The sequence below is a fragment of the Mobula hypostoma genome, chromosome 10, assembly GCF_963921235.1.
Source record: "Mobula hypostoma chromosome 10, sMobHyp1.1, whole genome shotgun sequence".
NCBI lineage: Eukaryota > Metazoa > Chordata > Chondrichthyes > Myliobatiformes > Myliobatidae > Mobula > Mobula hypostoma.
Genome location: NC_086106.1, coordinates 95,963,785 through 96,107,963, shown reverse-complemented (window position 1 = coordinate 96,107,963; position 144,179 = coordinate 95,963,785). Strand labels below are relative to the sequence as shown.

Here is a 144,179-nt window from a genome sequence, read left to right as displayed (position 1 = left end):
GGAACATAATGAATTTCTTCTACCATTAATGGTATCTAAGTTGTTTAGTCAGAACTCACCATAGCAAAAGCCATTCATTCAGTGCAGCCTGAGTTAGAACTACTAAAGCAATTGAATCAATCTCTAGACCCCTGATTTTGGACATTTCTTAGGTTTATAGGTTACATTAGTTCTGTCTACAAACAATACTATGAGTTTTTTAAAGTCTACATATACTACAAAATGGTATCTATTTTGACTTCTCAGTCAAAGCATAGCATCATCCATGCAGGTAGCTCAAGAAATAGTCTAAATCGTTCTCTCAAGTTCTACTTACCAGCATGGATTGTATGGGTTCATACATGAACAACTTGGGTACTGAGGTATCTCATACATCCAATGACATTATTTCAACATGGAGAAAACAGAATCATTAAAAGAAAACAACATTACTACACAACTTATTTACAAAGTATTAATGATCTTTATTATTTAAACTTATTTACTGAACCTTGCATTTTTCTCCAAACTATTTTTCTCAAAGTGTGGTTGGTTTATGTTTGCAAGACATAATGACCTCACATCTTTCATTGACTGTCTTTCTTTCATAAACATTTGGCAAAATAATTGCAGGTAACCTTGCTGATAAAGAACATTTTGCGTTGAAGGTTATGAGTCATGGTTTTGCTATCAAGCTCATCAGAGTACAAACTATACATAGCCAAAAGTTGTCCTTATTCTGATGGCTGAATTGAATGTGGTTGAGTGGGAACACAACAGTGACCTTTTGCTCAATGTCAACAAGATTTAAGAGCCGAATATTGACTGCAGGAAGGTGAACATGTGCAAGTATGCCTTGGGGGATCTAAGGTGGAGGGAATCATTAAATTCCTGGGTGCTAACATATCAGACGATCTGTCAGAACCCAGTATATTGGTGCGTTCATAAGGAAAGTGTGACAGCGTCTTTACTCTCTGAAGAAATTAAGGAAGTTCGGCTTGTAATCAAACACTCTAACAAACTTCTATAGATATCCTGATGAAAGTATCCTGATTGACTGCATCAATGGTCTGATATTGGCAATTCAAGTGAAGAGGAATGTAAGAACTTGCAGGGAGTTTTGCACTCAGCGCAATACATCGTTGGCACATTCCCTCCCACTATTGCTAGTATCTACAGGAGGTGCTGTCCCAAAATGGGCAACATCTATCATCAAAGATCTCCTCCATCTAGGCCTTTGCCATTTTTTCACAGCTGCCCTCAGGCAGAAGGTTCAGAAGCCGGAAGTCCCACTTCACTTGGTTCAAGACAGCTACTTCCCTTCAACCATTCAGCTTTTGAGCCAACCGGCAAAACTCTAATCACTGCAATTTAGTGACACTATGACCATTTTGATCACCTTGCACTACAATAGACTTTGTTTATTTTCTGTTCGATTTGTGTCCTTTCTTGTAAAAGTTGTGTATGATTTATACTTAATCTATGTGTTCCTTGTGAATGCTGTTATATGATGCTATGTGCCTGTGATGCTGTTGCAGTTAAGCTTTTCATGCCACTTGTGTAGACATGTTCTTGCAGATATGACAACAAACTTGACTTTGACTTTGATAATATTTACCTTTATTGTAAGTCTTCCTCTTGCAAATCTATCTGCCCTTGTTTCCTAGTGATGTATAGTGGCTGATGCAGACATATCCATGTACTCTACATTACTTCCACTTCTAATATTCTGTGCTAGATGGCTGGTCTAAATTCAAGAAAATCTATAGCTCTTAGGCAACAAAAATAACAACGTACTCAACCAGTTTCACTACCACCACCACGTATCTTTCCTGGAATATCTTGTTCCACATGGCTTCTCCAATTGGATTCCTTGCTCTCCAGCCTTTCACCTTTCCGATCCACCTAGTTTCACCTATCACCTTCTAGCTATTCTCCTTCCCCTCCCGCCACCATTTTGTTCTGGTGTCTTCCCCCTTCCTTTCCAGTCCCGAAAAAGAGTCTCGGCTCAAAATGTTGACTGTTTGTTCATTTCCATAGACGCTGCCTGACCTGCTGAGTTCCTCCAGCAATTTGTTAGTTGCTCTGGATTTCCAACACCTGCCAAATCTATTGTGTTTATGATTTGCTGATCCACTATGAAGTCTCTTCAGAGGATGCCTACCATGAGGAAATTTAAATCTTCTATTTGCTGGGAGTTCAGTGAGACCTTCTCTCACTGCTCCTTCTCTGTGATATCCAGTGCCCTCTGACTCTTTGACTATTTACTCAGCCAGACTCGCCTCACACAACCGCACATCCTTCCTGGGAATTTGTCTTTGCCACCATTTTGATCTACATGGCTTCTCCTGTCCGATTCCTTTCTCTCCAGCCCTTTAACTTTACAACCAAACTGACTTCACCTATCACCTTTTAGCTATCCTCCATCCCCTCTCCTTACCTTTTTTTCTGATATCTTCCTCCTTTCTTTCCAGTCCTGAAGAAGGATCTTGCCCTGAAATGTTGCCTGTCTGTTCATTTCCATTGATGCTGTCTGACCTGAGTCCCTCCAGTATTTTGTGTGTGTGGAAATTCATTTGCATTACCCTATGTACGACACAAATAAGTTGTAAAATGAACTTTTATTCCAGAAAATGCAGAGTCATTTTGAAATGGAGCAGTTTAGGATAGAAAATTAGCATTGGCAAATCTGAGAAAATATATTTGATGCTTAAGATAGAAGTAGGAATGGGTGGTCATTGACCCACAGTAAAAGATTTCATTTCAATTTAGAGCAGCCAAAGTGGATCTATTCTTTATGCTATATTCCAAATTTGGATAGTTATCCTGAGACTACAGTTAATCTTCAGTAGGACATGACTTCTAGTCACTTGTGAATTTGTTAGCAGTAAATCTGATTGGCAAAGAAGCCAAAGCCATAATTTTGTGTTTTTGTGAGCCATAATTGCGCCGCCCAGTTACTCACATGTCACCAATTAACCTACTAACCTATGTGTCTTTGGAAAGTGGGAGGCAATAGAGCACTCGGAGGAAACCCACACAATCATGGGGAGAATGTATAAACTCCTTATTGGTTTTCTGCCGCAGCAGAAGTGAACCCGTGTCACTGGCGCTCTAATAGTATTATGCTACTGTGAAGCCAAAGGAGATTATGGGAGAGAGCTTGATGTAATGAAGGACATTAAGGTTTTCTATTTAATCTCTGAACTCAAATAAACAAATACATGCATACATGTAATATCTTTCACAACTTAAGGTCATTCCAAAGCGGACGGATTCTAAAATGCATCAGCTCATTGAACTGCTACAGCAGTGATCGGTCTGGTTTGGTGAAAGGAGCTGAGGGCTCATTAGTAGACAGAATATTAGAAACAAAACATTGGAGCTGACCCTCTTCTACAAAGTAGTTAGAAGAACCCATGTATGGACGTGAAATGAGACATGGTGAGATCTAGATGCAGTCAACCTTTTATTCCTTGCCCCTGTTCCCAGCCCATGCACAAATAATTGCTGATGAGACATTTAAGAAGTAACCTGAATAAGTAACCTATCTGAGTGTAGTGTTGGCAATCTTCCCCTTAGGCTGTAAATCTGTGGCCCATTTTTGATCACCAATGAACACAGCCTTATTCTCTGCAGCCATAAATATCTTTCACCCTAAAAGTGTAAGTGTCTTGACATCCCCACATTTTAACTTCTTCTCTCATTGAGTGCAAATGTTCTGACTGCATCCTCTATGATTTAAGAGGCATTGCAGCATTCTCATAACCATGACTGCTTAGTGTTAATAAGATTTGAAACCCACGTGTAAACCACCTCAGACCACACTGACATTAAAGGAAATGAATATCTAGAGATGTTCATCAGCATGTTATACTCTCACGTGCTTCATACTGTTACGCACCCCGTAACTGGGTTGCCAAACCAGCAGAAATGGACCACTTAGTTGGAGTCTGGATTACTGGAATTAAGAAAGTTTTATTAAAGAAATAAGTAACACAGTACTCTAAATATAAGGATATAAATGCAAGAGGTTAACAATGATAAAACACACATGTACACAGAACTAGGATAATAGGATCAATCAAGCTCTATCGCAGTCTAGGGGTAAAATGATCAGTCTCAAGTGACACAGAGTTCAGTTCAGTTTAGTTCAGTTCGCAGTAATTGCTGTTGTGCCATTGCGGGGGAGAGAGAGAGAGAGCGAATGATGATATTCAAATCGGATTCAAACAGACCTTTGATATTCCTCGCAGTTAGCTTTCGGGCGAGCCCTTTGTAATGTCTTCTGAGGTCACCGACTGTGACCCCTCCGTTCTGGATACGATCGTTCTTCTGCGGTGAACCCGGCACCCAGGCAAGGGCGGACACACACACCAGGTTCCTGCCAATCGTACCTTTTCACCCTGTGCGTCTATGGTCGGTCCCGCGACCAGACCTCCAAAAACTCCCACCAACTTGTAGGGGGGCACAACGCACTTCCAGGGTCTCATTATCTCGTGGTGTCGTGGTGTGTCTTGCCTTAGCGAACCTGTTCCTTTTATCCCCCTGCTGGGGTATCACCTGTCCATCAAACTTCAAACAGTTCAGGTTCAAAGCAACTGGTCTGAGAATACTCGGAACTGTGTCTCTTTTCGATAATCTCTCTCCTCTCTCATTTATTAGCATTTTGAATGTTTCCCCATTGTCTCTCTCTTATCTCTCTTATCGGCATCAATCTTCTGATAACTTGGTCTGTTGTCACAATACAAACAACAAATTTCTCCACCGTGTGGGAAGACTAGGACTAGAGGAGAGAACAGCTTCTTTTATATTCCACATGTTATCTCATTCCCTACCCTTAGTGCATTTAAATTATTGATGAGTACAACATTTAGTTTTGACTCAACCAGAGATTGATTGCCTTTCCTGTTCTAATGTTCCAACAGGTCAGATGATGAAATAGTAGTCCACTTTATTGATCAAAATAACCAGAAATTAACTGCAGTGGGAAAGGAGGATGAACGTCTGCTTGAGATGGTAAAACGTAACTTAAATATTGATGGATTTGGTGAGTGCCCAAAATGCAGAATGGTGAACATGTAAAGTACTTGTTTTCATATCTCATGCAATCATTGTATTAAGAATAATGGTTATTTAGTTTTCAAAACAGTAGTTCATGCCATTTTCTCTTCTTGTGTTTTGGTATTGGTATGCTAAATGCAGCCTTTCAGAGCTGGGAAGAATACTGGGGTATATGCTGCAACGAAAGAGTGTAAGCCTAGGAATCAGACAGCAATGTTTACAGTAAAAATACTGCTTTAAATTGCATCTATTTCAATGCACACAGTTTAACAGCTAATATGGATGAACTAAGGGTGTAGATTGCCTCTAGGAATTGGGCAATTGTGCTAGGGACTGGAATAGCAGCCAGGATGAGGGGTACAAATTACAACAGCAGATAGAACAGGCACTTAAGAAAGGCAATGTTAAGGTTATGGAGGGAATTTAATACACCAGTGGACTGGGAAAATCAGGTTAGCACTGGATCCAAGGGGAAGGAATTTGTAGAATGCCTAATAGAAGACTTTTAGAGCAGTTTGCAGATAAGCCCTCCAGGGAAAAAGCAATTCTCTATTTGGTATTGTGCAATGAACCAAATTTGATTAGGGATCTTAAGGTAAAATAAAAGTCTCTGGGAGGAAGTGATGACAATATGATAGAATTCACCCTGCAGTTTGAGAAGGATAAGCTAAATTTGGGTGTATTGCTATTACTGCTGAATAAAAGGATCTACAGAGGAGCTGGCCAAAGTTTATTGGAAAGGAACCATAAGACAATAAGACATAGGAGCAGAGTGAGGTTGTTTGTCCTATCGAGTCTATTCCATCATGGCTAATTTATTATCCCTCTCAACCTCATTCTCCTACCTTGCCCTCAAAACCTTTGACACCCTGACTAATAAAAACCTATCAATCTCCACTTTAAATATACCCAATGACCTGGGCTCCACAGCTGTCTGTGGCAATGAATTCACAGATTCACCATCCTCTGACTAAAGAAATTTCTTTTCATCTCTGCTCTAAAAGAGTGTTCTCTTATTCTGTGGTTATGTCCTCTGATCATAGACTCTCCCACAATAGGAAAGAAACATCCTCTCAATGCCCATTCTATCTCGTGAACCTCCTCTGGATCCTCTCCAATGCCAGCGCATCCTTTCTTAGATAAGGGGGTCAAAACTGCTCACAATACTCCAAGTGTGGTCTGACCAATGTCTTATAAGGCCTCAGCATTGCTTCCTTGCTTTTATATTCTAGTCCTCTCAGAATGAATGCTAACATTGCATTAACCTTCCTTATCACCAACTTAACCTGCAAGTTAACCTTTAGGGAATCCTGCAAGAAGGACTCCCAAGTCCATTTCTGGTTTCTGAAACCCACTCCCACTCCCATACCGCCCCCCGGCATTCTGGAAATAGTCTACACCTTTATTGTTTCTACCAAAGTGCATGACCATACATTTCCCTATGCTATATTCCATCTGACACTTTTTTGCCCATTTTTCTAATCTGTCTATGTCATTCTACAGACATTCTGCTTCCTCAACACTCCCTGTCCCTCCACCTATCTTCATATCTGTAATCTTGGTAACTAAGCAATCAATTGCATCATCCAAATCATTGGCAAATAATGTGAAAAGAGGTGGTCCCAACAACACCCCCACAGTACACCACTAGTCTCTGGCAGCTGAACAGAAAAGGCCCCCTTTATTCCCACTCTTTGCCTCCTGCCAGTCAGCCAGTCTTCTATCCATGCTGGTACCTATTCTGTAGTACTTTTCCCTGTAATGGGGATCAAAAAATGGTAGACAAGCTGAATAAGTATTTTGCATCAGCCTTCACTGTGGAAGACACCAGCAACATGCCGGAAACTTGAGAGCTTCAGTTAGCAGAAGTAAGTGTAGTGGCTATTACTAGGAGAAGGTGCTTGGGAAACTGAAGGATCTGAATGTGAATAAGACACCTGGACCAGATAGACTACACACAGGGTTCTGAAAGTGGTAGCTGAAAGAGATTGTGGAGGCACTAGCAATGATCATTCAAGAATTACTAGAGTCAGAAATGGTTCCAGAGGACTGGAAAATTGCAAATGTCACTCCACTCTTGAATTGGTATTGACATTGGTTTATTATCATCATATGTAACAAGATGCAGTGAAAAGCTCACCTTGCATACTGCTTATAGAGATCACAGTGCACCAAGCTCGAATAAGGTAAAACAATAGCAATGCAGAATAAAGTGTAACAGCTATCAAAAGAGCGCAGTGAAGGTAAACAATAAAGTGCAAGGCCATAACAAGGCAGATTGTGAGGGAAAAAGTCCATCTTGTCATACAAGAGGTCCACTCAAGGGTCTAATAACCGTGGGATAGAGGCAAGTCCTTGAGCCTGTGGTACGTGCTTTCAGGCGATTGTATCTTCTGCTCAATGGGAGATGGGAGAAGAGAGGATGTCCGGGGTGGGTGGGGTCTTTGATTATGTTGGCTGCTTTGCTGAGGCAGTGAGCAATATAGACAGAGTCCGTGGATGAAAGGTAGGTTCATGTGAAGTGCTGAGCTGTGTCCAGCTTTTTTCTGGTCACGTGTAGAGCAGTTACTGTGCAAAGCCATAATGAAAGCTGACAGAATACTTGCTATGGTACATTGATAAATATTGATAAGAGTTGACGGGAACATGCTGAATTTCTTCAGTCTCCGGAGGAAGTAGAGTTATTGGTGAGAAAGGAGGGGGGCAGAAGACTGGAAATTACATTCCAGTTAATCTGACTTCAGTGGTTGGTAAGATTTTAGAGTCCATTATTAAGGATACATTTTTGGGGCCCTTGGAAGCACCTGATAAAATAGGCCGAACTTAGCATGCTTTCCTTAAAGGGGAAATATTGCCTGACAAAGCTTTCGGAATTCTTTGAGGAGGTAGCAGTCAGGAGAGATAAAGGAGAATAATAGATGTTTCTTACTTGGGTTTTTAGAAGGCCTTGGCAAGGTGCTGCATGTAAGGCTGCTGATCAAGATATGTGCCCATGGGATTACCGGAGACGTACTAGCAAGGATAGAAGATTGGTTAACTGGCAGAAGGCAAAGAGTGGGAATAAAGGGAGCTTTTACTAGTCATGCTCTGCAAGGATTGGTTTAGGTCTGCTATATGTTTAATATTATATGTTAATATTAATTTTATCTGGATAACAGGGTTGACGGCTTTGGGGCCAAGTTTGTGGAGAATATAAAGGCAGGTGGAAGGACAGAAAGTGTTGAGGAAGCAGGGTGACTGCAGAAGGACTCAGTCAGTTTGGGAGAAAGGGCAAACCAGTGCTAGATGGAATGCAGTGTACAGAAGTTTATGGTAATGTACTTCGGTAGGAATAAAGGGGTAGACTAATTTATAAATAGAGAGGGAATTTAGAAATTGGAGATGCAAAGCAAATTGGGAGTCCGAGTGTAGAATCTCTGAAGGTTAACTTGCAGACTAAGTCAGCAGTAATGAAAGCAAATACAATGTTAGCATTCATTTTGCAAGGGTTAGTACCTAAAAGTCCATAAAAGCAAGGATTTGTCTCCAGTAGTGTGAGACTCTAGGACCAGAGGGCCTCAGAATAAAAGATGTCCCTTTCAAAAAGAGATGTTGAGAAATTGCTTTAACCACAGGATGGTGAATCTGTGTGGACCAAGTCATTGGGTATATTTAAAGTGGAGGTTAACAAGTTCTCAAAGAAAGGAGAATGGGATTGAGAGGAAAAATGGCCAAATCCTGCTCCAATTTCTTATGGTCTTATCACAGAAACATAGCTGAGAGAAGGGAAAGATTGGTAGCTTAATATTCTGGGATACCGATGCTTAAGGCTTGGCAGAGGAACCGATAAAAGTGGAAGAGGTGTTGCTGTTTTGATACGGGAGCACATTACAGCAGTGAATAGAGGGGATATTTGTGAGGGATCATCTAACGTGGCCATTTGGATTGAACTTAGAAATAAGAAGGGTATTTCAATCACAAACAAGAGAAAATCTGCAAATGCTGGAAATCCAAGCAACACACACAAAATGCTGGAGGAGCTCCGCAGGCCAGGCAGTATCTATGGAAAAGTGTACAGTCGAAGATTTGGGCTGAGACCCTTCATCAGGACTGAAGAAAAAAAAGGTGAGAAGTCAAGATTAGAAGGTGGAGGGCAGGGAAGGAGAAATACAAGGTAGTAGGTGATAGGTGAAGCCAGGAAGAGGGAGGGGTGAAGTAAGAAAGAGATAAAGGGGTGGAGAGAGGGGAATCTGATAGGAGAGGATAGAAGGCCATGGAAGAAAGAAAAGGGGGAGGAGCACCAGAGGGAGGCAGGTAAGGAGATAAGGTGAGAGAGGGAAATGGGAATGGGGAATGGGGAATGGTGAAGGGGGTGGGTCATTACTAGAAATTTGAGAAATCAAAGCTTTTACCTTCAGGTTGGAGGCTACCCAGACAGAAGTACTGCTCTTCCAGCTGAGTGTGGCCTCATCATAGCAGTAGGGGAGGTCATGGACTGACATGTCAAAATAGGAATGGGAATGGGAAGTGGAATTAAAATAGGTGACCACCGGGAGATCCTGCTTTTTCCGGCGGACTGAGTGTTGGCACCCAGTGAAATAGTCTCCCAATCTATGTCAGGTCTCACTGATATACAGGAGGCCATGCTGGGAGCAACAGATACAGTAGATGACCCTAACAGACTCACAGGTGAAGTGTCGCCTTACATGGAAAGGCTGTTTGGGGCCCTGAATGGTAGCGTGGGAGGAGGTGTAGGGACAGGTATAGCGATTGTTCTGCTTGCAAGGATAAGTGCCAGGAGGAAGATCAGTGGGGAGGGTCAAATGGACAAGGAAGTCACATAGGAAGTGATCCTTGTGGAATGCGGAAAGTGAGGAGGGGGAATGGGGGAAGGAAAGATGTGCTTGGTGGTGGGATCCCATTGGAGATGACAAGAGGAAAGCAACTTCATAATAAAAAGGGTATGATCACCTTGGTATGGCTATATTATAGCCCCCCCCCCCGCCCCCCCAGTAGTCATCAGGACTTTGAGGAGCAGATATGTTAAGAAATTGTGCATAGTTGTGGCACTGGTAAGATAGTGCTAGTGAAGTTTTCATTTTAACCACCTCTGTTGACTGGGTCACACACAGTGTAAAGGGCCTGGATGGAGTGAAATATGTGCAGTGCATCCTAGACAGTTAAATCATGTAATATTTAGAGGAACCTACTTGGAAAGGACTGATACTGAACCTCTTAGGGAATGAGGGCTAAGTAACTGAAATGGCCACTGGGGAGCTCTTTGGGTCCAGTGACCACCATTCTATTAGTTTTAAAATAGTTATGGAAAAAGCTAGAAAAGGCCACGGATTAAAGTCTTGAACTGGACCAGGGCCAACTTTGAAGGCATTTGGCAGAATCTGGATTGGGTTGAAAGGGTGACTGTATTTAAAGGCAAAGTAACACTTGGCAAGTGGGATGCTTTATAAGGGTCATTTTCACAAGTTCAGCGCAGAATGTTCCTGTTTAGTGGAAGGTAGATGTTTTAAACTCCAGGAACTCTGACTAATGAGCGATATTAAGATTCTGATAAGGAAAAAGAATGAAGTGTACAAGGCATTTAGGCAACTGGGTAGAAATGAATCCCTTGATGAACATAAAAAGTTTAAGACCAGGCTAAAAAGGGCAATCAGAGGAACAAAAAGAAGGTATGAAATGGATTTGTTAGGCAAGGCTAAAGATAATCCGAAGAGTTGTTTAACTATGTTATCAATAAAAGGTCAACTAGGAAGAGACTAAATTCTTTTAAAGACCTTCAGGGCTGCCAATGTGTGGAGTTCCAAGAGACGGCTAAGATTTTTATTGTCTATTGCTCTTCATTGTTTAGCAAGGAGAACATCATGGATGCCTAAGAAATGGGTAATAGGTAGTGACATCTTAGATCATATGCATATTACAAGGAAAGAGGTACTCGCAACCTTTAAGTAGATTGTGGGAAGATTCCTAGGGTCTGTCAAAATGCATCTTAAAATCTTATGGGAGGCCAAGGAAGAATCACAGAAGCTCTTTTAGGGATATTTCCTTCATTTTTAGCCGCTAGTGAAGTTCTAGTAGATTGGAGGGTGATTAATGTTGTTACATTGTTCAAGATGGTGGCAAGGATGGACCATTGAACTACTGGCAGATGAACGTGATTTCAGTTAGAGCAAATTTACTGGAGAGAATTCTGAGGGAAAGGACCTACCATCACTTGGATAGTCAAGGCCTGATCACGAATAGTCAGCACGGTTTTGTGTGTGGGAAGTCATACCTGATGAATCTTTTGAAGCTTTTTGAAGAGGTAACTAAGGTGATAGATGAAGGTAGAGCAGAGGATGGTACTTATATGGACATTAGTCAGGCCCTTAACAAGGTTCCGCATGGCAGGCTGACCTGGAAGGTTAAGTTGCATGGGAATCAAGTGAGCCAGCAAAACGGATTCAAAATTGACTCAATGATAGGCAGCAGAGGGTGATGGTTGAAGGTCGATCCTCTGACTGTAGGCCTGTGACCAGTGGAGTGTCGCAGTCAGAGCTGGGACCTATGTTATTTATGATAAGTGATTTGGATATGAATGACACAATTAGCAAGTTTGCTGGTGATACGAAATTAGGGGTCTTGTTGATAGCAGATTACAGTAAATTGCAAAGAAATTTTGATCAGTTACGGAGATGGGCTGAGGAAAGGCAGGTGGATTTGAACTTAGGTAAGTGTGAGGCAGTATATTTTGGACCCTCAGACCAGCATAGGACTTATACAATGAATATCAAATCACTCATGAGTGTTGTGGAAAATAGGGACTGGGAGTACAAGTGCACAGTTGCTGAAAGCAGCTATGCCAGTAGATGGGGTGGTGGAGAAAGTGTTTAACATGCTGACCTTCACCCGATAGGGAATCAAATTTAGAAAAAGGGACACTTTTTGTCGTTAAACAAGCTGCTGGAGAGGCTGTACTTTGAGTATTGTGTACAGCTTTGGTAATACAGCTGAAGGAATGACATTGTCTAGCTGGAGGAATTGCAGAAGAGAGTTATGAGGATGCTCCCCGGACTAGAAGGCCTGAATTGTGGGGAGAGGTTGGCCACGGCGGGGTGCCACAGTAACATTGTGGTTAGCATGATGCCATTACAGGTCAGGGCATCAGAGTTTGGAATTCAATCCTGTTATCCCCTCTAAGTGCAGTTTTGGTCCCCTAATCTGAGGAAAGACATCTTTGCCATAGAGGGAGTACAAAGAAGGTTCACCAGATTGATTCCTGGGATGGCAGGACTTTCATATGAAGAAAGACTGGATGAACTGGGCTTGTACTCGTTGGAATTTAGAAGATTGAGGGGGGATCTGATTGAAACGTATAAGATCCTAAAGGGATTGGACAGGCTAGATGCAGGAAGATTGTTCCCGATGTTGGGGAAGTCCAGAATGAGGGGTCAGAGTTTGAGGATAGAGGGGAAGCCTTTTAGGACCAAGATTAGGAAAAACTTCTTCACACAGAGAGTGGTGAATCTGTGGAATTCTCTGCCACAGGAAACTGTTGAGGCCAGTTCATTGGCTATGTTTAAGAGGGAGTTAGATATGGCCCTTGTGGCTACAGGGGTCAGGGGGTATGGAGGGAAGGCTGGGGCGGGGTTCTGAGTTGGATGATCAGCCATGATCATAATAAATGGCGGTGCAGGCTCGAAGGGCCGAATGGCCTACTCCTGCACCTATTTTCTATGTTTCTATGTTTCTATGTTTCTAAGAGGTCCCTGCGCCTTCCCCATGGGTTTTCCCTGGGTGCTCTGGTTTTCTCCCACACTCCGAAGACATTAATCAGTAATTGCAAATTGTCCCACAATTAGGTGAAGGTTAACTTGGGGTTCTCACAGGTTGCTAGGCATTGGTGCGGCTCAAAGGACTGGAAGGGCCTATTCTTCACTGTACCTCTAAATAAAGGAAGAAATAAGCTGGATCTTTATTCCCTGCAGTGAGAGGTGACCTCAGAGTAGTTTATTAAACCATAAAGGGAATCCAAAAGTTGGAGAGTCATAGTCTTTCGGGGAGTCCAAAACTAGAGGGCACAAATGAAAGGAGAGAGGTTTAAAAGAGATCTGAGAGGTAACTTCTTTACACGGAGAGTAGTGAGGGCCTGGAAGGAGCTGCCAAAGGAAATGGTCGAGGCATGTACAATTGCAGCATTTTAAGAGACATTTTGGTAGATAATACATGAAGGGGTAGGGGCTTGGAGGTTATGGGCCGAACATGGGACAACTGGTACCAGCAGGGAGGATGCGGTGCTTGGTTTGGACCAGTTGGGGCAAAGAGCCGACGTCTATGTTGTACTGATCTGTAACTCTGTCACCTTGCTTAGTGAAAAATCATCTTGCTGAGGAATGGATGTGACTGCCAGCAAGCATTCCAGCATAATGCAAGCCATTCCTACCTCCGAATGATTTTGCCAATCACCCTGATCATTCTTTGTGCGAACTGCTCCACTTTCCACAAAGCAGAGCTGTACAATCCAATTTTAGTGAACCTACAGCAATAACAAACTGCTGGACGAACTCAGCAGATCGTGCCGTAACGGACGGTCAACATTTCGGGTCGAGCCCCTTCATCTGAACTAAAAGAGTAGCGGGGAGACAGCCAGTAAAGCGGGGTGAGAGGAAGGGATGGGGCGAGAGCTGGCAAGTGGTTGGTGGACCCAGCTGAGGAGGGGTGAATGGCATATGGATGAGGGAAGGGTAGAAGTAGTAACAGAAACTGAGAGGAGGTAGGTGGAGGCAATGAAAGGCAGCAGGTCGTCTGAGTTCCACTAGCAGCTTGTGTTTTGCTCCAGCTTCCAGCATGTGCAGATTTTTGTGTCTACATTTGTGAAATCTATAGTTAGGCTTAATGGTCTGGCAATCCTCCTGGTACCTGTGGCAACTAGCAAAGTAATAAATCGAATAAGGTTGAAAGGACAGGTCCACATAAGACTCAAAGTAATAAAACTGACTTCACAGCAGCATATAGACAGCATTCAGTGGTATTACACTTTATGAATGAATGAAATCCACTCCTGTTTGAGGACTACCTGGAATACAGAAAGCAAGTTACCATGTGTTCTTATCACAGGTGCATGTGAAGGAACGCTGTCATGTGCAACGTGCCACTTAATCTTGGACAGGGATACCTATGAGTCTTTGGATGAGATTACTGATGAAGAACTGGACATGTTGGATTTAGCCTTTGAACTGACAAGCACGTAAGAGATACTTTTGCAGCCAAAGCATAATCTGTATTATTGACTATATTATTGACCATGACTCTGTTATTTTAAATAGTAGTTCTTTTTCATGCGTGATCACAGAGAACACGTAATAACAGATTACTCAGGCATGGGGAAACTTTAGCCAAATCTGATGCTGTCCTCAATGCAATATCTGGAAAACAATTTCATAGCAAGATAATGTTTGATGAGAAAGGTTATTTAGTCCCTTAATTCAGAAAAAGGTGCCCAATTGCATTATTTGATTTGCTTCTGAAATGATTCAATAAGAATTTTTATTCAATCAAGAAAATTGACAAGGACAAATTGACAATAGAAACATAGAAAACCTACAGCACAATACAGGCCCTTCGGCCCACGAAGCTCTGCTGAACATGTCCTTACCTTAGAACTACCTAGGCTTACCCATAGCCCTCTATTTTTCTAAGATCCATGTATCCATCCAGGAGTCTTTTAAAAGACCCTATCGTTTCCGCCTCCACCACTGCCGCCGGCAGTCCATTCCATGCACTCACCACTCTCTGCGTAAAAAATCTTACCTCTGACGTTTCCTCTGTACCTACTTCCAAGCTCCTTAAAACTGTGCCCTCTCGTGTTAGCCATTTCAGCCCTGGGAAAAAGCCTCTGACTATCCACACGATCAATGCCTCTCATCATCTTGTACACCTCTATCAGGTCATCTCTCATCCTCTGTCGCTCCAAGGTGAAAAGGCCGAGCTCACTCAACCTATTCTCAAAAGGCATGCTCCCCAATCCAGGCAACATCCTAGTAAATCTCCTCAGCACCCTTTCTATGGTGTCCACCCACATCCTTCCTGTAGTGAGGCAGCCAGAATTGAGCACAGTTCTCCAAGCGGGGTCTGCCCAGAGTCCTATATAGCTGCAACACTACCTTGTTGTTAGGACATGAGGACCTGAGTTATTGGGAAAGGTTGAGTGGGTTTGCACTTTATTCCCCAAGATGTAGAATGAGGGGAGATTTGTGAGGGGTAAATATGAAAGGGCTTTTTCCTCTGACATTGGGTGAGATCAGAACTAGCGTTGATAGATTAATGATGAAAGGTTGAAATATTTAAGGGAACCAGAGGGGGAACTGCTTCATTCAGAAGTTGGTGCAAGTGTGGAATGAGCTGCTAGCGTAAGTAGTAGATGTAGATTCGATTGAAATATTTAAGAGGAGTTTGGATAAGTCCATAGAGGTGAGGGGCACGGACTGCTATGATCTATGTGCGGGTCAATGGGAGTAGGCAGTATAACAGTTCAGCACAGGCTCGATGGGCTGAAGGGTTCTCTATGAATCTATGAATCTATTTTTGTGCTGTAGTGCTCTATGAATCGATTATTCTTTTCAAACAATATAAACATTTGGAATTGACAGGGGAAAAATTTATTCTCACAGTGAGTAGATGATCTTTGGAATTCTCTACCAGCAGAGGGCCATAGAGTCTCAGCTATGCGGGAGGTTCAAGACAGTAATAACAGCTTTTGGATACTAAAGGAATCAAGAGAAAAGGGAATAATGTGCGAAGATTCAAGATTGTTTAATATCATTTCCAGAACACAAGTGTAAAGGAGAATTAATTAATTGTTACTCCAGTTCTGGTGCAGCACAAAAAAACACAATAATGATAAATGAAAAACAATAAATATAAATACATAAGACATCTTATATACATAGATTGATCGTATGTCTGTAAAGTGACACTAGGCACAAGAGTGTCTGTACATTGGTAAAAAGGGAAATAGGATAACACATAAGTTAAAATCTTAAAGGGGCTGAATTGTCAATTTATGCCCTCAGTTTTAAATTTCTTAACAGATGATGAAAAAATAACTGAATACAGTGAATTCATAGCCTCAAAGGGATGTAACAATTAAAATAATGTTCTCATAGCAGAATAATTTTCATTTCCAGGTCCCGACTGGGTTGTCAGATTTGTCTGAAGAAATCTTTGGATGGCATTACTGTGAAAATACCAAGCCGTTTTTCTGCTGTAAGAATGGCAGTCAATGCGAAAGAGCAGTCATAAAAAGGAGCTGCCACAGTCTTGTTACATCTCTTGGCAGCAAGTTTCAGTTCCAACCTTCACAAAGTTTATGTGCCAAACATCCACCCATCAAGCCACTTAGTTCAAGCTGGATCCAGATAAAGCTGCAGTATCTCAGCTATCATCCAAGGGGAAATTCTTTACAGCAGTATTATCATTAGTTCAGAGTTTTATTTTGGAAAGGAACCACTGCTAATATTCAACTTTGGACTCTTGCTTTTCACTGGTAATTAATACAGGAAGGTACCTACTCAACCTGATGTTAAATACACACAAGAACAATTACGTAAAGACATATCTGTATTGGGTTTGGGTTTTGCGTAAATTAACTTGGCAGAATGGTCAGAGGGCACATATTGACTTGCACATGATTGGTTTCTGTTTCAGTTGCATGGACCGTGTGTGTCCATCTCCAACAATTGCCTCCTGTGGAACGTCCCTCAGTAATTATGCTGTATCCTTGGCAAACAGATTCCTAACTAGGTAATGACTTAAGTGCAGTTAGCAAAGGCTGAGATGATCAAAATTAATCTCACAGCTAGTTTCAAAAGAAGCACTTGTTAGACCGAAATAGCCTCAGGCCTGAGGCAGAAGGTGAAAGTTTAGTGTCAAAACTACTGTACCATAATGTGACTTAGAGATACTGTTACTTATTAACTCACAGCATCACAGGTCCAAATGATTCAACAGTTGCAGTGACTGTAAGTTCTAAACATCATGTTTGTAAACATCATCTAAGCATCATGTTTGTAACTTATCAATGGCCTGCTGGGTCAAGAGCCAAATCCCAGTTCCAATCCACACTTTTCAGAATCAGAATCAGATTTAACATTACTGGCATATGTCGTGAAATTTGATGTCTTTGCATTGCAATACATAATAATAGTCAAAAACTGTGAATTACAGTAAATATGTGTGTATATATATATATATATATATATATACATACATACACATAATAGTTAAATTAAATAAACAGTGCAGACATAAAAATTTAAAAAGTAGTGAGGTAATGCTCATGGATTCAATATCCATTCAGAAATTGGATGGCAGAGGGGACTCCTGAATATTTGAGTGTGTGCCTTCAGGCTCCTGTACCTGCTTCCTGATGGTAACAATAAGAACAAGGCACGTCCTGGGTTATGGGGATTCTTAATGATGGAATCCAACTTTCCAGGGCATCGCTCCTTGAAGGTATCCTGGATACTACGGAGGCCAGAGCCCATGTCAGAGCTGACTAAGTTTACAACTCTCTACAGCTCACTTTGATCCTCTACAACTCCCTGCAGCTTATTTTGATCCTGAAACATTTAATATAGTTTGGTAATATTTTTAATATGTGACTTCAACAGCTTCCATTCTGAATTGTATTCCAGGTTCCAAATTTAAATATAAACAATAGACAATGGGTGCAGGAGTAGGCCATTCAGCCCTTCTAGCCAACACCACCATTCACTGTGATCATGGCTGATCATCCACAATCAGTACCCAGTTCCTGCCTTATCCCCATAACCTTTGATTCCACTAACTTTAAGAGCTCTATCCATTTCTTTCTTGAAAGCATCCAGAGACTTGGCCTCCACAGCCTTCTGGGGCAGAGCATTCCATATATGCACCACTCTCTGGGTGAAAAAGTTTTTCCTCAACTCCTTTCTAAATGGCCTACCCTTATTCTTAAACTGTGGCCTCTTGTTCTGGACTCACCTATCAGCGGGAACGTGCTTCCTGCCTCCAGCGTGTCCAATCCCTTAATAATCTTAAACAACAGGAATTCTGCAGATGCTGGAAATTCAAGCAACACACATCAAAGTTGCTGGTGAACGCAGCAGGCCAGGCACCTCTTCCTAGAGATGCTGCCTGGCCTGCTGCGTTCACCAGCAACTTTGATGTGTGTTGCCTTAATAATCTTGTATGTTTCAATAAGATCCCCTCTCAGCCTTCTAAATTCCAGAGTATACAAGCCCAGTCGCTCCAATCTTTCGACATATGACAGTCCCACCATCCCGGGAATTAACCTTGTGAACCTACGCTGCACTCCCTCAATAACAAGAATGTCCTTCTTCAAATTTGGAGACCAAAACTGCACACAGTACTCCAGGTGTGGTCTCACCTGGGCCCTGTACAGCTGCTGAAGGACCTCTTTGCTCTTATACTCAATTCCCCTTGTTATGAAGGCCAGCATGCCATTAGCTTTCTTCACTGCCTGCTGTACTTGGATGCTTGCTTTCAGTGACTGATGTACAAGAACACCTAGATCTCATTGTACTTCCCCTTTTCCTAACTTGACTCCATTTAGATAATAATTTGCCTTCCTGTTCTTACCACCAAAGTGGATAACCTCACACTTATCCACATTAAATTGCATCTGCCATGCATCTGTCCACTCACCCAGCCTGTCCAAGTCACCCTGCATTCTCATAACATCCTCCTCACATTTCACACTGCCACCCAGCTTTGTATCATCGGCAAATTTGCTAATGTTACTTTTAATTCCCTCATCTAAATCATTAATATATATTGTAAACAGCTACAGTCCCAGCACTGAACCCTGCGGTACCCCACTGGTTACCGCCTGCCATTCCGAAAGGGACCTGTTAATTGCTACTCTTTGTTTTCTGTCAGCCAGCCAATTTTCAATCCATGTCAGTACTCTGCCCCCAATACCATGTGCCCTAATTTTGCCCACTAATCTCCTACGTGGGACTTTATCAAAGGCTTTCTGAAAGTCCAGGTACACTAACGTAAGAGTTAATGTAAGAGTTCTGCTCAAGCAAAGGCACAAATATTTCGGGTCATGCAGACATACAACATGGAAAAAGGCCCCTCAGCTCAACTGGTCCATGCTGACTAAGATGACCCATTCAAGCTAGTGCTACCTGCCAGCATTCATCCCATAACCTTCTAAACCTTTCTAATCTGTGTATATGTCTAACTGTCTTTTAAATGTTATTTTTGTATCTGCCTCAACCACTTTCTTGGCATCTGTTTCCATCTGATTCCAACCTCTGTGTAAATAAAGTTGCCCCTCGAGTTCCTCCTAAATTTTCCCCCACAGTGCCCACAGGTTCTCTGTACCCCAACTGGGAGAAAAGACTAAACGTGCAATCAATGATGTTATACTCCTCTGTAAAATTTCCTCTCAGTTCCCTACATTTGAAGAAATAGAGTCCTAGCCTCTCCAGCATCCCCCTAAAATTCAGTCCCTCAAGTCCTGACAGCATCCTTGTAAATCTTTCCTGTGCTCTTTCCAGTTTAATAACATCTTCACTGTAGCAGGATAACCAAATAAAACACTACTCAAGGTGCGGCCTCACCACCATCCTGTACAATACCACCATGGCTTCCCAACATTTATAGTCAATGGCCTACCCGTATGAAGGCCAGCATGTCTATAGCCTTCTTTATTACTATGTCTATCTGTGACTCCACTTTCAGGGAATCATGTACTTCAACTCCAAAGTCCTCTGTTCTACAACCCTCCGCAGGGCCCTGCAGCTAATTGTGCAAGTCCGACCTGGAATTGACTTTCCAAAATGCAACATTATCTGAATTAAACTCCATTAGCCATTCCTTAACCCACTTACTCAGCTGATGAAGGTCTCTCTGTAATTTTTGATAACCATCTTCATCATCGACTATATCACCCATTTTAGTGTTATCTGCAAGCTTACTAACCATGCCTTGTGCATTCTTAAACAAATCATTCATATAGATGACAAATAACAAAGGGCCCAGCACAAGTCACAGACCTCCAGTCTGAGAAATAACCTTCCAACATTCTTCCCCTTTCCTTATCAGTCTAGGTAAAGGATCTAAGCCCAAAATATCAACTGTTTATTCCCCTCCATAGATGCTGCCTGGGCTGCAGAGTTCCTCCAGCATTTTGTATGTATTGCTCAAGATCTCCAGCATCTGCAGAACCTCTTGTGTGTATCCAACTAGCCAGAATTCTCTGGATCTCCTGTGATCTAATCTTCCAGAGACTATCATGTGGAACCTTATCAAAGGCCATTCTGAAGTCCATAAGAATCCCACATCTACTACCCTGCCCTCATCAACCTTTTTGGTCATATCATCAAAAAACTCAGTAAGTTTGTAAGACATGATCTCCTATGCACAAAGCCATGCCAATAAATCCTAATCAACCACTGCTTTTCCAGATATGCATATTGTATCCTTTAGAATTCTCTCCAGTAAATTACCCACCACAAATATTAGACTTACTGCTCTATAGTTCCAAGGTTTTTCTTTGCTGCCTTTCTTTAATAAATACTGAACCTTCACTACCGTCCAATCTACTGGCACCTCACCCTTAGCTAAAATTGATGCAAATATCTCGCTAAACTATCCCATCCCTTATCAACAAGTCCTTTCTGCCTCCACTCACTTCCACTGAGCCTCAAAGCCAGTCCCGTTGAAACAGACCTGGTTACTACTGAACAGTCTGAACACCAACACACTTGTTTACAAGGGGAATCTTGCACTATCTTCCGACTCCCTATTCCTCTCCAAATGGTCACCCTACCACTTTCTGCTGATACCTTAGGTGTGTGACTACTTGGCTAAAACTACAATCTACAAGTCTCTCGGCATCTTGTACGTCCCTGAGGGTGTCCAGCTCCAACTCCAGATCCTTCATGTGGCCAGACAGGAGATGCAGCTGCATACACTTCCCATAGGTGAAGATTTCACAGTATGTTCCCACACTGGACGTCTCCCTGACTTCACACATCCTGAAGGAGGAACATGCCACTGCCTTACCTGCCATCAGAGTGCTCTAAGCAAAGTTTAAGGAACTTTACCTGCACCTCTCACTGATCTTGACAAGTTGCTAGGACAGCTGATTAAGTGAAAACACACACACAATGCTGGAGGAACTCAGCAGGTCAGGCAGTATCTACGGAGGGGAATAAACAGTCATTGTTTCAGGCTGAGACCCTTCCTCAGCACAGGTCTTGGTCCAAAACAGCGTCTCTTTATGCCTCTGTATCAATGCTGTTTGACTTGCTGAGTTCATCCAGCATTTTGTGGGTGTTGCTTAAGATTTCTATCATCTTCAGGATCTTTTGTGTTTATGGAAAAGTAAGCATCTGTGAAAGGCAGTAACTCTGTTTGCTGAGCCAAGTTTAAAGTCAAGGTTTATACTTTAATAAAAAATATAACAGCATGATAAGCATCTGGAACATTCAGACACCTTAAAAGGATTATTGCAAAGAATAACTTGTTCAAGCCCCTCTTTCCATCTGTGTTGCTGCTTCCATTGCATGAATTTATCATTACTTGTTCCACTTATGTCAGGAGCAGAGGAAATTGCCTTGAAGTAACGGTGCATTCTTCTCTCCCTCTTGTTTCATTATCACCAAGAGTGATGGTGCTTTTGCGCTAGTTGTTCACATCCCTGGATTTCTGCGTTTGTAGAGTGCAGCATTAATTGGCAGTTGGAGCTTTATTGTCATTGCTGAGGACAACAAGACTGCATTGCTGCTTCATTCAGTGCAAAGCCTCACACTGGCAGTTCAATGACTAAATTTAACATTACTTGTATTGAGAGATGCCTGTGGAAACTCATCACTACCTCTCACAGAACCAGACAAATAGTGAGCTGTGTAGATCAGGCATTTGGGGTGCTTATGGTTTAGATAGTATGGTATTGAAAACCAGTTCAAGAGAGGTATACTAAGACCTTTTATCAGAATATATGTAAACCCAGCTTTATCTAGTCAATGCCATTTATTCTTGTAACCAGATTTTGCTAAGTTTTGTTTGTTTATTAGCTTCTTGTCAGACTTGGCAGATTTAGATGCCCTCTGTTCAACTCCTAAGAATGAGTTCCTCGCTCTTCATTGGTGTCGCTGATCTTCACTCTGTGCACATTGGGCTGAGTAATAGCAGAAATTCAAGTTGATTCACTGCTAGCTATCTTCACAATAATGAAAATTAGAAATGACAAAGACCAGATTAAATTTAAAAGTTAAAGCCTTACTGGTCTGTCTGTTTAAAAAACAGAAACAGCAAATTGTCAGTTTGCTCGCATTGTTTCTTTCGTGGACATTTCTGTGCTCTGACATTAATAAAGCTGAAGTATTACTTTCTACTATTTCAGCTAACAGTCAAAGAATATAAATATGCATATCATCAATAAATAAAACATGATTTGGAAATCACTTACTTCTGAGAAATATGCCATTTAGTTAAAAACAAACATAAAAACTTTGAAGAATATAGATAAGCCGTTTAGTAAAAACACATACTGCTTATTCCCTAACATAGCCAGAAATGTACACAATTATTCTTTAACTTTTCTCAAGACTTTAGGTTCAAAGTAAATTTATTATCAAAGTACATATATGTCACCATATACTACACTGATATTAATTTTCTTTCAGGCATTCACAGTAGGACAAAGAAATACAATAGAATCAATGAAAGGCTACATACAAAGACTAACATACAACCAATGTGCAAAAGAAAACAAACTACACAAATACAAAAAAAAAATAATAAGAAGAAATCAATTCTTGACGTAGCATGACGTAGCGTGCCAAGGTTTAAAAAGAGAAATTTTCAACGGTTCTTGTTTCAGTCGAAGCAAGCAGCTGAGAAGAAGGGAGTGAAGAAATCGGGTAGAAAAAGTCATTTTTTTTTAAACACTGCTCGGGGAGAAGATTCTGCACTGTGCAGGCGCGTGACGTAGCGCGCCAAGGTTTAAAAAGCAGACCACCATATACAGCGGCCATCGTTGTAGCAGCCATCGTCGGAGTGGACTGAGTCAGAGTGGGACGGCTTTGGCTCCACAGGCTTCGGCGAGAACAGGCAGAGGCCAGGGTAGGTTCCAGTAAGTTTTTTTTTGTTCTGATTATTTTGAGTAGAGAGAATGCCAGGCAGGATGTTGGAATGCTCCTCTTGCAGGACGTGGGAAGTCAGGGAGCCCTCCGGTGTCCCTGACAATGACACCTGCAAGAAGTGCATCCAGCTGCAGCTCCTGACAAACCGCGTTAGGGAACTGGAGCAGGAGCTGGATGACTTGCGGATCATTCGGGAGAGTGAGGAGATTATAGATAGTAGCTACAGGGAGGTAGTTACGCCAAAGAAGCAGAGGTCAGGAAATTGGGTTACTGTCAGGCGAGGGCAGGCAGAGCAGGGTTCCTCTGTGGCCATTCCCCTCAACAACAAGTATACCGCATTGGATACTGTTGGGGGGGATGACTTACCTGGGACAAACTGCAGTAGCCAGATCTCTGGCACTGAGTCTGGCTCTGCAGTGCAGAAGGGAGGGTGGAAAAAGAGGAGAGCAGTATTGATAGGGGACTCGATAGTTAGAGGTACAGATAGGAGGTTCTGTGGTCGTGACAGAGAATCCAGGATGGTTTGTTGCCTCCCGGGTGCCAGGGTCAAGGATGTCTCTGATCGCTTGCATGACATTCTGAAGTGGGAGGGTGATCAGCCAGATGTTGTGGTGCACATCGGTACCAATGACTTAGCAAGGAAGAGTGAGGAGGTCCTGGAGAGTGAGTATAGAAAGCTTGGTAGGAAGTTGAAAAGCAGGACCTCAAGGGTGGTAATCTCAGGATTGCTACCTGTGCTAGGTGCCAGTGAGGGTAGGAATAGGATGCTCTGGAAGATGAACAAGTGGCTGAGGAACTGGTGTAGGGGGCAGGGTTTCAGATTTCAGGATCATTGGGACCTCTTCTGGGGCAGGTGGGACCTGTACAAGAGAGACGGGTTACACTTGAACTACAGGGGGACCAATATCCTTTCAGGGAGGTTTGTTAGTGCTATTGGGGAGGCTTTAAACTAGATTTGCAGGGGGATGGGAACCAGAGTGCCAGAGCTGATAGTGTGGCTGGGGTGAAAATAAATGATGTTAAAAGTTCAAGCAAATCAGCTGATAGAAAGGTTGTGAGTGGTGGTAAAAATCTTCTGAGGTGTATATATTTCAATGCTAGGAGTATTGCGGGGAAGGCAGATGAGTTGAGGGCATGGATTGACACGTGGAATTATGACGTTATAGCAATTAGTGAAACTTGGCTACAGGAGGGGCAGGACTGGCAGCTTAATATTCCAGGGTTCCGATGCTTCGGATGTGATCGAGGCAGAGGAATGAAAGGTGGGGGAGTAGCATTGCTTGTTAGAGAAAATATTACAGCAGTGCTCAGGCAGGACAAATTAGAGGCCTTGTCTACTGAGTCCTTATGGGTGGAGCTGAGAAACAGGAAAGGTATGGCCCCATTAGTGGGATTGTATTACAGACCACCCAATAGTCAACGAGACTTGGAAGAGCAAATCTGCAGAGAGATAGCAGGCAACTGCAGGAAACATAAAGTTGTGGTGGTAGGGGATTTTAATTTTCCACATATTGATTGGGACTCCCATACTGTTAGGGGTCTAGGTGGTTTAGAGTTTGTAAAATGTGTTCAGGAAAGTTTTCTAAATCAATATATAGAGGGACCAACTAGAAGGGATGCAATATTGGATCTCCTGTTAGGAAACAAGTTAGGGCAAGTGACGGAAGTCTGTGTAGGGGAGCACTTTGGTTCCAGTGATCATAACACCATTAGTTTCAATTTGATCGTGCACAAGGATAGATGTGGTCCTAGGGTTGAGGTTCTGAACTGGAAGAAGGCCAAATTTGAAGAAATGAGAAAGGATCTAAAAAGTGTGGATTGGGACAGGTTGTTCTCTGGCAAAGATGTGATTGGTAGGTAGGAAGCCTTCAAAGGGGAAATTTTGAGAGTGCAGAGTTTGTATGTTCCTGTCAGGATTAAAGGCAAATTGAATAGGAATAAGGAACCTTGGTTCTCAAGGGAGATCGCAACTCTGATAAAGAAGAAGAGGGAGTTGTATGAAATGTATAGGAAACAGGGAGTAAATCAGGTGCTTGAGGAGTATAAGAAGTGCAAGAAAATACTTAAGAAAGTAATCAGGAGGGCTAAAAGAAGACATGAGGTTGCCTTGGCAGTCAAAGTGAAGGATAATCCAAAGAGCTTTTACAGGTATATTAAGAGTAAAAGAATTGTAAGGGATAAAATTGGTCCTCTTGAAGATCAGAGTGGTCAGCTATGTGCGGAACCAAAGGAAATGGGGGAGATCTTAAATAGGTTTTTTGCGTCTGTATTTACTAAGGAAACTGGCATGAAGTCTATGGAATTGAGGGAATCAAGTAGTGAGATCATGGAAACTGTACAGATTGAAAAGGAGGAGGTGCTTGCTGTCTTGAGGAAAATTAAAATGGATAAATCCCCGGGACCTGACAGAGTGTTCCCTCGGACCTTGAAGGAGACTAGTGTTGAAATTGCGGTGGCCCTGGCAGAAATATTTAAAATATCGCTGTCTACAGGTGAGGTGCCGGAGGATTGGAGAGTGGCTCATGTTGTTCCGTTGTTTAAAAAAGGATCGAAAAGTAATCCGGGAAATTATAGGCCGGTAAGTTTAACGTCGGTAGTAGGTAAGTTACTGGAGGGAGTACTAAGAGACAGAATCTACAAGCATTTGGATAGACAGGGACTTATTAGGGAGAGTCAACATGGCTTTGTACGTGGTAGGTCATGTTTGACCAATCTATTGGAGTTTTTCGAGGAGGTTACCAGGAAAATGGATGAAGGGAAGGCGGTGGATATTGTCTACATGGATTTCAGTAAGGCCTTTGACAAGGTCCAGCATGGGTCGTTAGGTATACATGGAGAGGTGGTAAATTGGATTAGACATTGGCTCAATGGAAGAAGCCAAAGAGCGGTAGTAGAGAATTGCTTCTCTGAGTGGAGGCCTGTGACTAGCGGTGTGCCACAGGGATCAGTGCTGGGTCCATTGTTATTTGTCATCTATATCAATGATCTGGATGATAATGTGGTAAATTGGATCAGCAAATTTGCTGATGATACAAAGATTGGAGGTGTAGTAGACAGTGAGGAAGGTTTTCAGAGCCTGCAGAGGGACTTGGACCAGCTGGAAAAATGGGCTGAAAAATGGCAGATGGAGTTTAATACAGACAAGTGTGAGGTATTGCACGTTGGAAGGACAAACCAAGGTAGAACATACAGGGTTAATGGTAAGGCACTGAGGAGTGCAGTAGAACAGAGCGATCTGGGAATACAGATACAAAATTCCCTAAAAGTGGCGTCACAGGTAGATAGGGTCGTAAAGAGAGCTTTTGGTACATTGGCCTTTACTAATCAAAGTATTGAGTATAAGAGCTGGAATGTTATGATGAGGTTGTATAAGGCATTGGTGAGGCCGAATCTGGAGTATTGTGTTCAGTTTTGGTCACCAAATTACAGGAAGGATATAAATAAGTTTGAAAGAGTGCAGAGAAGGTTTACAAGGATGTTGCCGGGACTTGAGAAACTCAGTTACAGAGAAAGGTTGAATAGGTTAGGACTTTATTCCCTGGAGCGTAGAAGAATGAGGGGAGATTTGATAGAGGTATATAAAATTATGATGGGTATAGATAGAGTGAATGCAAGCAGGCTTTTTCCACTGAGGCAAGGGGAGAAAAAAACCAGAGGACATGGGTTAAGGGTGAAGGGGGAAATGTTTAAAGGGAACATTAGTGGGGGCTCCTTCACACAGAGAGTGGTTAGAGTGTGGAATGAGCTGCCAGACGAGGTGGTAAATGCGGGTTCTTTTTTAACATTTAAGAATAAATTGGACAGATACATGGATGGGAGGTGTATGGAGTGAAATGGTCCGTGTGCAGGTCAGTGGGAATAGGCAGAAAATGGTTCAGCACAGCCAAGAAGGGCCAAAAGCCTGTTCCTGTGCTGTAGTTTCTATGGTTTCTATGGTTAATTCAAGTAGTAGAACTATTTTCAAAAGATATGAACATGAACTTTGGACTGGATAAATGTAGAACATTAAGCATAAGGGAAGGTGCAATAGAGCTAATAGAATACAAAACAGAGCAGATACAATACAACCGATGAATGAATATGAAACATAAAAGTATCTGCAATATCAACAAGGAAAGAAAATAGATCACAGTGTGATAAAGGAAAAACTTTTGACAGAATTTACTTCAAGGCTTAAGAAAATCTGCCAAACAGAGCTCAACAGTGAAAATATAAGAAAGGAGCTGAACACTTTCGCTATACCTATACTAATGTATTCTTGGTCTGAAACGAATCTGGAAAATTTATAAAGAAAAATAAGAACTGAAATGACAAATTTCGGAAGACATTATGTACATTCCAATGCACTTAGATTAAGACTACCTAGAACAGAAGGGGAAAGAGGAATAACAGACATTAAAAATCTATACAACAGTCAGATAAGACTTCTAAGGATATACTTCCATCAACAAATCAGGAATCAACACTCCACACGAGCATACGCAATTCTGATAAGAAGTATACGCCATTAAACTTAAATGAGAGTACAACCCAGAAAAACAAAGATATTATCACTATTGAAGAAAAAGTTAACCATAAGGAAGAGCATGACCCTCCATGGAAGACATCCCCACAACCTGAGCAGACTCGATGTCAACAAGGAAGCGTCGAACGCCTGGCTCAGAGTGGGAAACCTCTTCCCAGAAACAGAGGGGCTCCTTGTGGTAAGACAGGACCAAATGGTTAACACAAAATATCATCAAAAATACACAACAGAAACTCAAGATGATAAATGCAGAAAATCAATCTAACATATTACATGATCCTGTAGCAGTTCAACACAATCTGATTACTTACACGATCGTGGCAAACATCATACATCAAAATATTGCTTTAAAATACAAACTCATAAGTGAAATCACACCTTACTATAAATACAAACCTCATCTCGTTTTACAGTCAAAATACCACAAATTATATTATGACCAATCGGTTATTACAGATAGGACAATCTATAATAACCATCTAGACATAATAATACAAGATAAACCTGCAAGAACAACTTAATTAATAGGTATAGCCATTCCATACACACATAATTTACAGAAACCATTAAGTGGAAAACACCAGAAATATGCTGAATTAAAAGAGGAAATTGAAAGACTTTGGAACATGAACAGGGCAGAATAATCTCTTTGAGGGCTTCCAGTCAGGTACAGGTATCGATTATAATCAATGTTTCAATGACAAACCTTGCCATCTTCTTCAGGGATGATGTCTGAAGAAGATGGCAGAGGTTGTCATCCAAACGTTAGTTATAATCGATACTTTTGTGCCCGGCTGGAAGTCTGAGAAGTTTATTGGTCATATGCGCTGGGAAAGCACAAGATCTTTTTTCACCACGAGAATAGTCCGAAAGTTCCTAGCAATTGACAAATAAGCATATTTGGCTATGCTCATACTCCAGGTTTTTACCAGCTGAAGCTGAGAGAAAATAAAAATTAATAAATAAACAAGTAAATAAATAACACTAAGAACCTGAGTTGCAGAGTCCTTGAAAGTGACACCAAAGTTATGGAATCAGTTCCGTTCTGAGGCAAGTGAAATTTTCCACACTGGTTCAGGAGCCTGATGGTTGAAGAGTAGTAACTGTTCCTGAACCTGGTAGTGAGATCCAAGGCTCCTGTACCTCCATTCCGATGGCAGCAGTGAGAAGAGAGCATGGCCTAGATGATGGGGTCCTTAATAATGGATGCTGCTTTCTCCTGTGGTAGTACTCCTTGCAGGTGTGCTCAATGGTGAGGAGGGATTTTCCTGTTGTCGACTGTGTTGTATCCACTATCTTTTGTAGGCTTTTCCATTCTTGGTCATTGGTGTTTCCATACCAGGCTGTGATGCAACCACTGAGCACCTATAGAAGTTTATCAAAGTTTTAGATGATGCGCTGAATCTGTGCAGGCTTCTAAGAAAATAGAGGCACTGCTGTGCCTTCCTTGAAATGTCACTCATGTTCTGGTCTCAGGATAAATCCTCTGAAATGATACCTCCAAGGAATTATAAGTTAGTGACCCACACCACCTCCAATACCCTAATGAAGATGGGCTCATGGACCTCCAACTCCATGTGACTTGCTTTATCAAGGTTCTTCTCTGTTACCTTATTTCACAAGTAGTACTAATCAGTTTCCAAACTCCTGGCTCCCTTCTCTTTCTTTTCAGCTCTTGCTTCTTGATGGCAGGTTCAAATGACTGGAAATGCAAGGTTAAAAATCAAGAAGGACAACTTGAAAAGTTGAATGTTTTCAATCACCTCAAAATCTTGAAAATTCCTATGAAGTTACTCTGATACCTTGGGATGGTCTGCACAGTGAAGACCAAAAGCCTCAATTTATCTATAGGCCATTTAATGAAAGGCAATCCAGGGAATGTTACATATTTCTTCTTGGATAAATGAGCTAAATTGCACCAGAAGATAATTTCTTCTAAAATGTACCTAATCTAAAGAGAATACAATTTCAAACACACAAAATAGAAACATAGAAAACCTACAGCACAATACAAGCCCTTCGACCCACAAAGCTGTGCTGAACATGTCCTTACCTTAGAAATTACCTGGGGTTACCCATAGCCCACTATTTTTCTGAGCTCCATGTACCTGTCCAGGAGTCTCTTAAAAGACTCTATCGATTCCACCTCCACCACCATCGCCGGCAGCCCATTCCACGTACTCACCACTCTCTGTGTAAAAAAACTTACCCCTGACATCTCCTCTGTACCTACTTCCAAGCACCTTAAAACTGTGCCCTCTCATGCAAGCTATTTCAGCCCTGGGAAAAAGCCTCTGACTATCCACACGATCATCATCTTATACACCTCTATCTGGCCACCTCTCATCCTCTGTCGCTCCAAGGAAAAAAGACCGAGTACACTCAACCTATTCTCATAAGGCATGCTCCCCAATCCAGGCAACATCCTTGTAAATCTCCTCTGTACCTTTCGATAGTTTCCACATCCTTCTTATAGTGAGGAGACCAGAACTGAGCAGAGTACTCCAAGTGGGGTCTGACCAGGGTCCTATATAGCTGCAACATTACCTCTTGGCTCCTGAACTCAATCCCACGATTGATGAAGGCCAATGCACCATATGCCTTCTTAACCACAGAGTCAACCTGTGCAGCAGCTTTGAGCGTCCTATGGACTCGATCCCCAAGATCTCCCTGATCCTCCACACTGCCAAGAATCTTACCATTAATACTATATTCTGCCATCAAATTCGACCTACCAAAATGAACCACCTCACACTTATCTGGGTTGAACTCCGTCTGCCACTTCCCAGCCCAGTTTTGCATCCTATCAATGTCCTGCTGTAAACTCTGACAGCCCTCCACATTATCCACAACACCCCTAACTTTTGTGTCATCAGCAAATTTACTAACCCATCCCTCCACTCCCTCATCCAGGTCATTTATAAAAATCACAAAGAGTAGGGGGTCCAAGAACAGATCCCTGAGGCACACCACTGGTAACTGACCTCCATGCAGAATATGACCCATCTACAATAGACCATAGGCTTCTTAGACTTTGGATTAAAAGAAATTGACAGTGAAATTAGATTAGATTAGATTATGAGGACACACAGTCCTCTTTTGTTGTCATTTAGTAATGCATGCATTAAGAAATGATACAATATTTCCTCCGGTGTGATATCACAGAAACACAGGACAGACCAAGACTGAAAAAACTAACAAAACCACATTATTATAACATATAGTTACAACAGTGCAACAATGCCATAACTTGATGAAGAACAGTCCATAGCACAGTAAAAGAGTTCAAAGTTTCTCGAAAGTCCCACATCTCACACAGACAGGAGAAAGAAGAAAAACTCTCCCTGCCATTCCCGACCACAGTCCAACTCTGAGTCGTCCGAAAACTTCAATCAGCCCTCCAACACCGAGTACCGAGCACCATCTCTATCTGAACGATTCGACTTCAGTCTCGGTCGCCAGCAGCAGGCAAAGCCGGGGATTTTGAGGCCTTTCCTCCGGAAGATTCTCGCTCACGCAGTAACAACGGCGGCGAACTGGCGTTTCAAAAATTTCTCCAGATGTTTCTCTGTGCTTTCATGTCTGTTTCCATCAAACCAGAATTGTCCATGGCCCCTACTTAACGGATAGATATCATTTTCACCGGAGAGCTGCGCGCGCCTGCGCGCTGCTATCGCCTCCTCCCGCCATTACATAAATTTATATGTAATTGTTTAAAGACTAGAAAGCAAAGAGGTTCTGAATTACCCTTTCCCATACCTGGATTAGTATTGAACTATTACACATTCACACAATTTGCATTAGGAAGTAAGTTTGGAGATTATGGGGCACTTAAAAATATGATAACTGGTGGGATGGAGAATTGCAAACAGTTTGATAAAATAGATAGACACGTATCAGGAAAATTAGAGAGGTACAATGTAATGTGCTTTTCTAAACATCTGGAAGCAGATGAGGAGAGGCGACATAAAATATAATGTGAAAGGCAGAGAGAGCTGTGAGAGGGAGGTGTATGTGCACACAGCAATTTGAAGTCAGTTAAGGAAGGCTCCATGTAAACTTTGTTTTCATAAATCTTTATAATCGCTGGATGAATCTCAGCTGCACAAGAGCATTTAATGTTATGCTTGGAAAAGAATGTCAAGGCCTTAGAGAGAGCACAAAGGGAGTTTACTCAATGGTCATCAGAGATAAGGAACTAAAATAATTTTGGGCAATTACAGAGGCTGGGATTAGTCATTTCATAAAAGGAAGAAAGGGGAAGGAAAGGAAGGGCAGATGTAAAAGTGGTAGTGGAGAACTACCAGGGCACATTGGAAGAAACTGCATCCTTTGACAGGTGGCAACTAGAGAAAGAGCCAGTGTAGGAATGAGGAGGAATTTCTAAATGCATTTCTGATAGTGTGGAGGAAGTAGTCAATGATATTTTTCAAAAGGGAATCTGATAGTTACTTGCAAGATAAAAACTTAGTTATTGAAGAGTGAGGAAGAGACACCATTTAGCCAAATAGCAAGCCTGTGTATAATGAAGCCAATTCATCTCCTTCCAAGCTGTATCACTCAATGGCTTTCTGTAACCAGACGGTCTCAGAATAAGAGGAATATTATTGTAAAACTGAATTAAAATACGTTTCTGTTTAGAAATACAACTAGGATTTTCCCAAGAACTTGTATATAAAAGAATTGGCATGGATTTCAAACAGAATTAATATCATTCATTTGTTATTGTTATTTGGATCTTGTACAGAAAAAAAACCTAGTAATTTGGCTTGGAAGAACGTCTTTGCTTTTGAAAAAGTTACTCATTCTATGAGTCCTGATGTGTCTGAATGTTAAAGATGCTTATCATTCTAGCATACCTGAACTTTGACTTTAAACTTGGACTAGCAGGCAAAGCAGCTACATCACACCTCCAGTGTCCCAGGTTCAATTTGCTTTCCATGTGGAGTTTGCACACTCTACCTTTGGCAAAGAAGTCTTCTCCCAGGTGAGAGAGAATAGGTGTCAGGAAGTCAGTGGAGGAATGGAATCGATGGAGTTGCTCTCAAATCTGGTAGAGACTTGAGAGGCTAAGTGGCCTCCAATATCATAAGGAAATAAGAACATTCTAATATATGACCATCAGCTTTAAACTATATTAACTGTTTCAAATGAAGAGGTGCAGTAAGTAGTATAGTAAAAAAAAGTGAGAATTCAATTCAACCGATGTCAGAAAACAAAATGCTCAATTCACCTGAATGGCTGAACCTGCAGCAATAATCTATTTTCCTTTCTCAGATGCTAATAGACCCACTCTGCATCTCAAGTATGCTCCGTTAATATTACGCTTTGTACTTGAGGAATGTTTAAGGCAAGATTTGCACAAACAAGTAACAGTTTGCTCCCAGCTTCAGAGCGCAATCCTCTCTGAAGTTATACCATCTATGGAAGAAGTTAGGGCGCAAAGTATGGCTTGTTAAATATCATGACTGTTCACAGCTGCAGATGTTTAAAATAGTAGCACCAGAGCTGACTTTCAGTTCACAGCTCTTTGATAGGAACCAGAGTGGTTATCTCTAACGCAAAGAGAAGGTGTTGCAACAAATAAAGTATAACTAAAGGTGACGGAGAGTTTCAGGGAAGATGAATGGCGAGGGCTGGTGTGAGGTGGAGTGGATGTATACTTGGTAACTTTAATCTAAATTGTCTATGGGAAAGGAGAGTGTTTGTATTTTACCTGAAATTACTTCAGACTCCTCCGACCCATCTCAGTTCCATCAAGTGATAGGTTAAAGTTCTCATATGACAGTGACCTCTAAATGAGCAGAATACAACTGTCCATCAGAAAGGCCATAGCCAAAATACTTGCTTAACTAGAGAGCTCATCACTTCAGCTAATGGCCAAATTTTGCTTGTACTATTATGTCACTATTCTGCCACTGCCATCCACTAACAATTCCAACTCTATATGTTTTATCATAAATCATTATCCTCTCAGTTAAGGTTTGTGTGTATTTAATACCTCAGTAATATTTGAGTAATCTGGTAAATCTATTGTTTGATTAAACATTTTTTCATGTTCATATAATTTATTATGGCTACAGCATATGTAAAAATACATGAATTGCATACGTCATGACATTACCACATTGTTTGTGTGTGTCTCGCTGTAAGTAAAAATAAACATACACCAGTTATCTCCTGGCTCCCTAGTTTTCCTTTCAATTAGTTTTAATGTTACAAAACAAAACAGTGGCAAGGAGAAAGTTTTAATGAGAATCCGCCTGTTGAAGCACAGCAAGATGTTCGAGTTTATTTTTAGAAGTGCAGCGAGAAATGGTTGAGTAAAAAAAAACAGGGTAACATACATTTTAGAAAAGGAGTCACACATAGTCAAGTTCTTAAAAAAGGCGGAAAACAGACAAATTTACAGGACTATAAACAATGGTGACACTAATCATAAATTTCAAAAAGCAGAAATGGCTGGGTATATCGGGAATTTTGATGTGTTCGATTACACAACAGATAACTGGATTTTGTATACTGAATAGATTGAGCAGAATTTTAAAGCCAATGGAATAGCTAATGAGAAACAAGTGCTAGTTTTGCTGAATGCATTGGATTTAAAGGTATTCGAAATGTAACTGCTCCAACCAAACCAGCTAAAATTAACTTTGCTGATACCATGAAAGTAATGCAGTAACATTTAGAACAAAACCATTGTTGACTGCAGAATGCTTTAGATTTCATAAGCAGAATCACAAGGAAGGAAAGTCCGTTTCAGCAGCGTAAGTGGACAAATTGAAGAGATTGTCTGAGCATTGTTACTTCAATGATGGGCTTAATGATGCACTACGAGATCATTTAATTTGTGGAATCTTACAAGAAATCATTCAAAAAATAGCTCTTAACTGAAGCACAGCTTACATTTAAAAGAGCAGTTGAAATTGCTGTATCCATGGAAACCGCAGACAGAGATGCAATTGAGTTGCAGTCAGGAATGAAATGTGCGTGAACAAAATTGCAATGTCTAAGCAAAAACTGGCCTGGCTGAACAAATTGTGTTACCGTTGTGGCAGGGATTCACATACACCAGACCAATGCAGGTTTAAAAGTGAAACTTCCAAAAAATGCCACAATGTAGGGCACATTAAAAGAGCATGTCGGGCGGGTCCAAAATAAATGGACTGCACATGGAAGAGATAAAGGTGAAAGTCAAGTTGCTGTTTCAAAAAGAGCACTAATCTGCATGTTGTTGATGAAAAATCTGATATCGGTGAGAGTGAGACAGGATTGAAATTTACGATGTGAAAACTAATAATCGATAAGCAATGTGGACAGTAGTGAACAGCAAATTAATTAAAGTGGAATTTGCCACCAGCTCACCTGTTTCAGTTATTCCACAAGATTATTTTGAATGGCATTTCAAAGATAATGAACCAAAGGCTGTAGATGTCCAACTGGGAACTTATACTGGAGAAAAGGTCATTCCTGTGGGAATGACATTTGGAACAGTGAAATAGATGAATCGGTAAGCCACACTGGACTTGTACGTGGTAAAAACAGGAGGGCCAGCATTGTGGGGGCAGGAGTAGCTGAGACAACTGCAATTTGATTGCAGACTCGTCCACTATTTACATGCCACATCCCCTGTAATAGACTCAATGGAAAATTAATTAAGCAAGGTACTGGATGATGCAAAACTGTCTCTATGCTGTACACCGTGAACCGTGGCCTAACAGCGGGCAAACAATTGTTGCTTTCAACTTCTGTGCCTCTGGTTGGGAAGCACAGCAGACTAAGGAAGGACCATGCTGCTCAGAGGAAGTGCTAAAGTGATGAAAGCCGTGGTCTGACTATAACAGTTTTTATAGGGAACATATCTAAGAAAGCTTCTAAAATGTTAATCAGGCAGTTACTTGCAAAACGTGATTTGGTTTTAAGTTGGAAGAGAGTTCAAAGAGCTTCAGGAAAGTTGCAAGCATTTGGCATTTGTGAGTATAAAGAGTCAGAATCTACACTGTGTGCATTAAGGTTATTGCATGAACTTCAACTGGGAGACAAAAAGCTGCTTATAAAAGTAGATGCAAAGACCAAAGCCCAGCTGGATCAAAAAGAAAGGAGTCAATGGAGACACAAAAACAGAGGATTCATTAGATGAGGCTGTGGATGCAGAAATCAAGAGAAAATATCCTAAAGTGGGAAGGTGAACAGCCAGAGGTCATGGTACATATTGGTACCAATGACAAAGGTAGGAAAAGGGAGGAGGTCCTGAAAACAGGCTACAGGGAGTTAGGAAGGAAGTTGAGAAGCAGGAATCTCGGGATTATTGCCTGTGCCACGTGACAGTCAGTATAGGAATAGAGTGAGGTGGAGGATAAATGAGTGGCTGAGGGATTGGAGCAGGGGGCAGGGATTCAGATTTCTGGATCATTGGGATCTCATTTGGGACAGGCTTGACCTGTACAAAAAGGATAGGTTGCACTTGAATCCACTGGGAACCAATATCCTGGCGGGAAGGTTGGTTAAGGCTATTGGGGAGAGCTTAATCTAGAATTGCTGGGGAGGTTGAGAACCGAACTGAAGAGATGGAGGAAGGGGCAGTTGGCTCACAAATAGAGAAAGCTTGTAGATGGAGGATAGGCAGGTGATAGAGTAGGGATGTGCTCAGACCGATGGTTTGAGATGTGTCTATTTTAGTGCAAGGAGTATCATGAACAAAGCAGATAAACTTAAAGTGTGGATCAGTACTTGGAGCTATGATGTTGTGGCTATTACAGAGGCTTGGATGGCTAGGGGGCAGGAATGGTTACTTCCAGTCCCAGGCTTCAGAAAGGACAGAGAGGGAGGCAAAAGAGGTGGGGGTGTGGCACTGCTGATCAGAGATAGTGTCACGGCTGCAGAAAAGGAGGATGTAATGGAGGGATTGCCTACTGAGTCTCTGTGGGTGGAAGATAGGAACAGGAAGGGGTTAATAACTCTACGTGGTGTTTTTTATAGACCACCCAATAGTAACAGGGACATCAAGGAGCAGATAGGGAGACAGATTCTGGAAAGTTGAAAGGGTTGTTGTGGTGAGAGATTTTAATTTCCCAAATATTGATCGGCATCTCCCTAGAGCAAAGGGTTTAGATGGGGTGGAGTTTGTTAGGTGTGTTCAGGAAGGTTTCTTGACATAATATGTAGATAAGCCTACAAGAGGAGAGGCTGTTCTTGATCTGGTATTGGGAAATGAACCTGGTCAGGTGTCAAATCTCTCAATGGGAGAGCATTTTGGAGACAGTGAACACAATTCTATCTCATTTATCATAGCATTGGAGAGGGACAGGAACATACAAGTTAGGAAAGCTTTTAATTAGAGTAAGGGGAAATATGAAGCTATCAGTCAGGAACTTGGAAGCATAAATTGGGAACAGATGTTCTCAGGGAAATGTATGGCAGAAATGTGGCAAATGTTCAGGGGATATTTGCGTGGCGTTCTGCATAGATACATTCCAATGAGACAGGGAAAGGGTGGTAGGGTACAGGAATCATGGTGTACAAAAGCTGTTGAAAAATCTAGTGAAGAAGTAAAGAAAAGCTTACGAAAGGTTCAAAAAACTAGGTAATGGTAGGAATCTAGAAGATTATAAAGCTAGCTGGAAGGAGCTTAAGAATGAAATTAGGAGAGCCAGAAGGGGCCATGAGACAGCCTTGGTGAGCAGGATTAAAGAAAACTCCAAGGCATTTTACAAGTATGTGAAGAGCCAGAGGATAGGACGTGAGAGAATAGGACCAATCAAGGGTGACAGTGGAAAAGTGTGTATGGAACCGGAGGAGATAACAGATGTACTTAATGAGTACTTCTCTGCAGTATTCACTACGGAAAAGGATCTTGGTGCTTGTAGGGATGAATAGCAGATTGAAAAGCTTGAGCAAATAGACATTAAAAAAGAGGATGTGTTGGAGCTTTTGGAAAGCATCAAGTTGGATAAATCTCTGGGACCGGACGCGATGTACCCCAGGGTACTGTGGGAGGCGAGGGAGGAGATTGCTCAGCCTCTAGCAATGATCTTTGCATCATTAATGGGGACAAGAGAAGTTCCAGAGGATTGGAGGGTTGCAGATAGAAACATAGAAACATAGAAAACCTACAGCACAATACAGGCCCTTCAGCCCACAAGGCTGTGCAGAACATGTTCTCACCTGAGAAATTACCCAGGGTTATCCATAGCCCTCTATTTTTCTGAGCTCCATATACCTGTCCAGGAGTCTCTTAAAACTGCCCTGTCGTATGTGCCTCCACCACTGTCGCTGGCAGCCCATTCCAAGCACTCACCACTCTCTGCATAAAAAACTTAGTCCTGATATCTCTTCTGTACCTTTTTCCAAGCACCTTAAAACTCTTGTGCTAGCCATTTCAGCCCTGGAAAAATCCTCTGACTATCCACACGATCAATGCCTCTCATCATCTTATACACCTCTATCAGGTCACCTCTCATCCTCCGTCGCTCCAAGGAGAAAATGTCGAGTTCACTCAACCTATTCTCATAAGGCATGCTTCCCAATCCAAGCAACATCCTTGTATATCTTCTCTTCACCCTTTCTATGGTTTCCACATCCTTCCTATAGTGAGGTGACCAGAACTGAGCACAGTACTCCAAGTGGGGTCTGACCAGGGTCCTGGTTCTTCCCTTATTCAAGAAAGGGAGTAGAGATAGCCCAAGAAATTATAGAACAATGAGTCTAACTTCAGTGGTTGGTAAGTTGATAGATAAGATCCTGAGAGGCAGGATTTATGAACATTTGGAGAGGCATAATATGATCAGGAATAGTCAGTATGGCTTTGTCAAAGGCAGGTCATGCCTTATGAGCCTGATTTAATTTTTTGAGGATGTGACTAAACGCATTGATGAAGGTAGAGCCGTAGATGTCGTGTATATGGATTTCAGCAAGGCATTTGATAAGGTACCCCATGCAAGGCTTATTGAGAAAGTAAGGTGGCATGGGATCCAAGGGGACGTTGTTTTGTGGATCCAGAACTGGCTTTCACACAGAAGGCAGAGTGGTTGTAGACGGGTCATATTCTGCATGGAGGCTGGTGACCAGTGGTGCGCCTCAGGAATCTGTTCTGGGACTCCGTCTCGTCATGTTTTTTATAGAAGACCTGGATGAAGAAGTGGAGGGATGAGTTACTAAATTCACTGATAACACAAAGGTTGGGGGTGTTGTAGATAGTGTGGAGGGCTGTCAAAGGTTACAGTGGGACATCCATAAGATGCAAAACTGGGCTGAGAAGTGGCAGATGGAGTTCAACCCAGATAAATGTGAAGTGGTTCATTTTGGCAAACCATATATGATGGCAGAATACAGTATTAATGGTAAGACTCTTGGCAGTGTGGAGGATCAGAGGGAACTTGGGGTCTGAGTCCATAGGACACTCAAAGTTGCTGCACAATTTGACTCTGTGGTTAAGAAGGCATACGGTGCATTGGCCTCCATCAACCGTGAGATTGAGTTCAAGAGCCGAGAGGTAATGTTACAGCTATATAGGACCCTGGTCAGACCTCATTTGGAGTACTGTGCTCAATTCTGGCCAGCTCACTACAGGACGGATGTGAAAACTATAGAAAGGGTGCAGAGGAGATTTACAAGGACGTTGCCTGGATTAGGGAGCATGCCTTTTGAAAACAGGTTGAGTGAACTTGGTCTTTTTTCCTTGCAGTGACGGAGGATGAAAGGTGACCTGATAGAGGTGTATAAGATGATGAGAGGCATTGATCATGTGGATAGTCAGAGGCTTTTTCCCAGGGCTGAAGTGGCTAACACGAGAGGGGACAGTTTTAAGGCTGCTTGGAATTAGGTACCGAGGAGATGTCAGGGGTAAGTTTTTTCACGCAGAGAGTGGTGAGTGCGTAGAATGGGCTGCTGGCAACTGTGGTGGAGGTGGATACGATAGGGTCTTTTAAGAGACTCCTGGGCAGGTACATGGAGCTCAGAAAAATAGAGGGCTATGGGTAACCCTAGGTAATTTCTAAAGTATGTACATGTTCAGCACAGCATTGTGGGCCAAAGGGCCTGTATTATGCTGTAGGTTTTCTATGTTTCTATGTTTCTTAAGAGAACAGATCATAAAGGGAGCAAGAAAAAGATTAATAAGAGAATACTCCAGTGAACTAAGTGAACCTTCCCAAGTTCATGATACACATCTATAAAGAAAAAAAAGATAGAGAGAGAGGAGGATAACATAAGTTCTGTGGAAATGGAAGAGAATAAATGAGATCTAATTTCTCAAGAAATTAGCAAATTGAGAGATACTCACAGGAAACTAGAAGAAGCAAAAAAGGAAGGTGAGAAAAAGTAAGATCGGAGTAGAAAAGGAGAAAAAAGATGGCCAGAACCTCTTTCTGCAGTCTCAGAGTCAACTCCTACAACCACTATTGAGGGGGCTCCAGGACCTGAGGTTGTCCTCTCAGCCACAAGTTTCACCTGCCAAGCAGAGTGATTCCCCTTGTCAAGAAAGACATTATCGCATAAGAGTAAGAAATCCCCCACAGTGATTAAATCTTCAGGCCTGAATGGACAATTTAAAATTTACTATGCTGTGGATGTCTATATAGTAGTTATATTATATCATATTCAATGTATACATATGAGATGCACTCTATATTGAGTTGGAGTTTATAGCTAAGCAGGGAGGAGTTCTGTGAATTTAATATTTCAGTACTATTTGAGTAATCTTGTAAATGTATTGTTTGATTCAGCATTCTTCATTGCTTATTTAATTCATTATGGTTATATGCAAAAATACATGAATTGCATACGTCTTGACACTATCACGTTATATGTGTGCCCCTCGCTTAAAGTATAAACAAACATACACAAGTTATGTCCTGCTCCCTTGTTTTCCTTTCAATTAGATTTTATGTTTTGGTGTTACAAAGCATAATAAAAGATTTCATTATACCATATGTCTAAATTTAAGGACAGCTTCAACAAAACACTATGGTGTCTGACTTGGTCAGACAAATTAAGACAAGTCAAAACCTATGATCCAATTTTATTATTGATAATTTTTCCCTTCATGCTAAGAATGTTGTCAATAGATTACAGTTCTATCTAACCAAGGATGTGTAACAGAAATTAAGTGGGAAGCCATTCAATATCATTTAGAAACTTATCTGAAACATCCTTCTCCATTTCCATTGTTTGGAATTTTAGGCTGTTTATTGCAGCAGACAGCAAGAGCACTCACCTGAAGCAGCTGTCTCCTTCTAGTTGGAGTCCAATCACACATTGATCCAGGATTGCAATTTTAACTGCTAGGTTGGTACAATAGCAGTAACTTCCTCATCAGCATAAGGAGAATGCAACACAAGAATAATTATCGTGATGTGAAGCCATTACATAAACATGTCTGACATTCCTTTTCTGTTCCAGTACAATTTACAATGAAGGTCAATACCGGATGCTTTGAGTCTTCTGATTAGAATGAAAACTGCAGACAATTAGTGTTTAGAAGACATTTGGACTGGCTCATGTATAGAGGTTCAGAGACACATGGGTCAAATGCAGGCAAATAGGACTAGCAACACACATAAAAGTTGCTGGTGAACGCAGCAGGCCAGGCAGCATCTATAGGTAGAGGTACGGTCAACGTTTCGGGCCGAGACCCTTTGTCAGGACTAACTGAAAGAAGAGACAGTAAGAGATTTAAAAGTGTGAGGGGGAGGGGGAGATCCAAAATGATAGGAGAAGACAGGAGGAGGAGGGATGGAGCCAAGAGCTGGACAGTTGATTGGCAAAAGGGATATGAGAGGATCATGGGATGGGAGGCCTAGGGGGAATGAAAGGGAGAGGGGGGAAGCCCAGAGGATGGGAAATAATTCATGGGGTACGATGGGGAGGTGGGGCATTAATGGAAGTTAGAGAAGTCAATGTTCATGCCATCAGGTTGGAGGCTACCCAGACGGAATATAAGGTGTTGTTCCTCCAACCTGAGTGTGGCTTCATCTTTACAGTAGAGGAGGCCATGGATAGACATATCAGAATGGGAATGGGATGTGGAATTAAAATGTGTGGCCAAAAGGACTAGCCCAGTAGGCACCTTGATGGGCATAGAAGAGCTGGCCAAGAGGCCTGCTTCCATGCCATTTAACTCTATGACTTTATTGGCAAGTTGGATAGCATAGCTGAAATATACTTCTTTTACTTAATTCCAGAATGAAAAGAAAATTATCATTTTTCTCTTCAAGCATTGTTCCAATTATTCTGACATTGACTGCACCTGGGTGACCATACAAACTCTCGCCAGAAACTCAGATCTCTTAATATACTTAGCTATCACCTTTTTCTGCCAATAATTTCTGAAGTGTTTAATCCACATGAATGTCAAATCCATTCACTATTTTCCAAGTTACTGCACCTCTCAAAGTCTTGAGCTGCACTGAACATTGTTGTATTATACTTTTCAATCCCATCCCTCTCCGCCCCACTTGCCCCAACTCCCTGCATACTGGCCCCTCAGTTTTCTGTCATCTTATTGTGAAGGTCCAAATTATTACTGGGATTAGATTCCATTGAGCAATGATACATCATAGGTTGCCATTCTTTATCTGCAGGTTGAGACAATGAATTCTTGCTCACTATTAGCTATTGGGCTATCAAATTAAAACCCAGTGTTATCTTCAATTAACATCCAAACAAACATGTGCTCCAACAATTAGCACCCAGTAATGTGAGTCTGTTTATTTTTCCTCTCCCTTGCCCACTCTGATTGAGATCAGCTTGTATTATTCTACTGAGAGTTTGACCTTGTCTCCTTTAACTACTATAGTCAGGTTCCAATGACACATAGAATTAACTAATTTTTAATAAAGCTTTATATAATTATAAAAAAAACTTTAGTGTTCATTAGTTATAATAAATATGGTGATCTAAAATATTCCTCAAAATGTGTAACATTCAAGGTAGTTAATAGCTCAGATTAAAATAAATGCAATAGTTTAACATTTGCTTCAGCTCTATACACTATACAATTAATATTGTTCATGCAGGAACAAAGGGACAGCAATTTTTTTTCAAAATAAAAATTATCCACACCTTCTATGCCATTGAGAAATGGGTACCATTGTTAAAATGAAATCCAAGTGGAAAACGTGAAAAGGAATGTACCAAAGTTTCGGGTTTGAGAGCCATACCTTCTCAGTCTCACTGCATAATCCGTATAAAGTCAGGCAAGAAACCAGAGAGGTAAGCAAATAAATATCCAATCTAATGGCATTTTCTGTTGTGTTTACAAGGACAACCAACTAGAATCATTAAACAGGCTTGTTTTTGCTCTTGCCTGATAGTCACGTGCACATACTAGATAAACAAGCCTTTAACACTGGCACATCTTAATCTCCTGAGAAGCCAATTATGATAGCCTCCCCCTCCCTCCTCTCGATTGAGGTCATCTGTAACAGACAGTAAATGGCACATCCTGATGATTAGAGATTATGACTGTATTTATCAAACCCAGCAATCCGGTGAAGGCAATTGGTGGAATGGTCAATCAAACATTCCAGTAATCAAGAAAATCTATACATGTAGAATTTGTTTCCCCTTTAAGTAGTGCAGATTTCTTCCCTGCAGGTAGATATCTGTTGAGTGACATGCTGGTAAGCACATCTGCTGCCTCCCAGACCCGGCTAGTAGCATTCAATTCTGACATCTGGTGCTATAGAACTTGCACCTTTTCTCTGTGACTGTGTGGCTTACTCCAGGTGCTCCTGTTTCCTCTGCATTCCCTAAGATCTGGAGGTTAGTGAGTTAGTGGGCCACTGTAAATTGTTTTCAATGTGTGGGTGAGCGGAGAAATTAAGGGGAAGTTAATGGAATGTGGGGAAACGAAACACGGTTGTGGAAAATGGATGCTTGACTTGATGGATATGGATTTGATGGGCAGATGTGTCTGTTTCTGGGCTGTGTGACTCTACGACCTCAATCACCAATATGCGCAGCACCTGATTTATAGGTGCCAATGTGCTTAGGGCTCTAACTGGACTTCAATTACATGCCTGAAACTTCATGGTAATCTTCCCAATGCCTGTTCAGTTAGTGCAATACTCTTTGTAACACAAAGGCAAATCGATTGCTCAATCACAAAGTTTGGATCAGACATCGTAGAGGAAAGCCATCAACATCAGCCTGACATCAAAGAAAAAACTCCCAAAGAAAAACTGGGTGTGCTTAAGCCAGAGGGAAACAAAATGAGAAAGAGGTTGTGAGAAACATTGTCATGATATAAATACAGAAAATGATGCTTTCAATATTAGAAATATAAAAGTAAAAATTGTCCCTCTGTCCAGTACTTCAATAGGCTTTAAGCAGTTAGCTTTTCCATTAAAATAATGGATGGAGAACATCCTACAAACATGTAGAAGATTGCTAATGACTGAAACAAAATCCTCTAGGCCATGTTAATGCTGCCAGTGTTCAATATACATAAGTACCACCCATGTCGTCTTTTATGTAGGAACTGGTATATCAGTAACAAAATATGAAGAGCTGACCAGGTGTAATGAAAACATCTGATAGAATTTTTAGACATAAGATTCATCTGTGTAAACAATATTTTCAAAGTCTTCTAAATATGTCTTGGTGCACTGTCTCCTTTGCCATTCTTGCCTGCCGCTAACTAGCTCGCTCGCAACTGTTGTCGTGTCTCTGAAGCGGAGTTTAGCCTCATTATGGAGGAAGTAGTCCTTGACAGTACTTTTTACAGAGGGAGGCATGACAATGCGAAGGGAATGCCTTTTGTTACTTGCGCTATTGCTGCATTGCTGAGGACGGTGGGAAGGACTTGAGCAGTCCTTGTCGCTCTGTGAAAGAGAGTCTCTGGAAGGACTTCTGGGTAAAAAGTCCTTGGGTGTAATATCCTGCTCAGATGGTTTCGACCTTTCAACGATTTGCCTTCGGCCCACTGACTGAAGAACTAAAGGTGAATTCTGTCCATAAAACACAGATTGTGGGATGTGGAGCTTTATAGTCTGTGCCGACCGTCTTTGAGTTTCTTTTCTGGGTGATGAAACGGCATAGTGGCTGTTGTCATCTTGTTCAGCATCAGTAACTTCAGGGTTCTGCACATCTTGATCACCACGGTGCTGTATAGATAAGATCTTTCCTGGAGTCATGTAGAAGGTTATTTTTGTGCGTTTAATAGTACTACTAGTTGGGTCCTCTGGTGATTGTGTTGCATTAAGAACAGTCAAACTGTTTATTTCCTGGTGACTTTCTCCATTTAACATCTCTGTGTTATTTGGGACAATATTTTTCTCTGTGTGATCTTGTCCAACGCATGTTGCATTTGTAAAACATCCAACATCTTTCTCAGAATTTCCAATGTCCAAAGATGCTTGATTTTTGTGCCTCATTGATATTTGGGCAGAATCCTCTCCCTCATTTTCGTAATCCATGTTCCTTTCTTTCTCCATGCCATTGTACCAATGCACATCGTCAAGGCAAGAAGCCATTGAAGATGGCGATGCCCCAACTAATTTACCAGAAAGCCTATTGGAGGTATAAGATGAGGATACCTGGTTTCTTCCAGAATTCCCCAACATTGAGAGGAAAGAGTCATTATGACCAAACATTGAAGATTCAGAATAAGAGAAGGCACTATCTATTGAACTAAGTGATGATTCTGATGGGGAGGTTGTAGGAGAAGACAGACTAGATAAACTTGACCTTGTTGAGAAATTCAGTCTATGGGGGTTAGGCTGCTTCATTTTGGCATTTATCTGAGGAGATCTCCAAAATGCATATTTCATTTTATTAGAAACAAGTCCTCTCCCATCATCTAATAGCTTCTGGCTTTCAATCTGAAGCATTTTCAACTGCTGTAAGTAATCAATGTGGCCATGAGTCATGGTTGCATCACAGCTGGATTGGCGGGCCACTGGCTCATGCGACAAAGCAAGATGGTGCGACAGGCAAACGCTGGGCTCTGACGAACAGCGGTCTCGAGCAGACTCAATGCTTTGAATAGCTGCAAGTGAAGAGACGGAGGAACAAGAATACAAGGACTCATTTTCAGATTGCTCACAGAGGTCTCCGCTGTCACTTTTCTCTAGTAATGTCCTGGATGACACTCCTTCACTGAAGAATCTTTGCTGACTCCATGTGTCCTTGGTTTGTTCAGTAGCATACGGCTTGGAATCATTCGAGGTGATGAAGACGGAGTTCCTTTGCTGCTCCTTTTGAAGATTTTGTTTACTTTGATCAGACGACACTGATTCTGTATCATCAGAAGAATAGTGTGGCTGTATCGAGTCCACATCTGTAAAAATGACATTGAAAGAAATATATTGTTCAAAGTTCAAATTTCAAAGTTCAATGTACATATATTATCAAACTACTATATGTATACTATATATAACCTTAAAATTCAACTTCTTGCAGACAGCCACAAAACACACAATAGAACCCATTAAAAAAACTCACACAACAAAGTCCATCAAACATCCAATGTGTAAATAAAAGACCAAATTGTGCAAATGATAAGAAAGTAAACAAATAACACTCAGAACGTTAACCATAGAGTCCCAGAAAGTGAGTCCACAGCCACAGAGCCAGTTCAACGTTGCAGCTGGTCCAGGAGTTTCATGGAGTGAAGCTGAGGTGAGTGAACCTCACAGAGTAGTGAGTTGAACAGTGAGTCTGCCAGGATTCTGACCAGGATTTCAGCCCAGAATGCCGTCTGTACATTTTACCATAGATGCTGCCTGGCCTGCTGAGTTCCTCCGGCATTTTGTGTGTTGCTCGGATTTCCAGCATCTGCAGATTTCCTCTTGTTTGTGATTGGATTGCTACTCTGCGAAGTCTTGTCCGGGGATGCCTACCCTGAAGAAGTTTAAATCTTCCCTTCATTGGGACTTCAGTGAAACTATCTCCCACTGCCCCCCTGCTGTGATTCCTGCTGCTTTCCAACTCTTTGACCACAGTCATGCCGAAGGGTTTCAGCCCAAAACGTCAACTGTACTCTTTTCCTAGATGCTGCCTGACCTGCTGAGTTCCTCCAGCATTTTGTGTGTGTGGCTCAGATTTCCAGCATCTGCAGATTTTCTCTCGTTAGTGGTTCATCCTTGATGCCTTGCTCTATTTAAGCTGGCTCAGCACTTAAACCAGCCAAATATCAGTTCGTTTTTTGCTCTCAGGGCCAGGCACCACTGCTCCGATCCAGCTCCAAGTGGCTGCTGTGGCTGTCTGCATTCTCAAAAGTCCAGTTCACTGAATCCATCAGGATACCATAAAAATGCCAGTTTGTACTGACGGTTCAAAAGCACACTCCCAAGGTGAAATTACAGTCTGTGGATTGCAGTGATCATAGTCCAGAAAGAGTCTATTAATAGAATAATTAATACTTTGCTTGTTGCCTGTGTGGTGTCACCGTGTCACACCTGCACCATCTTTCACAAGTTATATTGTTTCCACATGGATTTTGTGATCTTGTCTGAACATGCTGAACCTCGTTGCAGTGTTTTTCCACAAATGATCAAAGCTACTGTACATATTCGTGTAGACACGATGGAAACTCTGTTCCAAGGGATGGTGTTCAATTAGTTATCATAGCCAACCCAAACCTAACTCCTATTGTGCACTGTGAGAAAAGCTGCTTATTAGATTATAAAACAGAAACTCTCGCAGATTTTGTCCCGTCTATATTAGAAGAGCATTCTAACTTTCTAGCTGACATCAGCACATTTTGTCATAGAATTAGTCTCTGTACTTCAGTTCTACACCAGGCAGTATATAATTAAATTCCTTAATCTAACTACATGGATGTAATTAATGGAATAAACTGGTTTAAGTTATGTTTTAATGTAAAACGGAAGATAATTGGGTAAATTTAAGGCTGGCGGGGTGTAACTATTAGAATAAGTAAAAGTTCAATGATCTGACAAGGTATGCCGGTGATTTAGACAAAGAGCTTAAGAGTTTCATAGCCAAATTTGCGAACAATATAAACATGGGTGAAACAACACGTTGTAACAAGGACAGAATGAGTCTACAAATGAACGTAAGCAGGTTAACTGTGGATAAAAATTTGAAAAGTGCATTATAATGTGGAGATTATTCTCTTTGGTAAAAGAGAGCACTTTTTAAATTGAAATAGACTTCAAAAAGCTGTTGTGCTCCATGCACTTGAAACTCAGAAAGTCAGCATGTAATAAGGAAAACCTTTATCATTGGGTGGGGTTTTGGGGGGTGGGGGTGGAAGGAGGGTATTAGTTTAGATGTTTCCCAGTGTGGGGGAATCTAGAAATATAGAGCATGGTTTCAGAATAATGACTTGCTCATTTAAGACCAGACTCAGGAAGAATTTCTTCCCTGCAAGGGCCATGAATCCTTGGAATTCTCTGAGAGTCTTGGAGACTGAGTCACTGAATGTGTTCAATGCTAAGATAGCAGATTTTTGCACCATAGGGAAATAAGGTTTATTGGAAACAATGAGAAGTTGAGGCCAAGGTCAGTGGAAAAATGGAGCCAGCTTGAGGGGGTGTATGGCTTATTCCTGCTCCTATTTTTTAAAATTTTCTAATAACCTTAAAAATTTGCAGTTGCAGTATATCAAAACTAGAGAAAACATTCAATTTGGCGCCACAACTAACTAAAAGGCAAATGTACCCCTACTGTAGGCAATAAAGACAATAACACTATAACGTAGCATTAAATCAGAATGAATCCCAGGCAAGAGATTCCTCCATAATTTCAGGAAGTCCGAAATACCTTGTAGCTGGTAAAGTACTTTTTAAAGTTCATTCACCAATGCAATTTGATTAAAGATGACAGTCAGTTTGCATTCAACAAGTTTATATAAATAATAATGATCAAATAATCTGCTTAAGTGATGTAGGTTGGAACGTTTGATTTTGAAGTATTTGGGTTTAAACTGAATTCCCTTGTTCTTCTTCAAAATTTCCATCACTTCCTTCCATCCAGTTTAGTTTGACAAATGTTACCCGTCCAGGATACCGTCATCCTGGCCATTCCTTTTTCTCTCCTCTTAATTTCTGTGATACAGGAATCTGAAAGTCTGGCTGTCCAGACTCAAGAACAGCTTCTTTTCCACTGCTATCAGACTTCTGAACCAATCAGCTTTTTCACAACCCCTTCCTTGTTATGCAACCATGCTCTTAGCCTCTTTAATTCTACATTTCATAGCTAGTCTGCTATTGTCACTTCAACATTTCTTTCTACACTACTCAGATTGCTCTAGTACCTTTGCACCATTCTGTTTCACTCTGCACCTTTTTGCTGTTTTGAGTTTGTTGCTGTTTTTATTTAGAATAGAAAATGCTTCAGTTTAACACCACTTCTAAACAATTCAAGACTAGCTCAACCTGGACATTGCTTTCAAACCACGACAAAGAATCTTGACTGTGTGACCTGGCTGAAGAGATTTATACACTGAGTGAAGACTGATAAGAGCAGGCAATACACTGGTAGAAATTAATTTGCATTGTCACTGTGTCCACATTCCAGCCTTTGTAACCTGTAATCACCCAAAGCAGGATACTCAAGGACTGTATGAATCAGAACCTAGACCACACTAGAATATTCTTGTAACAATCATGTACCTAGAAAATGGGCATCTTGCTCCCCATTTTCCAACCTGCTACTTTACCTTGTGTCAGTGTTCAGTAGGAATGATGGCGACAGGTTAACACTTGCACAGAGATTTAATATCAGTGAGTATTACAGGTCTAAAATTCCACCTTGAAAGTTAAACATACGACTTACATGGTGAAATCAGCTAAATCACAACAGAGCTAATATGGGAACCCAGCACATGTCTAACTTTTTGTAAAAGGGCTCTTGACTAATAGATGTTCAGTTATGAAATAGTGATGATAAATCTGTTAAGATTTAAACACATATTTAGAAAACGCCTGCAGAGCTTCAGAGAAAGTTAAGAGAAACTGACAGAACGATTTAGACTGAGTACTGTACATGATCAACATACACAGCTCTGCACACCTCTTTACCAAGTACGAACTATAATTTTAACTACTGAGCTTTAATAATCACTGCTCGTCCCAAGCAGATGTCAGATTTCTGTCACTTGGGCTTTTACGACTTATTATTGGTAGTTATTTTATGGATAAGAATTCCATCTGCTAAAAAATTGTTTTAAATCTTGAGAAACAGTCAAACAAAGTCCATGGAAAAGCAATGAGCAAAGCACCACAAACCTAAAGAGTCCTCAGAATTGCCCCGCTGGACGGTCCGTGATCCCACAAAGAGAGTATTCAGCCCACTGCCAAAGATTTGGGAAGACTTTTCAATCATGAACTGTACAAGAATAGCCACCTGGAAGAAAGAAAACAGAATTTAATTCATCACTACATGCAATGTACACTCAGTGGCCACTTGATTAGGTGCAGAATGTACCAAGTAAAGTAGCCACTGAGTATATCTTTCTGTAATAACCTTTGATGTAACAAAATGCTTTATTTTCTTTCCCAGAGGTGTAATGTCTTAGGAATGAAGCAGAAGAACAAATAGATACTGATTAATTTGTGGAAGGCAATGATTACTTTACAATGAGAGACGGTATTTAAGTATACTGTTTTGATAAATGTATTATAGAAAACATTAAAAAGTTTGACTATGTTAGCAAACAGCAGCTATCACACAATATCAATGTTATAGTTGTGATTAAGTTGTTCCTTAACTAGTGAAATTATAACATCGTTTGCAACTTCTGTGTTAATGTCTGAAGCAAATAGTATTATTACAAAATATTGATTTCTCTTTCTTCGCCATCCATGGAAGTTTCCTGGACAGCTATCTCTTCTTGAAAGCCATAGGCAAACTGTCTGATATAAAATAGACAACTTATAACTATTATCAGAAACTCTAGGAAAATTAATCAACTTAAATAACCATTTAAATTAAAATTGATGAATCAGTTCAAACGAAGGACAGTGAAAATCCTGCAGAAAATTTAAAATTCTACTTCAATTTTCAATCCAATTAATGTTTTTTGAAAGGAATGGCTGACAATATCTCTGCTGGGTTTGCAAGTTCAGGTCCTGTGACATAAGTTTGAGTCTGCTGACTAACAACTGATGCATGCTTTGTGCACATTTACTGAGCAACACCACCAAGACGGATTAAAAATGGCAAGAGGGTGAAGAGTTAATGGGGGGACAAGAGTGAATGTGGACAGCAGGGTAAAGAAACCAGGGAGGATATGGAAGGTGAGGTAGTTGTAGGAATGGGGAATGAGGCACAAGAGAGGAAAGAGTGCGTCATGATAATGCTGCTGCGCTTGGCAGTGTGGTATTTGCAGATAACCTTCAGTGACAGAAATGAAGTGATCAAAGTGCCAAGAATGGAAAGAGGCTGAAAGATCCAATGGTAAGAATGGTGACACTGACAGAGCCTGTGTGGGTGAGAAAAGGTTTGTGTAACCTGAAATCTTTTGTTGAAAGGATAAATAATCAACAGCTCTAACCTGGATCTTTGTCTGTTTCAATGGGGAAACCATTGTTCATTAATCAATTTTTTGAAGATGCTAAGTGATGTAGGAGTTTCTGTGATGTTGAGTGTGCAAGAACTTTCTAGATTTGACAGTTGACCTTTCTCACGTGTCTACTTTGAGCCTAAAGGTAGGATGATGTCCCATTGAGAGGAAGCAGTGGGAATTCATGATCATATGTGTGCCAGAATTACTGAGTTATATTAAGGAGTTAAAGATGGATAGGTAGAGAAAGAATGCTTTGGCATTCACACTGAGCCACAGGGTAATTTTCTCCCATTTGAGTGTCAGGTTCTCTTAGTTGGCAATGTTCAAGTCCCACTATTGATCTGAAAATGTCATCCAAGCTGACGTTATGCATTGATACTTAATGCTAACAGAGTATGAAGTTCTTATTGGCCGCATATGCCAAACGCATAACTGTGTCTGAAAATTACTGAAATTCCGTTCCATTGTAGTCACCAGAATTATATTTCAGAAGTAGGATACAATGCACAACAGCTGCTATCGCAAAAGCAACAAAGATGAATTTCAAGTGCAGATGCTCATCACTACCTTGGCTGAATTTGATTGACGTTCAACAACAGAATTAGTAGGTAGTGACTCAGTGACACTAGTTTTCAAGGGTAACTTTGACAGGAATTTATTCAATCTGTTTTCTCATCTGTACCCCAAAACATACAGTATTTAGGAACTACAGGAATGTGGAATCATACTACAAATCCAAGCAGTCCTCCGATTCAGAGTTCAGTCTGTGTCCAATAACATGAACTTTTATCAGACAGTTGAAAGAAAATCCGATTCTAATTATGATAAATGTTATCAAATAATAAATTACAAATTACAAACTAAATTACAAATTATAAATTAATAAATTACAATTTACTCATGATTGGAGTCTGCAATTGTGTTTAAGGGTCAAAGATTACAGATGAGTGGACAGAGCAAATATAAACTAAATATTTGATTTAAGAATGACATTAATAAATGGTCATTTCTTTTCAACTATTTGGCAAGAACCTGATTTAGAATGAGTTCATAACTTTCCTCTCTTCCTTCCCTTCTTTTTTTCATCTTACTTCTCTTTACTGACAGGGGAAGATAACAGTGATCGGTGAGATAGAGCTGACAAGTCGCAACAGTCCACTACTGCAGCTGATGCACCAAGCAATGAGCTTGAAGTCAATGCATTGTGTAATAGTATTGTACAGATTCTCCAATAGATATGGTAAACTTGTTGAAAGCTGAAACAAATCTTTGTGACAGATGCCCACAGATGCCCATAGCTACAAGGAATCCCAAGTATACGCACCACCCACAAAATAACTGTCATTGTGTCCTTAGCTGTCTCCACATTGGACCTTCCACACGTGTTATTATTGTGGCCTTTAATGAGATTTGAGAACGTTGATATATACAGTATCTCCCTATTAACTTTACCAAATAATAGGTTATTGTAAATTCTGAACTGCTTGCAGAAGTAATTTTTTTTTACCTTTCGTGTGCATTTGCTCTCTTCTTCTGGGCTCATGGGACTCGGAAGCCACAGCATGTTTGGGGCAATGCAAAGAGCCAGGTTGAAAGCTGTCATCTGGTTCTCCTCTGAGTTTTTTTCGATGCGATTTAAAACACAAAATAGGTGACGAAGAAGAAGGACATTTGCTTCGGGAAGCTGCTCAATCAGACTGAAACACATCAAAATTATTGATGAGTTAGACCTGAACGTCCATGGAGAAGATGCTGGCTCTCATAATGTGCTGAGCTATGTCCACCACTCAACGCACTTTTTTTTTACCGTCACGTGCAGAGCAATCACAATTCCAAGCAAGGGCACATCGAGACAGAATGCTTTCTATGGCGCATCAATAAAATTAGGGAGTCTCAGAGGGGTCATGTTAGATTTTTTTTAGCCTCCTGACAAAGTAGAGGGGTTGGTGAGCTGGGTCCAGGACTGGCTATTGGTGATGTCCACTTGAAGTTCTGAACACCCTTGACCTCAGCACCATTGATGCAAACATGAGTATGTGCACTGCCCACCCCCACGCCCACTCCTACAATCAATGACCAGCTCTTTCATTTGCTGACGTTGAGGGAAAGATTACCGTCAAGACAACATGTCACTAGGCCTTCTCCCTCCCATACTCCAACATCGTTATTTGAAATACAGCCCACTACAGTGGTATCATCTGCAAATTTATGGATGGAGTTAGAGATGAATTTGACTCTGCAGTCATGAGTGTACAGGGAGTAAAGTAAGAATCTGAAGATGCAGTTTCGTGGTGCACTGGTGCTGAGAATAATCATGGTGGATTTGTTGCTGCTTATCCTTACTGATTACGGTCTGTTGTCAGGAAAACCAGTTCCAAATGGAGGTGTTGAATCACAGCTCTAGGAGTTTAGAGATAGTTTGCTTGAAATTATAGTATAGAAGGCAGAGCAGTAGTCAATAAACAATTGTCTACCATAGGAGTCTTTACTGTCCAGATGTTCCAGAGATGAGCAATGGGTCAGAGACATGGCATCTGCCATTGCCCTGTTTCAGCGGTAACTGGGTCGAGATTGTCTGGAAGGCAAGACTTAATGCGTGCCATAACCAGCGTCTTGAACCACTTCATGATGGAAGATGTTATGTGCCCCTGGGCAATAGCAATTAAGGTACGTTACCTTGTTTTTCTTAAGCACCAGTATGATAGTGGTCTTCTAAAAGTAAATGGGAACCTCAAATTGAGGCAAGGAGAATATCTGCTAATACCTCAAAATAACTAGACCCTTATATCCCCATAAGACAGTATACATTAAAGATGTTTTATCATCAGATAATATAGTTATACTGATTTTCAAATCAGATCACATTTCCAAAATAGCTGATAAAAGTATCGAATCTATGCTAAAAACTCCAGGTTTGATTCCAATAAAAAAATTCTAGGCTGAGGTATTTATGTGTCTGGACCATTTAGCTTTGAAGTAATTTTCCATGCTTCCTTGTGACAAAGGTACATCAGCTAAGATCTCCACAGGCAGCTGAACCTGGGAACCACCCAGGTCATGTTTTAATGTGGCAATCAGACTGAAAACCACCCTAATGATAATTCACGATTTTTAAATTCACAGTCTTTTGAAAGAATCTTGATTAGGTTTTAGCTTAATGGGGACTCTGTGTACTGTATCGGATGAAATTTCTGACTTCTAGATACTTGGCTGGAAAGTAAGTCTTAATTTCCCCAAGGTCATTCATCAGCTAAAAGGCACAAGGTACAATTGTGTTGAAATTTCTCTGTTCGTCTGGATGAGCTTTTTCATTGAATGGATATACCACTGACAAAGTCAGGATTCAACTCTAAAGGGCCTCCAAAAAGAGGTCACTGTATTGCTGTACAAGGAGTCATAACAGGCCAAACTGGCCAAGGATGGTATACTTCCATTCTGTGGGATATTCATGAATCAGGTGGGTTGATACAGCCCACCTTTATAGCTCATGTTACCTTGGCTGCCATTTACCAATGAACTACTGTATTGCCAGCACAGATCTAGCAGCACTCAAGCAGCTCATCATCATCACCAGTAATGGTCTTCATTGCCAAGGCTGTATTATGAACCATCTCCTATATGCTTTGCAGCAACTCACCAAGGCTCCTTGTTTTCACAGCAACACCTCTAAAATCACTTCCCTCCATCAGCTAGAAAGACAAGGACAGCAGGTGCACGGGAATATTACCTGCAAGTTTCTATCTAAGTCCCGCATTATCATCAGGTGACTATATCACCATTCTTCTTCATCACAGGAACTCCCTATGTGAGGAACCTTCACCACAAGGACCGCCTCATAATCAGAGCAACTAAAGATGGCTAATAAAATCTGCAATCTGCAGCCCCTAAGTGAACTATGATTTGCAAAGTGATTCTTCTGCTGAGATGGGTTCGTTCAATTTGAGTTAATTCACCAAAGACTGAACAATAAAATGATAATTGTGGAAAAAAAGTTTCACTCACTTCCTTATGGACAGTATCTTTCCCTCTTCATTCTTAATTTCTATTCCTTCCATCCACTTTTCATACAATTCAGATGACAGAACACTGCCCGGGATATTGCGTAGAAAATCCTACACAAAAAAAAGTTTTCAAGTTCTTCTCAGTCTTTTGATCACTATTGTTAAAAGTTAAAATAAAACATTTTTTTTTACGCAAACACGGGGAAATCTGCAGATGCTGGAATTTCAAGCAACACACATAAAAGTTGCTGGTGAACACAGCAGGCCAGGCAGCATTTATTGGAAGAGGTACAGTCAACGTTTCGGACTGAGACCCTTCATCAGGACTAACTGAAAGAAGAGCTGGTAAGAGATTTGAAAGAGAATTTTTTTTTAAATCTGATTTTGATTATCTTAAAGAGAGTGAAAAACTACAATACAATTGTCGGAATGAAACAGCTCTTACAAGCACAGAGTGGTACAAATATTTTTTTAAAATGTCAAAGCTATTCTCTAGACAGCTCCCATTACTTATGACTAGGTAATCACTGAAGTTTGATACAGTGCAGTTAGTTAGCAGTAATCCAGCAATAGTGCCTATGTTCCTCTTTAGGGTAGATTTTTGAAATCCTACCTCATGGGAACATCAGGTAAAGATGTGAAAAAACTATCCTTTTGTTCCTTTTAAGAAATTTTCCTTAATTTTAATTTTCTTGCAAGTATGTCTACTGTTTCTGAAATATTCCATTCATATTTAATTCTCTTTCTTAAAGTCTTAGTTGCTGCTAAGGAAACAGACATGAGCTCTCACGTCAATATTTATTCTAAAATATTTTCTTCCACTGCGTATTTTACTTGTAATCCTTAAAACACTTTTAATGAAAAGCTCTTCAGTAAGCATCATGCACAAGTGTGATTTGGTCTTCACACATTGTGTGCTACTAGAATGCCCTCAGCCCTTTCCTTTCGAATCCTTATGAAGGATCCGGCCCTGAATCATTGACTGTATATTTCCCTCCATGCCTGACCTGCCGAGTTCCTCCAGCATTTTGTGTGTGTTGCTCAAGATATGCTCAAGAGTGAGTTTTGGAGTGTTCCCATAAAACTTTTTCACACATAATATTTAGTATGCGATGGATACATGTTACATGTAAAGATTTAACTGGTGAGTGGCTTTGGTATTACCCACGCTCTGTGTGCAATAATAAGGAGTTTTTATGTAGTGGATAGCAAAATAGTTGATAATGAGGCCCCTTAGAGGTATTTCACAGCTAAGCTACATCTATACAGTCACGGATGACAAGGTAAAATTCAACTGGAGCTATTGAGCCATTATGAAAATATTAAAAACAGGAAGTTATTTTTGTGTCAAGGAACCAGTGCATGCTCACATAAAATTGTGGATAGATAATCTTCAAATAATTATTATGTTATTGCACAAAAGTATTTAAGAGCTATTCTACAAAAATAGCACAATGCTTGAAAATAATAGGGATAATTTATGTATTTGTACTTCTGCTTTTTTTAAAAATTTGGATGGGAGCTCTCTGAAATCCATGCTTGTTTCTGATCTGTGTTCCAAGAAGACCAAGTTCCATGTTGTAAACAGAAGTCTGTTAGATTTCCTCTAATAAAAGAATGCAATACAGTTAGCAAGATTCTATTGTAGTCTGTGCCAGCTTCTCCTTATCCTCTGTGCTCTCAAGACTAAAATCCAAGACAATATATTTCCATCTTTAAGGCCGAATGAAAATCTTTGTACTTTTGACTGGAAAGGTATAAAAGCTCATACCGTGATGACAGCAGCTGCCACAAATACAGATTCACTATCCATATGCACCTCATTTCCAGAATTCAGTTTCTCCTTTAGTTCCTTGCAGGTCTTGGCATTTGCCGAACGTCTGAAAATACCTTTGGTGGAGGGGCCTTCATGGTACAACAGAACAAGCATATCCTGTAGGGGAAAAAAGCACCAGACTCTAACAAAACATCATTTGAAAATTAATTTGATTGATTGTTTACACAGACTGCAAGTTATGTCAATTTATTTTGGGGTTTAAACAGATTTGTAAAATCTATGAACTAAACTTAATTGCAACACTACCTATAACAAAAAGAAGATGAGTTACTTTAATGAAGATATTGTCATTAATTCTACCTTTAAAGAAAAGCATTAACTAAACCCAAGGAGAAGGTTAACCTTAGCCTTAATATTAAGAACACAAGAAGCAGAATGTTTGGCCCCTCACCTCTTCTCCACCTGTTTTTATTTGTGTATCATTTCCCTTATCCCATGATATACAATAATCTATTGATCTTAATGTTAAACATTGGCTTGGAACCCCAACAACAAAGAAAGGCATAAAACATGTTTCTATGAAGCTCTGCTGTACATAGGAATAAAAAAAAAGTTAAAAGAAAAGAATAGGAAAGAAGGAGAAAAACTAACAGAATGAAAAAGAAAAAAATATTATTTGATATTCTATCTCCATTACCATAGCATTGGAGAGGGATAGGAACAGACAAGTTAGGGAAACGTTTAATTGAAGTAAGGGGAAATATGAGGCTATCAGGCAGGAACTTGGAAGCATAAGTTGAAAACAGATGTTCTCAGGGAAACGTATGGAAGAAATGTGGCAAATGTTCAGGGGATATTTGCATGGGGTTCTGAGTAGGTACGTTCCAAGGAGACGTGGAAAGGATGGTAGGGTACAAGATCCATGGTGTACAAAGGCTGTTGTAAGTCTAGTCAAGAAGGAAAGAAGAGCTTACAAAAGGTTCAAAAAACTAGGTAATGATAGGGATCTAGAAGATTATAAGGCTAGCAGGACAGAGCTTAAGAATGAAGTTAGAAGATCCAGAAGGGGCCATGAGAAGGCCTCGGCAGATAGGATTAAGGAAAACCCCAAGGCATTCTACAAGTATGTGAAGAGCAAGAGGATAAGACGTGAGAGAATAGGACCAATCAAGTGTGACAGTGGAAAAGTGTGTATGGAACTGGAGGAAATAGCGGAGGTACTTAATGAATACTTTGCTTCAGTATTCACTATGGAAAAGGATCCTGGCGATTGTAGGGATGACGTGCAGCGGACTGAAAAGCTTGAGAATGTAGATATTAAGAAAGAGGATGTGCTGGAGCTTTTGGAAAGCATCAAGTTGGATAAGTCACCAGGATCAGACGGGATGTACCCCAGGCTACTGTGGGAAATGAGGGAGGAGATTGCTGAGCCTCTGGCAATGATCTTTACATCAGCAATGAGGACAGGAGAGGTTCTGGAGGATTGGAGGGTTGCAGTTGTTGTTCCCTTATTCAAGAGAGGGAGTAGGGATAGCCCAGGAAATTATAGGCCAGTAAGTCTTACTTCAGTGGTTGGTAAGTTCATGGAGAAGATCCTGAGAGGCAGGATTTATGAACATTTGGAGAGGCATAATATGATTAGGAATAGTCAGCCTGGCTTTGTCAAAGGCAGGTCATGTCTTATGAGCCTGATTGAATTTTTTGAGGATGTGACTAAACACATTGATGAAGGTAGAGCCGTAGATGTAGTGTATATGGATTTTAGCAAGGCATTTGATAAGGTACCCCATGCAAAGCTTATTGAGAAAGTAAGGAGGAATGGGATCCAAGGGGACCTTGCTTTGTGGATCCAGAATTGGCTTGCCCACAGAAGTCAATGAGTGGTTGTAGATGGGTCATATTCTGCATGGAGGCCAGTGACCAGTGGTGTGCCTCAGGGATCTGTTCTGGGACCCCCTACTCTTTGTGATTTTTATAAATGACCTGGATGAGGAAGTGGAGGGATGGGTTAGTAAATTTGCTGATGACACAAAGGTTGGGGATGTTGTGGATAGTGTGGAAGGCTGTCAGAGGTTACAGCGGGACATTGATAGGATGCAAAACTGGGCTGAGAAGTGGCAGATGGAGTTCAATCCAGATAAGTGTGAGGTGGTTCATTTTGGTAGGTCAAATATGATGGCAGAATATAGCATTAATGGTAAGACTCTTGGCAGTGTGGAGGATCAGAGGGATCTTGGGGTCTGAGTCCATAGGACACTCAAAATTGCTATGCAGGTTGACTCTGTGGTTAAGAAGGCATACAGTGCATTGGCCTTCATCAATCGTGGGATTGAGTTTAGGAGCCGAGAGGTAATGTTGCAGCTATGTAGGACCCTGGTCAGACCCCACTTGGAGTACTGTGCTCAATTCTGGTTGCCTCACTACAGGAAGGACGTGGAAACCATAGAAAGGGTGCAGAGGAGATTTACAAGGATGTTGCCTGGATTGGGGTGCGTGCCTTATGAGAATAGATTGAGTGAACTCGGCCTTTTCTCCTTGGAACGACGGAGGATGAGAGGTGACCTGATAGAGGTGTACAAGATAATGAGAGGTATTGATTGTGTGGATAGTCAGAGGCTGTTCCCCAGGGCTGAAATGGCTGGCATGAGAGGGCATAGTTTTAAGGTGGTTGGAAGCAGGCACAGGGGAAATGTCAGGGGTAAGTTTCTTTACGTAGAGAGTGGTGAATGCATGGAATGGGTTGCTGGCAGCGGTGATGGAGGCAGAAACGATAGACTCCTGGATGGCTATGTGGAGCTTAGAAAAATAGAGGGCTATGGGTAAAGCCAAGGTAGTTCTAAGGTAGGGACATGTTTGGCACAGCTTTGTGGGCCAAAGGGCCTGTATCGTGCTGTAGGTTTTCTATGTTTCTATATAGTACTTTTTGTCCACCGGATGTCTTTCAAGTTTTAAAAGTCAATAAATCACTTCTGGAGTGAGCCATTACCAACCGCATTCCTTACCATGATTGGCTTTGGAAGGTTACCATTCTTACAGATGGCGGGCAGCGACAGTCCAAAGAGCTTTCGAGGTGTTATTGGAGACTCTGAGGCAGGACTGCTTTCTGATTGGTTGCTGGAAGTGCGCCTTAGTGCCCAATCTATTATTGACTTCCTCTTTCTAAGAATTTTTGGAGTTGATTCTGGAAAAAAACAGGGTAACAAAAGTGGATTGTAGTGGTTTAAGCATTTAACAAGCCATAAAAGAAAGGACTTACTAAAGAAATAGTAACAGTAAACAGGAGTAGGAATTGGCAAATAAGATGCAACTAAAGTATTGCATTAGTTCATTATTGGTTCCTTGGTCCTCTTGGCTTCATGTAGTGAAATACTTAAACTTCTACGTTATACAACATAGGTAGGATTTAGCTGGTGCAAAGTGTAACATGGATGGGATTAACATGTCCAGTCACTGTTAGCTGTATGAAGCCCCACATTTAACAGGTCTGATGGTGCTTCAATCTAATTCTATCTAGAAGTGGCGTCCAAGCAGAAATACACCACAATTTGACACAAGGTTGGTAATGTGAAAAGAGTTGTGTAGGAAATATAATTATTTAGAAAATGCTGGGAAATGTAATGATTTGGAAAATGTTCAGAACTTGTATTGTGGCATGTGATTAGGGTAGGTTATACACTTAACTCAGGTTAACCTGATCTGAGTGCTCTTGATGCTGATGTACAACCTGAATGAGGATCGTCACATATGCACTCTTCAATTTGATGACACCAGAGGGAAAAAATGTTCAGCGCAGTGAGGAACAAATTCTGCTGAAATGCTTTAAAGTATCATCCCTAACTTTGATGGAAGAATCAAGGGAACTTACAAGAAATAATGTAAATCAAGGTGAATAAAAGGACATTTTGACAGAGATTGAACCTCAGTTTTAATACAATAATCATATTTCTTAAGAAAAAGTAAATTAAAACACTGGATATTGTTCAACTCAAGCCAGGTGAGTACAGACTTCTGAGTTGTGAACCCAAGTGTGGGAAAGCACAAGCGTAGCCCATCTGGAAATCATCTGTAAAAAAATGTATAACTTTGTAAAACATAAGTTATAGGTCCGCGTGCAGTTCTGGTCACCACATGGTTTGGAGGATGCATTTCCATTGGGAATGGCACAGAGAAGATCTCCCAGGTTGGAACTTCTTCGCAATGAAGAGAGACAAAATATATTTGGACTAGAGGTGGTTTGGTGGGGACAGGTGAAGGAGGAAGCTGATTGAGGTAATCAAAATTAGGAGAGGAATGAATAGTTTGGATTGTGATAAATTTTTCTCTTTAACATCCAGAGGATAGCTTGGAATCCGGGAGTCTACCTGAGATGATGGTAAATAGAAATACCCTCTCAAATTTTAAGAAACATTTAGAAGGACACATGGAAGAGATGGGACATTTGTACAGTGCAGGAAATTGGTATTAGTACAGCGAGATACCTGCTGGCCTGTAGAGACACGATGGGCCAAAGGGTCTGTTAGCATGTTGAATGGAGTTTATGGGGCCATTCATATTTAATAGCACACATTCTCCCCATGGTGTTACAGATACAAGCTCTCAATGTTAATACAGGTGAGTACCTCTTATTCAAAATGCCTGGAGCCGGAGGCATTTCCGACTTCAGATTTTTTCGGATTTTGGAGTGTATAATAAGGTAGTTTGGGATCGTCATTATTTATGAATTTATGTGCTACTGGTAAGCAGTTTTTGTCTTACACTTGTTCATCATACATAAGGTACATACTGAAGCAGCCGTTCAGTGTGTTCGATTTTCATCAGCAAAGATCTTGGCAAACTCATCAATGAGTTACTCCGCTGGTTCATGATCTGCAGATGCTTTATCACCACAAATCTTTACTAATTTAATGCTGTGCTTTTTCTTAAATTTCTGCAACCAACCTGTTGAATATTCACAATTATCTTCAATTTTCAGTTCATCATGATAGATCTTTGCTTGTTTCATGATCAGCATACTGTTAAGCAGCATATGTTCACTCCAATGTCAATGAATCCACTCTTTCAATACACAATCAACGTCTTCACTTTTCGCTCTATACAGTGTTTTTCTATTTCTTATTAACTTCTGTTCATTACATATGAGAGGCCACTTCTCAGGCCTGTCTGTGGTGTGCAGTAACCTGTGCATTGCTTGTGAATCTTCTCAGTGCCTTGTGGAATTTTCCATTGGTGACATCAAGTCAACACTCAAAAAAAAATTGGATTTCGGAGGTTTTTGGATTTGGAACTTCAGATAAGGGGGTACTAAACCTGTGCACACGAACATAGCTGCAATGGAGCTATATACACACAGGAGTAGTTTGCAAGCCAACATGCCAAAGAAGCTTAACTTCACTGTAGACAACTACAAAGGAGCCTAAGGGACACTCGCAGGCCACTTCAATTAAAACTGTTACAATGAGTAAACAATCTCTTCGACTAGAGCAACAGGAAGAAATTATCTCCAAACATGCATGTTCTGTTCCAACATTAAAATAGCAATCTTATCTCAAAGGATTTTTCAATTACATGATATTATAATTGTTTTATTTGAACTTAGACCTCTGCTCTAAGACCAGGCGGAACAGAAGGTTCCAGTTTTGATTCCGTGATCTTGGCTAACTTGGATGAAACTGTATTTGGAATACACACAAATGGTCCCTGGGGCAGGGTGGGAAAATCAGCCAGAATCCCCAAGTCTGCTTTACATTCTAAAAGGAAACTACCTAGTATTTGAATGCTGCAACATTCCACGATTATGGGAATTTCTAAACTGAGCTGAGAATTTCAAAGTAGGAATTGACCTTCTTTTATAACTTTATTTCCTTTTCAGAGCCCGAACTTCTATTTCTCCTGATGAGGCAAGGGTATTGGAACCTGCTGTAGCAGTTAACTGTTACAGTACCCAAGACTTTTGATTTTATACTCTACTACACATTGTGGCCATATTATTAGGGGTTCCTGCACCTAATAAAGTGGCCACTAAGTGTGTTCATGGTCTTCTGCCGCTGTCCCCCACCCATTTCGAGGTTCGTTGTGTTGTGCGTTCAGAGATGGCACTGTTGTAAAGGGTGGTTATTTGAGTTACTGCTGCTTCCCTGTTGGCTTCAACCAATCTGGCATTCCTCCTCTGACCTTTCTCATTACAAGGCACTTTCGCCCATAGTACTGCCACTCTCTGGATATTTTTAGCTTCTCGCACCATTCTCTGTAAACTCTAGAGACAGGTGTGTGTGAAAATCCCAGGAAATCAGCAGTTTCTAAGAAGCTCATACCATCCTGCTGGCACCAATAATCATTCCACGGTCAAGGTCACTTAGAACACATTTCTTCACCCATTCTGATCTTTGGTCCGAACCACAATTGAATTTCTTGACCATGTCTGCATGCTTTTATGCATTGAGTTGCTACCACATAATTGGCTGATTAGATATTTGCATTAACGAGCAGGTGTACAGATATACATAATGAAGTTGCCTCTGCATGTATATTCCTTAACAATGCACTGAAAATAGTCCCAAGGCATTGCAGACCTCTGATTCCAATCATTATATCTGGAGTCAGCAACATCTCAGCAATTCACCATTCTTCCCATAAGATATTGGCAATGATTGACCACAGGTTTTTCAAACACTGAGCCATATCTGACCTTGCTCTCGTGAAGCTAAATATTGCATTCTTTGGCCCCAGATAATGAATATTGTCGAATACTCTCCTCGGAAAGAAAACTTAATTTTAACAGTCAAACTGCACCAGCCATGGGTCTAGTCTATATTAACTGACAGCAGCAATATCTGTTTTAGATACTGGTAAAATTGGATACTACAGTCAACAGGCTTGTAACCAAAATCGTACATGCCCAATAATGGCAATAAACATCTCGATGCGGACCAAAGTCATTTTCTCAGATATTCTACCACAGTAGAGTATTTGAAAATTGATATTTATTGTTCATTTAAACAAGCAGATTCCTCAGACTTTTGTCAATTTCGAGTTGTGCAATTGTTTGAAGAATCACCTTCTACCAAAGGGTCCATTTTGGAGTCCATTTTGTGCAACCTCATACATGTCGTAAGTTGAGATATAAGAAAGAAATTGCAAAAGATTTGCAAGATGGGACGGTAATCGAGAAGATAATGTTGGGTGTAATTTTAAATGGAACTGCTTGCCTACATGACCCTAGTTTGTTATCCGTCTGAAATATGATGGAAATGGCAGCTAACCAAATTATTTTCGGGTGATGGTTAGGCAGAACCTCAGGAACAGAAACCAACACCAGATGAGATAAAGAGGGGGGGAGGAATTAATAATAATATTGCAATTGGAAAGTTGTGCATTTGGATGGACAGTGCAGAGAAGGAAAAATTAAATCTACAGCATGAAAAGCCCAAACTTTCCCTAACAGGCTCCACAAAGAATATTTTATACAATAAGAAGATAAAACTATTTGATCTCCATCCAACTAGACTCTTTTCCAACCATCTTCACCTAGTAGGAAAAACATTATGACTTATCCACTCCAGCCAGAAGTTAAAGCTGCAGTCTGGTTTCATAGAGCATCACAAAATGACTCGCATACTTGAAGGGGCCCTACCACTGGCTCAGAATAAGTCGAAATAGCCGGAGACGTTTATTGGCAAGTAAGTGACCCATAACTTTTAACTCATTCCGTGTGTGGGCATGTTAAAATCATCTTCAAGCTCAGAAAATATAGAAACATTAGAAAACTCTTTGTTTTAGGCAGTCTCTTCCATTCTCCAATTAACCTAACTGTCCATTTAACCGAATGATCAGCATCTCCTTGGGATGTGGAAGGAAACCACAGCATTATGAAGAAAACCACCAGTCACAGGGGAGAACATGTGGACTCCATTCAGACAGCAGACAAGAATCAGTGAAGCTGTGAGACCATGGCACTACCTGCAACACCCATGTTTCTATCTATCATAGCTGCTTCTCTGTGTCATTCTTAAATCGACAGTGTTGCTGTCTGTGCCGGACTCAAGCACCACTGCCTTTCAGAATGATCATTCATTCACCCATTTGCAGCTCCTAAACACTTTTCATATGATTCCAGCATTATGTCTTCACCATTCTTTTCATGAAGTCCTTTTTCTAAGTATTAAAAAGCATAAGCGAGAACTGCCTTCTGTCCTCTTCCTTTCCAGACCTGATGAGGGGTCTTAGCCCTAAACGCCTTTTGTTGATTTCCTCCATGGATGCTGCCTAATCTGCTGAATTCCTCCAGAAATTTCTTTGTGTGCTCAGGATTTCCAGCATCTGCAGAATCACCTGTGTCACTGACAGTGAAAATAAACCTCTTGACATCAATTCAAAGGTCGTCTTTCACTACAGAGGACCTTTTTCTCTTTATCCTATCCTCTATGTTCATTTTAATGTTTTTATTCTGAATTATCTCTTCATTTCATTTACTACCTCACGTACCTTGTCAAAGTATCCATCCTTTCTCAGTAAAAATGCCAAATTCTCACTCGTCTCCACTGATGACTCAGACAACACACGTGAGGGATCAGTCATATGGCTCATCGCTGTTTTGCCCCTGTGCTTCTTTTGTCCCTGGCTTCTTAATTGCCCACAATAAAGTTTGATCACAACTTTCATAGCAAACCTTCTACCAGCCTAGCTGATTTCATCTCCTGTCGCTTTTTGCAAGAATCTACATTTTGTTACTACTATTTCCCTTTCCTGATCCATTGTCACACCTCCCTCAGACCCATCAATAACATCAGCACTGGAACTGTTTCCAGTCATCATATAATTGGGATTTTTATTCTCAAGAGAATTCTTGCCTAAACTAGGTGGAGAATGGAATAATTTCAGCTTGAAAACCTGATCTTAAAAAGCTTGATGGGCCGGTTATGTGTTGGTAATCATAATTGTTGTCTATGCAAAGGTGAAGGGGTGCTGCATTGCTTGAACTGTATTAGTTATGAGAAGATGGTGAACCAAGAAGGATGAACGTGATCTAATTTGATGTCATTAATACTTAAAGCAGAGAATTCACCTCCCGTCATCCATCAACTAAGAAAAGATTGCCTAGTCGTTATTGTAATAACTGCCATAAGTGTCCTCAAAATAACTACCACAATTGTCCTCAAAATAACTGCCTGTGAACTTGGACCATTTTTACAGGGATCCAAGCAGGGGCTCTTTAGTTGAAAACCTATCTCCATTACACAATAAATGTTGCTGATTATTTCATCCTTTACTCTACTCACCTCTGGTCATATGAATATCCGGATGGGGTCTTGGCTTCAGAATAAACTGACATTGCTTAGACTTTGGGAGATCTTCAAGGAGGACAACCCTGTTACTATCCTGGGAGTAGGCATTACCATCAGATTGCTCCACATGTGCAGTAAAGTCTCTGAGACAGTTCATGATAACACTAAATGGTTGCTCGTGACCTGAAATACAAATTAGAAAGCTCAGTCTTTTTGATTATTACAACATACTTCCTAAAATGAAACAACCATTGCCCTTAAATTTCTAAGCAACATCAATATTAAAATCTCCTAGGATAATGGATGTAAGATATTCCATGATACATGTCCAACAAATATTAACATAGTTCTCCAGGTATCCTAATCTGAATGAACCCTCGATGAACAAAATCTGAACAAATAACTGACCATGCATTTCGTTTTTGCTTGTGGAACAAATTATCAATGGTTATCAACAGTAATGTATTACTACTACTTTGTTTAGAGATGTACCCCAGCATCCATTCTCATTTCAGAAACATATTGATAACCTATTCAAAGTACAGCTGGGCAAATCTAAAACTGAGCATTGGCAAGTTAGGCAATATTGCACTCAGCCTGACAATGACCATAAATCCCCCACCTCTGTGAGAAAAAAACAATAGCCATAATATCATTCTAAAGTTTTTATCTGGAATATCATTGGGTGAGAGAGAGAGAGGAGCAACATTGGAACCAAAAATGGTTAAGCACTAACTATAATTCTGGAAAAGAGTGACCTGGTACTGTGAATGGATGAATCCTCAATACCAAATTATGTTTTGGAATATTAATAATAATAATTGTCTTTGTCATCATCATTCTCTTCTTCCATTTCCTCTTCTTCCTTCATGGTAGTAATGCCAAGGAAGGACCTGGAGCCTCTTATCCAAATGAAGCAGGAAGTTGCTGACCAGACAAGCAGGTGATAAATTTGAGAGGTGATGCACAGAGGGCTCCTGTATGAACCCAATGCATGCTGTTGATGTTCTTGCTACTATCTCAAATACTCCTCCTCAACTTTGGGCTTCATGGTCCAGAGATTTCACGGATCAATAAAGATTTCAAACTTCTTTGACTAATTTGTGAGCGCATCCTTGAATTATTTTCTCTGCCTACTTGATATATCGTCCTATGAGAGAACTTGGAACAGAATGTTTAATTTAGGATTCTAGTTTCAGGCTTGTGAACAAAATGGCCAGTCCAACACATCATCTGGTAGTAACTTTGTTCCAGTTGTCCTTCAAGTAAAGTTGGAGATTTACAGAGACAGTGTTTTGCCAGTTCCCTGTGATGTCTGCTGTAGGTAATACAGATCTCAAGTGCACAGAGGAAGGCAGTGATTACTACTGCCTCTCTAATAATGAGGTTCATGCCAGGTTTAAGATCTTGATTTTCAAATCCGCATCACCTTGATCAACTAAAGATTGTGCTGGTGCATTGAAGGTGGTGATGATTTTCATTGTCATTTATGCTTTTAGGGACAGGCAGCTTCTGAAGTTTAGGAACTGGGCAACATTTTCCAGAGTCTTTTTGTGATCCTTTATTCTAAGAAGGTACATTGAGCATAAGGCCTGACCTGTTGTGTGCATTGGTGAATGAGCTGACACTCACTGTCTCTTTGATTACTAAGGTCCAGGTGATCTTGCTTCTGGAGTGTAATTGCCATAAGTTGAACAGTATTCCATTAGTTGCAAAGATGATCTCTTCTCCAGAGGGAAGCTTGTTGGAAATGAGGTTCAACATTGAACTGAGAACATTGTGAAAAGTGTTTGGCAATGATGCAGCCTTTTTTGACATCAGTCTTCACTGTGACCGGTGCCTAATAGGTAGATGTCAGCAAGCAATCTAATTCAGGGGAATTCTCTGACTCCGATCAAGTTCAGGTTCGACTCCTACAGTAGCAGCTTTCCGACAATAATTGCAGGAAGCCCTGCTGATTTTTATCGTTCATGCTGCAAAAACAAATCACAACATCTCAGCTTCTGTTCTGATATTGTTAAGGTAACTCAATCCATCAGGATTGACCCTGGTGTGAATAACCCATTACCTCTCCAATTTTACCCAACTGGTCCCTGCTGCAATCAGGTGCCAAAGGAAATACTTCCACCTCCACGTGGAAGTAAAGCTTTTCCTTTTTAACATGCCCTTGCTTTGATAAACACATCACCTCAATACCTAAAAAGATGAAATCACTATTCGGTACAAGACTCACCAATCAGCGGGTAGGGTGCTGCCTCCTTTCCAGAAATCACCCAAAGCTGGTAATTACTTGCATTATCCTGTTTGTTTTCAAAAAGAAAATAAAACAACTTATTACATGTAAATTGTTGCCAGTCCACAGGAATGTAGATTGGCAAACAGTACCTTAAAATGATTGGGAAAAGCCCACAATCAACAGAGAAAATTAAACAAGTAACTTGAAGGTAGTTAGCTCATATCCTTCTTTAGGATGGAATTGCACAGGCAGGACTGGGGTTGGAGAGAGTATATACTGTACCCTTGAAATGTTAGAGGACAGGTTTCATTTCATTTCATAGGGCAGGGTGGCTCTCGGTTACTCGCATATGAGGGACTGAAAGAAAAGAGTGCTGGACACATGGTTTTTATTAACTGGGAGTTGAGCTTTTTCCTCACGGGGACAAGAATTGGCCTGTGTTTGTCCAACTGGGCATAAGTTACAGCTCAACAGGTAGTGGAAATGCATACTGTATTTTTTTAATTGGGAAAAGGAGATAATAAAGCTTGTTGTCAGTGTGGGGAAGAAGATGAGAAGGGTGCCAGGCAGATCTTTAACCTTGATGAACAAATGTTGGGAGGTCAAGTTCTGAGCTCACTGGGATCTGGGAGATTTAAAGGAACATCTGTCATGAAGGAAAGAGAATGATAGTTCAATGACCAGATTTTTGTTCCTTTAAGATAAAGTTCTTGAATTTCCTTACAAGACCAAAGCCTGACTGTTCTTGAAAGGGGCGTGTTTGTGCTATTGGCCTCTTAGTGCAGAGAATGGGGGGTGGGATGGGGAATATAAAGAGTGATGAGTAGATAGTCTTCCAGTTTGAATTGACTTTATTACTTACATTCTTATTTACATCAGGAGTAAAATATTTATGTTACGTCTCCATCTCAATGTGCAATTATTGTAATTTGTAATAAATATTATGTACACCAGGATAGTCAATACAACATAGAAATACAGTTGCGTCAGCGTGAGTTAAGCAGTCTGATGGCCTGGTGGAAGAAGCTGTCCTGGGGCCTGTTGGTCCTGGCTTTTATGCTGTGGTACCGTTTCCCGGAGGGTAGCAGCTGGAACAGTTTGTGGTTGGGGTGACTCAGGTCTCCAATGATCCTTTGGGCCCTTTTTACACATTTATCTTTGTAACTATCCTGAATAATGGGAAGTTTACATCTACAGATGCGCTGGGTTGTCCACATCACTTTCTGCAGAGTCCTGCGATTTAGGGACGTATAGTTAGATTATGAAGACACATAGTCCTCTTTTTTTAGATTACAGTACAGTTCCCATACCAGGCAGCAATACAGCAGTCAGGATGCTCTCAATTGTGCCCCCATAGAAAGTTCATAGAATTTGGGGGCCCACAACAAACTTCTTCAACCGTCTGAGGTGAAAGGGGCGCTGTTGTGCTTTTTTCATGCCACAGCCGGTATGTACAGACCACGTGAGATCCTCGGTGATGCGAGGAGCTTAAAGCTGTTCACCCTATCAACCCCAGATCCATTAATGTCAATAGGGGTTAGCCTGTCTCCATTCTTCCTGTAGTCCACAACCAGCTCCTTTGTTTTTGCGACATTGAGGGAGAGGTTGTTTTCTTGACACAACTGTGTCAGGTTTTCTTATATTTGCTGGTAGAAAATGATTTTATTTGATTATTACAGCCTGAATGAATTTACTTTTAACAGTTTGATACTGAGCCAGGTTTGGCCCTCTTTTCCTACGGGTGAAGCCCACACTATTTGGAGAATAGGTATAGTATTTAATTTAGAAAATTATGAGGGCCTTGTCAATTGTGAATCTCACACCAAATGTCCCCATTTCACTTGCCGCAATACCGTACCATATCCTGTGAAGCCTACTACATCCCAATCATATTTAGTAATCAGGTTTTGAGTAATAAAATTCAATATATGCTAGAATATCTAGGCAATAAAGTACTTCATACAGAAACAGAAAGGGATGAGTCACTTTAATGGTGGTATGTTATAGATCACCCAATATTCAACAAGAAATTGAGGAGCAAGTGTAGAGAAATTGTTCATAGTTGTAGGAATAAAAGGGAGATTTTAATTTTCCTAGTATTGACTAGGTCAACAGCAGTTTTAAAGAACCAGATGGGGTGAAATTTGTGAAATAGGTCCAGAAAAATTTCTTGAGTCAATATATAGAGGGTCCTGCTTGGGAGTATGCAATTCTGGACCTAGTCTTAAGTAACAAGGCCAGACTGGTAGGTGGTGCATTTTGGCTTTAGTGACCGTAACTGTATTATATTTAATATTTGAAGGAAAAGTTTAAGTCAGCTTCACAGATCAGGGTTCTAAACTGGAGCAAGGCTAAGTCTGGGATAATTAGACGCAATCTAGCAAAGGTCAACTGGGTGAGAAAAGAACAAATGACAAGTGGGAGGCATTTAAGAGTCTAACATGAAGAATCCAGAAGCAGCATATTCCTATTGGTAAAACAAATGAGTTTAGGGAACCAGAGTCTCAATATTGAGAGATATGGAGGCTCTGGTCAAGAACAAGAATGAAGCTTACACTGTGATTTGAAGGTCAAGAATGAGTGAATCCCTTAATGATTATAAAATGGTTAAGATTATTGTGAAGAGGTAAATCAGGAGGGGAAGGAGAGAATATGAGGTGGATCTGGTAAGTAGGTTAAAGAAAATCCCAAGAGGCTCTATGGAAAGATTACGAGTAAAAGGGAGGCTAAGGAAAAAGTGCATTTGCTCAGAAATCAACCAAACCACCTATGTCTTGAGCCGCAGAAGCTGGGTGGGATTTTAATTTCTCCACATTGTTACTGAGGTTTAAATCATGGTTGCTCAAGAAGTAAGAGAAACAGATGGAGATGTAGGACATTCATATTACCAGAGAGAAGGTAGTTGTGCCCTTATAGCACATTAAGGGCCTCTGCATCCTCAGCTGTTGTGGAAGGAGAGAGAGGAAATTGTGGAGGTCCCTGTGGAAGTAGTTCCTTCATTGCACAGAATGCAATAATTCCTTTTTTTCTTCTCAGAAGCCTCAACATTTCAGGAACAGCTTCCTCCCCTCTGCCATCAGATTTCTGAATTGATGATGAATTTATGAACACTACCTCACTATCCTATTCCTCTTTTTCTGCACTACTCATTTAATTAAATTATATATAGATATACCTCTGATTGTAATTTGTAGTTTTTTTTATTATTATGTATGTTAATGTTCTGCTGCTGCAAAATAACAAATTTCATGACATATGCAGTGACAGTAAACCAGATTCTGAATCATTGTTCACCATTGGTGAAGTGAAATTCCTGAAGATTGGAAGGTGGCTAATGTAATGCTGCTGTTTAAAAAGCATAGCAAGCATAAACTAGGGAACTACAGGCTGGTCAACCTGACATCAGAAACTGGGAAATTTCCAGAGGGCACTCTGAGGGATAGGATCAAACAGCATTTGGATAGACAGAGCCTGATTAGGAGGAGTCAGCATTGCGTTGCGCGTGGCAAGTCGTGCTTGACGACACTTTTGAAGTTTTGTGAAGAAGTTATGAGGGGTATAGGTATGCAAGTAGGCTTTTTTCCTCTGAGGTTTGGTGAGACTACAACTAGGGGTCACAGGTTAAAGGTGAAAGGGGAACACGAGGGGAAACATCCTCACTCAGAGGTTGCTGAGAGTGTGGAATGAGCTGCCAGCGTAAGTGGTGGATGCAATTTCAATGCTTAAAGAGAAGTTTGGATAGGTACATGGATGGGAAGGGTGTGGTGGGCTATGGTCTAGGTGATGTTTGGTGGATTTAGGCAATTTAAATGGTTTGGCATGGACTAGTTGGGCCAAATGGCCTGTTTCTGTGCTGTAGTTTTCTATGACTCTATGACTCTAAGTAACCAATATGGTAGATGAGGGTAGAGCAGTGGATATTGTCTATTTGGACTTAAGCAAGGCCTTTGACAAAGTCCTACATGGTACACTAGCCTGGAAGGTTAGGTCCCATAGAATCCAGGGAGAGCTGGTGAGACGGATTCAAAATTGGCTCAGAAGTAGGAAGCAGAGGGCGATGGCTGAAATGTGTTAATCGGAATGGAGGCCGGTGACTGGTGGTGCTATCCGGGGTCAGTGAGGTTGGACCCTTGTTATTCATTATTTACATAAATGATTTAGATGAGAATACGCAAGGCTTGATCAGCAAGTTGGCGGATGACATGAAATTAGGATGTGCTGTTGACAGTGAAACACATTATTGTAGTGGACCCATGAGTAGCAAATAGATTTCAATATCGATAATTGTGAGGTGATACATTTTGGAAATCCAAACCAATGTAGGACATACACTATGAATGGGAGGGCACAAGGGAGTATAATGAGAGAGAAGGAGCTCAGAGTACATTGATCATCGAAAGCCATATCACTGGTAGACAGGGTGGTAAATAACGAATTTAATACACTGGCCTTAATCAGTCAGGGCAGTGAGTAAAAGAGTTGGGATATATGTACTTGGGAGTTGTAGAAGGTGCTGGTGAATCAGCACTTGGAGTACTATATACAGTTTTGGTCACCCTGTTATAGGAAAGATGTTACTAAACTGGAAAGAATGCAGACAAGATGTACAAGGATGTTTCCAGGATTACAGAGCATGACTTATAGGAAGAGGATGGCCAGGCTTGGTTTTTATTCAATAGACAATAGACAATAGGAGCAGGAGTAGGCCATTCAGCCCTTCAAGCCAGTACCGCCATTCACTGTGATCATGGCTGATCATCCACAATCAGTATCCACTTCCTGCCTTATCCCCATAACCTTTGATTCCGCTATCTTTAAGAGCTCTATCCATCTCTTTCTTGAAAGCATCCAGAGACTTGGCCTCCACAGCCTTCTGGGGCAGAGCATTCCATATATCCACCACTCTCTGGGTGAAAAAGTTTTTCCTCAACTCCATTCTAAATGGCCTACCCCTTATTCTTAAACTGTGGCCTCTGGTTCTGGACTTACCCATCAGCAGGAACATGCTTCCTGCCTCCAGCGTGTCCAATCCCTTAATAATCTTATATGTTTCAATAAGATCCCCTCTCAGCCTTCTAAATTCCAGAGTATACAAGCCCTGTCACTCCAATCTTTCGACATATGACAGTCCAGCCATCCCGGGAGTTAACCTCGTGAACCTACGCTGCACTCCCTCAATAGCAAGAATGTCCTTCCTCAAATTTGGAGACCAAAACTGCACACAGTACTCCAGGTGTGGTCTCACCAGGGCCCTGTACAGCTGCAGAAGGACCTCTTTGCTCTTATACTCAATTCCCCTTGTTATGAAGGCCAGCATGCCATTAGCTTTCTTCACAGCCCGCTGTACTTGCATGCTTGCTTTCAGTGACTGATGTACAAGAACACCTAGATCTCGTTGTGCTTCCCCTTTTCCTAACTTGACTCCATTTAGATAATAATCTGCCTTCCTGTTCTTACCACCAAAGTGGATAACCTCACATTTATCCACATTAAACTGCATCTGCCATGCATCTGCCCACTCACCCTGCCTGTCCATCACCCTGCATTCTCATAACATCCTCCTCACATTTCACACTGCCACCCAGCTTTATGTCATCAGCAAATTTGCTATATATTTGTTAAATTTGCTAAATATTCCTCAGAATATAGGAGAATGAGGGGCAAATTATGAGAGGTGTAGATAAGGTAGATGGTTTTTCCCTAAGGTAGGGAGTCCAAAACTAGTGATTTAGGGTGAGCGGTGGAACACTTAAAAAGGATTTGAGAGGCAACTTTTTTTCACTCAGTGGGTGGTAACTACATCTAACGGTTTGCCAGTTGAAGAGGTTGAGTCAGGTACATTAAGTATCATTAAAGACGCATTTAGATAAGTACACGAGGAGCAGGGTCGAACACAGGAATTTGGGTCTAGCGAGGCGGGCACTGTGGTCTGCATTGACTCATTGCCTGAAGGTCCATGCTGTACTGCTCTATGACTTAATGACTATCTGTGGGTATGTTTTTTTAATGAAGTTCATATTTTGCAGTGAGATTTAGTTTGCTGTTGCAAGTGCAGATATTTCAGACTGATAAATAAAACTTTCCGAGCTTCAACATAAACAACATCTAAGCCCTTATCAGGCTCCCTTTACTTAAAGCCATAAAAGAACAGTTTAGAAAATACACCGTTACTACTGAAGTAAGTTAAAACATTCTGCATCGCATGCTATAAATTCTTATCAGCATGATCTTCAAGCATCAAATGGAAAGCAAATTTCCAAACATAAAGCACACTAAGTTTAAATCAAAATTGATCAGACAATAGGGGCTGACACTATCAAATCATACAGATCTACTATGTTGGAATCTGCTCTGTAAAAATATATATTATCTGAGTCACGCTTTTTGGTCTAAGCAATGCCAAACAGGATCTGCTAATTTATAGGCAATAACTTTGTATCCAGCACACACATCATCACACATGCCTACAGGCGCAAAGTATTGCTCACAAAATAACTTCAATCACTGAGCTGGCTCCTCAAATTTACAAGTTTACAAAGGCCCTTTGATAGTGCTCTGAGCATTTACAATTTGTTCAAGATTTAGTCCAGATTAGTGGCTGAACATCACCATTTTCAAAACCACCTGTGAGACGCATGCATGAGAAATTCAGATATACAATGTACAGATTATTAAGTGTATATTATACAAACATAAACTTACTTTTTCATTGAGCTGTTGAGCTGCCATTTTAATGACCTTTCTGGCGGTATCTGTGTTACACACCTTGAGTGTTAATGCCTAATAAATCAAAAACAATTTCAAATGTAAGGTTTTGGCAAGCTTTATAATTTTCAGAACAGAAGAGTTTAATTTCAGGAAATTGAATCCTTTCCATTTCAAGCAATTCCAAATCACCCGTAAGACTTCCAGTCTGGTAAAAATCCCTCGACACTGCCCCAAACAGTATATTTATGCTCAGCCTCAAAAAAGTAACAGTTTGGCATTCCTATACACATCTCCTCCAATGGAACGAACATTATTTGATGAAAATAGCCAATTTGAAGGGTAGTGTTATGAAATTCCAACATAGGTTCTTCCTTGGAGACATAAGGGAGTGCAGATGCTGGAGGAATTCAGTGGGTCATCACAGATCATATGAGCAGGAAGCTACGGTCCTATTGATGCAGTGAGCAGATATCTAAGTATGATGATGAGATATCAGGCGAGACAGCCTGACTAGTAGAGGCTCTGGAAGCCCAGAGTGTAAAAAATTGCCAAGTTTCGGTGCTCAGGACAGCCAAGGTATCCTTGTATAGAAATCACTGCAAGTTAACGCGCAGACACCACAAGCATTTCAGAAGACAAACTGCATATTGGTGTCTATTGCAAGAGGATATCAAACATAGACATAGAACATAGAAACATAGAACATACAGCACAGTACAGGCCCTTCAGCCCACTAAGGTGTGCTGAACATATCCCTACCTTACAACTACCTAGGCTTTACCCATAGCCCTCTATTTTTCTAAGCTCCATGTAAACATCCAGGAGTCTCTTAAAAGACGCTATTGTTTCCGCCTCCACCGCTGCCAGCGGCAACCCATTCCACGCACTCACCACTCTCTGCGTAAAAAACTTACCCCTGACATCTCCGCTGTACCTACTTCCAATCACCTTAAAACTATGCCCCCTCATGCTAGCCATTTCAACCCTGGGAAAAAGCCTCTGACTATCCACACGATCAATGCCTCTCATTATCTTATACACCTCTATCAGATCACCTCTCATCCTCCGTCGCTCCAAGGAGAAAAGGTCAAGTTCACTCAACCTATTCTCATAAGGCATGCTCACCAATCCAGGCAACATCCTTGTAAATCTCCTTTGCACCCTTTCTATGGTTTCCACGTCCTTCCTATAGTGAGACGACCAGAGCACAGTACTCCAAGTGGGATCTGACTAGGTTCCTATATAGCTGCAACATTATCTCTCGACACTTAAACTCAATCCCGCAATTGATGAAGGCCAATGCACCGTATGCCTTCTTAACCACACAGTCAACCTGCACAGCAGCTTTGAGTATCCAATGGACTCAGACCCCAAGATCCCTCTGATCCTCCACACTGCCAAGAGCCTTACCATTAATACTATGTTCTTCCATCATATTTGACCTACCAAAATGAACCACCTCACACTTATCTGGGTTGAACTCCATCTGCCACTTCTCAGCCCAGTTTTGCATCCTACCAATGTCCCGTTGTAATCTCTGACAGCCCTCCACACTATCCACAACACCCCCAACCTTTGTGTCGTCAGCATATTTACTAACCCATCTCTCCACTTCCTCATCCAGGTCATTTATAAAAATGACAAAGAGTAGGGGGTCCCAGAACAGATCCCTGAGGCACACCACTGGTCACTGGCCTCCATGCAAGATATGACCCGTCTACAACCATTCTTTGCCTTCTGTGGGCAAGCCAGTCCTGGATCCACAAAGCAAGGTCCCCTTGGATCCCATGCCTCCTTACTTTCTCAATAAGCCTTGCATTGGGAACACAAGAGTAAAGGTATCAGACTGCTGTTATAAGGTTAGGCATCCTCTCCCTGTCTAAAGCTGTAAATAACTATAAAGAAGAGGACCACAAAAGCTGACTGAACTGATTCCTGAGATGGCTATGGGGTAGGGAAAGTTGTCTATTTATGATGGATTGTGTGGACTAGTGGACCAGGCCTTTATCCATTAGGGCTTTAAAGAATGAGAGTGTATCTGACTGAAATATATATCAATATTACAGAACTTGACGAGGTAGAAACAGGCATGATGTTTCACCCAGCTGGCTGCATGGAAGCCAGGGGTCAAAATCTCAAAATAAAGGATTAGCCATTTAGATTGAGATGACAAGCTGTGCCTTCACCCAGAGGACTGTGAAGCTTTGGAATTCTCTACCTAAGAGGGCTGTGGAGATAAAGACTGATACATCCTTGGATGTTAAGGAAATGAAGTGATGTAAGGGTAATGCAGGATCTAAGTTTGAAGTTTGAATATGATGCTAAGTTTAAAAAAGGTCACTTATTCCATAACAAAGCAGAAAAGGGGGTTTAAATAGGTACTGCACCATTAATATTTTTTTATCCTTGTGTTGTTTACATAGACTTCCCCAGCTTGCCACACTATCCACATTTCTCCCTTTATTCTCTAAGTATTACACTCTATTTCTATTCCATCTGCAAGAGTCTACACATATTCAACAATAAGTGGAAAGTGGCTCCTCTTTAGTTTCACTGGATAAACACAGTGCCCAGTTAATTACTGTGAAACTTATTTCTCTGATGAGTTAGCTGGTCTCAGCAGAGGCAGCTGTGAGAATGTTATAGGTGTTCCCCTCATTCTTGGTTAAGGAAATCTGAAAAAAATGTAGACACCTTCTGACTGTTAGACCATGTAAAGTTGGAGTGGGATCCATCCTAGTGTGATGTCACATGGCATCCCACCTCTTACTGTTTAGACCCAAGTATTGCCACTGGCTGCTTGGGGAAGTTGCTGATTGCTGTGGAACTGTGCTACATGAACCAATTCCTGAGACAAATAAGAGGTGACAATTAGCAAATAAAAAAATCATATTCCTGGCACTTTCAAAGCTCTTCAGAGCATCACCCTACTGCTTGAGAAAAAATTAAAGAAATTGATCTGTTTTTAACTAGTTGTATTTTAAAATAAGTAGCAGCTATACATACTGAGGCACCACTCTGCGTCGTCATCACTAACACTTTCATAGATATTTTCTTTGGATGTTCTTCTTGCTTTGTCTCTTTGATTTGCCTGTATACAAATCAAGCAATCATGATTGGTATCTTGTCACAGAAGTTGAAGTTTTGAACAATTTCTTTTGATCTGTTACAACTACATTCCACAGGCAAATAACCTCCTTTTCATCTTGGCCACTATTTCTTCTGACTATTATACTTCACTTCCTTTAAAATTCCTCAGGGGATAGTTCCACTCCCTTAATGAAGTAACTATTCTTCATGTGTCAGTCTTGTTAGAGGGTGCTAGCAGGCCAGTTGACTGTGTAAGACACAATAAGAAGAGTTACATATTCTGATTATTGGATGTTCACAAAAATTTTCCAGTACAATCCTAGAATGCAATAATGAATATGCATCCTCTTTTTTTTCTGAGCTGAAGTCTCCTAACACAAGTGTTAAAATTATTGCACCACGGATCTAAATGGATCTTCCTGGACCTGGGATTGATGGAATGTTAGAGCAATATGAAATGTAAACAGTGAAGAGTATCTCCATACTGTTACTTACAGCTCACCTTTTTCATTTTTATATTTGATTCTTTCATCTTCCATAACTTTACACCATAGCATTTATCAAAATGGGCTGAAATTAGCTGAGCATAATTTCATTCTTTTATGTAAATGGCATAAATAATTTGGATTTGAATTATTAGAAGCATTTATGATGCTGATGACTCTGGGCTGTAGTCTTTGCAGGTTATGGTGTACTGCATAAAACTATGATATGAATGAAACTTCAAAAGTAATTTGTTTTCTCTGATGAGCTTTGGAATACTCTGCGCTGTGGAAGTGGATTTCTTTCTTCAGCGGAGTTGACTGATGTATTCAGGGCCACAGTGCTGCAGCAATAATTGACTGGATTGACTGGAAAGTATGCAATTTTAAATTTTTTTCCCCCCAATACTTTAGATAGTTATCCAGAATGGCAATGGCATTTTGCATTTTACAACATGGATTTTGAAAAGAAGGAAAAGCAACAATAAGGAGGTGAACACATAATACTAAATTGTATGAGCAGTGTGTTATATACTACCGCAGAATGTTTTTAATTGGGCAATAAATAACAAAAAGGAAATATAGTAGACAGCCATAACAGAAATATGCAATCGTTGGCAGGAAGGTTCCCACAGTATGAAGCATCTTCATAGTGTGAGCATTGAATGACAGCATGGCATTCAAAATATTTATCCAGGACTATTTTAAGGGCAACACTGAGGATATCATTAGTCATGGTCAGTTTTATGCCTACAGCTATATCAATGAAATCACAGAAATGCTTTTCAGAAGTAGAAAAACTTGATTATTTTGGCCACTGAAAAATAAGGAGTGATGTAAAAACATCATATTGAAGCAAACTGACGGCTCTCCTAGGTGGACTTTGTTGAAGCCATTTTGCCAATCAGGCGTCTCTATAGAATGAATTAAAGGGTACTTTCTCAGTAATGCATAGCGTGCAACATTTTATTACAGAACTACAGAGCCAACACCTGCTTCTTCTGAAGCTCCATTACACCTTCATTGTAAAGTAGTTAACTGCACTACCTAATTTCCAGAGTAACGAAGAGGGAAACCCAGACATCCTCACGTAACAAGAAAGCAGCAGAATTAAAGTGCAGCAGATTTATCTCTACAATTGTATCTCAAATTTTTGTATGCCTGGTATTGCAGAGACTCCCAAACCCCAGATTGCTAGACCTTGTCACCTTTATCTCACTCTAATGATCAGGCAGGGTATAATGGTGGAAATATCAATAATGTTTAAGTTGCATTAACAGCTGGTCTGCCAATTCTAAGTGGTTTCTGAATTTTGCCAACTCTGAAATATTCATGAACAGGGCAAATTTCACTTGTCAGGTTAGCATCGGAACTACTTTGACCTCTTCATGTATAACTCTTTTAGTGTATTTTGCTTTCCTCATATACTCAGGTCCTATGATAAACTGCAAATTAACACAAACTGTTTTTTCCCACATGTAGTGGCACATGGGTGTTTCAACTGTTTCAGATGAGTGAAAAATAGACCACTGTTCTTTCCTTTTTTGGATTTTTTAAGCTTGTTGGCAGGCAAGATATGACCGACGACCTCATGGGAAACAAGCAATGGTAAATTCTTGTGGGGACTGTGACTGGGGCACCAGTGGAGGTGGAGAGGAATGGTGTACACATTGAAAACAGCCATGTTAGGAGCTATTGCTCTACATGTGACCATTACATTACTTCTGAATGTAACACTAAGAGTCATGCTCAATTCTTGATTACTTTTCAAGATGTATGGAATTAGAGTCACGTCAGGTCTGTGTCAGGTTATGATGTCCTCTGAAATTGAACATCCAGTAGATATTCACAGATTTGAGTCATAAAGAATGTAATCACAGCAAGTGGACAACACCAGTGAATCTATATCCCATTTGAAGACTATAATTAGAAATACTGTTGCCCACTTTGACTTATTAATAATCACACCTTGTGTAAAATATAAGATGTGCAATTGCTTAAATAAGATGTTAAACGTCTTACCATTGCAGTGCTGAAAGCCATTTTTCCCTCACATTTGATGAACTGGAAGGTGTTTAGAAAAAAAAACAGTAGGTAAGTTTTAGCCACGTTGCAGCTTTCCAAGAAACTTACACAGAAGGCGGCAAAGTGATGTTTTACCTGAAGGTGATCACACAGTTAGTTGTTGGCCATCCGATTACAAATGAATTTTCTGGAGTTGTTTTCCTCTCACACACTTCATCAATGCAGAAGGCGGTCCACATCTCACACAATCTGACCTGGTTCTTCAGCTTTAGGCTTGTCGATGACCTGTGAGATATTAAAAGAGGGAAGAGAAAATTCAGAGCAAGTGATAAACCTCCAGTGTATATATGAAGGTCATGCAAGAGTTAGTCTTGGCTGTAACCTTTCACTGGTGAACAGCAGGTGGAATATGTGTCTGAACTCATACGTGAAGAAATGCAATTAAGGAAGTTTGCCAGGTCCCAAGAGGTGCCTTGGGAACAAAAGACAAAATAATTTTGGAAACAAATTGGAGGAGTTTTGTTTTCCAGTTTCCAAGACTGTATGCATGAATGTACTCCATTATTCTTGGCACCTTTAATCTTGGGAGACCCAAATTCTAGTTTTAGCATAATTCGTACAAACATGTGAAAAACAAGTATTTGCATCCAGTTTGTAGTAGAAGTAGACAGCTTATCCTAGTGTTGGGCTTGCATCCTCAGCAGTAATACACTTGCAAAAATACACTACTATATTACAAGTTATAACTGTCAGACACAGCAAGACAGCTAGTGAGAGCATTGAGAGAAAAGAGTAAAACCGTGTAACTCAATCTTTTCCTTAGTATTTCCATTTAGACAATGGAATTTCATCTTCCCAAGAATGATGTTGGTAGTAAGTCAGCTGACCAGCCGAGTGAAAAATGAAGTTACATTTTTAAATACTTTTCTATTTCACAACTCCAAGTTTGGAAACCACTGCACTAGAGGGTTAGGTGGGGAATTTAATTTGTGGCATAGTTTTAATACTTGGGCATTCTAATTGTTTCTTCTATGGCTTCAGTTACAAATGATACCATGGGTTTTGGGAAGGAAACAAAATCTATTTTACTTTTTAAAATTCTTCATTATGTTTTCCAGCCATGACTCAATGCCAATGGAACAATTAGATATATTAAAAAATTATAATTAATCTGATGCATCTGATGGTCTGATTGACCTCTTGTACAGGTAGTCCATTAACATGAAGTGCTAAACTCCTGAGTTCCATGCTGGTGGCTCACCGACAGTTCATCTCAAAGAGGTTAGCACAAGTTAATGCTCAACAGCCTGGGAACGGCAAAGCACTTTGCAAATGTGAAAAATTCTTTGCCAAGGATGTACTAAACCAAAACTGTATGAGCATGGTTTCTATTCTGGTTTACTGCAACATGGAGCTGTAAATCCTCTATGCTTCCCACACAGTCCAAGTCACCTGCCCATTCAAATACACCAAAGAACATCAACGCAGCCAAAACCATTCAGTAATCATCCACGTTGTTGCGCACACACACACAGGACATCTAGAATCTAACTATTTGTCAGATCTCATCCCATAGCTTTTTTAAAGCTACTTTATTCACATCAATGTTGACTGAGTTCGAACGAGCTGTATGTACTGTATACTACAGAATCCCAGCTATTAGGACATGTGCAGGACTATATTGCTACTCTTAATTGCTTCTCCAATGACTAAAAAATCTGCAAGAGGACAGTTTCCATTTGTTGCATTCATTCTTATATGGATAAATATGTTGGATTGGGATGTAGAATTCTTATTTTTCTTGTAGTATTACTTTCCTATGTTTGCTCATATTTTTATACAATCACATATACACATGTAATAGTTTGATGAATTTTTTAGTAATTACGCCACAGTTACTTTTGTATTTTTCTAGAAGCTTCTTAGTTTTCAATAGTAGGTGTCACACTACTCAACTCTGGCTATCTTTAGGTTAATTTAACTGAAATTTTTGTTATCTCTAAATCTGAAAATGAGATGACCATGACTGCTTTATTTCTTCTCTTTGTGCTTTCGGCACCTCTTTCTTGTTTGTTTTCATCTCTTGTAATACTTAATAAAAGAATAGTAAGCAATCAGTTTTCTGCCTTATTCTTGACTTCCGAAGAACCTTTGGATCAGAAAAGTATCAGGATCTAACATATTCCATGTACTTGAGACTAAATTTCAGAAATCAGGTATCAAAGATTAAGAAGATGCACGTGTTTTCTTTTTATGTGTATTCATTAACAATGTATGAACACGTGGCTTGTAATGGAAGGTTATTTAAACATGGTAACACAAGGATACATGTGCGATGTTCATTTACTTTCTGCTGCAAAGGAGTCATTTGAATTGTGGTGTTGTCAAATAGAAACAATATATATGAATCCCTTACTTTAACTTTGTGATCACCAGGACATCACTGAAGAGGAAGAGGTGACGTTCCTGTGTCTGCAGTCCTGTTGTGAGCTGGACCCGTTCATCCATGATGAAAGCTGTGGTGGGACTGCTGAAGGCTCGGACCAAGGATTTACTGTCAGGAGACGTGGGTGAACTTAGCTGTTCTCTGCAGAAAAGCACATTTTTTTTAATGGTCTGAAACTGGGAAAAGACATATTGATTCTATGTAATAGGTTTTTATGATTTTTTGCCTTGTACATCAAGAATGTAAACACTTAAAATCATACATCATTTCCCTTAGTAAGATAACTTCAGCTGTATTATCAGATTGAAAACTTGTTTGAAATGTAAATTGTTATTCATTGACTGCTTCAGTGCTGCTACCTTACCTATGATTTTACCAAAGAGGAATGTTGCAACACGGAGCGATTGCCTGTACATGTGTTTCTTGATTTTTATCATGATTCGATAGACAGGAACCGTGGACACTGCAGTTACTTTCCCGCAAGAATAGAAAAGAAAACTAATGGAAATAATAGAAAACCGAGAGAACAATATAATGGGAAAAATGTATTCTATGGTACAGAGCAGCATACCCAAAATGCTGGAGGAACTCAGCAGATCTGGCAGCTTCTATGGAAAGGAGTAAACAGTCAACATTTTGGGCCAAAACTCTCCACCAAGTCAGGAAAGAAAGGGGAAGAAGCCAGAATAAGAGGTGGGGAAAAGGGAAGGAGTGCAATTCAGGTGGGTGGAACAGGTAAAGGGCTGAATAAGAAGGAATTTGATAGAAGAGGAGTAGACTATGGGAGTAACAGAAGAAGGAGGGGCACCAGGGGTAGGTGATAGTCAGTTGAGGAGAAGAGAACAGGTAAGAAGGGAGCCAGAGTGGGGAATGGAAGAAAAGAGAAAGAGAAGGGGTTACAAGATTACAGGAAGTTTGAGGAATCTTAAATAGGTTAGGAAAATGGGCAAAGAAGTGTCCGATGGAATACAGTGTCGGGAAGTGTATGGTCATGCACTGAGGTAGAAGAAATAAAAATGTAGACAATTTTCCAAATGGTGAGAAAATTCAAAGATCTGAGGTGCAAAGGGGTCCTGGGAGTTCTCAAGCAGGATTCCCTAAAGGTTAGTTTACAGGTTGAGTTGTTGGTGAGAAAGACAAATGCAATGTTAGCATTCATTTTGAGAGAATTAGAATATAAAAACATAATTGTAATGTTGAGGCTTTTTACAGTGCTGGTGAGGCCTCCTTTGGAGCATTGTGAGCAGTTTTGGGCACCTTATCTAGGAAAGGATGTGCTGAACTTAGAGAGAGTTCGAAGGCAGTTCATGGAAATGGTTCTGGAATTGAAAGACTTATATGAGGAGTGTTTGAAGGCTCTGGGCCTGTGCTCACTGCAATTCAGAAGACTGATGGAGGATCTCATTGAAACCTACTGAATGTTGAAAGGCCTTGATAGAGTAGATTACAGAGGATGTACGGGAGTCTAAAAACCAGAGGATACAGCCTCAGAATAGAGGAATGTCCTTTTAGAATGCAGATGAGGAGGAGTTTCTTTACCCATAGAGTGGTGAATCTGTGGAATTCTTTGCCACAGCTGGCTCTGGAGGCCAGGTCATGGGGTATATTTAAGGCAGAGTTTGATAGATCCTTGTTTAGAAACATAGAAACATAGAAACATAGAAAATAGGTGCAGGAGTAGGCCATTCGGCCCTTCGAGCCTGCACCGCCATTTATTATGATTATGGCTGATCATCCAACTCAGAACCCCACCCCAGCCTTCCCTCCATACTCCCTGACCCCTGTAGCCACGAGGGCCATATCTAACTCCCTCTTAAACATAGCCAATGAACTGGCCTCAACAGTTTCCTGTGGCAGAGAATTCCACAGATTCACCACTCTCTGTGTGAAGAAGTTTTTCCTAATCTCGGTCCTAAAAGGCTTCCCCTCTATCCTCAAACTGTGACCCCTCGTTCTGGACTTCCCCAACATCAGGAACAATCTTCCTGCATCTAGCCTGTCCAATCCCTTTAGGATCTTATACGTTTCAATCAGATCCCCCCTCAATCTTCTAAATTCCAACGAGTACAAGCCCAGTTCATCCAGTCTTTCTTCATATGAAAGTCCTGCCATCCCAGGAATCAATCTGGTGAACCTTCTTTGTACTCCCTCTATGGCAAAGATGTCTTTCCTCAGATTAGGGGACCAAAACTGCACACAATACTCCAGGTGTGGTCTCACCAAGGCCTTGTACAACTGCAGTAGTACCTCCCTGCTCCTGTACTCGAATCCTCTCGCTATAGGGCATAAAGAGAAACAAGGCGAAGGCAGGAGAATGGGGCTGAGAGGGAAAGGGAACAGCCATAATGAAATGGCAGAGCAAACTCGATGGGCTGAACATCCAATTCTGCTCCGATATCTTATGGTGTTATGGTCTAAATTGATGCTCATGCCATCAGGTTGGCAGCTACCCAGATGGAATATGAGGTGTTGCTCCTCCAACCTGAGAGTGGCCTCATCATTGCAATAGAGGAAGCCATGGACCGACATGTTGGAATGGGAATGGGAATTGAAATCCTACTTCTTGCAGAAAGAATGACTTTCCAGTCCTGATGAAAGGTCTCAGCCCAAAATGTCGACTGTTTATTCCTTTCCATTGATGCTGTTTGACCTGCTGGGCTTCTCCAGCATTTTGAATGTGTTGCTCTGTATTTCAAGCATCTGCAAAATCTCTTGTGTTTATCTTCTATGATACAGACTAGATTAATGCTGATTAAGTAATAACTCAGTGTGTGAAATTAAGAAATTAAGAGAGATGTGTTGTCGGATGCATCATTAAGGTTTGGAATGTGAATTGTTGAGATGGTTTATTCAAATTATATCTGACTCTTTTAAATGGGAGCTGAATGACATTCATTGAGAGGGGCATTGGAAGGTCATCAAGATATTAATAGCATTGATTGGGTTTTCTTTCAGGGAAAGTGGAAGCATTTAGCACTTCTTAAAATAGGCCATCAACAGATGTTAGTAGTAGAGAATGGGGGAGGGTGGAAGGATTTTTAATAGAATAATTATGTGCAGATTCTGAAAGAAAAGTTTTAGCTAAGCCACACTTCCACTTTTACACATTCTCAGATCTGAAATTATTCTCCGTGCTTCTATGATCATGCTTGATCCAAAATTTTAAAAATTCTTTATTCCTCCTGCAGTGAATTCCTTTGCTTTGCAAAACATTTCACCTCATTTTCCTGATTTAGATTCCTGATCTTCAATGAGGCGCTATATCACAGGTGAAAGAACAGCTGGAGTGTTGCAATTTAACACAAGGCAGAGAAACTTCATCTAATTCCTCACTCTTGAAAGTTCCCCAGTCGTACATCCTGTAAGCTGGATTTATTTTTTAGATATCTGATGACTTTGGATGTTTGAATATGATGGCCCAAGGGCTGAACTGTCTTTGATCTCATTTAATTGTATTTCAGAAATTAGGTGCAATTCTGTTTGGAGTGTTACTGTTTCCATCACTGTATTCGGTACTGCAGTTGGAATCCCAACAGTTCCTGCACAGTTGCCACTAGTTTTATTGCCAGTCATCCTAAGCAATGTCTTCTGCTCATGAACCCTTCAGCCATTAGAATCTGCACCTCCTTTAGGCAACATACTTGGTTGTGCATAAGTAATTGAGCAAAGCACTGGAAAACCGCTAGTCTGTGGGGAACCATTTCCTATTGGAGTTAACAGCATCACTCCAGGAAAGCAGCGACAGCAAGTAAAGTACAGAGATTGAATAAATGAGCTGATGAGGCAAAATAAAACAAGATTCAAGTTACACAATGTATCATCAGTTATATAAACAACTTCTGTTTCAGTTACATCGTCTGTGTGTAAAATTTGAATTAGTTTTGTTTTTCAGTTGAAGTACTTGGACAATATGCCAAATCTTCTAAAAGTTGGTGATTACCAATAATGGCTCTTGCAGTATCCCCGTGCGTCAGTACAGCATCAAGTCGTTGACAGGGAAAGGTTGAATCTGCTTTTAGGTTGCATAAATTCTGGTTTCTGTAAACAGGTCAGGAGCAAGAAAATTCCACTGATGCTCATAACTTCTAAGCCAAACTGACAACGGTTAATTAGAGAGCAATATATCAAAGCAACTGTTTAGACTTTTCAGTCGTATTTTCCAGGATGGAGAGATTGTTTGTGCTGCCATTTGCCAAATAAAGTCAAGAACTTTTGAGAGAAGAATGAAGGCTGAAATCCCACACTGTGTTTCATCTGGTGAGGACAATGCAGCTCACTGAGCATGTTGATGGGACTATGCAGATTAATAGTTCAACACAGACTTGATGGGCTGAAGGGCCTGCTTTTGTTCTCTGGTGTTCTATGACTCCATGAGCATGTGCAGAACATTCCACAGGTTGCAGGGACCCGGAAATGATGCACCTTAAGGAGAGTCAATGGTTTAGTGTAAACTTCATCAGGGAGTTACAGCATTTAATTATGCTGCTTTTTATATGGATGGCGGGGTGGAGATATGTCTCTAGCAAAGGAGGTGTAGGGTACTCCTTCCTTCAACTAGCCAGCAGGTCAGGCAGGGGCTAGGTGTGGCTCCTTCTTAGCCCACCAGATCAGGGTCATATGAAGCCACGGGAGCAGGAAGCGGATGGTCGTATGAGCAGCTGATGCATTTCATAAGTCCTGTTTATGCGACCACTGACACCAGCAGACAATCTCTGAAGAGTATTGAATATGGCTGGGGTCACGTGTCTTGTAAAGACACTGCCCAGAAGGCATCAAAGGGCAAACTACTTCTGTAAAAAAATTGCCAAGAACAATCATGGTCAAAGACCATGATCGCCCATGTCATACAACAAGACACATAATGATGGTGATGATGCTTATATACAAGTCATGTTGATAGTTGTACAATGGAGGTTTGCAAATATGTAACGGATATCGAATGACAAAAGAGAAAGTCATTTGGTTGCTAATAGTGAAAAATTTCTTTGAAAGGTAACAGGAGATGACGTAAGGTTAAGGCAGTTAAAAGAGCTACGTGCTTTACCTCAAAGGATGATATAGCTCATATTCAAGAGGAATTTACAGCTACCTTTAAGAAAGCACATGCTTACTTTTATCACAAATTGAATAATCAGAATCACAGTAAATAGCTTTTAAATGAATATCCATAAGAATTTTATTTTCCTTAATGATCAGGTGAGGATAGGGGGTGATGGGCAGATGGAGCTGGGTGGGGGTGGAGTTATAATACAGCGACTGGTACATTATGGTAGAATCAGGTAATAAGAGATAAGAAAAAGCACAGAATGTTGCTAATGCTGATTTACCTGTTTAATATTGCAAGATCTTTGACTACACAAAGGAAAAGAAAAAAGGATGGCAGGCAAAAAATAGACAGTTCCCTATTCAATAGTTCTATTTAATATCAGAGAATGTATATGATACATCCTGAAGTTCTTGCTCTTCGCAGACATCCATGAAAAGAGAAAGGTACCTCAAAGAATGAGTGACAGTAAAAACATTAGAACCCCAAAGCTCCCTCCTACTCGCCCCTCCGGCACACAAGCGGCAGCAAAGAATCGACCCTCCCCCTCCTCCTCCCCTACTACAGCAAAAAGCATCGGCACCCACCACTCGCCAAGCGAGGAACAGCAAAGGCCCCAAGAGAGACCGCGTTCTGAATCCAACAAAAACTAATTGTTCACCTGACAGTTCGACATGCCGTGGGCTCTCTCCCTCCTTAATAAGGGACAGAGAAGTGTCATACAGCAAGAGGGGAGACAAACAAAACAAAAAAAAACTCATACTACAAAGTGAAAGAGCGGGTTATTTGAACTTGAAGAATTCAATGATAAGTCCTGCAAGCTACTTTGGAACTATAACATTCTCCTACAGCTGTTGACAGGGTTCTCCTTAATGTGTCATCAGAAAGTCATTATAATTAGAGCATTCAGGCCAGGGGTTCCGAAATTTTTTTATGCCATGGACCAATACCATTAAGCATGGCACCCATGGACCCCAGGTTAGGAACCCCTGATAGACTCAGAATGTTAATATTCCAGTCTGCAACTGGTTTAAGCTATCTCCTCAAAATAAAGTGCTTATTTAATAAATAAAAAAGAAAATGCACTTCCTACTTCTGCATCTTTATCAATTTAACTTTTCTTTTATTCATCCTGTTAAACTTGTTGTGTGTTTTATCTGGGTACCCTATTCTCCTGTCTTTACAATCAGTCACAGTTCCACCAGTTGTAGATTAGTAAAGAATCCGAGTTCCTACCTGGATGGTAATCTAGATTTGCTGAGTGCTTTACTAAAGACCATGGTGGATGCAGAGCGTTTCCTCTCCAACACTGGTTTCATTTTCTGTGTAATAAAAGAGAAATCATATCATTTAATTTCTTCAACTTTGACCTAATGCTACATACTTGACAGCATTATAAAATCACAGTAAAATATTTCTGCTCTTTACTATATCGACTTGAAAATTTATAGAAATTATTGAATTAATAATGAGATATGCAGACAAATATAGAATTCAGAACAGACAAGAATATAGAATTGTTTGAAGACTAAATTGGTACAGCTCATTTCCTTTGAACGTGTGATTATTAGATCTGAAGCATTACATTTGATTCAGTCTCAAGGTCTCTTTTCAGTCCAAAAACAAACCATAGTGGTATTTCCCTTCTCTTAGTGTTTAGTCCTTTTATTGCTAATTAAGATGCACAGTAAACGTTCAAAGTGAATTTATTATCAAAGTACTTATATGTCACTGTAAACTGGCCTGAGGTTCATTTGCTTGCAGACATTCACAGTAGAACAAAGAAATACAATAGAATCAATGAAAAACTACACACAAAGACTGGCAAACAATAAAGTGCAATAGAAGACAAACTGCAAACAAAAAACTAAGTAAATAAACACTGAACAAGAGTTGTAGGGTTCTTGAAAGTGAATCCATAGCTTGTTCATAGTAATGAGAAGTGCGATGATTTCTGTCTTCATTGCTCTTCAAACAGTGAATTCCAGACCCCTCTCACTCAGCAAGTTAAAATAGCTTTCTTCAGTTCCCCACAATCCTTCAACCAATTGACATAAATCCATGGTCTCCGGGCTTAGGATTCTCAATTGTGCATTCCCTCCTTGAATCTCCCCTCAGTGTCCTATATTCAAAGAAAGCAACCCCAACTTAGTTTCTGCTCATTGCTATAATTGTCTTGTAAATATCCCTGTTATCAGAAGGAGTGCAGGTTTAAACCAGTTCCAACGAGCATTACATCGGTGGAAAAGAAATTAGTGGAGAAGGTCCCGAGGGTTGGGATGAAAAGGTAGGGTTTGAATAGGAATAGTCAGCATGCTTTAGTGACACTTGCAACTGAACCTGTGGTCCTTCATATAACAACATTAGAATGATACGTTAAGCTGCTCTAATGCAAGTTTCCCAGCCCCTGTCTCAGTCTAGTAGCAGTCATCTTATCTCAGTCTGGCATTGCTGCTCGGGGTTTATTCACGTCCTGGTCCTATGTTATGCTGCCTCCACTGTCAACCTTTCAACTTGGCAAAGCACTTCCGCCAAACCAATCCAGCACCATCCCTGAGTGTACTTTGACAAGTTGTATGTTGATTCAGTAGGTTCTTTTGAGAGTATTTGAATAATTTTGTTGCTTTTATGCTCTTTGATCTGTTTTGACAAAAATATTTAATAGCCATAAATGATGCAGTTGTTTGTTTAATGGATATTTGTGAGACTTTGCTGTGTACTAATGACCCCTCTGCACCCTTCATTACAAAAGTGGCTACATTTCAAAATTGCTTCATTGTATGTAAAGTTCTTTGGAATGTCCTTCCTTACTTTCACAATGCTACTTTTTAAAAAAAATTGTATAATAAACAGAGTTCAAGTGGAATCTTACTACATATAATATTAACCTATTAGGACACATACGTATATCCTTCATGTACACTTTGGTTAAGTGGAATGGACTTTATTGTAAATCATCTGTCTCATTCTACTTCAAAACTGTGAACATCTAACTCTAATTCTAGTAAATGATATACAATGTCTAAACAATAGCCATTAGGCAAGAAGCACAAATCCAGAATCTGGATTGACTCTTCTGCAACCAGCCAGCCATACATAGAAAGACATGATGTTCTAACTGTTGTTCCAGATCTCCCATCAACTTGGGCTCAAATATTCTGATTCTCCATTGCTTTCTCTCTTTAGGATGAAAGATATTTATAGAACCCGACTGTACACAAATTGGCTGGCCTAAATAATTAGTGGTGTTTATCCATTTAATCATTGTATCTTTGGGGTCTGGTGGATCACCTAATAATTCCCTGACTGGGTAAAGTGATTCCTTGCTTTTTCTCCCTCTGCTCTCTTCTGGGATATTGGAAAGCAACTGTCTCCTTTGGCTTTTCATGTCTCCAAGTCAATCTGTTTATCTGGCACATAAATAAGATCTTGGTTTCTTTACACAAAGCTTCAGCTATACATATTGTTTATAAAACTGGAAGCAAACCTGTCCAAAAGTGACTTGATTTCAAAATTCCTTGGCTCAAAGTTCAGTGGTAGAGAACTACCCTTTTCTCTCATCATCCTCCTGCCCTTTGGCACTGTCATCTCAAATCATCAAGACTTACACACACCCTGTCAACAACCAGCTCCAACTCATTACAACTGTCTCTGAATGGTCAGATTGCTTATCCACAATTTAACACTAGATGAGAAGAAATATTGTTCCAAAGTAAGAAATAGAAGCAGCATTAGGTAACACACACTACTTCATAGTTGCTCTGCCAATAAATAGATTTATGGCTGATTCCTTTCCTCGTGTACACTCTCTTGATTTAGTCCTGAATGAACACAAAGAAGGACCATCCAGAACATTCTATAGCAGAACAAGAAAGGTTTCAAAGATCACTCTCAGAAGCTAGTGAGTAAACTCTCCTCACTGGGTCTCATCACCTCTCTCTGTAACTGGATCCTGGACTCCTTACTAGAAAGGCCACTGTCTGTCGGTGTTGGCAGAAGCATCTCTAGCTCTGTCACGCTGAGTGCCAGCACTCTCCAAGGCTGTGTGCTCATCCCACTGTTGGCACATGACTGCATTGCTCAAACCACATCATCAAGCTTGCAGATGACACAACAGTGGCTGGCCTCATCAACAACGACGATGAGACGGAGTATGGAGAGGAGGCAGAGCGGTTGGTAAAATGGAGTGAGTACAACAACTTAAGTCTCAATGTGGAGAAAGTTAAAGAGTTTATTCTGGGCTTCAGGAAGGTGCTGGCTGACCACTCCCCAATGCGCACACACGGCTGCTCCGTGGACAGAGGACAGAGCACCTGGTTTCTGGGAGTGCACATAACAGGCAATTTTAGCTGGTCCCTGAACACCACCATTTTGGTTAAGAAAGCACAGCAGTGTCTCCACTTCCCCCCTCCCTCAGCACCATTTTAAACAATTTTTGCAGGAGCACCATCGGGAGTGTCCTGACCAGCTGCATCACTGTCTGGTATGCGAACTGCAAGCTATCTGTCCACAGGTCCCTACAAAGAATTGTGAGGACTACTGAGAAATCATTGGGGTCTCTCTTCCACCCATTAGAGATATTTATCAGGAGCATACTGTACACAGGGCCCTTAGCATTGTCAATGTTCTCTCCCATCCATCCAACAATCTCTTTGACCCCCTACCATCAGGCAGGAGGTACCATAGCATTAGGACAAGAACTTTTAGGATGGGAAACTGCTTCTTCCACCAGACTGAAAGAGGACTGAACTCCCTGCCACCACATATGAATCTCATTGTACGGTCTCATCACGTGAATAGCCAGTAGCATTATACTGTTTACTTTTTAACTTGTATCATATAAACACCTGATATGATACTTGATTTACTAGAGGTAATATGACTTTATGTGTTATGCATACTGTGTTGTGCACCCTGGTCTGGAGGAACGTTATTTTGTTTTATGATATACATGTATACAGTTGAATGACAATAAACTGAACTTGAACTAATTGGCTGATACTTTATGCAGAGACTATACACTTTAGTTCAAAAGAAAACGGCCACGGATTTACCTACAGAACTCCAGCAGTGGTCTTAATAAAGGAGGAGTGCCTTACCCTCCAATCCACTCGTAAATAATGACAACATACTGTATCTCCCAGTGACCAACCATTTAAATTCCACTTCCCATTCCCATTCTGTTATGTCAGTCCATGACCTCCTCTACTGTCACGATGAGGCCACCCCAGGTTGGAGGAGCAACACCTTATATTCTGTCTGGGTAGCCTCCAACCTGATGGCACGAACATTGACTTCTCAAATTTCCAGTAATTCACCCCCAGCCCCTCCACCATTGCCATTCCCTTTTCCCTCTCTCACCTGATCTCCTTTCTTGCCCATTCCTCTGGTGCTCCTCCTCCTTTTCTTTCTTCCATGGCCTTCTGTCCTTTCCTATCAGATTCCCCCTTCTCCAGCTCTGTATCTCTTACACCAATCAACTTCCCAGTTCTTTACTTCATCACTCCCCCCCCAGTTTCACCTTTCACCTTGTTTTTCTTTCTCCCCTCCCCCGCCTTCTAACTCTGACTCCTCGTCTTTTTTTCTCCAGTCCTGATGAAGGATCACAGCCCAAAACTTTGACTGTACTCTTTTCCACAGATACTGCCTGACCTGCCGAATTCCTCCAGCGTTTTGTGCGTGTCGCTTGGATTTCCAGCATCTGCAGATTTTCTCTTGTTTGTTAACATACGGTACCACTTGTCTTCCCAAATTTTCACTGTACCTGTATGTTAATGTCCTGCATTTTACAAATCAGTTTACTGATATCCTTCTTAAATTATATTTTTAAAAGTTTTTCTTCTTTTTTCACCACTTCTCCTATTAGAATTATTGACACGTGTACCAAGATACAGTGAAAAGCTTGTCTTGCACACCGTCCATACAGATCAATTCATTACACGGTGCATCAAAGTAGTACAAGGTAAAACAATAAAAGGACACAGAATAAAGTGCAATACCTACAGAGAAAGTACACTCACCAACCGTTTGTTAGTTCAAGCAGATGTAGGATTAATAATAAAATGTGATTCTACGTCATCTATTTATTTCCACCCCCCCAACCCCCCCGCCCCCCCCCAGGTCTGGGGCATTCTTTGTCAAAGTATTCTTTTTGAGGGGCCATTGTAATAAACAGATGTTACAGGAAGCCCAGATAGTCGAGATTGGTGGATTCTGAAAGTATTGTACAAAACTGCGTTGAGTCCCTGGGGTGACGATGGCACTGATTAAAAAGCAGCATGTTCAGAGAAGAATTTGTATAAACTGATGAGCCAAACATTTCAAAGTCATATGGAGTGAAAAAACAGGAGAAACATTCAGTCATATGCTGACAACATCACAGAGGAAATGATAGCAAAATCACTTTTGAGAACAAAAAGGGAGCAATTCTTTCAGTGGAAAAGTAGCTAATTCAATGGCACCTCACAACATTGCTAATGCCTTACTTAATGAAGTTGTTAAGATATTACAAGGTCACTTTATTCCCTCAGCAGTAGAGGTAATCAAACATTAGAAACACACCCCAGGGAGTCAATTAACAAATGACTATTGAAGGTCTATTGAGCACAGTGTCTGCAAAACGTATTTATCCAGAAAGATTGACTCATTAACAAAGGTTTGCTTCATGCGTAGTTCAAAACACCAGAGCTGAATTTTGAGATTGCATGCAGATTGAAATTAAAGTTCTGTGGAGAGAGATGGAAAACATGAGGGAGTTTTAGGAAAGGCAGATGCAGAGGTGCATGCTATGTGTAAGTCAGTGGGTACAGTTTTTGTGTTGTGCAGACTGAGCAGGTGGGAGCATTGCTTTCGTTGGACAAGCAACAATGAAGCCCAATTGTGACGTCTTGCTGCTTCAGATATAATCAAATAGGCCACATAGTGTTGGTCTACAAATCCCAACAGCTGCAGATGTGAAAAGTCCACATGGGTCCTGATGGCAAGAAGGCAGGAACAGGAAGCAATCACAGCAAGATACTTTACATATACTGAACTAATAAGAGCAAGAGCCAGGCATTTTAAATAAGACAGAGTTTTAAAAAAGTGTTAGGTATTTTAAGACCAGTGTTAATGGCTAAGATGTAAAGATGAAAGTTGATAGTTCAGTTGCGGGTTGAGATCCATGTCAAAATATTCTGCAGGATCCCACTGACCAATCACGAAGTAGTACTGGAGAGTTTTGACAATACTGTATAAGGTGATATGATATGGTCCTCATAAGAATTAGGAAGTTGAATTAACAATGATAGCTTTTCACCTGCACATGTAGGTTTATGCCACTGGAGAGATATTAAATGAAATTCCCCAGAATTGACTAGAATCAGAAATTCTGTCTATTGTGTCTAATTCCTATCCTATCAAAATCCTGGCAGTTACCACAGACCAGAAACCGATTTGAAGTTTCCATATGCACAATGTGGCACAAGAATAGAGCAGAAGCTGGAAAAGTTGTGGCAAGTTACTAAACTTTCAATTTCCTGAAGTCTATCCATCATATACCAGGCTCAAACCAGGAGTGCAATGGACTGCTCTCCACCTGCTCAGGTGAGTGCTTCTTCAGCATCTCTCACGAAGTTGACCACATACAGGGCATAGCAGCAATAGGCACCTTATCCACAACCATTCACTCAATCCTGCACTCATGCACAGTGGCAGCAGTCTGTGCCATTTACAGGATGCCAAGAATCCCCAGGCAGCACTTTTCAATCCCACAACCCTCACCAGCATGAAGGATGAGGCAACAAAAGCATGGGGCCACCACCCCTGGAAGTTATCTCCCAAACCACAGACCATCCTGATTTGGAAATCTATTGCTGTTCATTAACCGTTACTGGATCAAACTCCTGGAACTCCAGCACCAACAGCGTTGTGGCTACACCCAAACTTCAAGGAAGGCAGTGGTTAAAGAAGGCAGCTCACCATCGCCTCCTCAAGGATAAAGTTAAAGATTAGCTTCATTTGTCACACGTGCATTAAAACTTCCAGGTATACAGTTAAGTGAGTCATTTCCATCAAATCAGATCAGTGAGGATTGTGCTGGGAACAGCCCGCAAGTGCCAATATACATTAGCACCAAAATATCATGGTCCACAATTTACTAATCCCAACCCTTTGGAATGTGGGAGGATACCAGAGTACTTGGACAAAAACCACATGGTCAAGGGGAGAACATACAAACCCCTTAAAGACAGCAGCAGGAATCAATCTCCAGTTGGTACTGTTAAAGTGATTGCAACTATGCCACTGTGCTACCCAGTTAGGTATGGGCAATTATATGCTGGCTCAGCCTACAACTCCGCAAATGAAAAACCATGCTCACTACTGATAGAGTACTAGTTTGGTACATTATGTCCATGGAGGATCTCAGTCACCCTGGTCATTGTCTATCAAGCAGTAGTAAATCAAGGCAACTGGACCTGCTGTGTTGTCTAGAAGATGTTTCACCACTCATCTGTGAGGTTTCTTCAGTTCTGATCCATGGCGGGTAGTTTTCTGGTTTATAAACTCTGTGAGGTGTTTAAAGGTATAGCAATCAATAAGGGTTGTTAAGAGTGGTGGAGGTAATGAGAGGGTCATTAGTTTTACCTTTGCATGAATGAAGATGTGAATTTTGAGGAGACACTGATAGTTGGTGTCATAACTCACTCCCTCTGTTCAGGGATGGGTTTTCCAGTTTGACAAAGGTGGCTTCTTTAACCCTCTTTCAAACCACCTGTCCTCCCTTTTCAAAATGCCCATCTTTATAAGCTGGAAAACAATGAATCAGAACTGAAGAGGCCTCTCGGATGAGTGGAGAAATGTCTTTTAGACAACACAGCAAGCCCAGTGGCCTTGATTTACTACTGTTAGATATAGTTTAGTGCATTGCAGTTCTCCATCTGTTCTTTAGTCCTTTGCAGTGCTGGGAGAGGAAGAGGCAACTGACACACCACCAGAACCAAGACAAAAAGTGCAGTGGTGACCAAAGCCTTCTGCTGAAGGGAAGAGTCTGACAATTGTCCATTTTGCTGGAAATAAGTTTGGAGAACTGAAAAATGCATTGAGTAATTTTGTCACTGAGAAGGAACCTCCAGCTATTGACCTTCAGTTATATAGACTCTGCAAAGAGGGAACTGGAGTTCAATCGGGGCAAAATGCTGAGACAGGCAGTGAAAGCTAACAAGGTATCCAACAGAGGAAATGATTCAGGTAACAAAAGACAAAATTATTGCAGAACATTATTTGTCATGAGGTCCATGTGGGTGAGTCTCAAAGAAAATTCTGAAAATGAGCAGCATAATTTTTAACTCCTATGTTTGTTGAGGAATGTGTCTGTTGAATTTGACATAAAAGTCTGCAGCTTTGAAATGGACATAGAACACTGAGCTTGGGGGAGGGCAACCATCAGTGTTGATTTCACAAAATGAATTCAATGTAAAGTGGGTTCAAGTGACGTGAGCCCCATATTTAGGTGTTAAGTAAACAGGTACTTTTTATTACAAAAGTTAATCAATGGTAAGTGTACAGTGTGACCCCTAACATTTGTGTCTGATACTGAATCTCTGGGCTGCCACACCATTACCATACTAACCACTGCCCATGTGAAGGGCTTGTTTTTATGGCAGTCCAGTGTAGAAGAGGCTGCCATGGAGATGAAGGAAAATTTGATTCAAAGATTCATTTTATTATCAAAGTATGCATGCAGAATACATCTCTGAGATTCATCTTCTCTTGATAGCCAAGAAATATAGAAAAACCATGGAGTCGTTGAAAGAAAGGACAACCACTGCCCCTTCCAGCTCTCTCGTCTATACTTGACACTTGACTATACTTGTTCCCATTCTGTGACCTTTTTCAGTTCCTTCATCACAAAGTTCAAAGTAAATTTATTATCAAAGTACATATATGTCACCATATACAACTCTGAGATTCATCTTTGTGTGGGAATACTCAATAAATCCAGTAACCATATTAGAACCAATGAAGACCGCAGCAAAAGGGCAGAGAACCAGGGTACAAAAGACAACAAACTGTGCAAATACAAAATGAAAGAAAAAATAAACAATAAAATAATAATAATAATAATAATAAATAGCTATACTTAGTAGACATAACTATTCCAAACCCATATAACATACGGACATCAATCAGTGGAAAAACCCCAGAAATATGCTGAATTAAAAGGGGAAATTGAAAGACTGTCCCAATGGTAATATCTACAACTGGTACCATTCCAAAGTTACTACACAATAGAATTAAACAATCAGACTTACACGGCAATATTTATGTAAATCTTCAGAAAGTTCAGAAATCAAACACCACTAGAATAGTCCAAAAGTTCCTTGCAGTTGAGAAAAGAGTATGCTTGGCTATGCTTGCACCTCAGATTTTACCAGCTTGAGCTTAGAAAAATATAAATAATAATAATTATGCTAAATTAAAAGGGTAAATTGAAAGTCTTTGGAACATAAAAACAGTATACATTGGCTTGATAATCGTATCTTCATCCCAAAGGCACTACACAATAGCATTAAACAATTAGGGCTATACAGCAATATCTATGTAAATCTTCAGAAAGCCACAATAATAAACACCATGAGAATATTCTAGAAGTTCCTAGAAATTGAGAAATAAGCATGCTTGCCTATGCCCGTACCTCAGGTTTTACCAGCTTGAGCTGAGAAAAAGTAAATAGAAATAGTAAATAAATTGAAAAGGAATGAATACTGAGTTACTAACATGGTTAGAGCATTGACTGATGGGTAGGAGACAGTGAGTGGGAATAAAAGGCTCCTTTTCTGGTTGGCTGCCAGTGACTAGTGGTGTTCCGCAGCAGTCGGTGTTGGGACCGCTTTTTTTTATGCTGTATATAAGTGATTTAGATGATGGAATAGATGGCTTTGTTGGCAAGTTTGCAGATGGTATGAAGATTAGTGGAGGGGCAGGTAGTGTTGAGGAAACAGGTAGGATGCAGAAGGAGTCAGACAGATTAGGAGAATGGGCAAGAAAGTGGCAAATGAAATATAATGTTGGAAAATGCAGGGTCATGCACTTTGGTAGTAGAAATAAATGTGCGGGCTATTTTCTAAACAGGGAGGAAATGCAAAAATCTGAGATGCAAAGTCCTTGTGCAGAACACACTAAAGGTTAACTTGCAGGTTGAGTCAGTGGTGAGGAAGGCAAATGCCGTGTTAGCATTAATTTCAAGAGGTCTAGAATACAAGAGCAGGGATGTGATGCTGAGGATTTATAAGGTATTGGTGAGACCTCACCTTGAGTATTGTGAACAGTTTTGGAATCCCATCTTAGAAAAGATATGCTAACATTGGAGAGGGTCCAGAGGAGGTTCACAAGGATGATTCCAGGAATGAAAGGGTTATCATAACGTTTGATGGCTCTGGGTCTGTACTAGCTGGAATTCGGAAGGATGAGGGGGATCTCATTGAAACCTTTGAAATGTTGAAAGGCTTAGACAGAGTAGATGTAGAAAGGATGTTTCCCATGGTGGGAGAGTCTAGGACAAGAGGACACAGCCTCAGTATAGAGGGACGCCCTTTCAAAACAGAGATGCAGAGAAATTTCTTTAGCGAAAGGGTGGTGAATTTGTGGAATTTGTTGCCACATGCAGCTGTGGAGGCCAGGCTGTTGGGTGTATTTAAGGCAGATCTTGATAGTCATAGTCATAGTCATACTTTATTGATCCCAGGGGAAATTGGTTTTTGTTGCAGTTGCACCATAAATAATTAAATAGTAATAAAACCATAAATAGTTAAATAGTTATATGTAAATTATGCCAGGAAATAAGTCCAGGACCAGCCTATTGGCTCAGGTTGTCTGACCCTCCAAGAGAGGAGTTGTAATGTTTGATGGCCACAGGCAGGAATGACTTCCTATGACGCTCTGTGTTGCATCTCGGTGGAATGAGTCTCTGGCTGAATGTACTTCTGTGCCCACCCAGTACATTATGTAGTGGATGGGAGACATTGTCCAAGATGGAATGCAACTTAGACAGCATCCTCTTTTCAGACATCACCGTAAGAGAGTCCAGTTCCATCCTCACAACCTCACTGGCCTTACGAATGAGTTTGTATGAATGATAGGTTCTTGATTGGACATGGCATCAAAGGTTACGGGGAGAAGGCCGGGAACTGGGGTTGAGGAGGAGATAAAAAAAAAGTATCCACTTCTTTTTGTAGGATTTTCTATTCAACAGCATTCTTGTTGCATCTGTTCACAGGATGAGGCTTCTTCTTCTAGAATATCAGAGATGTCCTCTTTCTTCAAAAAATGCGATTTACCTTCCTCCACTGTTTGCCCTCACTCCATCTTTCCGCCACCTTAACAGGAATAAAGTTCCTTTTGTCCTTACCTAACACCCTATGAGCCTCCTCGTCCAACACTTCATTCTCTGCAACTTTTGCCTTCTTCAACAGGATACTGTACTTCCACCAAACACATCTTTACCTCACCCCCATTCTCTGCAAATGGAGAAAATTCTACACCCGCCCATTCACTTCCTTCCTCACCTCCATTCAGAGCCCCAAACAGTCCTTCCAAGTGGGGCAACACTTCACATGCCTATCTCTTGGGGTAATCTACTGTATCCAGTGCTCCCGATGGGGCCAACCCTACATTAGTCAGACCTGACATAGATTGGGGGACCATTTTGTTGGCACCTTCACTCCATAAGCAGGATTTCACTTGGCCAAGCATTTTAATTCCAATCCCCATTCCCATACCAACATGTCCGTCCATGGCTTCTTCTACTGCCACAATGAGGCCACCTTCAGGTTGGAGGAGCGCACCTCGTATTCCATCCAGGTAGTCTCTAACATGGTGGCAGGAACATCGATATCTCTAACTTCAGTCATTTTTCCCCTCTCAGTCCCCACTCTGGCTCCACTCTTACCTTTTCTCTTCTCCTCACCTGCCCATCACCTCCTCCTACTGTGTCTCCTCCTTCCCTTTCTCCCATCGTCCGCTCTCCTTTCCTATAGAATGCGTTCAGACCTTTACTTTCCACCTATCACCTCCCAGCCTCTCACTTCATCACCCCCCAATTCACTTATCACCTTCTAGCTTGTACTCCTTCCCCTCCTTCCGTCACCTTCATATTCTGACTTCTTCCCCCTTCCTTTCCAGTCCTGATGAACGCCAACTGTTTATATATTTTTCAGATGCTGCCTGAACTGCTGAATTCCTCCAGCATTTTGTATGTGTTATGTGCTCTGTGCAGGAGTTTGGTATGAATGTGTTGACCTTAAACGTTTACGTGCCATCCCATTCCCAAGCCCTATGAAATGTATTCCTGCTTTTTGATGTGCTTTTCCCACTAATATCTGCTGAAAGTACAAAAATGAAGCATAGCCTATAATATGCTGCAAACAAGATCAAGGCAAATGTCATCTGAACTAATGTGAACTGAACTTCGTGATAATTGACTGAAAATGATGAGTATCACTAAATAAGATGCAATTGAATAGGATTCTGAGGCATTAATGTTTGACTTACATGTGAATATTCAACATTTTGATGATGTATTTTGATAAAAACCAAGAATGGAGGTTGTATCAACAACCAGCATGTTCCAGAAAAGAGGAGAGTGAAAGTGAAGCCCACTATTTTCTTCAACATTTCTGAATCACATACACACCCAAACAGACACTTGCACGTAGGGAGAATAAGGTAGCAGAAGAAATGCTGTCAGAAAATTTGTAGTTGAAAAGTAACCTGAGTACTACAATAAATAAAAAATATTTTTATTTTAGTTAACTCCAGGAATATTTCCCAAATCCACCTGCCCTGGTTTGATATAGTAGGGCCGTTTGCTAGGCCATATTAAAGGAGAACTAAGGGTTAATATATTGGGGTAGACTGGAGCCACACAAGCATCCCAAAACATTTTTCAGCCTGAGACTCCTTTGAAGTGTAGACATTGTTTTGTAAGCAAGTGTGGCAGCCAATTTTAAGCCTCAGTTGAGCTATATTTCAAAATGTGATTATCAAAGATTAAAATCATCTCTCAGACATAACTTTCCTTCTCCAATATCTCATATTTACTCTTAGAGAGAGATGGCTGATTGTACATATATCATGCAAAAATCGAATTGTATTAAGCCTAGGAACGGGTAGAATAAAGGAAAACCCAAAATAAGTTGTCACACTAATATTGTTCTGAGTGACAATGAGCTACAAACTCAAGACTATCTTTAAAAGTGTCAGTATTATCATAACAGCAAAGTAAAGTCTGATTATTGAACAGGCCTATTTTGTAGCATCGGTTAGGTGGATAAAATATTCCAGCATAATTTGTGTTTGTTAGACAAACAGGAAACCAGGAAGAATTTCATCCATGGTGGGAAAAGTTGAGGAGGTGCTCTAAATAAAGTGTCTTGATATGGGAGAAAACATTTCTTTAGCCTTTGAAAAGTTTGCATTTCAGAATTTTCTAAAGCTATTTAAAGCAGAAAGAACTCAACGGGGAGCAAAGTAAGAATGAAGAAACACGGCTTGGGAAAAGTCAGTGCGAACCATCGCCCAGTCTTTCTGTTTACAGTCTGTTGAGGTGGAATCTATTTCAATATGTTGGTTCCAGGAAGGTAATGTATATGAAACACTAATTAGTTCTCCTGGAGGTTAGAAATACAATATGCCTGTCAAGAAGAAGATGGCCAGGCCAGCATTCGTCTGCACTCCCTTTAGGCCTTAGAACAGTTGCAAGAAATGTTAAAGTGAGGTTACCTAACAGCACCATATACCAAACATATACCCATTGCATTGCCATGGTGTTGCCCGCTCTACATCCACCCATGCCAAGTGCCTGCAAGACTTTAGAGCCCTTTCCCAACTTGTAAGCGCAGGAAATATGTAGAGGCAAATGAACCCATTACCCTCCCCCCACAATGAATGCAAAATGAATTCCCAAAGAAAAGTACGTAGGAAAACGAGATTCTGGTCTTGACAGTTATATTAGTCCTTATGCACTGTTGCTTACATTGGCTCCATACAATGTCATTATCAACATCTTGAAAATGTTAACACTGTGCTGGGAAAAGAAAGAAGTGAAGAACTGAGTGGAAGTTAGTTCCACTAAATAGCCATTTCTCTGCCAGCTCCCTCCCTTAAAGAGGCCTTGAAGCTAGTTTCCTGACATCAGCAATGATGTCACAATTAAAATTACTTCCCACAAGTCTAACATCTCTTAATGTGGTTGTGCCAAGTACCGAAAAGACATCAAATGGATGTGCCTCTACATACGATTGTATGTGCTAGTACTCAGATCAAACAGAATACCTGAATTATCTCACCATATTTTTTCACTATTTACAATCGATCTCTATAATCCTTGCCAAAGTCATAATGCTCTCAGTTATACGCACAGGTACTAAACTGGAAGGCTGTCATTGCCACTAGATGTATGGCCCACAAAAGGAGATTCTGTTGGAAATTTACTAAGGTAGTGTTCATGGCTTTGTTGTCCACTCCAAAATCTGATGGCAGAAGGGAAGAAGCTGCTCCTAAAGTGTTGAATTTGTGTCTTCAGTCACCTGTACCTCCTCCTTGATGGTAGCAATGAGAAGAAGGCATGTCCTGGGTGATGGGGGTCCTTAGTGATGGATGCTGCATTTTTGAGGCTGGCGAGGCTAGTGCCCACAATGGAGCTGGCAGAGATTACATCTTCCTGTGGCTTATTCTAATTCTGTGCAGTTACCCTACATATCAGACGGTGATGCAACCAGTTAGAAAGCTCTCCATGGTACGTCTGTAGAAATTTACGAGTGTCTTTGGTGACATACCAACTATCCTCAAACTCCGAATAAAATATAGCCACATTGCCGATCCTTCTTTGTAGTTGCATCAGTCTGTCAGGCCCAAGATAGATCAAAGGTTCAAAGGTTCATTTGTTATCAAAGCATGTATGAAGAATACAACTCTGAAATTTGTCTTCTCCAGATAGCCATAGAATACAGAAAACCATATAAGTAGCTGAAAGAAAGACATCAATCCCCCTGCACAAAAAGAAAAAGAAACAAGAAGTCACAAACCCCAAACACCCCCAACCCCTCCCTCACACAAAAGCTAAGAGATCACCCCAACCCCCTGCCCGCCAATCCACAACAAGAAAGAATGGGCGAGATCTTCAGAGATGTTGATACTCAGGAACTTGAAACTGCTCACCCTTTCCATTTCTGATCCCTTCATGAGGATTGGTGTGTGTTCCCTCGACCTCCCCTTCCTAAAGTCCACAATCAATTCCGTGGTCTTACTGGCATTGAGTTCAAGTTTGTTGCTTCGATAACATTCATCCAGCTGATCTATATCACTTCTGTAAACCTTCCCGTCACCATCTGAAATTCTGCCAACAATAGTTGTATTGCCAGTAAATTTATGGATGGCATTTGAGCCGTGCCTAGCCACACAGTCAGGGATGTAGAGAGAGTGGAGCAGTGGACAAAGCACCGTCCTTGAGGTGCATCAGTGTTGATTGTCAGCGAGGAGGAGAGGTCATTTCCAATCCACACAGACTGTGGCCTCCCGGTGAGGAAGTTAAGGATCCAGTTACAGAGGGAGCTATAGAGGCCCAGGGATTGGTACTTGTTTATTAGAACTAAAGGGTAAGATTGTGTTGAACACTGAGTTCTAATCAATAAGCAGCAGCCTGACGTAGCCATTACTATTGTCCAGGTGATCCAAGGCGGACTGGAGAGCCAGTGAGATTGCATCCACTGTAGACCTATTGTGGTAATAGGGAAATCGCAGCGAGTCCAGGTCCTTGCTTAGGCAGGAGTTGATTCTAGCCATGACTAACCTCTCAAAGCTCTTCATCACGGTAGACATGAGTGTCACTGTGTGATAGTTGTTGAGACAGTTCACCCTGCTCTTATTGGCTACTGGTATGGTTGTCGCCCTTTTGAAGCAGCTGGGAACTGCAACTGCAGCAGTGAGAGATTGAAGGTGTTCTTGAACTCTCCCGCCAGTTGGTTGGCACAGACTTGCAGAGCCCCACCAGCTTCACCAAGATGCCTTGTGAAGGTTCTCCTTCTTAAAAGATGTTCTGACGTTGGCCTCCGAGATAGAGATCATAGGATCACCAGATGCTCCCGGGACTCACACAGGTGTAGTTTTATTCTTCCTTTCAAAGCATGAATAAGAGGTGTTGAGCTCATCAGGGAGTGAAGCATCAGAACTATTCATGATGTTAGGTTTCTCTTTGTGGGAAGTAATGGCCTGCAAACCCTGCCAGAGCTGATGTGCTTTAGATTCTGTCTCTAACCTCAATCAGAATTGTTGTTGCACCCCCAAAATAGTCTTCTGTAGATTGTACCTAAACTTCTTGTATAGCTCTGGAAGACTGATCTTGAATACCATAGATCAAATCCTCAGCAGACTACAAATCTCCTGATTCACTCATGGCTTTTGATTTGAGAATGTCCAGTATGTTCTCAAAAGCACACTCTCATCCAAACAGGTCTTGATGAAGTAGGTGACAACTGTCACATATTCATTCAGACTCATAGATGAATCCCTGAATATTGTCCAGTCCAGCAACTCAAAGCAGTCCTGTAAACACTCCTCCGCCTTCTTGACCATACCTTCTTACTGAGACCAATACTTATGGATTTCTACCACAAGGTTGTGATGGCCATGGTAGTTCAGCCATTAATGAGTCTAAAGCAAACTGTTGCTAAAGTTGTAAAAAATATACATAGATAATCAAAAAATTCTGTCACTAAAGGAAGGTGCTTGGCCTGTTATTTCCATGCCAGCCAAAGAAGGCTATGCAAACTAACCCCACGTTCCAAGCCATGTATGTATGGACTTTGGAAGAAGCCTCTAGAGTAAGCAGTGTGATGTATGCAATGTTGCCAAGTTGAGACTCAGTTGACCAGCTATTACCCCATCTTAATCATCAACAGCTGGTTACATTGAGCAGCATAAATTACCCTCTACCAATGCTATTTAAATGGATTACCAAATACTCCATAGAATGTTATACTTGATGTTGTTATAATTCCTCAAGGATTGGTGTTTTCTGAAATTCTTTAAAGTTGTTACAGTAAATCCAAAGAATGTTTGCCTTGGCTTTATGCTTCTGCACAAGATATTTGCACTCAGCCATGGTTGCATCAGTAGCGTTACTTTGGAATACTGAATGGCTGAAAATATGGAGCCAACAAGCTGCTGAAGGAATCATGGGATCAAGAGGATAACAGCTTGGCTGGAGGGTATACCTGACCTGGGTCTTCAGGGGGCAACCTGGGCCTCAACAAGAACAGTGTGTGAGACATCTGCATTCCATAAGGACATTGAGTTCTGCCACTTGTTCTAGTTACAATTCCACCTCAGATCAGGTAAAGATTACCTTGACATTGGCTGTCAAGGTGACAGTGACCGTGCTTTGGGCTCTTTCCTGAGTGGAATTAGAAATCTGAAACGCACATTGCAGTCTTTCGTTCATTCTCACATATAAGAGTTTGTTAAACTCCTAATTGCAACACAGCTAAGGATATTTCATTCTTTCCTGGCAGAGAGTAATATTTGGAGCTAGCATATGGCTTTGCATGGACCACCGTTTCCCTGTGGTGGAACAACAAGCTAAGGGCAACAAGCTATGCACATTCTTCACTTTGCAGGCATTAAAAAGACAATTCAGGTTTTTTCTTGTTGTTTTGTAACTCCAGAAACTAATCGATAGAGAAACACAGAAGCTGGAAATACTTGTGTAGTTAGTTTCTTTTCTTTAGTGAGTGGTGGCATGACATTCACTTACTTTCATGTTTACTCATACAGTACTGTGCAAATGTCTTAGGCACATATATGTTGCTAGGGTGCCTAAGACTTTTACATGGTACCGTATTAGTCAACATGGAACAGAGAGCGAGTTTGTAAACCTGGCTGAAGCAAAGGGTGTTGGGAAGGATGAGGGCAAAGTTCCGCGGGTGGGGTGTGGGACAAATGGCAGAGAAAGGGTGCTAGTGGTGGTGGGTAGTGCGCGTGCAGACACACCCAGCCCGGAGGCAGTGGACAAAGTCATTTGTTTCGAAAGAATTTGTTTATTAATCATTACAGAATGACTCTCTGGTTCTTCCCACTCCCTCCCCTCTCACTTCCCCTTTTCCCAACCATGATTCCCCACTTTCTGCCCCCTTGCTTGTATACTTGTGTGTGTATATATATTTAATTTGCTTTCAATTGACTCTTTTGCAGGGGATGTGGCACAGATCTCCAATCAAGTTGTGGTAGTCTTAGCCAGTCAAGACCCCACAATGCTGGTCCTCCTGTTTTCACCACATACAAGCCCCATGTGCGTTTTTGGTTGTTGTATTTCACTGTTACAAACGTCATTCTCATAGGAGTTACTTTTTTCTGTATAAATTCTTAGTTGGATACCTGCAGGCTTCAGTTCAGTATTTTTGAAATGCCATTTAAACTCATTTTGTAGGATGATTGAAACAGCCAAGTCAGTGTCCAATTCCATTTTAATTAATTTGCCATTCACTTCTGTTGTAAGCCATATTGCTTGCTCCCTGTTAATTTTCACATTGTAAATCTCAAGATTAGGCAGCCTTGTTTCACTCCCATCATGATCAGGATTTTCATCAACAGCATTCAGATTAATGCTCTTCTTGAAACTGCAACTTGACTTTTTATCTTTTTCTCTTCTCTGTGCAGTCCACTTATTTTTTGTCTGACCAACATGCTCTTTGTATGTGTCCTACTTTGTTGCATGCTCTGCAAATTTTGCCTTTAAACCTGTTCTATGTGAGCCCCTGCCACAATGGCAACACAATTTGTTTGGCTGGGCCAATTTCTGTTTAGACGTTGCAATTTTGTTCAAGCTCACTTTCATACAGCTATTTCAACTGATGTTTTAAATGTGAGTTGGGTTTCTGTTAGGAGCCATTTTTGAATGCTTTCTTGTAAGATTTGACAAACTAATCAATCTCACAGAGCATTGTTAAGCCCATCACTGAACTGGCAATGCTCAGACAGCTTCTCCAATTCAGCCACGTAAACTGAAACAGACCTCCCTTCCTTTTGATTCCACTTATGAATCCTTTAGTATTCTGCAATCAACAACGGTTTCAGTTCTAAGTGTTCCTGCATTATATTCACAATATCAACAAAGCTCATTTCAGCTGGTTTGGGTGGAGCAGTTCAACTTCTAAGCAAACTGCATGCTTTTCCACTTATTGCACTTAGTAACACGAGCACTTGCTTTTCATTGACTATTTAATTTGCTTCAAAATACTGTTCAATTCATTCAGTGCACATCACCCAGTTATTTGTTGTCCAATAGAACATTGCCTATCTTTCCAATGTAACTAGCCAATTCTGCTTTTTTAGTTTATTATTATTATCTCTCAGTACTCACTGTTCATGAACACGCCAATTCTGTCAGTTTTCTTCCTTGTTTTTTACTCAAACGTTTCTCTCCCCTTCCAAAGAAAAGTATGTCCTGCACTTTTTATTTAACTTGAGCAATCTCTCTCTCTCTCCCCCACAGAAGAAAAAAACGTGCTGCACTTCAACAGGTAGGTAGTCATCTTGGGTTCATTTTAACAGTTGCCACTGTTATGTTTTTGTAACTCCAGAGACTATTTGAAAGAAAAACATAGGAGCCAGGGATATTTGTGTGTTTAGTTTCTTTTCTTCAGTGAGGCGCTCAAATATGACATGGTGGCATAATGATGTATTCCATTCACATACTTTTATGCATAACCCATAATGAATTGTGCAAACAAAGAATGCTTAATCAAACAGTATTACTCAAATATTACTAAAATATTAAATACGCTACATTCCAAACCAAAAGTATTCCACTTCCCCCATCTGGTGTGTGATTGTGCATGATTTATCTACCAAGTCAGGCATTGGGTAGCATTCATATGACTTCATTCTGTGGTAGTCTGCTGTGCCATTTGAGTTGAATACACAACTCAGCAAATGATGGTGAAAGGGCAACAAAGATAGTGTGGCACATAGACTATCCACTCAGGAGAAAAATGCATCTGGAAGGAAAAAATGGTGGAAGGTTAAAGTTGTGGAGGGGGGGGATGGTAAGAGATAAGTACACTTCTAATTTTCCAGTTTGTAAATAAGAAAAGATTAAAGGTAAAATGGGAGCAGACTATGAGAAGGATTGCTAGCTATGAGCATATTACCATCTTCAGTGGTGTCTGCCTTTGGCCACCAACTCTCCAGTGGTCTCTTCTATGATGGCAATGCTGTGTTCTAAATTGATGTAGAGTAACTTGCCCATGCTTCTCACTTGCTGGTTAGCTGATGTTATCTTCATTTGTGTACTATTTTATGCTACAGGAGAGAGAGAGGAGTGTTTGGACGTTATACCTGTCGTGAGTAAATAATCAGTTCTGTATGTCAGCAGTGAAGTGTGTCATGTAACCGTGAGTGAGCGTGCAGTTTATTAAAGTTTATTAAAAATTATGTGCTGTAGACTTGCAAGATAGAGATTGGTGCTGGGCAAGTGATGGTGCGTTGGAGAATTGAACAATGTCTGAAGCTAATGAGTATCATTACCTCCTCCCTCTGGCCATGCGCGTGAGGTCAATGCACTTCTTTGAGTGATGCATCCAAATCTTTAGCCATTGACTTCTGGAATTCATTTCCGTAACTGTCCCACCGTCTTTGTGAAGGTGTGTCTGAAGAAGCCTGCCTCTCCTCCCTTTCCACCAAAGTCCTTTCTCCTGCACTATGAACCATGGTGGCCTGATGCTGCTCCATTCTCTTATGGCCTTATAGAGGGATAATAACTCAGACATGTTGGAATGGCGGAGCAGATTGAATGGGCCAAATGGCCTAATTCAGCTTCTATGTCTTATGGTCTTAAAACATACTCCATCCTCATGCCGAAGTGGGCCGTCCCATCAAGAGGTGCAGGCTACCTTGACAAACAGTGCCTACTTAAACTGGCAGCAGATGCAGGCAAAATTGGGCCACCTGATGAGGAATTATGAAAATCAACAGTTGTGCTAGCACCGACTGAACGCTGAAGTCACTACTGTGAGCAGGCAGTCTGAATTCAGCAATCTCCATGCCACCAGTTGAAGGTTTGACTTCTTGCAAATTTTTTTTTGGGTGGGGGTGGTTGCTATCCAATCTAGTCCCCGGAGCTCCTCGTGGAAACTGTGCAAACTTTTTTTTTGAACTTCACTGAATTGGAACTGCAAAAAAATGAGTTTCAGTCACTTGTTATTGCTGCTGGCACTGAGCACTGGTGATTTCAGGACTCAGCCCCATTCCATCTGGTCTACATTAACTAAAGCCATTAATTACTCGTGTCAAAAGAAGCAAATGAGTATTATAATTCTTCAGTCTTGTTAAACAAAAAACCTTCAGCTTGCTGGAACTATTGATTTATCTGCTACAGTCTGCAATGTTTCCATTTCAGTGGCAGGTAGTTATAATGTCAGAACATAGCCAAATGAGTTGGATTAAATTATTTTTATTTCTTTGCTCCTTTGCAGTTTTGTGAGTTGACATTTAAATATACACGCTGTGGCCATTTTATTAGTTAACTCTTATACCTAATAAAGTGGCCACTGACTATATGTTTGATGCTATCTGCAGCTGTAGTACATCCACTTCAAGATTCAACATATTGTACATTCAGAGATGCTGTTTTGCACACTGCTGTTGTAATGCATGGTTATTTGAATTACTGTCAGCTTGAACGAGTCTGGCCATTCTCCTCTGACCTCTCTCATTAACAAGGTGTTTTCAAACATAACTGTCGCTCACTGGATTTTTTCTTTGCTTTTTGCACTATTCTCTGCAAATTCTAGGGACTGTCATGAGTGAAAATCACCAGTTTCTGAGATACTCAAACTACCCCATTAGGCACCAATAATCATTTCTCGATCAAAGTCACTTAGATCACATTTCTTCCCCATTCTGATGTTGCATCTGAACAACCTCTTGACCATGTCTGCACGCACTGAGTTGCTGCCACATGATTGGTTGGTTAGACATTTGCATTAACGAGCAGGTGCACAGGTGTACCTAATAAACTGGCCATTGAGTGTAGGTAAAACCAAAGCGGAGAAATATCCAATCAGAGAGTGTAAGATGGGTGTAATTAGAAAGTGTGGTGAAAGGTGAGGAAGAGCAAAAAGTGTAGTTGGTAAACTTAGTAGTAGGGCCTAGACCTGAATGGTCTGATAAAGCCATCACAAATATGGATAATGCAAACACGAGGAATTCTGCAGATGCTGGAAATTCAAGCAACACACATCAAAGTTGCTGGTGAACGCAGCAGGCCAGGCAGCATCTCTAGGAAGAGGTACAGTCGACGTTTCAGGCCGAGACCCTTCATCAGGACTAACTGAAAGAAGAGCTAGTAAGAGATTTGAAAGTGGGAGGGGGAGAGGGAGATCTGAAATGATAGGAGAAGACAGGAAGGGGAGGGATGGAGCCAAGAGCTGGACAGGTGATTGGCAAAAGGGATATGAGAGGATCATGGGACAGGAGGCCCAGGGAGAAAGAAAAGGGGGAGGGGGGTAAAAACCCAGAGGATGGGCAAGGGGTATAGTGAGAGGGACAGAGGGAGAAAAAGGAGAGAGAGAGAAAGAATGTGTGTATATAAATAAATAATGGATGGGGTACGAGGGGGAGGTGGGGCATTAGCGGAAGTTAGAGAAGTCAATGTTCATGCCATCAGGTTGGAGGCTACCCAGACGGAATATAAGGTGTTGTTCCTTCAACCTGAATTGGAGGAACAAATATGGATAATCTTACTGCCCTGAATGATGGCTTTGATTTCCCTGAGGTTGAACTTGTGATTAGTACCAGTTTAGCCCATTACAATACAAAGTCACTCAAGAGGCCAAGTGAAGCATTTGAGGGCAAATATTGACCTGCTCAAAGCAACAAACTGCCCTCATAAGTGAGCGATCAAATCAGTGTTTTTTTTCCTTATAGTGAAATCTCTTTCTACCAACTGCACCAAAACCGATGAGCCACATTAATGAACCACATTCAGCTTGATGTCTTTTTCTCCTTGGGTAAGACGTAAATCCTACGTGTACTCTGGACACCTAGCTAACACCTAGTTCACTTTTCGGAGGAATTCTGCAGGGTAAGTGGTCCACTTGCACAGAATGGAGGTGCATTTCAGACTGAGAAGTATGTTCATCTGAATTCTACAATAACACAAGTGACGGAAACAGTAACAGGAGGACGACGTTTGGCAACAGAATAGGAAGGTGTAGGTGAACTGAAAAGAACATGATAAATTGAAGTAAGGATTAATGAAATTAAATCCATCACCTTTTTAAAGATGATTTATTGGACAAGATGGAACACTGGTTATAGAACACTTTTCACCAGTATGCCTTGCATCTAAATCAAATACAGACAAATCGTGTGAAGGTCGTTTTCAAGCTGCTGACAGAGAAGATCCTATCTGAAATAAAATTGGAAAAGTCTTATCCAAGTCTCAGTTTGTGGCAAAGTGATTTAATAATAGATATTGGCTATGATAGAGCTGTATTTGGAACACTGGTGATTGACCAGAGATTTAATATAGACATATAATATTATGAAGGACCTCAGCAGAGTGCATATAATGTCCCTTCTGGCTTGGCAGGGAAATTAATTTCCAGGGATTTAACTAAGAACTGGGATTAGAGTATATAACTCCTTTGTGGTCAGCATAGATATGAGGGGATAAATAGTCTTCATTCCTGTTATTCATGGACTCAGTAGGTGGTGACAATTTCATTCTGACAGGACAATGGTTTTGTGACAGACTTGGAGAGGGATATAATGAAAGAGGAGAAGAATTTACAATTCATCCAACTTCAGGATAATGTTTGTTCCAAAACTGATGTTTGAAATAGAAAGCTATTCCATTTCTCTCTCATTTTGATTAGCACAAAATTCACAGAAGTAATTTTGGAAATAGTTTTGCTGTACTGTAAACAAGAACAGCCATTTTTTCAAGGAAGGCAGATCTTATTACTACACTTCCTATTAATATGAAAATAGTATTGTAAAATAAAGCTGTAGTATCCTGAGTGACAGAGGTTAATTTTTGTTTGTTTGCCTGATTCTTCGTAAAGATCTAAAGAAACATGATATTCCTGATATTGAACAAGAAACTGGAGACAGAGTATGTGGATGAGTTCAAAAGGTTCTGAAACATCCATGAGATGTTGAGGAAGAAAGAACATATGTTTCAATTTTGATTTATAACAAGATCTTCATGTATGACATAAAAACAAAGAAAATGAAAGAAAGAAACATGAGAACACTGCAATCTATTAACTTATGGTGGCCATGCACAGTGCTTTACACCACTAAATCATCTAGTTAAATGTTAAGTAACAAGAAATACTTCCTTTCCTCCTAGAAGTTTGTGTCAATGCCTGCTTAGTACCAAGTTGTGTGGTTGAAATCTCTAATTTGAAGTAAGTAACAGGTCGTAGGCAAACGCACAGTGGAGGTCAAGTTAGGGTAAAAGCTTTGGCAGTTTTGAGTTTGAGAGGGAAGGAAAACAGAAAGACATTGCTGGCCCATCCCCCACAAACGCCCATTCCTTCCCCCAACAGTCCTCATTTGGCGAGCTCAACTAGAAACAATCAGGTTATGACTATCCAGCCAGGCCAAGTTAGACCCAGCTGTGCATAGTTTGAGCACGCTCATAGACCAAAGTTGCTGGTGAACGCAGCAGGCCAGGCAGCATCTCTAGGAATAGGTACAGTCGACGGTTCGGGCCGAGACCCTTTGTCAGGACTCATCTGCAGAATTCCTCGTGCACACTCATAGATTTAGATTTACCCATGAAGAACGAAAATGGCTGAGAAGTATATTGGCAATGGTCTAACTATCACATGAAGAAATCAGCATTTAAATTCGAGGAACAGAAAGGTTAGTCAGTCCATTAAAACTCATAATTCCAATACCCCAAATCTTCCAAGCAACATTCAACTATATTACTGTATTGGCACTACTAAAACGTCAAGCAGACTATTTAAAACATTTATCACTCTATAAATAAAGATCTTCTTCCTAAACTGAAATTTACATACTCCAGTTCTAGATGCTGGGCTTAACATGTCATATAAGTTTCAATTTACTTTATCCATTTGAGTTTATTTTTAATACATGGATGAAACTTCACTTATGGTATTTTCTACAGAGAATGAGATCTCAAGTAGCTTTCTCATAATTCCACTTTCTATCTGGGATAAGTCTCCTCGCTTTCTAATGCATAAAAAGTTTTCTATGTGGTTGCATACAGAACCGAATCCAATATTCTATTAAAATTATATGGTTTTATAAATATCTTGGAATAACATCTGTAGAGTCAGCTGTCCTGGCTATATATTGTTAATTGTTTCCTCACATTATGTTATTATTAGTAACATCTTATTCAAATAGAACTGTTGCAGAAGTGCACTTGTCTCTCATCTCTAGTGATCCAAACTGGATTCTGACCTGAGATGTTACTTGTGTGGAGTTCGTACATTCTCCCTGTGACCACATGCTACAATTTTCTCTCATGTGTTGGTTGGGAGGTTGCTTGGCCACTCTATGTTGTTGATAGTGTAGATGGATTACAGGGGATTTGAGCTGAAGTTGATGGGAGGGTGAGAGGAAAACTGAGATGAGTATAGATGAATTCCTTCCTGTTGTAGATGCTGTGGGCCAGAAGATATGTTTCTGTGCTGTAATGACTGATAGAAAATAGAAGAGGTAATCAAAAGTGAAGGGGAAGGGAAAAGGAGTGTAAATAAGAAAATGTTATTGATATCAAAGGGAAAAATTGATTTGAAGTGAATTATCCTGCAGGAATTACTATAATATACAACATGCAACTTCATTGCATTGTCTCTCTGAAAGTTGTCCTCATTTCATAAATTTTACTCCATTTTTTCTCTCTAATGTGCCCCCATTAACCCATCTATCAGATGACCTCTACAGCTGATTCCCATAACCACCCTGATTCAACACTAACAGAGGTGTCTTCTTTGTTCTACATACTCTTCCCCCAGCTTCCCTGCAACTGAAAGGTAATTGCTCTTTCCCAGTTCTGAGACAGACTTGTTGACCTGAATCTCTTTCCATAGATGCTGCTAAGTATTTCCAGCATTTTCTGTTTCTATGTTATATCAAAGCTTATAGAAGCTGGAGGCTGTATGCCGGCAAGTAAACAACTGGAGAAATGGAACAAACACGTGACTAAAGATTCCAATTGCAGAGGAGCTTCAGTCAGGACAGAGAGAGAGAGAGAGAGAGAGAGAGAAAGAGAGAGAAGCTCTATTTTAACTTCATCAGTCCACAGGACTTGTATCCAAAATGCATCAGGCTTGTTCAGATGTTCCTTTGAATCTTTTGAATAGAACTTTTTGGCCGCAATGAGCAAAGGTATGTTTGGAGAAAAAAGTTGCAGAATTTCATGAAAAGAACCCCTCCCAATGCTTTGGGATTTTGTTGTAGCCAGTGGCATGAGGAACATTTACTGGGAGAGGGAAGAATGAATACAATTAAATACCAGCAAATTTCTGTAAAAAAGCCGAAGATGAAAAGAGAATGGCTTCTACAACAGGGTAATGAACCTAAACACACCTCAAAATTCACAATGGACTACCTCAAGAGGTGCAAGCTTAAGGTTTTGCCATGGCCCTCACAGTCCCCTGACCTAAACATCATCGAGAATCTGTGGATAGACCTCAAAAGAGCAGTGCATGCAAGACGGCCCAAGAATCTTACAGAACTAGAAGCCTTTTGCAAGGAGGAATGGGCAAAAATCCCCCAAACAAGAATTGAAAGACTCTTGGCTGGCTACAGGAAGTGTTTACAAGCTGTCATACTTGCCAAAGGGGGTGTTACTAAGTACTGCCATGCAGGGTGCCCAAACCTTTGCTTTGGGCCCTTTTCCTTTTTTGTTATTTTGAAACTGTAAAAGATGGAAATAAGAAAGTTTTCTTGCTTAAAACATTAAAGAAATGTGTCATCTTTAATTTTATGCCTCTTGGAAATCAGTTCATCTTTTACTTGCTTAGCTATTCACGGTAACAGAAATTTTGACCAGAGTGCCCAAACTTTTGCATGCCAGTGTAGAATGGAAAATTGCTTTATTATTGTCACAAGTACCAAGGTACAGTGAAAAACTTGTCTTGCATACAGCACATACAGATCAATTCATTACAACAGTGTGTAGAGGTAGTACAAGTTAAAACAATAACAAAATGTAGATAAAGGGCTACAATTACTGAGAAATTGGAGGTAAACTGTTCAGGTAGACAGTACAGTGCAAGAACGAAACAAGGTAGATTGTGAGGTCTTATTGCACTAGGGAACCATACAATAGTCTTATAACAACAGGATAGAAGATGTACTTGCCTGGTGGTATGTGCTTTCACGCTTTTCTATCTTCTGCCCAATAGGAGAGGAGAAAAGATCTGGATGGAGTCTGTGAGGTCTTTTCTTACACAGGCTGCTTTACTGAGGCAGCAAATGGTGTAGATGCTGCTTTCTGTGGTGTGCTGAGCAGTGTGTACGACACTTCACAGCTTCTTACAGTCGCAGACCGAGCAGTCACCATACCAAGCTGTGATGCATCTAGGGTGCATCTATAAAAATTGGTAAGGAACAAAGGGAATATGCCACATTTCTTTAGACTCCCAAGGAACTAGAGGTGCTTTCCTAGCCATGGTGTCTACGTGTTTAGACCAGGACAAACTGCGGTGATATTCTCCAGTAGGAAGTAGAATAGAGGGCTGAAGACCACAGGTTTGTGAGGCACCAGTGTTGAGGACAACCTTGGCAGTAGAGCAGCTGCCTATCCTTACTGACTGGGAAAGAAGTCAAGGATCCAGTCCAAAGCTGAGTCCCAATGAAGCACCTGGAACAAACCCATGAAGCCATATAGAGAGAACATGCAAACTCCACACAGACAATACCCGGGGTAAGGGTCAAACTCAGATGCATAGAGCTCTAACAAAATATTGTACCCTCATACTACAATTATTCACCCTGCCACCAGTGTGTGAAGGACGTGTGTGTGTGTGTGTGTGTTAGTACAAGATCCAAAGAGAGCACTAGTTTAGTGAAACTTCCCACACAGGCTGAATTCTACTGCATAATTCAACTGTTCATCAATGAGATGGATAGTCTGTCTCATATTCATCCTCATCATCATGTGCCATGTCGATATTTTATTAACATATTTATAAAAGAGACTTTGATGGGCCAAGATTTCTTCACTGCATCCAAGAACAGGAGTATTTGAAACAGTCTGCAAGGAGACAACTAGAGGAGAAAACATATTGAATCTGGTTTTAGGCACTGAGCTAGACTATATGACAGACCTGAGAGTGGGTGAACATTTTGGGAATAGCGACCACGCCTCGTTATGTTTTTAAGGTTGGGAACAGCGACCACGCATCATTATGGTTTAAGGTAGCTATGAGTAAGGATGAGGACCAGATCTGGTGGGAAGGTGTTAAATAGGGGCTGGGCAAGTTGTGGCCGGAGGTAAGAGGCATTGATTATGAGCAGCTGCCGTCAGACAAGACCACATCTGCCACCTGGCAGTTGTTTAAAGATGAGCTGAGAAGAGCTCAGGATTGGCATGCTCCAGTAAGGGGCAAGGACAAGGATGACAAGGTAAGGGAACTTTGGATGACCTGAGAGCTCTAAATTCAATCAGGAAGAAAAGACAAACGTACTGTACATGAGGTTTAATAAAAACTAGAATCAGACCGTGAGACCTTGTAGAATATATCAATAGCAGAACGTGCTCAAGCAGGCAGTTAGGAAGGCCACGCAAGGCCGTGAAATGTCCTTGTCGAGCAAGATCAAAGAAAACCCCAAGGCAATTCTTTCCCAGGGAGGAAATGTCAAACACCGTAGAACATTTTTGAAGGTTGGTGGGATTTAAAAATTATGTGAGGGGCAAGCTATTAAACATTCAATGGAAAGTTCCTGGAATCAGACAGTTTGTGGAATCAGCCAGTTTGGTGGCAATTAAAGGCTTTTAGGTGTATGAATATTGAAGGGAATGGAGGGATATGGATGATACTCAGGTGAAGGACATTTAATGTAAGTTGGCATCAACATTGTGGGCCGAATGGCCTGCCCGGCACTGACCTGTTCTATGATCTAGGCACAAAAAGTAAGTAGCTTTAGTTTACCTAGTCTAGTTAGATTCAGGAGTCACAGTTCCATATCTAGTATAGCCGCTATCTCATGATGCCAGAGTACTGAGATTAATTTGATCCTGCGTGTTATCTGTGTGGAGTTTAAAAGTACTCCCTTTGGCTCTGTGGGTTTCCTTCAGTTGGTCTGGTTTCCTCCAACATCCCAAAGGTAAGCTAAATGGACTCTGCAAATTGCCCTCGTGAGTGAGCGATCAAATCTGGGGGAAGGTGATGAGAATGGGGAGTATAACATTTGGAGTCAATGTGGTGATAAATGGGTATTGGTGGTCAATGTAGACTCGCTGGGGTGAAGAGCAAGTTTCCATGCTGTACTCTCTGTGACTTGGACATCAAAAGAAGAATAGGGATGGCAAAAGACACCTTTACGAGAATGAACAGTATACTGACCAATACTAAACTAGGCATGACAGCCTGCCTCAGAGTACTAAAATGTTACGTTTATCTAATTATGTTATATGGCTCAGAATGTTGGACAATATCTAGTAACATGAGGAAATGAATTGAAGCAGCAGAGATGTGGTTTCTGAGGAGGATGCAAAGAATATCATGAACAAAACAAATATCTAATAAGGATGTCATGAACAGAGCAAGCACAAAAAGAGAAATAATGTATGAGATCATGAAAAGGCAACGTAACTTCATTGGACATGTGATTAGGAAAGAGGAGTTAGAATGCATGGTAATTATGGGAAAGATTGAAGGGAAGAAAGCAAGAGGAAGACAAAGACAAATGACGATGGAGACAGCAGCCAAAGAACTGGAAATGAATACCAATGAATTGATCCACATGACCTGAAACAGGAGTGTGTGGGTCATGGCAGTCAAAGCTCAAACTGGGCACGGCACCTGATGATGATGATGACTCTCTGTGACTCTAGAACTCCATATCATGGGATGCTGCAGACAGGTGAGAGCAGATGCAGAAAGCTACAATACATTCAGGTAAATTATGATGGCAATTGATTTTAATGTAGAACAATATTGTATTATCAAATGTAATCATGGGATATTTCTAATGTGTCTACAAACTTAATCACATAATGTTCATTTTTTTCAACATTACCAAGTTAATAGTTCTGGAATGAAGTGAGGTATCACACATTTCTAGGTCATTTTATGTCACTTCCAAAAAAATAAAAATCCAGATACTTTCAGGCTTGAACCACTGTGTGCTCTGGCACAATTTCTGCATTGGTGTGCGTGGGTGATGTTCTTCCCTGTGTAAATATCGTTTGTTGTCATTCTCAATGGGCTTGTCTGGAAAAGTCTGGTCTTCTCAGTGAAGTGCTGAGCTATCAGTTAAATCTACTTGCAAAGCCAAACACTTCAGTAGCATCCACCATCCATCAACCCAGCCCATTAAGGCTCTGATCTCCAGAACTTGACACCTTCAGTTCTCTCGATCAACCGAGATTATGATTCGCTGATGTAGAGGTCCTGAACCTCCAATCATCTACTCTCCAAACTCCAATCCTGTGATCTGCCAAGGCCTTTCCCTCTTGGAGCGCCTGTGTACAAATCTTCTTTCTATCTGCCAGCTGACAAAGCACAGTCTGATATTCCTCCCCTTTATTCATATTATAGGCTCTTGGTCTGTCACTCACCACAAGCAACTCTGCACATACTCCTCCATCACTGTCTAAAACTTTCCCCACTAAGCCACAGTCAGAGAACAAACCTAAACAGACATACACTCACAGGCCATCCAGACCATCCTGAACTCAGCCCCACAGACTTCTCTACAACTTTATAATTAAGAAGAAGTGCAGTAGCTGTTCGTCATGTGTCTAAAGTTTGCAGGGAAGCAAAGTCTGAGCCAATAGTTGGCAGCCGACTGTGATGTACACCCAGTTCAATCTTTGAGCGGAATGAGCAGTTAATATTTTGGGTCAAAACCCTTCATCTGGGCACTTATAAACCAGGTGAAGGCACTTGACCTGAAACTTTGATTTTCCATTTCCCTCCATAGATGTTGGCTGTCCTGCCAAGTTCCTACAGCAATTTTTTTTTGCTTCAGATTCCAGTGCTTGCAGTCCCCTATCTTTCCAGTTCACATTTTTTTGTGTACTAGAAACAGAGTAACGGCTTCAGTTCACATATTACTTGTATCTTGTGTCAAAAAAAACTAATTTTGAGTGAAATTTGGAGAATTTATTCTACTTACAGTTTTGCTCCTGAAGTTATGAATTTTGATCTCCTTTGATGCTTTACTTCTCAGTAAATCACCATTTGTGTGCTACTTAATGTCAGCTTTATCTATTAGGTAAGTTTTAAAACTACATACCTGAGACATTTTACATTCTGATGGACATCTTGCTTCATTTTATGTAATTCCAACCCTTATCCTCTTCAATAAAAAGTTAGAGCTTTACAGCAGGCCTTCCCCTCAGTTATATTTTTGCTGCATGTGCCTCTGGAAATAACAATGGATAAAAATCACAGGACAAATTTTAAGATGAACCACTGGCTCTTTTAAGCTTTATTTCTGTAATAAACAGCCCTCAGGAAATTTTCATTTTTGACTTCTAAAAGTTTGCTCAACAAAACAAGTAAACAAAAGGTCAAGTGTTTGATGGAAATTGGAGCACTTTTGTCACTGTTCATTCTCAGTGAATTTGCTGCCATTTTTCTCATGCTGTTAAGGAAGTAACTGATTAGGAACGAGAATCGACAGGAAGCAGCATTCAAGCTGGAAAGGAAGCATGAGCTTTTGAAAAGATGGAATCCACATCTGTAGTTCTACACAAAGGTGAACAATAGAATAAAAATGACTCAAGGATAAAAAAAACAAATAAAGGTAAAATTAATGAAACAAATATCTGAGATGAAATACAAACACAATTTTCAATTAACATTAATAAAGGTCAACAATGTGTTCCTCATGTGTATATTTCCACATATGGCCATACTGAATTCTGATTGGGTGAGGGAGTAATGCTTAATACCTAATCTGTAACAATAGAAGTAACGGAAACAGGAAGTTTAAAGTCAGAATCATAGGAATAGTATGTATGCCTGTTTTTAGATGCTAAGGGTTCAGCCTCGTTAAAAAACAGTTATTATTCTTTGATAGCCATTTCACCCACTTGCATTTGCAGGCATCTCATGAGGAAAGCATTACAATAACCTTACCTCAGATGTAAGAAGAAAACAAAGGCAACATAAAATTTAAAACTATAAGTGAAAATGAAATTCACAGCATGCCCTTTGCAACCCCAAAAGATAACAGATAAATTAATATTTTTACTGGAAGTTTCCAGTGATATTTTGCTTTTATTTTGCATTTCTATTCTGATACAGAAATGAGGTAACAGAAGCTCCTTCTTTATACTTATTTATGGCAATAGTTTCAGCTTGCTTCTTTTGACACTGCCATTGGCTCCGGGCCAAAATATTGTGGCTTCAAATCCTATCATTATGCAGGCTGAAACGCCAGTATAATTCTACCTTATTAGAGTCAATTCCCTTTCAGGTTTCTGTTAAGCCAAGGTCTTATTCAGCAGCAGATGCTTTGCTATTCTTTTAATTCAGTATCCAGAAGTTACTGTCCAGAGCTTAATCTATTAATCTATTTTTTATGGCCCAGTGATTGACTTGCAGAACCAAATAAAGTAACCTCCGTAAATTTTCCTCTTCCCATTATGGGAAACAGATTGAAGAGTATAAGTGTTGGAAGCAGAATAATAGATTCCAAATCCCTGGAAATCAAATTACAAGGACAACAATATAAAAGTAGATAGGGAGCTTTGCTGGAACTTTTTCCAATATTTTTCCCCTCAAAGTGTACTTTCAAAAGCAAATTCCTACTGATTCTTGACGTTATTACTTTTGGTGAGGTGTTGGTATTTTTGGCTCCATAACTATCATTGTGTGAAGCATTTTGAGTTTATTTGAAGTGCATACACTTAAAAACATCGTTTATGCTTGAGTACATAGTCACTGCTGAATTAATAGATGGGAATTTAGTAATAGGATTGTTTATGTTACAAAATATAAATTTAAAGAAAAATAAATAATGCAAATCCAAATGTCCACTACCCTGTCTCACAGTCACAATTCATCCCAGTAATGTGGTGAAAATCAGACCTACGATCAGCCTATTTAAGTATATAAAATGCCCCTTTGCTAACTGCTGGCAAGGAGGAGAGGAGGGAATAAATAAAATTCTCTACTTGCATGCCAACAGAATCAGTCAGGAGTTCACTTCATATCAAAGGCAGAAATATGATTGAGTGATGATGAGGCTTGCAGTTAAACTGGTTACCAACACAATACACTGGATTTCCAACTGTTCAATGTTCATCACTGATTCACATATCATGTATTTTAGAAGAGTATTGCAAGTTTTTATATATGATTACTTAGCAACAGAAAATAATATGTTAGATGAGGGAAGGTAAATGAAAATGAACAACAATAAGAATTTTCACTCTAAAACAGGGTTATTTTTCAGGGTTATATTTTTGTGCCAATGTGAACTTGATTTAAAAATATATGCTTAAACTATGAGAAATTGGCTCTTATCCACTTAGAGTTCAGTTATACTCCAGTGATTCTAATCTGTATGGTGAAATAATTGCACGTTTATTTTGATGTAGAAGTTACTTCTTGCGATATGTTTATCATTTTTTAAATCCTTATTTATATATTCTTGGAAGGAGACAAGCACATCAAACCTTCTGATATCTAGGTGCATATACTGCAGATCTGAAATCTGATTGCAGCCAATGAATTGTCTGTTAAACAATCTGCCTGTTTCACCTTTTCATTTTCATCAATTTGCCATTGGTAGTAAATGCTGAAATCTACCCAGTCAAGTTCAATTTTCCCTGCAACAACGAGCTCAGGTGGACTAATAGATCATTGCTCTCAGTTCAGAAGACAGGATGAACTATCAAGATCCATGTCACAGTACACCATCCAGAGTGAAAGAAAGCAAAGGGAGGCAATCATAAATTAACTAGGGAAGCAAATTGTTTGGGACTTTAATCATCCACAATCTACTCTGATCCAGATCAATGAGAGTGCTGCGCCAACTCTGTTTGGGAATGGTTGTAGTGAATGTGAGGTACAGGTTTCACGTTCTCCTACCTACTCCTCTCCAGCCCTTCAACCTATGTGTGTCCTGATCCCAATAACCCAGGAATGTCTAAAAAAAACAGCAACTGAGTTAGAACAGCTTTTAATTTTCCACCTTTAAGGACAGATAAGACATCACAAAAAATTTTACATAATTTCTTAGACAAAGTTTCCCAGTCTTTTATGAATTATGTGTCTATATCTATAAGACATTGGAGAAGAAATAGGCCATTTGGCCCATCAAGTCTGCTCCACCATGTCATCGTGGCTAATTTATTTGTTGGAGTATCAGGTGATCCTGTAATTCTACCTTATTGTCTTTGGACATGTGTAGGGTGGAAAAGAAAGAAATACTTTTATTTATTTAGGACCTTTCATGATCTCAATATATCCCAAAGAAGTATGTGCCTATTTACTACGTTTTTAAATGTAGCCTCTATTGTAATACAGACTATAAGGTTTCACAAACAATCGTGGAACTTCAGTTTCAGTTGTTGATTCAGAGATAAAAATCATTCAGAACATCAAGGACAAATAACTGCCTTCTTCAAAAAATCATGACTTTTTAAAATTTCTCTCAGACTTTTTGTTTATCATCTCACCAAAAAAAAACATCATAGCATCTACTTCTCTCAGCAATGAGCTTAGATTTCACATTCTAGTGACGGTGGAAACGTTGATTTAAGCTAGTACGCTGTTGGCCAATACTGACATGAAAGCTAGGAAAGAAACAGGAATTCTCCAGGGAAAGGACACTCACTACTACCTTGCCCAACACACTGGTGTCAAAGGTTCTGACTTTGACACTGATCCTTAGTGCCCTCCTTTCAACAGTGGCTGCAATTATTCATTCATTAAAAGTGAATAGTTGTCCAGCAAATAGTAAATACGTGGTAAGTGGAAGAAAGTGAGAGTGAGTATATGTGTGAGAGAGAGAGAGATATTAAGGTTCAGACAGAGTGAGAAAGACAGAGGGTAAAGAAAGATGTCCAATCACATAGTAAACATTAAAAATAGGTTACAATTACAAGTGAAATCTTGTTTCTCCCGAAGTTTTAACAGTCTTGATTAATATTGCTGAAAGCCACAATCGTGAACAGTGACTTCATTGAGAAATTCTTGCAATAAAGCAGCATAGAAAAATTTTATTTTTATTTATATTTATTTGTTTTTCTCTGATTAAAACGTTGTTCTTCTGTCTGACCTCTCATTTTTCTTTTTCTGTCCTTCTTCATCTTTCTTATCTATCACCTTCTTTGTACCTCTACCTCCCCACAACTCCCAGTTCCAGCAACATTCCAGAGCTGGCCAGTAGCCAGGAACTAACAAATAAGAGACCAACAGATGTGCTGATGACCACCGGAAAATGGAAAGTGGCCTTAAACCAGCACATGGAAGTTCATTGGTTATCACATGTTAACAGTTAGGATATCTAGAGCAGAAATTATTTTCTTTAGAGCCTGTGCACTTCTCTGTGAATTAGGACATTCCTGGGTACAATTCCAAGAGTACAACTCACTCTGTAATAGTTTACTCTTCCTTCCTTTACAAATTTGGATAGAAATTGCTAGCTGGCTATTTCACAATCAGAGGAAATCTCATCCCTACTCAACACAGTCATGAGTTGAGGGGTTGGGGAGGGTGGGAAGACATTGTATATCACTCATGAATAGCAACCAGCTCTAAACCAGAGATTTGAGTTAATTTTTCACATTTCTGCCCTAAATGAGATCAGTAAACTCAGCACAGACTGAGAATAGAACCTGGATCGCTGGTGTACCCACTGGAAGAACTGACTAATGATTAGAAAGACAGCAGTACATTTAAATTTGTATTTAAATTTATGCCAACATCAAAAATTCTACTGAAGAGCTGTCACATCAGAAGCTTTACACTTCATGAGCCATTACCGTTAAAAGCGGTTCTTGGTGTTAGTCAATCAGTTAGAATTAAGTCTTTTTTAAGAGAAGAAATTATTATTGCCACTGAAAATCAAAGTAACATTAGAAGCTTTGGCATTTTGAAAGACCTTTTTATAAATTAAATAACAAAATGTGAATATGTCACTTGCAATACCATAGCATTTCAATGCTTATTTTTCACAATCTCCTCTTTAATACATAAGTAGCAAAATGTCTTGCATATTCTTTCAGCATGGAGAATGCTTGACCTTTTAAGAAAATATTGCAGCAGAGAGAATATGCTCTTCCCAGCCATCGGGTGAATGGGGCAAATTTATTAGCACTTCCTGCCAGAGGAGTTAAGGAAAGAAACTGGGTTTCCTGCTAACATTTAAAGGGACAGATACACAAACAGAGCGAGAGCAAGCAAGGTAAATTGATTCATTCATTTTAATTTGTCAACAGAAATATAAACATGTCAAACAGGCCAGAGCTCTTCTAATAAAAAGCTGATTCCAGCATCCTCTTTCTCTGTCTCTCTGAATGGGTTCACTTAAACTGGGGTATCATTTCACTAAGCAATAACGTTTCCGTGGTTTCTCTCCCAAGTGCCTCATGCAAGAGCCGAAACAAGTTCTAACAAGGCTTTTGGAACATGGAGTGTTTCAAGAATGAGCTTGATCCTATCCTTAACTGATGCCTATCCATGCATATTTTTAAGCAACTGATTATCAGCAGAGAGAACCTTGTCAGACCATCACCTTACAAAATATGATGGCAGCTGATTTGGACCAATTCAACTGTTAACTCAGCTACTCCCCAAGCAGAGTAAGGATTAATAATGGTGGATGTGGTTCAATTGTTATGTTTGACTGTGGTGAATATTAATAAAGAAATGTTCCATATTTTGTATATCAAGATTCACACTTTCCTTGAGTACCCCATTCCCCAATTCCTCGTAGCTTTCCCCTGCACCTTACAATGTAAATTTTCTGGTAAAGGAGCCTTTGGACTGATCACAGGACTATCATAATACTGACGAACTAGAGCAACTTTCCAACGTGTCCTTTTCCAGCATCAGTTCCATAGGTTCAGATGCCTCAGCAAAAGCATTTAACTCACCATATGATTAGTTACAAAAGCAAGTTTATCTTTCCATTCCACATAACAATGCTGATGTCGTGAAGCACATTAATGTCAAAGAAGTAAAACATAACTCATGTTGCACTGAGCCAAGTAGACCAGCTGGGTAGCAAGTTTAATTCCTGGCCTGTTTTGAATTAGATGATTTAGACGTTCAGACTGGGATGTTACAGTTGGTCTCTAGGCCCTGGAAAATCCACAGGTATTACCAGCACTAATCTCCGATCAGTGGCTTCCACTAGGAAAGTCGACATTGATTAAGAGTGTGATCTTTCTTAGTTCTGATATCTTCCCTCAAACTGGTCCCAATGTATTGATGCCCACCCTAGAATCCCAACTGTTTTCACATGTGAATTCAACCAAGCCAAAAAATGAAATCTGGATTTTCTAGTCTTTTAACACATAGGGTTTCTAACTATTAAAATTTCAAGGAAGCCCTAACTTTTTAAGCTTTTAATAAATGAAGATAGAATTATAGAGTAATACAGCATGGAAACAAGCCCTTTGGCCCCAGTCGGCTGGCCAATCAAGATGCCCATCTAGACTAATCTCATTTCCCTGGAATTGGCTGATATCCGTCTAAACCTTTCCCATCCATGTACCTGTCCAAATGTTCTAAAGTGTTGTTAATGTATCTGCCTCGAGCACTTCCTCTGAAAACTCATTCCATATAGGCACCACCTTCTGCACGAGGAAGTTGTCCCTCGGGTCCCCTTTAAGTCTTCCTCTCCCCACCCCTTCACCTTAAACCATTTAGTTTTTGATTCCCTTTTCCTGGGGGAAAAAGACTATCTATCCCCTTCATCATTTTTAATTAATATGTTTAAAAGCACATAGTTTAAAATAGCTTTGTTGTTGCACAGAGCTGGGATTGATGTCACAGATGATATCCAAATGAAATGCTGAACATATTTCAGTCTCTATTTACAATGTATAGAAATGATTTGGCAGCATTGTTGATGTATTGCCAGTAGTGGTAGCTGCACAACAATCTCACCACTGATACCGTTCGCAGAAGAGAAAGGTGACTATGTTCCTTCAAAAGAACTGTTTTAGGTTCTGAGAGCTGCTGTCTAAGGAAACAGAAACTTCCAGCCCCATCCCCTTGCAAAACCACAACAAAATCTGGGTTTCACATGAGTAGCCATTTCCCTAGCTATCAACACAGCTCTGTGTCTAGCAGTGTTTTGACCCACTGTACCAACCAGTACTCCCAGAGAAGGAAAGGCATTTTTAAATAAAATGATTCATCCCATCTGCTCTCACCACTCACTCTAGAATTCAGTGTTATTACAATGAAAACATTTGTCCCTCCCTTGGCACACAACTGAGAAAACAATGATTTGATGAGCTTTGATTTAGAGCAACAATATTTTACCAAACATTTTCCAGACTCAAAAATCAAATCCAACACATTAATAAAAAGATTATGTTAATATTTTTCCAGTAATGGCCATTGTTAACTCATTCACTATGTACAGCTGGTATTTGATGTAACTTTATGCACACTATAATAGTGCCTATACACACTCTATTCTTCTGACATACTATGAATATGGTAATAGTTTAGTATATTAATAGCTGCATATATTACATGGTCCCTAGCCTAATAATCCAGACATATGAGCACAAAATCCAGCCTTGTGGCTGTGGAATTTAATTGTAATGCTCTGATTTAGAATCATCTTTGCTTACATTCTCATAACTACTCCAATCCACAAAGCTTATCAATTGCAGTAAAACCTATCTGACCCACTATTGCCCTTCAAGGATGAGTCTGACTAAAGCTCCAGACCCCAGGTAGTGTGGTTGACTCTAAGCTGACCAAGTAAGACATTACTAAGAGCCACGTTAAATAAAAGGGTAAAGGATTCATCTGACACTGAATGTATGCATCGTATCATTGCTCCCAGTCCAGTAGACCTGGCAAAATTCTCCCCACAAACAGATGAGTTCTGGTGTCTAGATCAGAAAAGTTTCCCACAGACTATCCAAGCTAAAACTTGATGTATTCATGCAGAGAATGTGCTGGACTTGACCAACACAGCCCCTGAGGATATCCTGTCACACTGGCAGAGCTGGCTGTCTAATGGTATGCGCAAAGTAATAGTTCTAGGAATACTTAACTTCAAACCCCATAGTCTCGATGTTTAGGATGTTGGATGGGGAAAGGTGGCTCACTACCATTTTCACAACAGCATTAGTGGTGGACAATTAATGATGGGCAATAGATAAGGTCATGTGCCTGTAAATCACCCCCTGATTATCACTGTCCTCTCTCAGTTAATTAATAAGTATTCCTCCATGTGGAATGACATAGGAAGTGGTACTCCAAGTAGCGAGAGCACGGATACTCTGAGCAGGGACTGCTTAGGAATGGTTCACTTGTATCATCACTGACTAATTGACCAATGAGCTGAATTTCAGAGATGAGGTGAGCGTCACTGCCCTTGCCTTCAAGGCCCCTGAATATGACACCAGGGCACCCTGGTAAAACTGAAGTCCACAGACATCGAAGGAGAAACATTCTGATGGTTGAACTAGTACTCACACAAAGGAAAATGATTATACCTGATGGAGACCAATGATGCCAGCCTCAGGACATCACTGCAAGTGTTCACCAGGACAATATTCAAGGGCTAACATCCATTTGTGATCATCCTACCTTTACAAAGTAGGAAGTAACAACGTTTGCTAATGGCTGCACCACATTCAAGTCCATTTGTAACTGCTCGGGAAATGAATAATGCATTCAGAAAGACTCAGATAACATTCACACAAATGACGTTCAGGTCTATGACATAAAAGGAAATCTGAAAGCCCACCCTTTGCATTCTATAGTATTCCCATTACCAAGTCCCTGATCATCAATGCCTTGTGGATTACTATTGACATACAACCAATTGGAGAAACTAGATACATACAGGCTGGATATCCTGTGGTGAATGACTCAACTCCAGAAGCTGAGAAGACTTTCTACCATCCACAAGTTGGAAGTGTGAAGGACTACACTCTACTTGCCAAAACAAATGCAGTTTCAACTCAATGTAATTGAGGAAAAATCATGCCCCTTGATTGAATCCCAATCCAACATCCCAAATATTCATACTGTCCACTGCTGGCAAACCTGGACTGTGGTGTGTTCCAGCTACATAATGCAATGTAGTTATTCATCAAGACTCCCAAAACCTTGAACTGTACACCAAGAAGAACAACATAGTAGGTGCATGGGAAATCCATGACCTGCTGTTTCCTCAAAGTTGTGCACCACCCTGACTTGGAACTATGCTGAAGGACGTTTGTTGCCACTGAGTCTAAGTCCTGGAACTCCCGATCAAAGAACATTGTGGAAATGCCTTCACCAGCAATGGTACTGTGGTTTATAAAGGTGGCTTGCCATGACTTTCTCAAGGGAAGTTAGGAATGGACAACAAATATTGGACTAGCTCAATAAATAAATAAATAACAATAACATTGAACACTTTTCACATCCAGGCTTGAAGTGAGAGCAACAGTTACAGTGACAATCATATCTTGTACACATTGACGGTTTTTTTTAGTTTGTGCTACCTTCGAGCAATTGTGAGCCAATTCTTCAATTCAGGATTAAAAGTTACAGGCCCACATTTTCTTCAATGTTAAGGTAACAAGTGGTGGGACAGGAGTTGACTTGAAAAATCCCCAGTCACTTAATGACAAAACTATAAGCTCATTTGGTAGATCAAATTAATCATTTCATGGTGCTACTTGAAGAGCAGAGGATTCTGCCAGTCTCCTTAATATCTCCCTCAAATAAAGTGACTATTAAATGACATGGCCTGTCTTGATAATCTCTGTAATGATTGACTGCATAACAACTGCTAGATTTCAAAGTCATTTATGATTTTCCTTCATGTTGGAAAGCTTCTCATACATGAACAAGAAGAATGTAATTATAAAAACAAAAGTACCTTTCAATCCTGTTATGTCACTTATTAAGATAATGACTGATCTTGCATTGCATTTCCAGTCTACAGATCCTTCGATTCTGCTACTGTCTAAAAAATGATTAGAGTCTGCCTTGAGTATATTCAATTAATGAGTATTCAGAAATCTTTGATAGAACTAAAATACAAACGTGTAGTTTTCAAGCTCTGAGTGAAGAAATTTGTCCTCATCACAGCCCGAATTGGTCGACAACTTATTTTGAGACCTTGGCCCCTCTGTGTGGTCCCTACAGCCCCTTAGCCTGACAAGCCATTTACTATGTTATATCCAACATGCTGTTGCTCTTTTTCCTTCACAGTCTTTCTTATGACATACATCTTTCCTCGTGGCTCCTTCCAACCTGCAAATATGCTACTAGCGATAGATAGGTAGATAGAAAGATGAATATTTTATTGATCCCAAGGGAAATTACAGTGTCACAATAGCATTACAAGGGCACAGATATAAATATTAGAAGAAAAGTAGAAAGAATTAAAAAAAAGTTACCACAGTTTAATTGTGGGGGGAGGGGGGTCATTACTTTCCTGGCTATAGGTTGACTCACTATAGAGCCTAATGGCCGAGGATAAGAATCACTTCATATAGTGCTCTTACTATAAGTGCTCCTCTGTTCAACCTAGGTATCGTGTAGAAGGTGAAAAACATTGTCCAGAACTGCCAGGATTTTCCATAGGGTCCTTTGTTCTACCACAGGCTCCAGTGTGTCTATTTTGACTCCTATAACAGAGCCAGCCTTTCTAATCAGTTTATTGAGCCTGTTAGCACCACCATGTTAATGTCATTGTCCCAGCACACCTCCGCATAGAAGATTATACTGGCAACAACAGACTGGTAGAACATGTGAAGGAGAGGCCTGCATACTCCAAAGAACCTCAGGCTGCTCAGGATATAGAGGCCCTTCTTGTACACAGCCTCTGTATTGGTGCTCCACTCACATCTGTCATCCAGGTATGTCTTCTTCTTCTTCTTCTTCACATTTTCATTGTATTGAATTCAGGACTTTTTCACTTCAACTTATAGACGAGTATCAATTATTCACTATGATGGATCATATATCTTACTTCAAGGTTTTTAAATATAACAATAATTTCCAAAAGTGTTCTGTTGCTGGAAGGAGACAATTAAACATAGATTGAAATGCATCATCGTTAATATACTCAGTGTTTTACCAGCCAGTAAAAACTGGAGCCTTGGCAAAATCCAAGGAATATGATTGCAAACATTGCCATCTAAACACAGCTATAGTCGCTGACACTTTAATTGCAGTTGTGCCTCAATTGTAAAATTATAAGATAAATATTGGATTTGGTACAATTGTACATATTGGATCTAGCCCATATATTACATTTCCAAACAAGCAAATGTAATATCAATTTTAGCAATGCTCCTATGACCTTTGTAAATTGATTTTTCCATCGCTCCAATTGCTGAAAATGTTAACTACTTAGGAGCAAAATTGAAGGGCTATTGCCATCAGTAGGTTTATAAAGTCATGACGGCTTTAACAAGCAAAGAATCTATTTACACCAACTTGGCTACTATTCTCAGATTGTAATGATGAATGTGAAATTTAAATGTGTTGTTATAAATTTGTTTTTCCAAACATTCGGACTCTAAACCTGGAACTACAAATATATCTACAGTATGGTTGTGACTACTTTCTTTCTTAGCAGAGTGAAAGATTTTATGAGAGAGAAATCGGACCCTTTTTCCTGTTTAATGAAGGTCACTGCACTGACTGCATGAGGTGTTCAGTGATGTTTTCAGTGAGGTCGGAGAACAGGTTTCTTTGCTTTGTTCTTTCCATGTCTGGCACCCTGGGCCAGTATTAAACACTTTCTCTAAGTGTTGCAGAGTTTGCTTTGGACTAAATGTTCTGTTGATTGTGTCTTAGTCACAACTTCAAAGGGATGTCCCTTCTCTAATGTCTTTTTTCATCCTGACAGAAATCAGTCTGTGGCAGCTCTTTACGACTGCTAAATGTTTTCTTTTAAACTGGTAGACTATGTCCACAGGGAACTGAATTGTCACTGTTCAAATTTAATTCATTTAAGATACCTACAGCAAACTAGTGGGGAAAATCATCCTTTATTTCATCATTTAGACTAGAAATCAACTTGGATCCCAAAAGCTGATGTAGCCATTATTTTGCCATTGGTTTAATTTAAATTCAAGCTCCAACCGTGCTTATGCTCTTTATTTTTGCAAGTATTTGTCACTGAACAATCTTTCACCACAGCAAATGCATATAAAGCATTTTTGCACTGTTTAGAAGTCTCCCCTGTTGGATACAGTTATATATGATGGACATTCATGAAGCTAGAGTATATAGTATAGCTATAGCTAGAAATATACATTAGTTGTCAATAGGTTTAATTAAACAGATACAATCTCCTTTTCTGAAGAAATTAAACATCATCCTGAGAAATACGTTCAATTTGAAAAGGTATGGCTGTTACAATAAATAAAAGAGATTTCTTTGCATTAATCAATTAACAGTGAATTATTTCACCTTCACAAACAATCTGCCCACACAATCTATTAGTTTTTGGCATTAATACACATGGCTTAGAAGGAATCCTATCTCATGTTACTACTTTTAATTCTGATAATATAACTGAATAATATTCTATAACTTATTTGCAAAATCAGTCTTTCCAATGATATATTAAATTGAGGTACCATCTGCCAGCTTAAGTTGGTATAAAAGATTTCATGTTAGTACTCAAATAATAGTTCATCTGCTGTCCTATCCAATATCAGTACTACAAGAACAGGATATGTTGGATCAACCTGTTGCTACATTATTATTTGCAATTTGGTTGATGTGTTTGCTTATGATTACATTTCAAATATAATTAATTATGCTTGAAACACTTGATGAAATCCTGAAGACATGAAAATTGCCCAAGTATCCAATCATCCTTCTTTCACATACATACCAATTATTGCTATATTCAGTCCCCAAACAAGCAGGGATCTCCAATGCCTCCTTAAATGACAATTTGTCTTTTGCACAGTGGTGCTAGAAAGTTTGTGAACCCTGCAGAATTTTCCCTATTTCTGCATAAATATGACTGAAAATGTGATCAGATCTTCATGTAAATCCTAAAACTGGATAAAGAGAACTCAATTAAATAAATAATACAAAATACATTATACTTGTTCATCCATTTATTGAGAAAAATGATCTGATATTACATGTATTTGTTGGAAAAAGTATGTAAACCTCTGGGGTATTGCTTTCGATAAAAGCTAGTTGGAGTCAAGTGTTCCGTCAGTGAGAAAAGATTGGAGGTGTAGGTTGTAGAGGTACCCTGCCCTATAAAAAAGTCACACAAAGTCAGGTTACTGACAGAACCTATTCTTCTCAAGAAAGATCTGTTTATGTGCACTGTGCCTCAATCAAATGAACTTTCAGAGGACTTTAGAAGAAGAATTGTAGAGATGCTTAAGCTGGAAAAGGTTACAAAAGCACTTCTAAAGACCTGAGTATTCATCAGTCCACAGTAAGAGAAATTGTCTACAAATGGAGGAAATTCTGTTGCTACTCTCCCTAGGAGTGGGCATCCTGCAAAGATCACACCAAGAGCACAACGTGCAATGCTGAAGGAGGAGAAAAAGAACCCAAGGGCAACAGCAAAAGACCTGCAGAAATCTCTAGAACGTGCTAAAGTCTCTGTTCGTGTTCCACTATAATAAAAACACTGAACCAGAATGGTGTCCACTGTAAGAAAAACACTGAACAAGAATGGTGGACACCACAGAGGAAATCAGTGCTCTCAAAAAAAAATTGCTGCACACCTCAAGTTTGCAGAAGACCACTTGGATGTTGTACAATGCTTCGGGGACAATGATCTGTGGACAGATGAGACAAAGACCTTTTTGGAGGAAGTGAACATTGCTATGTTTGCAGGGAAAATGGCATTGCACACCAGCGTCAAAACCTCATCCCAACTATGAACATGGAGTGTTTTCAATCTGCTTAACCCCCACTCAGGATAACAGAAGTAAAGGCTTATGAAAGCTTACAGTGATGAGTTTCCTTCAATCTCCATAGACACTAAAGCATTGACACCTAAGTAATTGCTTTCTTTTGAAGTTATTTTTATACAAATGCAACACCCAATTCATGTTCAATATGACTCTGGATACGTCAATGGGATTAATGGTCAAGAATTCTGATCTATTGATATTGTGTGGGTTCTTCCTAACAAAGTAGACAGGTCCTTGGGTTAGCAGTTTATCAAAGATTAAAGTTTATCCAGAGGTATAACATGGTGATATTTCATCAATAACATGCTGGATTTTGTGTTTATAGCTTGCACTGAATCTCAAAGCCAGTAACTAAGAGTTACGCATGGCACACAATGCAAAGAGAATGTAAAACTTAAAATTAAGAATCAACCTCCTCACAAAGTGAACAATAGTCCTAAGTGCCTCTTATAAAATTGACAAAGTCTTGCAGTTTGAGTGAAAATTTAAGAGCAAAGGAATTTGAAGACCAAGTTGGGTCTAGCTTCTTCATCTATCTGTTGCATTCCTGCATGGAGAAGCCCAACAATGCATAGTAGCATTCAGTAGAGAGCAAGGCACAAGAAGATGATACTATTCTGGGACTCTTCTCTGTGACTGTAAAGCCTGAAGATGGCAAGGGCAACAAGGAAATAAGGCTTTACACACATTGAGCAATCTACTTCAGTGTTCCTTACAAGACTGAGCAGGTCGCAGCCCACGAGTCCAGTGCTGGTTAGTCTCCTTTATGTATTTTTCCAGCTCTTCTTCATACTCCTACCACTCCAGGGTTACAACTTCTATGACCTAGACCTCAGTTCTGAAACCTTTCCCAACCCCTGATAACCCCCAGTCCTCAGTCATTAGCAGCACAACTGTAATCCCTCCCCACCCTTCCAGTTGACCCAATCATTGGCCTTGTCTCCCTGCCAATCTCCCAGGGTGAGCTCCCTACAAAACTCCCAGCTGGGTCACTTCCCAAACTGACCCGTTCCATCCTGTAACCTCCAAGTATCAACTGACCTCACTAGCCACTTCCCAGCCTAATACTCCTATCAGTCTCCGTCAATCAACTGTCTCTTATCAGTCTCTATGGCCGATCTGTCAACAGCCTCCTGACTCAACAACCTCACTAGATTCCTCCACTCACCAACCTCCATGCCTGACCCCCACCAATATTCCAGCATGATTCTGCCACCATTTTCCTGGTCCAACTTGATTTCCTTATAAGTCACCATCTGATCCCAATTGTTCGCTACTCATTGATCCACAGCCTGAACATCACATGCCCCCCAACAATCCCCTACTCATTCCAGAACCACCTGGGGCAAAGATACAGTATTTGGTTCTCTTTGTGTTCTTCATAATGGCAGATTGATAAATTAGTAAATTAATTGGTAAAGTGGTTTATTATAGTCACATGTTCGAGGTACAGTGAAAAACTTCTCTTGCTTACCATTCACACAGATACATATATTCATTACAACAGTGCATTGAGGTAGTGGAAGGTAAAACAATAACAGAATCCACAATACAGTTGCAGAGAAAGTGCAAGGCAGTAGGGTAATAAACTGCAAGGGCAGAACAAGGTAGATTGTGAGGCCAAAGCTCCATCTTCTTGTACAGGGAACTGGGAATCGTGCAATAGTCTTAAAACAGTGGGAAACAAGCTGTCCTTCAGCCTGGTGATGTGTGCTTTCAGACTGCTGTATCTTCTGCCTGGTGGGGGCTTGTGCAGGGGGAGGACAGAGAATATCTGGAATGAGTGGGGTCTTTGATCATGCTGGCTGATTTACTGAGGTAGTGAGAAGCTTAAATAGAATCCACAGCTTCTGTGATGTGCTGAGCTGTATCCACAACTCTCTGCAGTTTCTTGCGGTCATAGGCAAAGCATTTGCCATACCAAGCCACAGTGTATCTGGTAAGGATGCTTTCGATGATGCATTGTTAAAAACTGGTGAGGGTCAAAGGGGACACATCTAATTTCTTTAGCGTCCTGAGAAATTAGAGGGGCTGGTGAGCTTTCTTGGCAGTTACAGACAAAGTGCAATGCAGATAGACAATAAGGTGTAAGGTTGTAACGAGGCAGATTGTCCGAAGTTCTGACCTTCCACAAAACCATTCAACTTGTTCACAATACCTGGGCCTCTGACTTTTCCAGCACAAGATCATCAAACAAATATTTGTTGTTCCTCCACACATCAAAAGCAAGCTTAAAGTACCAAAAACAGACTCCGGTAAATTTTTGAGCAACATTTTCAACTTGACTGTAGGATTCCGACAAGGAAAATTGTAACCTGAAACAAATGGGCCACAAGATGGTTTCACATTCTCCCCACAAAGATCCCAAAGATTCTGGGAAAGTTTCCTGGTTATAACTGGAGCCTCTTTCCCACACCAGATGGTAAAATTATTCATTAAATATATATATTCTGAAAATACAGTAGTGGACAATATACAGTAACAGTAACTACAGTAAACCACTCTCTGTAGAATGAAATGTCACAGAGGATGTTTGCAAATGCGGTTTAAAATAATGAATACCATAAGTTACTCATGGGGTCAGCCACACAAATAAAACAGTCCATAAGTCAACAGTGGGTTAACCACATTAACTGATGAATCTACAAATAGTTTGTAGACTAATGAAGTTACCAGTAAATTATCAATGAGTTCAGCATTTGAAAAGTTTCAGTACTATCATCACACTGGAAGTAGTTCATAAAATATTCATTACTGCCATTTATTTTCCTGTAATTTCATTAGTTTAACCTGACTGAATATATTAAAAGCACTGTCCAAAAAATTCAAATGCGTTCTTCCTGCATTTCAATTTAACTTGCTGTTGATAGACAACTGTAGCAGTTTAGGCTTCTTAAAACTGATATTCTACATCATTTATATTAAAAAGAATATTTCATGAGATATATAAATATATAAAGGATAAAAACTCATGCTACTTCAAACCTTAACTTAATTCCTTATCTAAAAAACTACCTTGACACTTGATCTTCTTGAAAGTTTACCTCTGTGGCTGGGAATTATCTTTTCAAACCAACCTTTTCCATCTCTGATTTTCCAAACATGTCACTTCCACGTTCTTTTTGTTTCCTCTGGTCTCCGTTACTCCGTTGAGGAGTCATGATGCTGCCTCGATCCTTAACTGCACATGTTTCTTGCTTCCCATGTCCAACAGGAGGAATGATTTGTGCACTGTATTTGCTCTTGCAATCTGCATAAATCCCCTGATAATGATCTGACTGGACTTGCTGTTTGATCTCTGAATGAGAGTTGCACAGTTTTTCTTTCCTCTGAGCTGGGACAGAGTCCTATTCTGATCCATGGGCTGTTCCTCCTCACTGACTAAATAAGGGCATCCTCATCTAGCTGTGCCTCATTTACTGTAACCCTTTAGTGCTGAAGGCACAGTAGTTTGCGTTACTAGTACAGAAGCTACTTTTAAACAGGGAGACTCTGACGAGAGGTTCCTTTTGATTTTCAGTATTAACTATCTTACCCCATTGTATTTTAACACTGAACTGAATTAATAAATTAAATCAGATTCTAGTTAATAAATTCTGATCACAGTGCTAGAATACAAAAGTGTTAAACTTCTGAAGCATGGTCTCTGTTGCTCCCAGCTCTATGCTTAGTGAGTTGCTTGCAAAAGGCGTAACAGAAAGACTCCATGGTGAAAAATCGAACTATTGCTTTTGCTATCAGTACAAATGAAGGTATTAGTTGTGTCAGGATCAGGCTGCCGTGCTTTGTCCTCTATGGATAAACAGCCTATTGACACTTCAGCTCTATCCTATAGCCATAGCCAAGACTCTGGCTGGCTGGTATTGGTCAGCTGCTTTATCTGCTGATGCACATACCAGTCCTACTTTCTTGAATTTTAAACTGCTCCTCCGAGGGAGCAATGGACAGCAGGGGCAGCCAGCTAAAGAGAGCAGGAAGCAAATTAATTGTGCTTTAAACATAGCTTCTGGTGCTTCAGCTCCAGATCTGAATCATAACCAGCCACCAAAGTAAACAATCTACAGGTTAAAAGAAGGCGGATGGTGACGAGTTTAAAACTGCTGAGTAAAATGAATATTCGAACATTCTGCATTTTTGGGGAAGCTGTTATATTATAGAAAACAGGAGCGTATTTACATTGTGCCTTGCATGATGTCACTGAGATAGTGCAAAAATTGCAAAACTCACTACGCATGTAGCAAGTTTCGCAAAACATCAATCAGATAAATGCCAGATTATGTTTGCCAGATGTTGTTTGTGGGATAATTACTGCGTTAGGGCAACTGGGACCTGCCAGGCTGCCTGGAAATCCGGACTGCCCAGACGTTATATTCTGGTTATTGAAGGTGGGACAAGCTAAGCTTCTGTACCTGTAAGATATCCTGCAGAGACACGAGGCTTGGGTCTAAGGCCCTGCAGCTTCCCCAGGAAGCTTTTAAACATGTTGTAGATGTTTCTAATAGTTAAGTAGTTAAAAATATGAAAACAAATTGAAATGCTGACAACTAATTAAAACATTAAATAAAACTAAAATATAATACTATTCTCCACAGGAAAATGAATTCCACACTGGCTCACCCTGCGTTACAACTCGAATAGTTCCCCTATCCACTTTCTCCATCACATCAGAAAGGGGTTAAGCAGTGAGCCCAGCACCAAAGGAGGAAGTCAGATGCACCTGCACCTGAAGTCCAACACCTGGCTGAACACTCTGCAAAATCCAAGACATGCTGAGGTCTGAATGGCTGCTGGTTTAACCCACTGGTCCCAACAGCAGAATATACAAGTGTTAAATTACTATTGCAAATGTTCTGTGCCCAGTTCTGTGCTTAGTGATTTGATTGGAAAATGCATAGAGAAGGATTCCATGGTGATCAATGAAACTATTCCTCTTGATATCAACACAGTTATGGCAGAATGGGAATATCTGATGAGGTCAAGGTAAGGCCTGTGTGCTATGTTTCCCAGTGGATGGACACCCTATTGACACATTAAGGCCAGCATTATCCTATCTCCACGGCCTAGAGTCTGGATCATTGAAACCAGTGAGTTGGTTTATCCCCTGATGCACACCCTTTCCGGAATGTTAAACTCCTCCTCTGAGTGGGTAATGGGCAACAAGACAGCCAGCAGAACACAGCTTCTTTGCAGAGGCTGCTTCGTATTAGTAACACTCACTTGTGAGCAGACAAAATCTATAGTGTTGCAGCACTCCCGCAGTTCAGACCTGACCTTTGTGCTCCCATATATGAGGCCGGAGTGAGCCCACAAAGTTATCTAAGTATTGAGTACAGGGGTTATGTTGAAGTTGTCTTAGGTGTTGGTGAGGCCTTATTTGTAGTATTGTACACAGTTCTGGTCACCTGCCTACAGGAAATTTATCAATAAGATTGAAGATTTACAAGGATATTTGCCGGGACATGAAGACAGGAGATAGAGTGAAAGGTTGAATAGGTTAGTGCTTAGTTCCCTGGAGCACAGGAAAACTAGAGAAGATTTGATAGAGATATACAAGATTATGAGAAGTATAGATTGGGTATATGAAAGCAGGCTTGTTGCACTGAGGTTGGGAGAGACTAGAACTAGAGGTTATACGTTAAAGATGAAGGGTAAAATATTTAAGGGAGAACTTCTTCACTCAGAGGTTGGTGCTAGTGTGGAATGGGAGTCTATGGTTGAGGTGCGTTTCGATGTGACCAGGCTTCGTAACAGTTCGGCATTGCTGAAAGATCTGTTTCTGTTATGACTCCAACTAAATAATGAGAGTACTACAAACTGAGTCACCACCCACTCCACCACTTACCACTAGTGAGTGGTAACATTTTAGTTTCATGTGACACTGGAATATTAATATTCCTGTAGCATCGAGAGTTACTCCAGTTATCCAGCTTGTAAAAGAGACAGTCACATGGAAAACCCAGGAATGTGAAGACTGACCTTTGAGCCCCATGGTGAACAGGAAAGCTGAACTGGATGACTGGCGTGTTTGGATTTGGCTGTGACTTTTATACCAGAGTATTTAATTACATCTTTCTGAGGCAGTGTGGAAAAGAGTGTCACATTTCAGTTCAAGCTGTTTTGGTTTATTCACATTTCATTATAAAGTTCTGTATCACAATATCTACTCCGAATAGCAATCTGGGGCAGTATTGAAAGTATAATCAGCGATCATTGTGTTGGAATGAAGCGTGCTTCTTACATTTTTAATTGTACATAACGCTTTACAAATATCGAGTACAGTATTGCTTCAGCCAGGTTTGTGGGTTTTATTTCTTCTTTCTATCCCGGAATCAAAGTTTCACAGTGCAGGACAGCACCTGGGGGCAGAGTTTATAATGAGGTGATGCCAAGCCTATCTCTTATCTTTACTGTATGAAGGAGGACAGACTTATGAGAAATGTAGTATTGTTCCAATGCACTTAGTGAATAGTAATCTTCATGTGCATTGCCGGCATCATAGGTAAATACTGTTAGAATACTGAACTTGACCAAGCAATTGGAGATCTATAGTCTGGGATATGTTTTTGCCTTAGCTGAATCGTAACAGTAATCTTTAGTTAAGAAAAATGAGGAGCCATCTCATTGAAACCTATTCAATATTGGAAGCCCTAGGTAGAATGAATGAGGATGGTTCCTTTACCAGGGAAGTCTAGGACCAAAGGGCACACCCTCACAATAGAAGGATGTCCCTTTAGAACAGAAATAAGGAGGAAATTCTTTAGCAGGGGGTGGTGAATCCATGGAATCCATTGCCACAAACATTGTGTATGCCAAACCTTTGGGTATATTCAAAGCAGAGGTTGATAGGTTTTTAATTAGTTAGGATGTTAAAGGTCACCGGAAGATGGCAAGAGAGTGGTAATGAGAGGGATAATAAATCAGCCATGATGGAATGTCGGAACAGACTCAATAAGCCAAATGGCCCAATGTTGCTCCAACAGTATGTCTTTTGGTTTTATGGGTTTAAAACACTGAATTTTAACAAATCTTGCTTGATTCCTGAAGACAGACTGAACCAGGAACAAAACAGAGAGAGATACACTGATCTTATATTGAAGAGTGAATGCACCCATTCAATATGCTACCAACTTCAGTACTTCTAGTATCACCCAGCATGAGCTCAGCAGACTTACCCTGCACTAGATACTTATTATGTACCTTTTGCTGTGGGATTCCTTACTACTGCACAGCTGAAAACTTTATCAGGTGCTCATTTTGGTGCCTTGTTCTCATTAAATCAATTAACTTCCATGAAAATGTATGAACTGACGTTTCAGAATGAACACTGATGCTTCTTCCCTTTCTTACTTTCACTGAACTTCCACATTGACTTGAGATTACAGACTGAACCATGTTACACACAGTCAAAGAATGCAGATGGAAAGAAGTCAATTTATGGTCTTTACGGACATGAGCAGTCCTAGCTCTCAGTATGCAAAATGTTCCACATCAAACATCTGTCATCTAGATTATAAAATGCTTTTAATGTCAACATTAATTTTGAGCAGTGAAGTTTAAAAGAAACATGCTGGCAGCAACCTGTTTACATCAAAAGTCTGATTTTTATTTTCTGCTAAAATTACTAATTGATATAGTTTGTTGCAAATGAGAATTATTTTGGAATTCATTATGTTTCAAACACATTTTGTCAAAAGTATATTCTTCTGTTTCATATACATTCTTCTACAGTTATGGATTTCACAACATACTGATCCAATTCAGCTTAATTCAGTTTTGCCTAGTGATGAATCCAATTATATTTCTCACTGCTTCATTATCCATTACGTTATGGTAAGTTGTTGCTATGAACCATTGTCTCATGTTCAAGGATACAATCAATCCAAAGCTTCTGACTTTATATTTGAAACTTTTCATACCTTAAGCCTGAATGAATCTTCAAAAACCAGGTATTGGTGGACTGAAGACCTAATTTAAATCACTTTCAGAATCAAAGGCTCATCCACATAATATTCTAGCAATTACAACTCTAGCAAAATCTATAGTACAAACTTGTTCTCATAATGAAATTGGTGTTATCAATAATCTGAATGTTGACTAATCAAACAATTTGTTAATAATTAAACCCATGGCAATGTTGGGCATGGAGTATTCTATAATTTATATTATGGGCCAGTACAATCCATTTTAAGGCATGAAGAGATTGATCAGAAGTTAATGCCTAGAAAGTTGCCATAAATTCTGGAGATGATGCACAATTAGAAGTTGCAATTTAAGCACATTTATTGCTCCCACAATGTGTTTTTCTGTGGGTATTGGCATTTACTGTAGTTCAACTCCACCACTCAAGCGGGCTTGGATAGCGAATGACGGTAAAGAATCATCTATGTGGAAAATTTTACAGCTTGTTTTTATCCATCCCATGTTTGCATATAACATCCAATGAAGTCTAATCCACTGCTGAATTTCAGAATTACCAGCTGTCAACCAAGTAAAAAGCAACTTTTTGTAATGACTAAATTACAAAGTCAGGCAGGGCCACACTGGTCACTTATTCATTTTGTCTTAAGAATAAAAACAGAATTGCCTTATCTGGAATTTTATCTGCCAGATATACTTCTCATGTGTGGCACACACTATGCACAGCAGCATCTAAAGATGATCAGACTTAATCAGTATTAAATAGTTTTGGTTGACTAATATTCTAGTAAAAAGAAATGAATTTCTTTAAATAAAGAATGCTAATATCCTGGAATGGATTAGTCATCAAAATTTTAGGATTATATTTCCGTTCAGACGGCTGAGCACCATTAAGAATATTGAAGTTGTCTCTCATTATGTAGAGATCCTAAAATTCATAATGTTTCCTTCCAGAATTAGAAAGTTGCAGTGTTATACCAGAATGTTTAGTTACAGTACTGTTTCCTACCACAACAGTCCATTGTTTACTGCTGAACAATAAGGGGAAATGGCTGTTTTCACATGAACCTATACCCAGCGTCCTTCAAAATGCACATCTGCACCTTTATTCAACAACCTCCAGATTCTACCACACACTAGGATCCATTTGCAATAGTCAATTAACCAACCAACTAATATGTATTTTGGATATTGAGGAAACCAGAGGAAACCCATATGGTCACAGGAAGAAGATGCAAACTCCAGACATCAGGTCATGATTGAACCCAGATCTCTGGTCCTGTGAGACTAGTTCTCCTAGCTTCACCACAATGCCACTTAATGTCTCCTTAATGAATGAACGTGTCATAAGCACCCTACAACCTGACTACTGGTTTTGTTGCCAGCATGGGGGCGAGGTAAGTTGAACAATTGCCCACTAGTTCTATAGATTAATTCCACTTTGGAGATGAGCTACATCATGAAGGCTAAAAAAAGTCCAAAAAACAAGGCTTTGCTTGATACTGATATGTTGAGATTAGTTCTGTTACACAGCCATTGATTAGGAATGTGGCTTGCAGGTTATCATGAAGATTGAAGTAATATGGTGTCAGTCAGATTTGAGGGGAGTACTCCACAGTCTCTCTCAAATGATGGAACCAAGGGTTTTGGAGTGATTGAAAAAGGCATCATTGATG

The 144,179-nt window shown here is 40.4% G+C and overlaps 2 protein-coding genes across 6 annotated transcripts in view; one reads left to right on the top strand and one right to left on the bottom strand.

The window, feature by feature from the left end:
* fdx1b (ferredoxin 1b) overlaps positions 1-18,106 on the top strand; it is a 25,454-nt gene extending 7,348 nt beyond the window's left edge. The window contains exons 2-4 of the mRNA XM_063061407.1: positions 4,908-5,029; positions 14,134-14,263; positions 16,203-18,106. Coding sequence (XP_062917477.1) covers positions 4,908-5,029; positions 14,134-14,263; positions 16,203-16,317 — 367 coding nt within the window. The 3' untranslated portion in view covers positions 16,318-18,106. The remainder of the gene's footprint in view (positions 1-4,907; positions 5,030-14,133; positions 14,264-16,202) is intronic.
* A 22,112-nt stretch (positions 18,107-40,218) lies between these two features.
* arhgap20b (Rho GTPase activating protein 20b) lies at positions 40,219-138,386 on the bottom strand. Of its 5 annotated transcripts, none has more exons than XM_063060908.1 (16): positions 137,664-138,386; positions 120,765-120,893; positions 89,508-89,593; positions 83,198-83,368; positions 80,917-81,066; positions 80,779-80,820; positions 78,191-78,275; positions 75,179-75,256; positions 68,474-68,540; positions 66,235-66,423; positions 59,962-60,140; positions 56,954-57,115; positions 55,184-55,293; positions 52,689-52,878; positions 49,902-50,019; positions 40,220-45,985 (listed from the first exon to the last, which is right to left on the bottom strand). In XM_063060908.1, exons 2-16 carry the CDS (start codon positions 120,771-120,773, stop codon positions 44,250-44,252), a joined length of 3,372 nt encoding a protein of 1,123 aa, XP_062916978.1. In that variant the 5' UTR covers positions 120,774-120,893; positions 137,664-138,386; the 3' UTR covers positions 40,220-44,249. The 5 variants fall into 5 exon arrangements, with proteins under 5 accessions (XP_062916977.1, XP_062916978.1, XP_062916979.1 ...); XM_063060909.1 differs by lacking the exon at positions 137,664-138,386 and adding an exon at positions 137,602-137,626; XM_063060907.1 differs by lacking the exon at positions 120,765-120,893 and having other exon boundaries at positions 40,219-45,985; positions 57,002-57,115.
* Between the last annotated feature and the right edge of the window lie 5,793 nt (positions 138,387-144,179).

What these genes read in the sequence shown, in the direction of transcription:
- arhgap20b (XM_063060906.1), bottom strand. Translation starts at nt 137,747, where the DNA reads ATGACTCCTCAACGGAGTAACGGAGACCAGAGGAAACAAAAAGAACGT. An exon ending in CTCAACAGCTCAATGAAAAA is followed by an intron (nt 68,541 to 75,178) that starts GTAAGTTTATGT and finishes GAAAACAAACAG; the next exon opens with GATAATGCAAGTAATTACCA. An exon ending in AGCACCCTACCCGCTGATTG is followed by an intron (nt 66,424 to 68,473) that starts GTGAGTCTTGTA and finishes TTTGTATTTCAG; the next exon opens with GTCACGAGCAACCATTTAGT.